Source organism: Sceloporus undulatus, chromosome 3, assembly GCF_019175285.1.
Source record: "Sceloporus undulatus isolate JIND9_A2432 ecotype Alabama chromosome 3, SceUnd_v1.1, whole genome shotgun sequence".
Taxonomy (NCBI): Eukaryota; Metazoa; Chordata; class Lepidosauria; order Squamata; family Phrynosomatidae; genus Sceloporus; species Sceloporus undulatus.
Genome location: NC_056524.1, coordinates 156,776,872 through 156,921,050, shown reverse-complemented (window position 1 = coordinate 156,921,050; position 144,179 = coordinate 156,776,872). Strand labels below are relative to the sequence as shown.

The 144,179-nt window shown below is 40.5% G+C and overlaps 3 protein-coding genes across 8 annotated transcripts in view; 1 reads left to right on the top strand and 2 right to left on the bottom strand.

The window, feature by feature from the left end:
• Positions 1 to 50,913, top strand: part of LOC121927130 (rap1 GTPase-GDP dissociation stimulator 1-like) — a 55,554-nt gene extending 4,641 nt beyond the window's left edge. Inside the window, exons 2-14 of one of the 4 annotated variants that reach the window (XM_042460709.1) lie at positions 3,703 to 3,810; positions 11,369 to 11,491; positions 14,585 to 14,710; positions 17,834 to 17,962; positions 19,847 to 19,972; positions 24,009 to 24,152; positions 30,235 to 30,366; positions 30,897 to 31,031; positions 35,978 to 36,103; positions 41,232 to 41,371; positions 44,869 to 44,995; positions 47,382 to 47,510; positions 50,350 to 50,913. In XM_042460709.1, the coding sequence (XP_042316643.1) occupies positions 3,703 to 3,810; positions 11,369 to 11,491; positions 14,585 to 14,710; positions 17,834 to 17,962; positions 19,847 to 19,972; positions 24,009 to 24,152; positions 30,235 to 30,366; positions 30,897 to 31,031; positions 35,978 to 36,103; positions 41,232 to 41,371; positions 44,869 to 44,995; positions 47,382 to 47,510; positions 50,350 to 50,492 (1,688 nt within the window). In that variant the 3' untranslated portion in view covers positions 50,493 to 50,913. Of the gene's footprint in view, positions 1 to 3,702; positions 3,812 to 8,918; positions 10,716 to 11,368; positions 11,492 to 14,584; positions 14,711 to 17,833; positions 17,963 to 19,846; positions 19,973 to 24,008; positions 24,153 to 30,234; positions 30,367 to 30,896; positions 31,032 to 35,977; positions 36,104 to 41,231; positions 41,372 to 44,868; positions 44,996 to 47,381; positions 47,511 to 50,349 lie in introns of those variants that run through there. The other 3 variants (XM_042460710.1, XM_042460712.1, XM_042460711.1) reach the window with 3 other exon arrangements.
• A 4,855-nt stretch (positions 50,914 to 55,768) lies between these two features.
• TSPAN14 (tetraspanin 14) lies at positions 55,769 to 100,956 on the bottom strand. The gene is made up of 9 exons (XM_042458970.1): positions 100,517 to 100,956; positions 87,400 to 87,497; positions 69,912 to 69,962; positions 65,784 to 65,930; positions 64,370 to 64,540; positions 61,953 to 62,078; positions 61,635 to 61,679; positions 60,712 to 60,831; positions 55,769 to 58,397 (listed from the first exon to the last, which is right to left on the bottom strand). The coding sequence occupies exons 2-9, from the start codon at positions 87,478 to 87,480 to the stop codon at positions 58,326 to 58,328; spliced, it is 813 nt and encodes a 270-aa protein (XP_042314904.1). The 5' UTR covers positions 87,481 to 87,497; positions 100,517 to 100,956; the 3' UTR covers positions 55,769 to 58,325.
• Positions 100,957 to 110,185: 9,229 nt separating this feature from the next.
• Positions 110,186 to 137,416, bottom strand: PRXL2A (peroxiredoxin like 2A). Of its 3 annotated transcripts, none has more exons than XM_042458030.1 (6): positions 137,263 to 137,416; positions 120,567 to 120,746; positions 118,687 to 118,781; positions 115,226 to 115,366; positions 112,620 to 112,784; positions 110,186 to 110,597 (listed from the first exon to the last, which is right to left on the bottom strand). In XM_042458030.1, the coding sequence occupies exons 2-6, from the start codon at positions 120,742 to 120,744 to the stop codon at positions 110,487 to 110,489; spliced, it is 690 nt and encodes a 229-aa protein (XP_042313964.1). In that variant the 5' UTR covers positions 120,745 to 120,746; positions 137,263 to 137,416; the 3' UTR covers positions 110,186 to 110,486. The 3 variants fall into 3 exon arrangements, with proteins under 3 accessions (XP_042313964.1, XP_042313966.1, XP_042313965.1); XM_042458032.1 differs by having other exon boundaries at positions 137,322 to 137,342; XM_042458031.1 differs by lacking the exon at positions 137,263 to 137,416 and adding an exon at positions 127,302 to 127,452.
• Between the last annotated feature and the right edge of the window lie 6,763 nt (positions 137,417 to 144,179).

The following is a 144,179-nucleotide window of genomic DNA, read 5'->3' as shown; positions in this document are numbered from 1 at the left end:
TATAGTTGTATGTATTGTTATATTGTTGTGCTGTGCAATGACCTTTGGTCAAAAGCAATAAAGTTTTGATTGATTTGATTGATATACATATATCTGTTCTTGGGTGGTTAGAACTGCATTTGAAATTACAACTTCTGCACATGATGTAACACTTTTGGCTATGCTCCCCTTGGCAGAAATACAATACAGATTTCAGATTACAACCATGGCCCTTGAAGTTTCCAGTGGAGAGCTTGGGATATAAAATTTTTACCTCCGAATTCAAAGTCTTAGCACTTGTCAACTCATCTCTTTCAGCAAGATTCCCCCAACCCTTTTTGCAGCATTTTCAGAACCTTAAGGATCTGATATGAGACCAAGAAAGGAGAGGAAGTCCACTTCAGTTATACTGGACTAAACCTGGATCCCAATGATCAAAACAAACTCCACTTTACCCCTGGAACTATGGTGGTCCAGGGAGTGTTAAATGCACATGAACAAAGTTTTGTTTCATTCTGTTTTAAATTTGGGTTGGCAAACTATCTCCTTCACCCAACATATTAGAAATGTAGAATCAGTTGCAAAGCATATAATAATAGGAAGAGGAATATTAAGACATTTCAACTGATGTCATGCACATGGCTATCTAGACCCAGAAAGAACATAAGGTGATCAAATCCAAAATCTAAAATTGCACCCATGCATTACTGATGTTGTTTTGTATGACTTGTTCTTTATAACTTGGGCTGGATTTGCTATCCACAGGAAAGGGCAAGGAAGTACACAAGGCATTGAACCTAGCCACTGGAACCGTCTTCAACTATGCCTTTCTGTTGAACTGTGTTTCCATTAAAATCAGTGTGCTAATTAAGTCATGACCTAAAATGTTTATTGATTCCATAAGAACTCAGTGTAGTCAGCTTCCAATAAACTCAGCCCACTGACTTTTTATTCACATCTTTACAACCATAATGGCTAGAAACACAATTTTAAAACAAAACAAAAAACCCACCCTAATGCTGAAATACTGTTGGTGGCATATGTAGGCACAAGTCCACTTACTGCTGCATATATACATATATAGAAAGGGAGGGGGAGAGAGATTAGCAGTCTCTTCCACCCTCTGCATTGGCCAAAGTCTCCCCAACACCCCCCCTACCATGTACCATTGAACTAATGTAGCCTCAACCTCAACAACCAACCTAAGGCTGGTGGAGGGGGAAGCTTGAAAAAACATTTGGCTATGTCCCTGTAGCTAGACTGAGAATTATTACACCATCCACTGAGACGTTTGGAAAACCCCAGAAAATTTCAGTGGACGAAGAGAGCATTCTGTGTCTGGTTGTAGGGACATAACCAGATTTTTGTCTGATTTTTCCTCCTCTTGCTTTACATGAGCTCTGGAACAGCCATAGGGGAAGCAGCAGTTCAGTGGTGAGCCTGGGAAGTGTTGAGTGGATAGCTGTAGTGCAGTTCCACATGTGGAACATTATGCCATTCCAGATCTTGGTTTAAAAATTTGAGGGAACTGCATTCTGCACCCAATAAGCCAAGGGAATGCATGGATCACAACCAGTTGTTATTGAACTGTAATAGGTTTCAACCCTAGCCATTATAACAATTGTTAAAGGATGATGGGAACTGGTGTCCAGAAGCATCCAGAGGGCTGAAAGTTACCAAGCCTTCCATGCAGAGTTATGACACACTCAACCTTCAAGTAGCAGTTTATCAGTTAAGATGCTAACATTGTTTCGTTACTTGTTTGTCCTATTTTAAGTAATAGCAGCAAACCCAGTTAGTTCTCTGGGCTCCCCTGAAAAATAGTTTCGTCAGAAAAATGAAGTTTTAATTAACTGTGAGCTTTTGTAAAGTTCATTCCTTAGACATGTAGGTGGTGGTTACCTCCAGTTACTGATTTCTGTTCTGAAAGAAATGAAAGGGATGAGGTTTTCATGCAATCTAGTCCTAATTTCAGTTAACAGTCCTATATTTTCAAGCTGAACAATTGGTTAGATTTGCTTTCTTCAACAAGGGTTGCTGCAAAGGCATTATTTGTTATAGAAATATATATTTTACTCTCATTATACAAGCTGAAAGGGGACTGTCAGTTTTATTTTCTGCTCATCTGCCTACACCTGGTTTTCCAATTCCACTGTACCTGGAACTCTTTCCAAGTGTCATAGGCTATCTGTTCTCATTCTATGTTGACAATTCATTCAGAGGTTTGGTAAAATATACAGTCAGACCAACATCCTCAGTGTGCTGATCCTAGGATGATCTTAATGAGTTTTGGGGGACTTCTCAAAATGATACTCTTCAGTTCCAAGACTAACTTCAGAGCTGCTCTTCAGTTCTGGTATAAGTCGGGTTGGGCAAAATGAGGGCAATCTTGCCCAGTTAACAATTCTGCTCCTCAAATGATTTTTCCCCCTTCAGTACCCAAATTTCTAACATTGCAGTGACTTCAAACTTGAGTTGTGTGTTTAGAAATACACTTTAATCATCCAAACTAGGAGGGGCAGACAAAGCTACCAAGGGAATGTGAACATAGCAAATACAAGGATTTTGGGTGTGAACAATGTCTCAATCTCTGTAATGCTATCAGTTTGGAGACTGAAATAAATTTTCATTTGTTGAGGCAGAATTCTTATTTTTGGGACAATGCACTGTTTTGCCATCTTTTCCTGAAGCTAAGCCATTTGGCATACATAGGTTGAGACCCTTACCCAATACCTGCTGCCGGGAGAAACAGCCTCACCCTATCTAGTGGTATGGCCAGCCCTGGAGTGCAAATAGATATAGGCTTGTCTCCTCAGCAGGGAAATTGAAGTGGAATCTAGACATGGATGCTGGCCATGAAAGCCTTCAACTTCACATTGGAATCTAGACACTTTTCTGAAGGCAAACACTATTTTGCTGTTGGAAACTCCACCCTGCCATCAATATATGAAAGATTTAAATTCAACATCTTGAATGGAAGTTTGCGATTTTACATCTATATTTTTGAAAGTCTTCGCCTGTTGCCATATCTTCCTTCAGTTAACCTTCCCTACCTTATTCTCTCCTTTATCTCTGTTTTTGTACCATAACATACATTTTCCATCTGTTCTCCATCTTGGAAGGACTTTGAAAGTCACTGTGCATATGGTGTTAGTCCACTGATCAAGTCACTAGGGAAAAAACAAAACACCTGGCTATATTTTCCTTTTAAGTAAAAGTATATAAATGTAATGACTAATCTAGGCTCCTGTTCATTCTGTCTCTTACCATTTGTAACATAACATCATTTGAGTCAAGAGAACAATTGCCTTGCCTTTTCCTTAAAAAAAATAGAGGGAGAAAGAACTCAGGTAAGTGTTTGAATGGAGTTCTGATTTCAGGATAATAACTTATGCAAATTGAGCGTGTTTGCACAAGTTATTGCTTACAGGGAATCTGGATTAATTTGGTAAAAAAAGGCAAGCTCCTCTCCCTCCCTCACATACTGAATAAATACGAATGCCAATATATTCCATGCACTTTTGCTTTATCAGTAGCTAACAAACTGAGTGCCTCTGGGGTGGGGAATTAGCTTGTGAAGACGATTTGCAAGTGATTGGGCCACTGAGAATGAAATACTTTGTCATTTTCCAAATATACAGCCACATTCCATATTTCTTTTACATAGGTCTGACTTTGCAAGAAAATATTGTCTTCATTCTTTTATATTTGTTTTCTGAACAGAGTCCCTAAATCGACACCTGGAACATCTCAGATGTGGTGGAGGAGATGCCAAAGAAGATCAGATAATTGAAAGCCTAGATGGAGTTCTCCAAGCTCTGAATGAAGATAGTTAAGTATTATTGTAATATAAGAGATCGATCCAGCCTCTGCTGTAGTCCTTTTCACATTTTCTGGAGTTCTCTAATATTTAATCAACAGTTCTTTAAAATAAGGTTTCTTATTTTTACTATTACACATTCTGTGAAGGCATTAGCAAAGAGAAAATCTTATTTGCCCTCCAGCATACCACAATTAAGATTTATTGGCCTTAGATTGGTAGGCTAAGATTAACAACTGGGTTGACAACTCGATTTAGTGTAGGCCGGTTAAATACGAAAGGTTAAAGAAATATAAAACTGAGTACCCTGGTTTATTTTTAAAAGAAAGGAGTCACAGATACAAACAGGAAGTGTACTAGACTGGATTAGATGAGATCCTAAGTAGATATTTCAATTTAAAAAGTGATTGCCATTAACACATGGCTAACTGTTCTCTAATGAATGAGCAAAAGTGGATGTACTGGTTGGAGTGTTGGACCAGGACTCTGAAAGGACTAGGACTCAGCCTTGGAAACTCTCTGGATTCCTTGGGCAAGTCACACACTCTCAGCCTAGGAAAGAAGACAATGGCAAACCTCCTCTGAATAAATCATGCCAAGAAAACCCCTTGATATGGTCTTCATAAGTTGAAATTGATATAAAGACACATTAACAACAAGAAGGTTCTATACATTCTTGGTAAAATATGGTACAAGTTATTCTGTGTCCTGATGTCATGACCAGCTATTGAAAGTAATTAGTTGCAAAGAGCTAATAAAAACCCACCTGACCACCTGCCCCCCAAAACCTTTGCCCACATCACATTATGGTTGTAACTTAGTGTGAGACAGCTTCACTACTTTTATAATGTCACGATAAAAAGTTATTTATTTTTGTAACTATGGAAATGTGGTCTCACTAAATTTTGGAGGAAGACTATCCCATACTTCAAGATCAGGTTTAAACTGTTCCCTGTTCAATAAAACACATGAATATGAGCTTTTTAAAAAGTAACTGATTTAGTTACTTATTTAAAAAAAGTGGTAAAGACTTTTTTTAAAAAATGTAACTATAAGAGTAGCTGACAACTTTTGATCTCCAGAGGATTAGTTTAGCATTCATTTAGGTGTGCTTGGACTGTGTGGAAATAGTTTCTTGGTTTTGAAATTCCATTCACAGTCTGCAAAACCTATAATCTTTCTTGAAAAAAAAGTGTGTGTTTTTTTCTGATACAAGAGGGATAGCCAAAGTAAGAAGATTTTCAGATGCAAAGTTTCTGTTCATAGGAATTTGCTTCTTCCGAATGATCCAGGGATGCTGGAAGGGAGCCGACAATCCCCCCGCATTCAAGAAGTGTGTCAGGCTTTCACACACAGACACTTCCTAAATGATTTAGCAGAGTTACCAGCACTTACATGCTGGTCTGAAAATCCTCTATGTCCCTGTACATCTCTAATCAAATACCAGCAAAAGAAATATTTAGTGACAAAGAAGGCAGAAGTATTGCAGTTGAAATAAACTGGGAAGGAAAACAAATAATGCTATTAGGAATTTATGGCCCCCTACAAAATAAGTCTAACTTCTATAAAAAGCTTACTAATAAAATGTTAGATTTAAACTATGAACATCTTATAATAATGGGGGACTGGAATAGAGTAATGAACCCAGCAACTGACAAAGCCTCCTCAAAGAAAAAGATCAAAGAAAATCAGGGTAAACTCCCCCAAACATTTTTCAACATGTTAGAAAGATTATCATTATTGGACCCTGGTGTTTCAAGAACAGAAACATCAAACAATACACAAACTATTCTGAACCTCATAAATCGGCTTCAAGAATCGATATGTTCCTTATCTCAAGAGAACTATACAAAGAAATTGTGAGAACAGATATACGACCTAAGAAAATATCAGTGGGATGCCACTGCCCAGATCCATCCCAGGTCAAAGCCTCACTCAGCCAGCCAATTTTTTAAGTCAGAAGCTCCCCAACTTCGAAAAAGTGCTGGTTGTGGGGCTTTGACCCAGGATACATCCCGGTGGTGGCATCCCACCTAAATCGGTGGCAATTTAGCTATGATAACATCTGAGGGCATCCCAGATCCAGAATTGAAGCCAAACAGGTAAGCCAGCTTATTTGCCCAAGCAATATGCTCCAATATTTCTTTTTGCTATGTCCTCTTGCTCCCTGTCTGCCTGCCAGCCATTTTCCCAAGGAATGGGGGCCACTAAACAGCAGGCTTTGCTAGAAGATGAGAAACATTCAGAGATATACTTTAAGAAAAAAAATAGTTCATCCCATAGAGAGCAAGGGTAAACAGAAAATGGAAACATTCTCTCCTGTATACTCCTATAGTACTGGTGGTGGAACTCTGAAAGCACATAAATCCTTGTTTTGTAGCCCCAACCCCCTCCCCCGAGACCACCAAATCTTTCGGCTGAAAAAATGGACAAAAGCCACACAAAGAACATTCAAACCATAACCAAAACATGGTAATGTAGCTTCCCTTGCCATTACAAACAACAAAAATTTGCCATTAAAAAGGCAGTTCTTACATGTCATTTCCAACTGCACTAGGAACAACCATGCAGCTTGTGGGGAGGTTCATGGAGAAAAATACACCCCACACTCTCCACAGTTGGCTAGCTTGCTTTAAAGCATTCACACCTGTTGTCCCTATTAACTGGATACATTGTCTGAGATTCACTCCAATAAAATCTAGAAGCAGCAGCATCTTGGAGCGTAAGTTGGTGTTTTCCTAGGATAGACTACACTCTTACCTTTTGCCATTCTACTCAGAGAAGGGGATGGCTCCTTTTTTAAATAAGAGTTAAGGTACAGTACTTAGATTAACCCATGGATAAGTTGAGCCAGGTTTTTTTTTGGGGGGGGGGGTTTGATCTTTTTTAATTAAAATTTCAAGACTTATACACGAATATATATAGAAACTATTTGCTGCCTTTTTATGATACTCAATATCTGTTGCCTGATAAAGCTGCCTCACTCTCCCTCATAAAAGGTCTGGTTATTTGTCAGCTTCAGGTCAACCCCAAACATGAAAGCTACAAAAACTAAGCATTTTACACATGAATTAGTATAGGACTACCTCATCCTTATTTTCCAGTTATTCCCTGGAAAACACAGTAATGCCACAAATCTTAGCAAGTAGTTAGTAGGAAGGCTGTGCTAAGGCAGATCAATTATTTTTATGTTAACTGAAGCTCAGCTTATGTTTCATTGCAGTGGCAGCAGGTTATTTTGCCTGCTAGCATTTGCTGAACAGCTGTTACCTGCTCTTCAGAGGAGGGAGGTGTTTTGTGTAGTTGCTGTAACGACAACTTGGGTTTGAAAGTGATGTTGAGTGACTTGCACAGCATTCGACAACTTTTGTGTAAGAGAGTGTCACAGCAGGCCTAACTTTAACTGCAGATTTTAAAACAGCAGGCATACAATCCCCTTTGTAGTGGGGTTGAAACAGGGAAACAGTTACTCTTTCCAATGTCTAAAAAGGCATAAATGTTACCCTGCACTCATGTAGTGGCCTCAAATTGCCTCACGTCAAACACAAGGATACAGTACCATTAATTTGTGCCCTTATTTGTAACTGGAGGCTATGAAGTGAGGTGAAGCCTCCTCAGTCATCACTCAAAACGCCTTTTAGACACTGAGAGATCTTTCTATCAAAAATAATGAAGGGAGGGTAGGGTGTAAGTCAGCAGGGACATAGTTCTTCACTGATTTGCTTCTCATAGAAAGCAACAACTAGTTTTAGCATTTTCTCCCCATTGTGAAAAAATCTTCAAAAACCATACCATTTTTAAAGTCCACTTGCAATCTGGGACTTATTCTGCACAGAATTTGTATGTGGTTGATTTGCAATTTGTCACTGCTCTTTTCAAAATTCACACTCAGCAGGAAACTACTTTTTCAGCAATTTCTGCATAGAAATATTCTTCATATCAAGTGCTGTTTCCTGCACATAAAAGTCTTCTTTTCTATACAAAACAGCCACAAACGAATTTTGCATAGGATAAGTACTGAACTGCAATGATTCTTGTCAGTCCAGACTACTTCTTGTCAAGGGTTCTTGACATACATACAAAACATTCTGAATATTTTCAGATATCCTTTCCATCTTTATAAGTCATAGCTATGCCTCCAGCACAGTGGTTTCCACCAATGAGCACAGATACAATGGCGGGTTACAGACCGCCACTAACGACGCACTCTGTGCGTGCTAGGGTTAGGAAGGGGCATGTTAGGGTTAGGAAGAGTCGCCCCTTCCTAACCCACCCGGCCCCAACACGCGCGGAGCACGTTGTAAATGGCGGCACCCATCCACATGGGCGCCGCCATTTTGACATCTTGGACGCTGTGCGTCGATGTGTCAAGCAGTGACCGTGAGGGCGGCTTCCCCGCAGTGCCACTTCACGTTTAAAAAGGACGCAATTTCGGTTTTCACTGCGCGGAGAAGCCTCGCGGTCTGGCCGCTGGGGCTTCACTCCACAGCGAATGGCAGCGGCGGGAAAACGGCCCCTTGAGGGCCGTCTGTAACCTGCCCATGTGATGACATTATGAGGCTTTCATGGCCAGCATCCATATTTTTTGTGGATTTTTTGGGCTATGTGGCCATTTTCGAGAAGAGTTTCTTCCTGACATTTCACCAGCCACAGATGCTGGTGAAACATCAGGAAGAAACTCTTCTCAAACATGGCCACATAGCCCAAAAAATCCACAAAAAATATGGATGCTGGCCATGAAAGCTTTCGACTTCACATCTTGGGAACCTTAGGGTGCATGGGGTCTGCCAAAGTGCATCTACACTATAGAAATAATACAGTTTGACATCCCTTTAACTGTCATGGCTCCATTCTACAGTATTGTGAGGCACCAACAATCTTTGGCAATGAAAACTAAAGACCTTGTAAAACTGCAAACCCCGGGATTCCAAAGGATGGAGCTACAGCACTTAAAGGTGTGTCAAACTGCAGTACTGCTATGGTGTTAGGTAGCTTCCTGAATTCTGTTATCTACCAGTCTCAAGTTTGCTTAAGTTTCCTGATTAAACTGTTGAAATGCAGTGGACCCTTCCCTTACACAGGGGATCTGTTCCGGACCCCCCCCACACACACACACACACATACATACATAAGGGGGAAAATGTGTATGCTCAAGTCCCATTAGAAGAAATGGAGCTTATGCCCACACCCACACCCCATTACATCTTTTGGGGCATGTGAGGGGTTTTTTCAGTGTGGTTGGAAGCCACATAAGGCGCACCTGTGTGTTATGCAGGTGCACTGTACTGAATACTCCGCAGACAGTGTTCCCTCTCCTCCAGCATGTGGCCTTGCAGTTGGCAAACAATGTTTTACAGACAGAAGATGACAAATGATAGAAAATGTCTTATGAGTTTATAACATGGGGTTTATCCCATGCAGAAACAGAATTTAAAATGGGGAAATCCCGCAAAAGTAGGATCATTTTGCACATGACATTGAGGGTACTGAACATTAATCCAGCACTAACCCACAGAGAAAGTGAACAAAAGTGGCTGCTTTTCACTTTTAGGCAGATTTTGTCCACTTTCTGTGCAGGTTTTTCCCCATTAATGCTCAATGCCCCTAATATGTCTGAGAACAACCCCCTTTTTGTAGGATTTTTCTGCTATTTAAATCCCATTTCTGCATGAGATTTAGGCACTTAACCTCCCGTGTGATAAACTCCATAGTTGGAGAAATGTCTTTCGTGAGTGCTTCCTTTCTGAGTTATTACCACCTTTGGCTAACTCAAGTATTGAGTAATGTGTCCCTGAGATCCAGGTGGATACCCTTTGTTTGAAAAAGGCCCTTTCTTTTAGAGAAATTCTGATGCCTTGCTTAAGCCTGAAGTGTTTAATAAATTCCCAGTTCAGAGCAATCCATTCTGGGATGGGGTCTACTGAAGCAAGAATTCAAGCTGCTTGCCTCCTTGTGGAGGCTCCTTGCTAAAAAATCACTGCCTAAACTAGCTGATATCACTCTTCCAGACACCTAAAATCTAGGATTTTGTCCAGAGAATCTCATTAGCTTATTTCTCTTTTTCAAACTCTTGGCCCTGGCTTCAGAGGAACTTGGTTAGCTTGCCCTCCTTTCCATCCACTGTTCAAGCCAGAAGGGCTCCCTACCTCCTCACAAACCCAGTGGGACTAAGGAGAGGTAATCCCTTATCTCTTAAAGTTATCTTTTGGGAAGTACTTTCCCTGCACATTGGAGCTTTCCAAAATTGCCCCCCTTTTTCTGATGAGGGGGTATTAGGAAAAGTATTAAACTGTCTTTAATTTTGAAACTTTTCTCTCCTCCCTCTCTTCCACCTTAGCAACCCTTACAGCTTCAAACTGCTTTTAATTCCAAACGATTACAGCCTTGCATATTTGCTGTTCCGCATGTATTTTTGCCATTTGTGACGCTCTGCCATATTTGCTATTCTCAAATGTAGCTATTGCGTATATCTTCATTCTTGTGTATTCAATACAATTCTCCTTTTAGAGAGTTCTGTGTGAATGTAGATTTTTGAGCCCAATATATTTGATGTATTATTTGCCAAAGATACACGATCCCTGATAGGCATGTGTACTCACAACATGTATGAAATAATTCATTTCTTCCAAGGGCATACCTGGTAACACTCAGAGATCTTTTTCTTCATTATTTAATATTACTTCATATATGTTTCTTGAGAAAAAGACATGGGTACAAACAAGAAGTGTAGAAGTAACTTGATGTATCTGTGATAATCTTATCCCATTTGATTTTTGTTTAAGTTCCTCATTTTGTAGTCTTATAACATGAGACCAGTTCTTCTGAAACAGTAAGAAAATGAATTCCAATGGGCCTTTGGTATCTGTTGGGGTTTTGTTCTAGGATCCCCAACGCAGAACCAAATGGCAAAATTAAGGTTTGCTTTTTTGGTGTTGTTGTTGTTGTTTGTTTGTTTTTGGCTGTGTGTGTGTGTGTGCGCGCGTGTGTGTGTTCAAGCTGTGGATGGTTGAATCCATGGATACAGAATTTGTGGATATGGAGAGCCAATTGTAGACTGAAGGCAATCAGTGAACCTTATAGCTAAGTGAAGGGTTTGAACATGAGATCTCTCTGGACACTTTAGTCCGCCACTTTAAACACCACACCACACTGTCCTCAAAAACCATTAATGAATCCTACAAAATGGGTGACAAGGAAGGACAGAAAACCAAGTCCAATAGTACTAGAAAGCAGTTTTTCTATTCTGATTTATTGTATTGGCTATGTTTAAAAAAAATCAAAGAATTACTTTATAATCAGAGTGTGGGAGCTACTGCCTGTGTTGAAATGACTACAATGGCAATGCTAAGTGACTAGGATTAGAGAAGAATCCATTAACAGAGATGTACTGTCATGAGTCAGCGTGGTTTGGTTGGTTATTTTGTTGTTGCCATAACTCAATAACAACACTAGTAGGGTCAACAACTGGTAACCCTTCATCTCAGTTGTGATCTGGCAGCACTTCTTTCATTTCACTGAAAATCTCCTTTCTCCTGCTTTCTAACCCAAATGTGTTCTTTATCATTGCAGAGCACAGAACCTGCAGTCTCTTAACTGAAAGAGATGTTTTGCCAACATTTGCCAGGCTCCTCCAAAGTGACCCACTTTGTGCAGTAAAGGCAGCCCAGGTGCTTGCAGAGATAACTAAAAATGGTAAGTATCATGGCATTTAAGAAACACGATGGATTGGTCAGGGTTCCTAGACACCTACAACACTCTCTCCAACTGCCCCAGTTTAGTAAGGACAGCTCCAGATTAATCCTCTGCTGTTCCACTTTTTCAGCTGCCTTTAAAATGTCCTAGACTTCTTTCTCCATCCACTTCCCCCTTGATCTTCAGCTTACTTCAGTGGCTGCAAAATGAGTTCAAGGTACAAAAGTAGTTGGCACTCAATTTATCAATAGAGAGAAGATAATAAGGGACAAAGTACATAAAATGGAAAGAATAAATCTCCAGGAACAGATGATATCCCAATGGAACTGCTTCAAATCACACTAACAGAATCAATTCCAGTGTTAAGCAAAATATGGCAACAAATATAGAAAGTAGAACAGTGGCCAACAGAGTGGATATTATTCATATACACCCCAATCTACAAAAAAGGAGACACAAAAGACTACAGCAATTATAGAACCATAGCATTAATTTCCCAAGCAAGCAAAATTACACTCAAAATTCTGCAGCACAGATTCCAACTATATGTGAAGAGATAATTACCAGATGTCCAAGCAGGTTTCTGGAAATGAAGAGGCACTAAGGACCACATAGCAAACATATGTTGGATAATGGAGCAAGCCAAACAATTCCAGGGGGGGGGGAAATAAGCATATGCTTTATAGATTATAGCAAGGCCTTTGACTACATAGATCATGAAAAGCTATGGAATGCCTTAAAGAAATCAGAGTGCCACTACATCTGATAGTCCTGATGAAGAATCTGTACCAATGAAAAGAGGCCACCATCAGAACAAAATTTGGAGAAACAGAGTAGTTCCCAATAGGCACAGAGATCAGGCAAGGCTGCATTCTCTCACCCTAGTTGTTTAACTTATATGTTGAAACCATCATAAGAAAAGCAGAATTAAGATCAGAAAAAGGAGGAGTTAAGTTAGGAAGAAGCAACATTAACAACCTAAGATATGCAGACAACACCATAGTATTAGCAGAAAACATTCAGGAACTGGAACAGTTAATAAGGAAGTCAAAGATGAAAGTGTGAAGGCAGATCTGATGCTGAACATAAGGGGAAAAAATAATGACCACAGAAGAAATACACACATTCAATCTAGACAATGAGGAAATTGAAATACGTAGTTAAAGAATTCCCATATCTAGGATCAAACATTGACCAAAATGGAGACTGCAGTCAAGAAATAAAAAGACTAGGAATGGGAAGGGCAGCTATGAAAGAACTGGAAAATATACTGAAGAGCAAAGACCTACAACTGAGCACTCAGTTCAGAATCATCCAGGCCATTGTATTCCCAGTTACCGTGTATGGATATGAGAGCTGGACAGTGAAGGGAGCAGACAGAAAGAAAATCAACTCATTCCAAATGTGGTGCTGGAGAAGAGTACTTAGGAAACCATGGACAGCCAAGAAGACAAACAAATGGGTTCTTGAACAGATCAGACCAAGGCTCTCTTTGGAAGCAAAGATGATCAAATTGAGATTATTGTAGTTTGGTCACATAATGAGAAGGCACAGATCACTAGAAAAAACAATAATGTTAGGAAAGGTAGAGGATAGAAGAAAGAGAGGAAGACCACAAATCAGATAGACTCGATCAGGGGGGTTATGGGTCAGGGCTTGCAGGATCTGGGCAAGGCAGTGGAAGATAGGGATTCTTGGAGATGTCTCATCCACAGGGTCTCCATGAGTAAGAACCAACTCAAGGGCAGCTAACAACAACAGTCCAGATGCATTGACTCAATCAAGGGAGCCACAGCTCTGAGTCTGCAAGACCTGAAAGGGGCCATTGAGAATAGGCTATCTTGGAGATGTCTCATTCACAGGGTTGCCATAGTTCAAGATCAGCTTGAAGGCAGTTAAGAACAACAATAGTGCTATGATGTAGAAATCTATTCAATAGCACTGAAACTCTGAAGTTTAGAGATGTTTCCAGACCTGCTTGTACTTCCTCAAAGGTGACAGATTGTCACTAAAGTAAATCAAACTATTCCTCTCTTTTGATATGTCCTCTTGCTATGTAGATGGACCTCACAAGGTGTTTCATATCTTGCAATATAGGAGATTATTGCACTTCATTTTTCACCTGATCTGGGCATGGACTGGGTATGGACTTGAACAGGTGAAAATAGGTGTTATTGCACAGCAAAAAGTCACTGGTGCCACTGGGAGACTACAAGCTATCCCTCAGCCACACTTAGCCCCCAATTTTGCAAGGATGGAAAGCTTTCGTATTTCAAAATCAGTGAGCTAAGCACAGCCAGGGGATGGCTTGTAGTCTCCCAGCAGCATCAGCGGTGTTTTGCTGTGCAATAACACCCATTTTCACCCATTCAAGCCCGTTCCCAGCCTATGCCCAGATCGGGTTTAAAATGAAGTACGATAATGTCCATAGTCAGCTTTAAAAAAAAAAAACCTGGAAAGATCTCTATAGCCAATGCAGGGTCAGGATCCTTTGCCTTCATCCAATTCAAAGCACTCGAGATGGAGTTCAGTCCCGAGAACTCAGTTTGTATGGGAGGCAAACATAGGTCAGTGGAAACCTTTAGCCTTTAAGCATGGTAACAGTTATTGACAATACAATATTGTGAACCTTTCTTCCCTCCCACAACCCCAAAAGTGACTGTCAATGGGTATACAAAGAGGCCTATCCAGATTTGTACTAAACCAGAAAGATTAATTTAAAGATGTCCAAAAAATGCCTGGGTAGTTAATCCATTTTTTCCCCAGATGAATTAAATATTGGGTTTTGTGAGACACTAATCATTTATTTAACATACACTAATGAGCAGAACATGCATTTCACAACTCTAATAGAACACAAAAATTTGACCTGCTTTTTATCCTAAAATATTATAAACTGAAGTGTTAGCAGTTTTGCTTTCATCGTATCCCAAAATTGCCATCTGAATGAGTCTAAATTTAGAACACCTGCCCTAGTTTAAATGCCTCCATGTTCATTATACTCAAGACTAAGAATTCATTTATTTTAATATTACAATGCTGGCCCGCATATAAGAAGGATGTCAACAGAGCCTCTCTCTTATTTCTGTACAGAGGAAATGAAGGTCCCATGTATAGATGCTGGTTTGGTCCCAATCATGATACCACTCTTGGACAGCAGAGACCAAGAAATGTTGCTTCATGTGGGCAGAGCCATTGGCCGCATATGCTATGATAATAGTAAGTAGTCACAAAACAGTGTTGAGAACATGTGTCAGTAGAAAAGATGAACATTTGCTGGAGCAACTTTAAACTTTGTCATGGATCATAAACAAACATTCTCCCTTTTGTAAAGGAGAAATGTATAAGTAAATACTTGGATCTGCTTGAAGCTTTATTTTATCTGTTCCATTTTACTTGTCTTCACTTGATTTATGGTAACTTGTGAACCTGAAGCCTGGTCCCATAATTGTATCATTCACCCGACCATAACTCCCATGTTACTGTGTTTAATGGATCTATAAGTACAGATTTCAGATCTCAGTCAAGCCAACATTCCTACCTCTTGAATGGCCTTCTAGCTATCTGGAGCCTGCAGAATCTGATAAGTTAGTTTTAAAAGCAAGTAGTTGCTGTTACGGTTCCATGTCCAACTAATGGGAGCTAGTTACCGTTATGGTTACTATTACTTAACATTAACTATTGTGTTTCTCAAAAGTAATTTGCAATTAACTTTAAATTTCACTGTTGTGTTTTTCAAAAGTAACTAAATAGTTACTTTGAAGGCTCATATAGACTGACCAAATGTGCTAGTTCTTTGGTAGTTTTTACTGATGCACTGAGTACTTTTATTTCTGTGGTTCAAATGATATTTTTCTTGTCCCAATATATTTCCTGGCAATTTTCATCAATTATCACAACTTTTATTTCACCTGACCAAAATGTGACATTTTGTCCTGGCTGTCTGGATATATTTCAATAGGTGCAAGTGTACACCTATTGTTGCCATTCATTTTGTTTTGCTATGGGACTTTGTTTTCTGGTGATGCCTTCAGTAAGATGGGTGTTGTGGGTATTAACTTTTCATGCACAACTTATCCTTCATGTTCCATTTCCTGATCTTCCCAATCCAACCCCTGCTTCTCATCTTGATTTTTTCCCCTGCTCCTCTATTGGTACACCATGTTGTAATAAATTAATCTCCCATCTCTTATTCCTGCCCCACTTTTGTATAGTATCTCTTCAGTTCATGGGCCACCTCTCCTCCTGACAAAGGCTATGTGTCAGTGAATACACACACACACACACAAACTAAAGAACAATTACCATGCATTAATGTAAATGGTGCTGGCCTAGTATCAATGTATTGCTATTATGCTTAAGAAACCAAATAGTTTTTAGCAATTAGATCAAAAATAGAAACAGGACATATGTGGCTCAGAGGTAATGAAGGAAGAGTGGGAAGGGAAAGGAAGCGTCCACTGGGAAGAGCGGGGACACCTGGAAGAAGGTCTGTATTACCTACACCTCTTACAAAAAAAAAAAAATTGGGGACCTGTGGAACTGTACAGACTGGAGGTCACGTTACATATCACTATATCACAACCACCCAAAAAAGCTACCAAAAACAAGAAACTTAACAAAAGGGCATAGACAGATGCAATATTTCACAACACTTTGTGATGTATTTGGTCAATCCGGATGAACTCACATTAAAAATGCATCTGAATATTCCAAGTTGTTGGCCTGTGGTACAAAACATAATGAGGGGGGTGACACTAGGAGTTACAACACCAACCCTAATGACACCATTGATCCTGGTTACTGTCTGAGACAGTACCTGGTGCCTTTAGTGCTTTTAGGCCTTCTTGTGATCATTAAAAAAAAAAAGGTAAAGTTTTCCCCTTGTCATGAATGTCCAGTCGTAACCAACTGTAGAGAATGTTGCTCATCTCCGTTACTAAGCCAAGGAGGCAGTGTTCTTTGAAGAAGACTCCGGTGGTCATATGGCCAGCATGCCTGCATGGAATGCTGTTACCTTCCCATCAAAGTGATACCTATTTATCTACTAGCATTTGCATGCTCTTGAATTGCTAGGCTGGCAGAAGATGGGACTGATGATGGGAGTCCACCTCATCATGCAGCACCTTTGATCTGCCAACCTTCTGATCTTACAACATCAGAAATGGCATATTAACCACCAAGCCACTGAGTCAGTGCATGGAATTTGTTTCCCAAATTTGTTTCCCAAATTCTAATAGAAATTATATTAGAATATCAAATTCTGTACCAAATTCTAACAGAAATTATACTTGTGCTCAGCAATACTTGTGATCCTCGCAAAATGAAAGAGAGTTGTAGGGACTAACCCATTTCCTAACATATTTACTATGCTAAGAGAATATGTTATCTCTCTTGGATGACATGAGAAGGAAGAATGAGCTATACCAGCAGCTAATCCATGACACTAGTTTCAAATATTCAAGCTCTCAAAGAAGTACTAAATATCCCAAAGCAAAGCAGCAAGAGACCAGCCTCAAAGCCAGAAATTTGGTAGTGGTTTTGATGGGATCTTAAAAGCACACTGGTGTGGCCATCCTAAGAAATGCAGACAGGGGAAAAAACTGAACACAAGCAGTTTAATATACTATCTTTAGAGATGTAAATTATTTGGATTATATTAAATTGAGTTTTAAAGCCACTTGTTATATCTTTTTTCAGTGGTAGCCTCAGAGGGACAAATGATATTTGGGAGAAAACAGAAAGGGCAATGGGGAAGAAAGACATGGTCTCTGAGTATATGAAAAAGGTCTTTTATTTCAAATAAGAACAGAGATCTGGAATGAAGGGAAGTGGCATGAATAGTTTTCAGGTTGGGGTACATGCTCCCCTCAGGCTTGCTTGTGGACCCATTTGCTTCTATCAAAATGAGTACCTTAAATGGAAGCAATCTCTATTTTTATGCTGAGTTTGAAGTGGTGTGTGCCTATCCCTTGAAAGGTACTGATATATTTATATATCTATCTGGTTGGGTGATTTTTAAAAATCAGTTGGATCTTCCTACTCCAGAAGCATAGAGAGCAGCTCACAACATAACCATAAATAGTCAACAATATACATTCAATAATAATGATGACACTAAAAGCTCAAAAATCTCTATTTAGGAGCTGTTCTTTAAAAGCCTATGATGGGGTGGGAATTGTCTAGCCCACAGGTTGCATTCAGACCATCAAGCCTCCCAGTGTGGCTCCATAGTATCTCCAGCCTGCAATGATCCATTAATCTTTGTGCACTGTCTAGTGGTTCACAGTGGCAACAAAAACGTCTTTCTTGGCTCCTAATTGTATTTTTCTTTGTTTTCAGATGACCTCCAAGAGCAGCTGGCAAAAGCAGAAGTGATCAACTCCCTGGTTAGGATAATGTCAGACTATCCAGATAACGAACCTCTTGTCCGTGTCAACCTGTTGGCCTTGTCCAACCTTGCAGACTTAGGTGAATATGACAGCTTCTTTGATTGCAAGTTGCTTGGTGCCACTATTTGTTTAATCTGACAGAGATGTAGCTTTCAGCATCAAACCAGCACCCACTCACCAACACTGAGCAGTACAAGATCACAGTAAACCAAACTTCTGTGGAACAAGAGACAATTTCCAGTAACTGAGGAAAAGGGATGTACATATGTTATCACACTATACTCGGGGGGGAAGGGTTCAACTGCTATGTTTTTTTGCTTTGATTTATTTATGCAAAGATTCATATCCTGCCATTCTAGTGATTTCACAACACAACAGATGACAAGTTAAAAGTAGTAACACTCAATAAAATTATAAAATATAATAGAAACAGATAAAAAGTACATGTTGTCATCGGCTGTCTACATGCACATAAATGTGCGCACAGGTACTTCAACAATATTTGCTTTAACCAAAAGGCATGGTACACTAGTAGGATCCCATTATCTGTTACACTTGGTTGAATTTGCTGTTGATTTTGCAAATTGCAGGGCAAAACATGTGGATGGTGCAAAGCTACCATCTCCTGGACTAGTCAACTTGAATATCATCAGCCTCTTACTGAACTCCCAGTGGTATCAAAGTTGGAAATAGAATGTGGACTGAATGAACATGGTTCTGATTCAAAACTGTGGTATTTCTGTTCTTAATATTTCACATAATTTAGAAAATGGTTCCACCTTTATAGAGTTGGCCCTAGCATTAGTGAGAGTGAAGCAACTGTTTCAGGTGGCAGACAGAGGGGCTGAAACAGATCCATAACTGTTCTTCCTGGGCCTCCCACCTGTTGCTATCATATAGAAAACAGAGTTGCTTATGCCACAAAGCTACACTCAGGAAGCAGTTACCAGGCTCTGCCAAGTTCATTGAACATTTAGCTGCAATGATATTGAATATCCAAGTACATATATGCCATGCTGGGGCAGGGGGTGATGGAATTTTTGTACCTTATTCCATTTCTGTTGCACGTCACCACATCATCCTGGTGCCATGGGGTCAGGCCTCCCTGACCATCAAAACTCACAATTTAGTCATCCACTATCATTCACCATGTTTAACCAGGCCTTATACAGGCTGGTACAACCTCTTTGACCTTCAAAGATGAGATCAGATGAGCCTTTTCTATGGTCTTTCCCTGATGCCCTCAGATATGGTAGCATATGCCTCACCATCAGTATTAAATTAAGATTCAAGTGGCAGTTGTGTATTCGGGGGGAAAAGGAGTGCTACCTCATTTCAAGAAGCACAATGGCTTCTGACATCCCTGTTCCCTTACCATATGTAGCAGTAGAAGAGCAATCAACCCTTCCTTCCAAGGACTAGATAGACAATACTGATTAAGGCATTGAGTCTACCACTACCAAAACAGACCATAAAAAAGAGCACTCCATCTTCCTGTTTGTCTTCTTATGCCTGTGACCAAAGATGACAGTCAGTCAGGAAAACTAGTGGGGCATGGTGGAAAATAAAACTCAGGCCCCTCGGTGAGCATAAACTGGCTTAAAAGTCAACTAAAAAAATTCCCATGGAAGAGTTTGCAAGCTGTTATTCAGGATTGTGCATGCAATAAGAGCTAGTATGGAGTAACAATTTGAGTGCTGTTTTAGGGATCTGGAGACCAAGGTTTGATTCCCAGCTCGCCCATGAAACCCACTGAGTGGGGTGACCTTGAGCAAGTCACATGCTCTCAGTCTCAGGAGAAGGTAATGGCAACCCCCCTCTGAACAAGTCGTACCAATAAAATACCATGATTGGGTTCACCTTAGAGTTGCCATGAGTCAAAAACGAATTGAAGCTGCACAACAAAAGCGACAAATGCACTTGTAATCAGGTAATTTATACAAATTTTGTTTTTGTGATGCAGATGCTGCTAAAGAGGCCCTTAGCAAGACCAAAGTTGCAGAACATTTGGTACATCAGCTGCAGGTGGCAAATCATCATGAGAAGGTTGAAATCATCCTTGAGGTTCTACAGACACTGGCAGAGAATGGTAAGAGTGCTAAGCTGCCTCACTGAGATTGCTGCTGATAGCTTCATATGTCTTCATTCCAGGTAGCTGTCCAAGATAGCAAAACTGGCTTCCTGAGAGGAAATATACATAGGTCCAAAACACACTGCAGAAATAATCCAGTTTGAGACTGCTTTAACTGCCCTGGATCAATGCAAGGGAATTCTGGGAACTGTAGTTTTGAGACACTTAGCCTTCTCTGTCAGAGAGCTCTAGTGCCACACCAAACTATAATTTCCAGGATTCCCTAGCACTGGGCCAGGACAGTTAAAGTGCTCTCAACTGAATTATTTCTGCAGTGTGTTTTGGACCATAGAAAAGCAAGCATTTCAAGACATATTTTGAAGCAACTCTTTTTAAAAGTCTTAACCTGACATTTAAGAGCAACATTCTTCAACTCATTATCCAGAAAGTTATAATAATGTCTTTAAGCACATTTTAAGTTGGAATGCTAGCTTCTTGTTGCATCCTTTTGTAAACCTAGTGGGGAGGGGAGATATAGACAGATAGATAATCAGGAGCTCATGCTGCTCTCTCTCTTTACCTTGCTAAATAACTGCTCACTTGATATATAGAAAGTTACTCTCAAGCTTTACATCCTTCTCTTTCCTGGAGGTCTGAGTCTTTATTCTTGTTTGTGAGAGAGAGGTAGCTCATGGGATCTTTCCCCCACAGTGGCTACTGATATACCTGCACACAATGGAGCCAGTGTTAGGGTTTCTCTAACCAAATCTATGACTTTCTCCTCTTTTGTCCTCAGTTATAGAATCATAAAATCATAGACAAGTTTCCTGAAATAGTACATGTTTGTTCCTTGTTACCTAATTACTTTGTTGGCAAAGAACAAGCTCCCAGAATAATTACTCCTATTCAGAGAACTACATTCCTATTTAACTATTTGACCACACTTTGCCACTAATCTGTAAATGTAAATTATCTTTTTTTTGGATTTAGCCTTGGAACAGGAGCCAAATCTGGCTGGTGTTGTGTTTACCATTTGCAGCCCCTGTGTAATACAAATGGTAAAATGAAATGCTTTGTTAGGGGCTGGTTCACTACTGTCATAAAAACATGGTACACAGAAAGATCAACAACCAGTGAGTATTTCTCTGTGGCATCTGTTATCTGTGTACTTTAACACATTTTTTTAGAGTTGTTGCACAACTGGTGCACTAAGCATGTTTTTGGATTATAAACCTCCCCCCCATATATCCCATGCAACATAGGGAGTAGTGAGGATAGTAAAAAATGTAGTATAAAACACCAGGAAAACACTATGTTGTTTACATCTAATGTACAGTGTGTGAATACTAGCTGAAAATGTGACATGTGAAGTTGCTGTGACCATCAAGTGGGGAGAAAAGGATAAAGAAGCACTCAGCAGGACTGTCATGTTTCTTTGGATATTTGGCCCACAGAATGTCATTAGTTACCCATATTATATTTTAAAAGCTCCCAAAGCCTTTGTTTTGATTAGATCACAGTAGACATTAGTGGTTGATTAATGCAGCATGATCAACTTCAATTAACCAAATTAAGATTAATGAAACCACTTAAGGGAAATGTCACAGTTATTCATGTCTGCAATTTCAACTATTTTCCTCCCAACCATCTAATGCTCCTGTTTGTTCATTCAGAATTAAAGGATAACACTATGTCCTGATTTGCACCAACAGTCTAGCATAAAGATATTCAATATCATAGCTAAGCAATATTTTTTCCTTTTTACAGAAACGGTACTGTTAGAAAACTAATATTTGTCAGCAAAGCTCCCCTTCACTCACCTGCAGAGTAAAGCTTAGAAAAATTTATTACTGTTCTTATTGGAACTCCCAGAATCTCCCAACTAGCTGCCCTTTTCTAAGCACTGAAGCAGAGGCATAGACATAGCAGCAGGGAAGCTATTTCTATATGTTTTGGCCTCACAAAACCTTGCTTTCTGATGGTTCAGTGTACACAAACTTTGTTTCAGGCACAAAATTATTTAAAATGTTGTACAAAATTACTTATGTGTACTGGTATATAAGATGTATATGAAACATAAATCAATTTTGTGTTTAGACTTGGTTCCCATCTCTAAGATATCTCATGATGTACATACAGTGGGCTCTTCCCTTACATAGGGGATCCATACCATGTATTGAAGATAATGGGGCTTACGTACACGGGGGCATGCAGCACGTGTGCCATTACAGCTTCCAGACGCACTAAGGATTTTTCCAGTGCGGATCTCTAGCGTATGCTGGAGTCCATGTAAGACACATTCACATATAACGTGGGCACACTGTATATGCAATAAAGGTATTATAAAATCAAAAATACCTCTGGTCCCAAGCATTTTAGATAAGAGACCTGTATAGCTTTCAACTGCTTTTGCCTCACCTCCAGATTAATAGGAGATAGACCTAACAATTCTGAGATCATATGGGCAGAGTCAACTGTATTTTGGCAACTCCTCTGTCAGTCAGTGGGAGAGATAGTTAGAATCATGTGTGTGAGGTAATTAGCCCCATACATGTGGTCCAAAGTATTCATATACATACTGGACAATAGGGAAGCATCTCCCACAAGACTGCAGGTAGAAATGAAAGGTCATGTTTTCTCAGTTGTGTCTTATGCAGTATAAGACATGTGCAGTTGTGTGCAGTGATGCGTCATCTTCAAGGCTTTAGGAGGGGAGTCGAAGAGGTGGAAGTTTAGAAACTAGACAGAACATGAGGAAGTGATCAGGGGATGGAGTTGCAATTGTACACCTAAGTACTCATCAGATGGAGAGGGAGAAGGAGATGGACCACATTGTTGGACAATGCAAAACAAAGTAGGAAAGTGAGTGTACTACAGCAAAGTATCCTTGCGCATGGTTAATTGGATGACAATCCAAATGACATTATATAGCAGGAGAAGATCACACAGGATGTTCTTGAGCCAATCCCCCTCTCCTGAACTGGTACAGATGGCATTGCCCTGCTGTTACCCAAAGAAAGTTGGGGGAAACTGGAAAGTTCCCACCAACTATCAGTGTAACTTCAAATGTTGGGGAAATTAGCTTTGCAAGAAGCTAGATAGCCTTCAGGATTCTTTGCACCTGTACATATCAGTAATATCTGAGGAGAACTCCAGGTTTGGTTAGGTTAAGAGGGTTTTATTCAAGAAATACAGAATGCAATCATATACACACAATAGCAATTCCCACAGACACAGCATTCAGAGCTAACTGAAACAGAAATATAGACACTACATAGCACAGTTTGAGGAGTTTAAAGGGGATAATATTTACCTGTCTGAAAGAACAGACTATGAAAAGTGATAGTGGCTCAGAACATACACAGAGTGCAACCTGAGACAATTGTATGTGTACTGTATGCAGAGACTAGATTTTTCATGCTAATATTTATACCTGAAAACCAGTCTCTGGGGGTGTGCTATCCTGTGATTTAACCAAGATTTGACGTTTTTTCCCCAGAAATCAACAATGGCATTCTAGACTGGTAGGTGGCTCTTACTAGGGTGACAAAAACAGTGATTAGATCAGAACAATCTCAGGGTGAATGGACAGGGAGGTTGACAGGAAGCATAGTAGGAGGTAAGTAGAGAGAACTGGCTTGCTAGTTCAGTGCAATGAGACCTCCTTTGTCTCTTGGTGCAAGAGGAAACACAGAGGACTTGGAGGAAGGAAGGAACACTTAGTACATTAATTTAGTTTTTATTGTTGTATTATCTAGATCATCCATATGAGCTTCTTTGCTCCTTTTCTCCTTGGGACCTGACCTAGGATTCCTAAAGGCCATTGTGACCTCTCCAGAACATGCATAATATGCAATCTAGGGACCCCATATACAGCACTGGTTATGCAGGATGTGCTAACACTGTCCACACAATCTTATTCTCTATGTTTCCAGAGAGTGCCAACGTGGTAGTATGTAAATTAGAGTGTGGGAAGAAATCCTGATTCATCTATATCATCCCCATGACCCAACACATATTTTCTCAAACTTTCTGTTTATCATGCATTGTACAGATACCCTGAAATTGCAGTTAGTTGAGGCTGGTATTCAGGAGGCTGTGTCAGAGATCTTGAAGAGGCTCCAGGCTAGTTCCAAGCCAGAAGACATGTGCAGCTTAAAGGCTGCATCAGATCTGATTGTGTCACTGCTACTTGGAGGTAAGACTGAGACAACCCACGGTAAGAGAGTCCAGCTGTGTGAAGTAAGAGCAGCTGCAAGAGTGCCATCTGCTCTCTTTCCTTTCAGCACACACATCTGCAGATTGTTGTTTTCAGATTCCTAGTGGCATCTGAACAGATGCCTTTTTTATATGTAACAAGTGATCATTCAGTTGTAAGATGATTAATGTAATGCTCATGTTAGGCTCCAAAGACGCATGCATCATTGAAACACCATATCTCCACTGTCACTCGAAGCAGCTTTATTTTGGCTGTCTGTAACAGGCCACTGTTACTTAGAAACATCTAGGGTAGCCATATTGGCTATATAGCAAATCCAATAACATCCAAACAATGATACCTTTATTGGACCAACCAAAATGCACAATTACATGTTTAGACGTTGTCTACATTGCAGAAAAATAATTAATAATAATAATAATAATTTATTTATATCCCACCCCATCTGCTCTCAGGCAATTGGGGCGGCTTACAGCATAAGAAATTATACAAATCATCTCCTCCAACTCTCCTGCCCTTAAAATAGAATTAAACATTTTACACTTTAAAACATGTTAAAAGATAAATAGCAATTTAAACAATAGATAAAAACAAACAAACAACAATACAACAATAGACAAGCAAACAGCTAACGGGATCGATCCATTACTTTCACTCTTTGGTGGCTGGAATTAAAGCAGTTTGACACAACTTTAACTGCCATGACTCAATGCTATGGAATTCTGGGGTTTGCAGTTTTATGGGACATTTAGCCTTTTCTGTCAAAGAGCTCTGGTGCTCCCCCATCAACTACAAATTCCAGAATTCCATAGCACTGAGTCATAGAAGTTAAAACTATGTCAAGATGCTTTATTTCTGCAGCATGCCAGCAGCCTTAGACACATCTTCAAATTTCCTTGTCATATTTGTTCAAGGCTTCCTCCAAGGAGCTGAGAGCATGACCTATAGGATCATCCTGTTTTATTTCCACAGCACCTCAATGAGTTTCGTTAGGGTGAAGAACAGTGATGAGACCAAGATCAACCATACAGCAAGTTTAATGGCTGAATGGGCATATCATGTAGTAGTACACAATAACAGGGCTCAGGTCTCCACAGCCTAGGCCTAATAGTGAAGCTGGCATCCGCTGGGAGGTGGTGGTAACTAAATAGGTTAGATTAAATACTGATTCACATTCCCATTATAATTGGTATGTATTCCTAACCATAGCTATTTGGAAATAGGATCCATTCAGTCCTATAGTGTTTGCTTCTAAACAGATGTGCAAAAAGCTATGGCTGTGCAGATTTCTTCTGGACTACATGCAACATCACCCTCACTTTTCATTTTGCTTTCACCCTGAAATCCTGCACACGATGGTACTTAGTTTCCCATGTTAACCAACCTGCCAATGTACCACTTCACCTTCCCAGGTTAGGCTTTTAGGTCAGTCATCTTGGGAGGAGAGAGTTACAGAACTTATAGTGCAATTTTCTGCTGTTCTTTTAGAGGTAAGTCATATTGTGATCACTGGAGCCTACTTGAAAATGCATGCATGTGGGATTGCTGATTTTACAGCATTATAGGTATTAAGTTGATAACTGACAAATGCACAGGCTGAGCAGATGGGAAGCAAACATACATGAAAACAGTTTTCAGCTCCAAAGCTCTGCCAGTTCAGCTCCTTAATATTTTAGGAATTCCTTCTGTCAGTAGTAAGCACTTAGCAACCTTTTTGCATAAGCTACAATCAGAGAATGTGGCATTTTTGCAGGATACAACACATACATGTGGAATGGAATTATTAATAGCCAGCAAAGCCAGCAAATCATCTATGACCACATTCTTTACGATCAAATTTCAAGCAGTATAAAAACTTAAAGAGAAAGGGTCTTACCCTGTCATGAAGGAATCTGTTTACGACAATATACAGTTGACCTTCCATATCCACTGATTTTTTTTTTTAATCCATGGATTCAACCAGCCACAGCTTGAAAATATTTTTTAAAAATATAAATACCAAAAAACAAACCTTGATTTTGCCATTTTATGTAAGGGACATCATTTTAGTATGCCATTGTATTTAATGGACTTAATCAACCATCAATTTTGGTATCCACGGGATATCCTGGAACCAAGCCCCTGCAGAGCGCACTGTATAAATGAAAAGGTAAGGCTATGGGCTAGGAAGCTATGGGAAAGAGTCTAGTCCAAACCCTTGTCCAAATAGGCTTCACGTTACTCAAATTAGCTGGTAAAGGGAAAATACTACTTTGTGAATAATGGTAGTCATCAGAAACCAAAGTTCTGAGCCAGAACAGTTTTGAAGGAATCCAAGCTACATTCTATAAAATGAACTAGAAGCCAATTTTTATCTAGAGGAAAATTTTTGAGTGAACCCCAACATAGAAAGAAGATGATGTTGAAAGAGATTTGAAGAAGCCTTAGCATTTAGCAGATTACTGAAAACAAATGCTGTTCTCTGTGAAACTTTGCAGTACATGAAAACAAAAATAAACATAGCTTGAAGAGGATATTTCTCTAGAGCAGATCAAAACGTAGTATCAATGCACTGGATTAAAACTCATCCTACTAAATTTACCGTTATTTGGAATCATAATCAGTCTAAAAAAGATTAATGAATGGAATGTTTTCTAGGTAGTGGAAGAAAATCCATTTTCTCTAGTACAGAAGTGGGCAACTTTGGTGAGTCTAGGGCCCAAACCCACCTTTTCCCAGAACCCAGTACAGTTTGTATTCCTGCTGCTACTCTGTTGCCGAAATTAGGTAGCCACCAAATTTGGAGGGAAATTGGCAGTACTGTTGGAAAACAAGAACAAGATGATTCTTTGAAATTCATTTTGTTGGTGGGTCATTGAATCTTAGAAGGATGCTTTAGGAACCATGTGTAGCCCATGGGTGGCACATTGCCACATCTGTTCTACAATTACTTTCCAAATTGGGTCTGGGATGTGGTACCTGATGACATTACTATTTGACTCTGCACCAGAGTCTAGAGGCCCCTGTGCATTCTGTGAGTGCCACAATACATGGTAAGACCATGCTACCTCACAGTAGTTTTTTGTGGGTTTTTCAGGCTGTGTGTTCTGCAAGAGTTTCTTCCTTCCAGAACATGGCCACATAGCCTGAAAAGCCCACAAAAACCTATGGATGCCAGCTGTGAAAGCCTTTGACTACCTCACAGTGTTTACCAAAGGCAGGGAGAAGCAAAAATAGTGTGATTTGTACTAAGCAGCATGAGGATTTTGGAAATCCCAGTCCATTGCCCCATTCGAAATCATTACTTATGTAATACTGGTCTGGTATCACTTTGTGATGAAGACAGTCTGTGGTATATATATTTGCCATCTGCTCACCTATATACTTATTAAGTAGTATACTTCTCCAGTATCTCACATTATCAAACACTGGTGCTGAAATCATCTACTGCTGATAGAAGTAGTGCAAGCTAAGATTGTTTCTATGAATCTCAGCTTTCTTCATTTCAAGATACTGCTCACACATTGACATCGTGGCCCATGTCACAGAAATAGAAATCTTGAGGGTGGGGGCGTTCCTCTTAAAATAGCATACAAGGGCACTTAAAATCCAGCCTGGCTTTTGCAAGCCTACTGAGTATTGTTTTTTAGCTTAGAATTAGTGGGTTAAAGGTTGCTAATCTAATGAGGGTATTTCATCAAAGGAATTTCATTTGTATTACTTATTATTTTGTCTTAACTAGACAAAGAGAGAAGCTTTGGCATCTGTTCCAAATGTAGACACTGGGGAATTGCAATTAATTATTTTATGGTCACACAATTGGGGTAATTACTATAAACAGAATGCTATCCATGTAAAACAGACATCCAATTAGTTATCCACTTGTTTACTTAATATTTGTCAGCTTGGGGATGGCAGACAGTTATGGGTGAAGCAGAGCAAGTAAATGCTGGAAAGGTGGTTGTTTTGCTATTGTTGATATTCACTGAAAAAGTTAAAACAATTCAGTGAAAGCAAGATGTCAACTGATCTATCTTTTAGTTAACCGGGTCTACTTACCTCTAGTCTTCTAGTGACTTGTTATCAAACTAGAGTCCAAACAAGAGCCAGCATGGTGTAATGATTTGAGTGTTGGGCTGTGACTCTGGGGACCAGGGTTTGAATCCCTGCTTGGCCCATATAAACTCACTGGGTGACCTTGGGCAAGGCACACTCTCTCACTCTCAGAGCATGGCAAGGGCAAACCCCCTCGGAAGAATCTTGCCAAGGAAACCCCATGGTGGGTTCACCTTAGGGTCACCATAAGTCACAAATGACTTGAAGGCACACAACAACAAAAGAGTTAAAATATATTTGTATGTATTCATCTCAGTGAATCCAAAACTCTGGTCCTACAGATGTTATAGACTTTAGCTCTCAGAATCTTAGACTATTGGCTAAGATGGCTGTGGCTTGTGGGAGATCAAGTCCAAAACACCTGGATGACCAAAATCTAGGCATCACTGATTCTAGATTTAGAATATGAATAGTTCCCATTGTTGCATTAGAATCTCGCCCCCCCAAACCAGACTGCATGTCCCCACTGCAGAAGGGTTTGCCTGCTTCATTTACTACATACAAACCACACATCTTTTTTATGTCACTGCAACAGGCTTAGCAAACACAGCTTGTGCTCACGGCAAGCAACTGAATTGCTGTCTTTGCCATGAGCACCGTGTAATCTGGACAAAAGAAAAAAGAAGAACATCCATTCATATTGTTATTGTAGACAAATATTGCACCCAGTACTATCCTCTTCACATCTTCTGTGCTGTCATAGAACTGCGGCATAAAGTCACAGCCAGCTGTGTTGTTAGGCAAAATGAGGTGGCTGCCTTGGGTAGAAGATCCTGGAGGATGAAGGTGCAGCACTGAGGCACTGCAGAACTGAGCTAGGAGTGCTGTAACCTGCCCTATAATTCATAAATTATCTTACTGCATTCAGGTATGGGGGAGCGCCTTCTGAAATTGGAATGGTGTAGTAGCCATCATTTTATCTGTTGCCTCCATTAGCAAAACAGCTTGGAACAACTGTTCATGCAGTTAAAAGGTATCATGAATCAGCTCTATGGAGCTCCATAGCCTTTACCAGCCTACCACACTGATAGGAATATGAGTGAAACAGGAACTTAATGCTTACTATTTCACATAGTAAGAGCCAGCGTGGCATAGGTCTGAGTGCTGAACTACAACTCTGGAGATAGGGATTCAATTCGCACTCAGCCATGAAAGCTACTGGTGACCTTGGGCAAGTCACATGCTCTCAGCCTCAGAGGAACACAATGGCAAACCTCCTCTGAACAAATCTTGCCAAGAAAATCCCATGACAGGGTCACCATAAGTCAGAAACGACTTAAAGGCATATAACATACATTTCGCATAGTGGTTGGAGTGTTTGACTATAACTCTGGAAAATAGGGGTCCAAATGCTACTGAGCCATGAAAACCTGCTGGGTGACCTTGGGCAAGTCACACTCTCTCAGCCTCCAGAGGATGGCAATGGCAAATCCCCTCTAAAAAAATCTTGCCAAGAAAATCCCAGGATGGCGTTGCTTTAGGGTTGCCATAAATCGGAAATGACTCAAAAGCACACAACAATAACAACAAATTTTCCCCAAGTCATTAGGATCAGCTTTATCGAGTGGTGTTTTTGTATTATTAAATTTCATATATACAGTCTGAGTGGGGAGAAGCAAACAAGCTCAGAGACATGGAGAACTCACCTTAAAACAGAATAGTCCTCTCCAGCCAGAAGCAGATATGCACAACCTATCAAGGCTACTTTTTGCCAGCCAGCTGAAAGACTATGCCATTTTTCTCAGGCTGGATTTAAGACTACAGAACTGTTTCTGTTTTCTGTGCTGGGTTGCTTTAGCTTCCCTTCTGATGATAGGGCATGACCTGCATTCCAGGTTTTAGATGTATCATTGTCTATCAGACTCTGCATGAAAGCTGTTGTGTATGTGTTCACAACAGCATATAAGGCAGTGCAATAGTGTAGCAATACTAGCAGCAGTCTCTATCTCCATTCCTTGTACTACAGATGAATCCATGCAGCAGCTGTTTGCAGAGGGAAAGGGTGTTATCTACCAGAACATTGCCACATGGCTTACATCCAAGCACACGCAATTGCAGCTGACAGGGGCTTTGGCCATTGCTAATTTTGCCAGGAATGGTAAGGTTGCCTGTTCCCCATATCTATTATTATTTAGCTCATTTTTATTCCACTTTTCAGCTGGGAAAAAACTTTACATAAGATCGATAGAAATATAACTTCTTTGTTTTATGTTGTGCTGTGTCCTTGTTTGTCTGCTGACAAGTTGGTCTGACTATTTAAACTGAATGCAAGATAAATAAAGTATCCTTACAAGATTTGCAACTAGGATTTTCACTATGGATTATCTGTCTCAAGTGGTTTACTTTTTGGTAGATTCGGGATGAGCACCACTTGGTCCTCCAAATGTATTTGGATTGCAGCTCCCACTAGCTCTAGGCAGAGTAGCCAATGATGAGGAATACTGGGAGATGTAGTCCAGCCACATCTGGAGGACTACCTGATTCTCATCTGTGCCTTAGATGCTATATTTTATTTTATTTTATTTTTCTGGATACATACAAAGGCTATTCTTGAAGTTCTGTATTTACATTATTGTTGTGTAACATTCCCATTTCTAATCTTTTGATTGCTTTTTTCATTTGTTGAAGACAGTAATTGTGTCGGAATGGTGCAACTAGGGGTCGTACATCAGCTACTAGACCTTTTGGATCACCATGTGGAAAGTGGAGATGTGTCTGTTCAACATGCTGCTCTTAGTGCTCTTCGGAATCTGGCTATACCAGGTACAACAAAATCTACAAGCAAAATCATCTGACCCGGGGGGGGGGGGTAAACTAAAGCCACATAAGTGTATCTGATGGCAATATAATAGGAAGGAAATAAAGGAATTTGGGATGGAAGTGATGTGAGCTGGACTTTTGTATCCTATCCTTGATAGGACACTGACCATATTTATGCAGAAAATGGAATGGTACTTTTTTAAAAAAGGAAAAGTTACTTTACGAATTCTTCTAATTACTCAGGGTCCTTATTTATTACTGTTACTGCAATCCAGAAAGATAACTCACTGATATACTCCTTACCAACAAGTTGTCTTTACTTTTATTTTGTGCTATTGGAAAATACAAAGCAATGCTCTCTGGTTCCCCCAAGTGACCAATAGAGACACTTCAAACAATTGGAAATTATAAGGGGGAAAAATGTGTGCGCATGCAAACACACACACACACACACACAAGCAGTTGTTCCCATCAGCAGCACAAAGCAGCCAACCATTGGAGCCTTATTCTGCCCCCTCCTATTGCTCAGATTATATCAGTATTTAATTTATGTATCTATTGACTGATTTTAAATGTCATCTTTTTCTTGATGAGTGCTATCTGGTGATTATTAAAGACCATATTCCCTCTTAACATATCAGACATTGGAGGTCTTGGCATTATGTTCAAGAAAACAGTAAATCAAACATAGGCTTTTTGTCTTAGTGTGTTATATACCACTGTTTCTTTGCAAGTTTCAAAACTTTACTGCTAGTGCAAATGTATTACCATTAGTTGATCATGACAAATTAATTCACTGATGTTTAAAAGCAATGAGAAAATACAAAATTAATTTGTTAATTAATTTGCTAATTAATTCCTTAAATCACTGAATTTAACACCCCATTTAAAATGACTAAAAATGGCCAATAATTGATGTAAAGAATGAAAAATGCTGATTGTTAATCAAACTAATGTTATTTTCATGCAATAATTAAATTTGCCATCGTGGCTGAACCTTCCTCATCCTGGAAGCTCCTTCCTTGAGCTTTCTGGATGCTGCCACACGGGTTCGAGGAAGAGAAGAAAATCAGCCCAGCATACCTTCATTATGCCAGGGCCCCTTAGCTGCTGAGGGACTCTCTTGTGGGTTTTCTAAGGCCTGTTATAGACTGCCAAAATAAAGCTGCTTCAGGTCTCTTTGGAGGTATGCTATTTAAATGACGCATGGGTCCTAAGAGTCCGGAGGTTGCGCCAAAGTCACACTCCATTCCTAAGCACTGGAGTGCAGCTTTGGTGCAGCTTCTGGATTCTTAGGATGCATGCATCATTTAAACAGCATACCTCCAAAGAGACCCGAAGCAGCTTTATTCTGGCAGTCTGTAACAGGCCTAAATTTCTCTGCTGTGAAGGCATCACTAAGGGAGAAGGAGAGCATCCAGGCAGGCCTTTATCACCCCAGAAGCTAGCTGTTGCTGAACTAACTATTTTCCCTCCTCTTCCTTCCCCTATCCTCTTTTCCTTGTGTGTTGTGCTTTACTTAAATAGTAAGCCTAAAAGCAGTGACTGTCAGATTAAGTATCTGTAAGCCACACTGAAGGCCTCAATGCCCTAAAGGCAACAGATCCTGTCTGATCTTATAAACTAAGCAGGGTCAAACTCGGTTAGGACTTGAATGGGACACCAATACTGAATATCAGGTACTTCAGTGTATATTTCAGAGGGAGGAACTGGCAAAACCACCTTTGAATATTCCTTGCCTAAGAAAGCACTATGACATGACAAGCACTTCAAGGCATGTACAAACAAGCCACATTCAAATGCTTTTATACTAAAGAGCAGAATATCAAAGTACAGTGCACTCGCACCATATGCGGTCGCACTATACATGGCTTCCGGCTTATGCGGAAGCTGTGTGACAACTAATGAAATAGCACACGCACTTGTGGCACATGCACTGCCCAAGCCGCAAGCATGTGCTCCATTGTTGGCAATGGTGCACAAGCAAACACGGATTTCCACTTACTCGGAGGGATCCAGAATGGTTCCCCCGTGGAAGGGAAGGGCCCACTGTAAAAATAAATTAATATTTAAAAAAAAATTATGCAGAAAACGTAACATATTAACAGTAACAAATTAATTTTAACTATTTTTTTCTAAACTCTAGTGCTTAGTTCATTACCACAGGAGAGCTGAAAAGAAATTATGAAAATGAAGTGAAGATGAAATGTATCAAATGTTGTTATGTTAGAAAAGACACACATATAAGAAAATTCACCCTGGAAATCCCCTATTCTCTGCCTAAATATATTTATACCTGAAACAGTCCCTTAGTGCAATGTACATTATCGGCACTGTGCTGAAGTTGTATTCTTTCTTGATTCTCTAGATATCCCTTTTAAAAGTAAAACTCGGAAATACAACTGCAGATGAAAAAGTCAAACTGAACATTAAATGAAATCAATTAGATGCAGTCTTTTAAAAATATATGGACAGGCACAAGGGGCATAATTAATTGATTAAATCTACAAAGCCTGCCCAGGGAACTCTCTCTGAAAATGCTACTACTGTTGAGGGCCCACAGTTTGAACTGTCTATGACCAAAGCCCAAGGAAATTAAAAAGCAAGTTAATTAACCATTAGTCTCACAGCATGATCAAGATGCTAGCAAGGGATGCCTGCCTGCTGCACTTGCCCTAGCCAAGAGAAAGAGTACACAGCCTGCCCGGAAATTGCTTGCTAGATAGTGAACATCTCTACCCAGGGAGGCTGACTCTTAATTATTATCTGGGATTGCTTCACCAAAAGAATTGCTGGGGGGACAGAGAGGAAGCGGGGGGGGGAATCTTTCTCAAACCTAGAGGGATAAATATAAGATAGATTGGAGGATGTTGACGTTTAAACAAATATTATGGTCACCATTCATAGAACAGAATCATCCAGTTACATTATGATTCATAGAACAGAATCAACTACTTGCAAAGGGCCTCCTAGGCCAGCCTACTGCTCAATGCAGGAAATCCACTAGAAGCATCTCCACAGGTCACTGTCTAGTCTCTTTTTGAAGGCATCCAGAGATAGAGATCACACCACCTCCCTAGATAATTGGTTTCATTGTTGAGTAGCTCTTACTGTGAAGAAGTTCCTTCCAGTGTTCAATTGAAATTCACCTTTCTGTCACTTAAAAACATTAGACTTGGTCCTATCCTTTGAAGCCCTTGAGGTATTTAAAGATTGCATGTCACCTCTCAGTCTTCTCTTCACCAGGCTGAGCATACCCAGCTTCCTCAGTTATTTCTAAAACTATTGCTTACTTTACCTCTCTTGCATAAGCCACCGAACCATCTAAGTGCTCTCTAACATTAAACAGATTTGAAAAGAGAAGTTAAATCTCTTTGACTGGCTTGGCTGCCACCAATGGCACCTAGTAACTTTCCTGCGTTTGTAGGACTACAGTGTTGCTGTTGCTGCTGATGCTGTTAACTTGATTTCTATCCTTAGGGTTCTGTTTCCATCCCTAAATTTACACAATATTGTTGAACCTATGGGGTTTTCCCTTTCTTTCTTCTCTACACGCTTAAGCATAGGCTGAATGACTCTCGTGCTGTAATAATTTTATTAGTGTTTAAGGACCTACAAGATTTTGTCATCTCTTCAAGGGTTTTATACCAGAATAAAGTGTATTTTCATGCTTGACTAGAAAGGGTATCTCAGCAAAGTGAGATACTGTGCTGAGAAAAAAGATCAGCCACCATAAGAATTATTATTATTATTATTATTATTATTATTATTAGGTAATTCAAGACTTTTTGTGAAAATTTTGTGAAAACTTGGGGCTTTTTGCACAAAAGATTGTTTTTAGCCATATGGTGTATTTTGTGCAAAACAGTGTATTTTGTACAGAAATCATTATTGTCTGGGCAAGACATTTCTGTGTTGCACAGGGGGTTTTTTGGCAAAATATCCTGAATTATGAAAAATGGCCAAATCTGCTAAGCAAAGCATAGTCTTGCCCAGTAGTGAGAAAAAGGAATGCTATTCATTGTTATATACAAAAATGAAATATGTGAATATTAATCAAAAGCACAGTTGCCCCTCCAAGTCTGTGGACTTGAGATCAGAGGACTTGAAAATCCACTGAGGGGCCACCGCCATTAACATCAATGGGGTACGCAACTGTGACAAGCACCCCACATGCACATGCCCCATTCAAGCCTATGGGACATGAATATACGCAAGTTCTGGAACTCATGGGGGGAGGGTCTTGAACAGATCCCTTGTGAGTTCCAAGGGCCAACAGTATATTGGATTATACAGATTGAGTCTCACTTATCCAAAATACTTGGGACCAGAAGTATTTTGGGATTTTTTATTTTTATTTATTAATTTTGGATTTTGGAATATTTGCATATGCATAATGAGAGACATCTTGGAGATAGGACCCAAGTCTAAACATGAAATCCATGTATGTTTCATATACATGTTATACACATGGCCTGAAGTTAATTTTATACATATTACAATTTTGTGCATGAAGCAAAGTTTGGGAACACTGACCCATCAGAAAGCAAAGGTGTCATTATCCATAGTGATCCATGTGGACAATTTTGGGTTTTGGAGTATTTCAGATTTTGGAACTCTGAATAAAGGAGACTCAACCTGTATTAGGCCTGTTAAATAGTCAGTGTGGAAGAAAGAAAACATGCTATGTTGTTTTACCATGATGTTTTCGCTCAGATCATTCTAAATAAGACTAATTATAAAATGATGATTTACTCAGATTCAAGCTCTTGATACTATTGAGCAGTAGAGATATGATCATGTTGCTCTGACAGCTGTTGCAATTGCAGATTTTGCAGAAGAATAGTCTTGCCTGTTCTGGGCCTTAACATCTTATTGTTGCCTTGACACTCAGATACTGAGACTGAGATCATACAGTATGTCCATACCTTCTTGATTCATTTTTTTAGTGGCTAACAAGGTTCAGATGCTTGAGGAAGGTGTTGCCAATCGGATTCAGACGCTTTTGAGGTCAGACATGCCCCCTGTTCAGTTTAAACTTCTTGGAACACTACGAATGCTGATGGATGGTCAAGGTAAGAAAATGCCAGTGTCTGTCAGGTTTTGTTTGTGAGACTACATTAAAAAGAAACAATGTTGTCATATGCAATGGGAGAACTGCTTTTACCAGAATGGAAAGCCCAGTTTCAGTGTGTCACACTCCTGCATCAGAGCCAGAATACCCATAAGGGCCTTTTGACAGCAGTGGATGATGGATATACAGAGATTTCTTATAAAACAGTTGCTATATTTGTCAAGATAAGAACAAGGCATTGAAGGAGCTGTTATAAATTGACTTAATGGAAAATAGACCTGGTTAGGGAGACATTTTATGGCTGAAATCCTGAAAGACTTGTTCCACAGGGAACTGGCTGTAGAGTGACTAGATTGAAAGCCAGCTGTGTTCCCAGTTCTTGGTAACCATTCATAAGTCACATTATATCTAGGTGAGACATCAGTAAATAAACAACTTAGCTTATGTACAGAGGCCTCTTTTGCCTCACATAGGACTAGCCAGCAGCCTGCTTTTTCCTCGACTCTTTCTGTGAGGAGCCATTTTCAAGATGCTTCACCAGACCACGGTTGGTATCCTTTCAGTGATATATGGTGGTTGTACATTTGCCTTATGCCTGCATGTATATTTTTTTCACTGTTGTGGACTTCGGTCTTCCTTTCTTTCCTCAACACAAGCCAAAGCCACCCCCGGACATATTGTCGAGTTGCTGTACCACCACACCTAGAAGAAAGCTGGGGGTGATGAGAGAAGCCTCTAGCTATGTCCCCATAATCAGAAGCAAAAGCAGCTTCTGAGACTTCTGGAAGAAGATTTCAGCAGATGATGTAATCAATTTTTGGCTATAGAAATGTAGCCAGAGGCTTCTCTGATCTTTGCCAGTTCTCTACCAGGTAAGGAATGCCCATGGGGGTGGGGTGCCATATCATCTCTACTGTTAGTCCAGGGGTTAGTGAATGGTCAGCTGAATCATAGTTCCACATACTGAACCACTATTCTACACTGTGTCATATAGGTTTCCAAGCAGAGCATAACAGCTGCCTCATAAAACAGAAATAGGATATCATGAAAAGGCAGCAAACTATTTAATTTGTAATTAGTACATTTTTGCTTCATGTAGGAGAAAAGAGAGATGCTGGTAGAATATTCTGCCCTCCCCTCCTTCACAAAGGTGCCAGATCCCATCTGATGTTGGAAGCTAAGCAGGGTCAGCCCTGGTTAGTACTTGGATGGAAGACCACCAACAAATACCAGGTGCTGTAGACTATGTTTCAGAGAAAGGAATTGGCAAACCACTTCTGAGTATTCCTTTCCTAAGAAAGCCCTATGAAATTCATGGGGTCTCCTTAAGTTGACAGATGACTTGAATGAACACACATACACACACCAAAATAAGTTGCCAGGGTTGTGTAATATACAAACTGATTTGGGCTGGTAGGTATCATATTCATTGCTTTGCTTGAGGCAGTTAAGTGTCTTGAGCACCTAAGCGCTCCTGAAGCACTATAGTTGCTCCCTAGGTACAAAAGAGAACTAAAGCATGGGATTCCAAGTACAATGGCTTCTAAGGTCCCAGAATCTCAGCTCTGAGACCTTATTTTGCCAGCTGAGTTGTCTCACATCAGATACAAACCTAACTAAGAAGACTTCCATCATCTTTGAATGAACTCTACAAAAAGAAAGTGGGTTCTTCCCACAGAGCCAGATACTAAAAGCTAAAAAAATACACAATGAACATTTGCTTAGATCACAGATTTTGATCTTGACTTGATGTGGGATTGCATGATGGGGTCACAGCTCTGGTTGACAGGACATGCTGTTTTCAAGATTGCATAACTATTAGAAAATTAGCTTCAAAGCTTAAAAGGCAAGTTGTTGTATAACATAATTTCAGACTCGGGTGGGTGAATGGGTGAGTGAAAAAAAGCATGATCATAGCCTTGGTTCTTCAGTGTGCATATGTGCATGCAGCACAGTCATGCTGTGCCTTAAAAAGGAGATCATATCTCTACTGATATTGGTACAGTCCCAATTTTCTGGTAACAGTCCCTGGGGAATCAACATGACATTCTTCACATTCAGTCAACTTTCCAATATCTCAAAAAATCACATATCCACCTGCAGAGCTTGTGTTTCTCAAATCTAGCATGCAAATCCATAGCTGCACCCTCATGGTTATTCAAGCAGTGTTTGGAAAAGTTACATTTTGGACTACAACTAGCTATTACCCATGCTGCCCAGTAATTCTGGGAAGAGTAGTCCAAAATTTTAATTTCCTCAGGCCTACCATTGCAAATACTACAGCCAAGATGATTCTTTTTCAGACTGCTATTCTATTAACACTTGTTAAGGAGTAAGTGTCATGTTAAGGCAGTGATGGAGAACCTTTTACAGACCGAGTGCCCAAACTGCAACCCGGACCCCACTTATTTATTGCAAAGTGCGACGTCCCTCTGGCTTTCTAGTAAGAAACTCTGGCAAACTCTGTGCTAGGGCAATAGCATGTGTGCCAACAGAGAGGGCTCTGAGTGCCACCTCTGGCACGCGTGCCATAGGTTCGGCATCACTGTGTTAAGGATACTGTCTTGTCCACATCTCCATAGCAATAATTCTCTCCACTGAAAACAACATAAGCATGCATATATTATGACTTCACATAGGTATAAAATCTTACAGAATAGGGGAAATCTACAGCAATCACAGGTATTTATTCTTGCATGCAGAGATCAACTAGTCAAATACTTCCCTGTTATAAAATGTTTTCCCCACCTGCCCCCCCCCCCAAAAAAAATGCTACTTTCAGAATTCAAGGCAATTTTTGGTTAAGATTAACCTTCTAAATAGAAGTGTTGCTATCTCTTCTATTTACCAGTGAGCCAATGTAGATGTTGATTAATTCTGTACAATACACCCCTGTGAGCATGTATCTTCTAACAGTTCTCTGCTAAATTAGTTGACTGTGTTATCTAGTGTAAATTCATTACTGCAACCATTGTCTGGTGTGTTGATGCCTGCTGAATTTAGAAAGAGGGAAAGAAAGATTAGGCCCTCTCCATCTTCCGAACAAATGTTTTTGGGAATTTGGCTGATGTTTTAAGGGGAAGAAGAAGAAATAATCTGAACCTCCACTACTGTGTTGCTTTTCAGCAATACAAACATTTTAAAAAATGCTTACCAACAGGGGTTCTGTCCACAAACTCTACAAGCAAACTATTAACTGCCGGCACATGGCCATAAAATCTCTTCGGAGAAATGTACCGTATTTTTATGAATCAAGTTTCCACATGCCCATTGACAAGGCAACCAATTTGGTTGCTTTTACACCTTTCTGAAATTGTCACCAGTTCTCACACACATGTTTTTCACCTGAGGACCGCATCGCTTCAGTGATAGCATGCCTGTTTGAATGGGCTATCAGACAGAAAAAAACCCAAACAGAATTTGTACACTTGCTCATAAAGAATATTTTTCGGTATAAACAGGCATTCACACACATACACATTAATCCTTCACTGATCGCAACACTGAAGAATTTACTTGTTTATAGACATGCATCATCACAGGACTTTCACATTTTCTCATTTAATCTAAAACACTCAACTTTCTCTTGTAAGGCACTTCACATATTCATTTCAAGTCACAAACCATGAGCTATATCTGTGAATGTTTGCATCGATTTTTCAAGTCTTTTCCCTATCCTTTGTCACTGCCTTATTGCTTTGGTACAGTATATACTATATACAGTATATATGTATATGCCTAAAAATTTTAGTAATAAAATTGATCCAAAAAACTAGGGTCAACTTATCCATGGGGGCCCATCCCATTCTCTGAGTATAGTGGTAAAGACAAAAGCTTTGTCTGTCCTGGGCGAACCTAAAAGAATCATTGGCAGGATATAGACCGCCAATTTGGGGTGGTCTGGCCCCGCCCCTTTCCCTGCCGGAGCGGGGCCTCAGTGGCCAGAACTGCAGCCGCTGAGGCCCCGATCCGCCGCTTTTCGGGCTGCGGGGAAGCGGAAAAGGCCGCTTCCCCGCAGCCAGAAAAGGGGTGTCCCTGGGGCTTCAAGCCCCAAGGACACCCGCGGCGGCGGGGAGCCCTTTCTCGGTTAGTCCGCTCCGCGCCGCGTTTAGACCGCTGGGCGCAGCCGTCTGAAGGCTGCGCCCAGCGGACTAAACCCGGAAGGAGCTCCGAAATGGAGCTCCTTCCTGCTCCGTGTCCAGGGCGCACTAAGCGCCCTGGCGCGGAGCTACTACGTCATGGACGCACCACCCCGTCTAGAGGCGGCGCGGCCATGACGTACTCACCCTAATGCGTGGCGAACACGCACTAAACTGCCGGTCTGTAACCGGCCATTGACTACTTCTGCTCTCTCTGTTGCAGTGTTGCTTCTGGCCTTTTAAAATGCCTGGACAGGAAAATAGCAGCAGTGGTGTCTCTTTGGTGCTTCCTCTCAAAGGAGCATTGAGAGAGTATAGAGGATCAGAATTTCATTTACATGCTCCTGGGATGGACTAAGCTCTCACTTTTTGCTACTCTTCTCAGATAAGAGGATGGTTCCTATTCTGATAATAGTCAGTACTGTTCATTATCTCTTCCCTTTACAACCTTTTTGATTTGTGCACATTTTCTTAGTCCCACCCATGCCTGGTCACTTCTACCATGCATCACACAACCACCATTTACTGTAGTTCCCTTCTTATTTGCCCAGCCTTTAGGGTTAACACAAACAGTTATGCCTTCTGGAATTTCGTTAAGTTCTTTGGCATTGTTACCCATTGCATCATCCTTTACATCCTTTATTGCATGCCTTACCCGTGGCTCATCTATGGGCCATATCAAAATCCATAATTTTGGCCCCAAAATCTACCCTCAACTATGGGTGAGTTCAACTTATACATGAGTATATATGCTCAGTAGATAAAATAAATAAATCCTTTCTTGAATGTAAGACTTTCCTCCATTAAGTTGTGTATATTTGAGATAACACAGAAGTTCAAAAACTGAAGCTCTTTTTGTAATGCGTAAACTGTCTGTGTATGCAAATAATGATTTAATTAGATGTATGCAATTAAAGTAAAAGGAGAAAGAGAACAAACAGCTGTTGCAGCCCAGGACATCTACAAAACATTCTAGTCTTTGTCTTTCAGCTGATGCAGCAGAGGAACTGGGCCAAGATCCCATGCTGCTAAACAAACTGGTGCAATGGTGTGATTCGAAAGACCATGCTGGAATCTGCGGGGAAGCAAGCCGACTGTTGGCTTCACTTATCCGTCACAGCCGTTCTCAGGTATGAATGGGAATGGGGTTTGATCAGTCTGCAAGTATCATTTTTCATCTGTGGGATTCCAATTTACAAATGTGGTAGCAGCAGAGCTTCCACACCACCATCCTTGAAATATTTCAGTGGCCATTTCCAGGAGTGTATCCTCACAACATATTCTCATGCTGACAATTACCTCTTCATTATTTGGTGAGAACAACTATTTATGTAACCCACCCACTGGCAATTATTTTAATGCAGAACAACACCTCTCAGATGAACTGCAGTCATCTCATGTTTCTGGGCCAAAACCTGAGATCTAGGGTTGGTCCCTGGTGATGCCATTAAGCATAATGCATTAATGTACCAAGCAGAGGTACTCAGTACTAGTAATTCAAAAACATACACACACACCTTTTTCTCTTTGGAAATTAAGGCTCTATTCCGAGATCATGGGGAAATGTGGGGATTATTTCTTTTCACTTACTTAGGGTGACAGGATAAAGACAATTTAAGCCAACCTATTTGCTTCTAGCCAGAAGGTGAGTGCAGAGTGGATGGTAAGCCCTAGCACCACAATGACTGAGAGAAAAGGAAGAAGCTCAGTAAATCCATAGTCCTCCTGGAGAGTCTTTGCAAGCTGCAAAAACAAATCAATTAATCCTTGAAAATTGTAGGAAGCTGCTGCTTTACTTGCTAAGGTACTCTACCCCTGTATTTAGTTTCCAATTAGTACTAATATCTACCAATCAGGCTTCTGACAGTATAGCAGCTGCCCAGTGTGATTTTTTTTAGCATAAATTGACAATTCTAGGTAAAGAACATAGTTTTCTATGTGAGGAGTGAACTGGATTTTCATTCTAGGAATGTACTGGGGGAGATGAAAGGAGTTCTAATCCCTAGCAACTGACTACACTGTTTGCAGGATTAAAGCAGAGAATGGAATGGTGGTGGTAATGGTGATGGAGGTGTTGATGCAGAAGTAGATAATCTTCAATCTACTGATGACCTTGGACCAATCACTGTTGTTCAGCCTAACATGTGACAATCTATGGCGATCCTGACCTAGGGTTTTCTTGGAACAATTTATTTAGAGGAGATTTACCTTTAAAGCTGAGTGTGAGTTGCCCAGTTGGATTCTGCCTTACCCAATTAACTTCCATGGCTGAGTGAAGATTCGCATCCTGGTCTCCCAAAATCTTAGTCCAATGTAACTGTTAGCCAGTAATTATATTTGGGACAAGTCCAGCTCCCAGAACAGTCTGGGTAAAAATCACCCAGCTACTGTAAAAACAATGTGTACACAGTAGAGTATGGGCTCATTCCCACTAGGGTATGAATCAATTTCCTGATTAATTTATATCTGTGTCATTCACACTGGGAACCATTTCAGACACAACTGCATTCAATTGGAGTCACATTAAAGCTAGACAAATTTTTTAAAAAACCCACTTTTTTCAGACACTCATTTTTTGATGGTTCTATTGTTAAAAAAATCAATTCAGAGCAGCGTTCTAAGAGTGGGAATGAAGGATCTGATTCGCATCTCGGCCAAAGTTGAGGGTGGTGAGCTGGGTTCCCTTGGCCTCACAAGCCCTCACCTGGCAGAGCAGGGTCCTTCTTTCAGAGACCCGGCTTTGGGGCTACTGTAGTCATGGAGGACAGTGGCCCAGAAGGAGCAAGCCAGGTGCAGGACCTCTCTAGCTCAGCAGCCACCTTGGAGGAGTCAGGGCCACTCAGAAAGCTCAGCCTCGCCCACTCCTCCGGGGGTCTCTCCGGGCAGGCATTCTCTTCCTGGCCCTTCTCCCACCTCCCTTCCTCCATCCCCACTGCCTTCCTCTTTCCTCCTCCTCCTCCTCCTCCTCTTCTTCCTTTCGCGATGTGATCTCTTGGGCTGAAGCAGGGCCAGGGCATGCAAGAGAGCTGGCAGGGCAAGGAGAGGGAGATGGAGCACCACAGCTGCCACTGCCATGGCAACATTACTGCTAACCATCAGTCATATGCTTGCAGTCCCTGTTGCTATTGCTTACCCAAGAGCCAGGTAGCAGAAGCAGAAGCACTTTCTCCTTCATCACTTCTCCCCCTTCATGATTCCATGATTTCTTATTCCCTCAGACCTGAATCTCAGCCCAGTGTTTCCATGCTTTCATTCACTCCCTCCTCTTCCTATGCCCTCTTTCACTCCTCCAACCATCTGAGCTCAGGTTCCCTCATTATTCCATCTAAGAGATGATTGTCTCCTCTTCTTTTGAATGTCACTCTGGCTTTGCCATAGACCACTGGCGTGGTTTTTGCTCTGCTGTTGTACTATACAACTGTCCTCCTCCAGTTTGTGTCTAATGCTGATTCTGCCCACAAAGACCTAAGAGAACAAAAGGTAGGGAGCCATTCCTGCCAGTTCCTGCCACAGTTCAGCCTAAAGCAGTAACATTGTGAAGTCCTGTTACCCTTAGGAGAGAAAGGTTTACTACATTAACACTAGGGTTACTAGGGTGAAAACTGGAAACAATATGGTGTTGTGGTTTAAGTGTTGGACTTGGACTCTGGATACTAGGGTTCAGATCCCTGCTCAGCCATAGAAACCCACTGAATGACCTTAGGCAAAACACACACTCTCAGCATCAGAACAGATCTTGCCAAGAAAACCCCATGATAGGTTCACCTTAGAGTTGCTATAAATGTGAAATGACTTGAGTGTAGAGAAGAAGATGGAGGAGGAGGCATTTCAACAACTGTATCTTTAATGGTTGTATATTAAGCAACACTTGCTGAAATTCCCTTTTCTATACAACCATTAAAGGTACAGGAGCCATCCCCAGTTTTCAGTCTGACTACTCTAAACAAAGTAACATTGTTCTAACTATTATTAGCATATAATTGGGGATCAAAGTAATGTTTTGCAGGTATTAATAGAAGTTACTTTTAAATATACTGCAGTACTTTCAAGGACCTTATCACACAGCTGCACTTACATTGGTAAAACATTGCTGTTGCAGAAGCACGAAGGTGGGATCATCCGTCGCACTTCTAAAGCATAACTGAGGCTTCCCACTTTCCTTCCATCAACGGAGCATTCGCGGAGAAGCCATTTTTTGAATAACAGAAGATCCTGTTATTCAAAAAATGGCTTCTCGTGGCTTCTCCATGAACGCTTCACCGATGGAAGGAAAGTGGGAAGCCTCAATTACATTTTAAAAGCGCGACGGATGATCCCATCTTCATGCTTCTGCAACAGTTCAGCAACATTTTACCCACGTGTGATAGAGTCCCAAGTTTAGAGCTTATGATGGAAAAGTAAGATATAAAGGCAATGAATGAATGAATGAATGAATGAATGAAATACTTTAATTTCCATAAGCATAGTCATTCATTAGATGGTGGGGAAGAAAACACAGCTTCTTTCCTGGTTTATAGACAACATTCCTGTCAATTTATGAGCTGCCAGGGAGGTCCAAATTGCCTCTTTTGTTCCACAGGGTTTTAAACACTTGATCTCTCTTTTTCTCTTGTTGCTTTCTAAACAGGAAGTTGTCAGAGCCATTCAAGAAGCTGGAGGCATGAAGCACCTGGTTTCCATGGCAACTAGCGAGCATGCCATAATGCAGAATGAAGCGCTGATTGCTTTAGCCATCGCTTCTGCAATCAATTTAGGTATTCATGGCCTTCCTGGACTCTGCCCCTTCAATGCACTCCCAACATTTGGAAAGCCCAGGTCACTTACATGTAAGATTGCCAGACTGAAAACCAAAGACGACTCCTATAACTTTAGCAGTTGCTTGGAAGAGGAAATCCCAGCAGGTGTTGTTTGTCATGCAACCAGGTAACAAGAAACACCTGCTGAAAATCTCCTCCACAATCATTAAATGATTCCAGTTTTCGTTCTGGCAGCTCTACTTACATTGAGTGCTGTGCACAAAACCAGTGTGTCTGTGAGACACTTTACCTGCTGTCTACTTCTGTTTGTCATGTCTTGGGTGATTTGAAGATTCTCATTAGTTGTCGGCCCAATGTTAGCAATGAAGGCAGAAATGTACTGTTTCGCAGTGCTAACAAGCTGTTTTTTTAAAAGTGTTAATGTCAAGAGAAGTAGCAGCAAGCAGTGGCATCACTAGCTAGGGTCTCACCCGGTATAGAGGGTGTCACCCAAGAAGGGTGCACATTTGCCCCTCTTCTGCTCCATTGCCATGCTTTTTCCCCAGGGAGAAAGCCAATGATGGAGCAGCCAGGAAGAGCGCTTGTTTGCCTCTCCTCCACCAAAGGGGAAGAGCGCCCAACCAGGTCTCACCCCTCCTCTAGGGTGTCTACACCCCCATACCACCCAATGACACCATCATTTACAAGGAGAGGCATTGTGCCTACTTACAGGAGATACTGTTTTGCAGATAAAGTGTACCGACTGGGAGAGGAAGTAGATACAGGAGGGTGGGGTTGGGGAACCTTTATCTCCAGTGGGTCCAGATCTCTCCATCCCATCCCTTTTCAAAAGAGGAAAAGAAGAACTTAGTCTTTCTGACTGAAGGCAGTAGGGATCCCCTTCCCAGGTCTTAGTTGCCTCTCAGAAGGTGGCGGAATCATAACTGTGTACTTTATTGCACAGGGGATCCTGGGAACAGAAGGAGAATGGATCAGAAGGGGCCAGGAATGAGTGTGGAACGAGTGGGGGTCACATTTTACTGCACGCAGAAGTCCCTGAACTTTACTGCACAGGCTTATGGCACAGTCGGAGAACGGGACAAAAGGGGCCTAGAAGGGAACAGAACAAGTGGGGGACGCATTTTACTGTGCACATGAAGTTCCCCACTCGTTCTGTTCCTTTCCCTTTCATTCCCAATCCATCCCCAGAGGGGGGGATTTTTGAGAAATGTTCTGAACAGTTCTCAAAAATCTTCCCCTCTGGAATGGATGGGGAATGGAATAGAATGAGTGAGGGACTTCTGCATGCAGTTCCCCCACTCATTCCTGGCCCCTTCCATTCCATTCTCCTTCTGTTTCCAGGAGCCCCTGTGCGATAAAGGTATCTCACTCGTTCCATTCCCCATCTGTTCCCCATCCGTTCCAGAGGGGGCGATTTTTGAGAACTGTTCAGAACAGTTCTCAAATATCTCTTCCTCTGGAGACGGATTGGGAATGGAAGGGAAGGGAACAGAACGAGTGAGGGACTTCCTGTGTGCAGTAAAATGCATCCCCCACTCGTTCCATTCCCTTCCAGGCCCCTTTTGTCCCGTTCTCCGACTGTGCTAGGAGTCTGTCCAATAAAGTTCAATTTATCATACAGAGATCCTTCTGAGGGAGAAATGTCATCAAAATGTTGCACCAGGGATGTGATCATAGCTGGTGCTTCTAAAGTGTAATGGAGGCTTCCCACTATGGAATCATCATGGAATTGTTCATGGGGAAGCCATTTTCTGCATAATGGGATATCCCATTATGCAGAAAATGGCTTCTCTTGGCTTCCCTGAGAACGATTCCATGATGATTCCATAGTGGGAAGCCTCCATTACACTTTAGAAGCACCAGTCTTGATCACGTCCTGGTTCTTCTGCAACATTTTGATGACGTTTCTCCCACGGAAGGACCTCCGTGTGATAAGATCCATAGCCCCATGCAATCTGAGAGTACATTACCTCTCTGCTTCTGCTTTTCCCACACAGAGGAGGAGAAAGAGGGCAACACCTGGCTCTTGGCCAAAGTGTGGGGTGCAAAATTGTGATAATCTCCCTATCCCATGATCCTTCCTTGGCCTGATATTTTGGAATAGAGAAGGGCAGAAATATATCACAGGGGGAATGAGGTAGGTTCCTTGGAGCTCAAATGGTCTAATGTCCCTAGAAGCATTAGCCTCCTGTCTGTAGAAGCATTAGCCTCCTTTAAAAAAATATATATGTGAAGACTGTCAGAATGGCATGGCTGCACACAGAATGCTGCACACCAGTTCTTCTTTTTTAAGGGGCAGGAAATAATCACTACAAGCAGGTTTGATCTTCATCTCTGAAATGTCTTTGGGGAGGGCTGATTAAACATTTCTTCTCCTTTACAGAAATCATCAAAGAGGAATTTAAAGAGGCCAAGCTAGTTCAGAACATACATAAACTTCTCCAAGATGAAAGCACAGGTCCAGAGGTGAAATATAATTCAATAGGCCTGTTGTGCAGTCTCCTAAATTCAGGTAATTTCACTCCACCTGGTATATGAATCAGAATTTGCCACTATAGCATTTGAAAGCCCTTGATACTAGGAAATATAGCACAGCCATAAAACAGCAGCAATGAAAGCATGAAGGATCAGTCAATGCCGTCTTCATGTATTTAAAATCCTCAGTCCTACATACAAAGAATATGATAATATAATGAAGTCTTTGCCCAACCCAATGCCTGCTTTATGTGCTTAGCTGCAAATCCAATATCCAACCCACCACAACTATTACTGTCATTGTTGTGTGCCTTCAAGTTGTTTCCGACTTACGGCGACGCTAAGGCTAACCTATCATGGGGTTTTCTTGGCAAGTTTCTTCAGAGAGGAGTTGCCATTGCCATCCTCTGAGGCTGACAGAGTATGACTTGCTCAAGGTCATCCATAGAGCACATTTAGCACATTTAGCCAAGCCAGAATTGAAACCCTGGTCTCCAGAGCCATCGTCCAGTCCTCAAACCACTACACCATGCTGGCTCCCATACTGGTTCGGTATGATGTAGCTATAGCTCAAGATATTTGGAGGGGATGGCTGATACAAAGCATAACAGGTTTAGCTTGTAACAGTGTTAAATCTGCTCTATATCCCTGTAAACAGGAAATAAAGCATGGGTTTTAAAAATCACCTTACAGCACAGCAGTTTGTTGCAACACTTTAAGACATGGGCTTGCTTATGGTAGTGACAGAAAAGTTCCACCAGCTAGGCAGAAGGGGTATGATTTATAGGACAGGAAGAAAGTATAATGTTGGAAGCAGTCCTGTCTCTCCCCTGATTCCCCCAAGGAGCTTAGGCAGGAAATTTTGAAAGACATAGTTTGTAGGAATATAGGACCATGAAAGGGGAATTATCAGTACCAGCCCAAGATGAGGCAGAGTTATTGTCAGGAAGGTCTTACCTGTTGGCTCTCAGTAATAAAACAAATTTCTTTGACCCCCCTCCCTCTCTCACACATACAAAATGTCTGTTTGCTGCATCATTGAATCTCACTAGTTGATTTGTTGGCAGGACAAAACCAAAAAAATAAAGTCCTAACCTTGTGTTTTCTCCAAGACATGAGGCAGTCCTTTGTGCTTGCAGAAATGGAGACTGGGTATTGCTGCTTTTCCCAGTATGCATTACTAGATAGAAGCATACCTGATAAATGCCATCTCATAATAATTTCATGCATACCACAGCCTTCATCTTGAAATAAAATCATCAGCCATCATGAGAGCAACATCTTGCCACCTATGGTACTGATGAGCCTAATGAACAGTTCTTCAAAAGTTTTCACACTGTTACAGCATTTTTGGTAATCCAGATAAACTCCTATCCAGCTGTTTTATTGTCCTAGACCGCTACATGAACATGATCACTATGAGTAGTATAAGCCAAATATAACAGGTCTTATGTCTCTAATGAATTTACATTCCAAATTCAGATTGTTACCACATAGGCTAGAACAAGACACATGTAGCAGAGGACAGATAAATGTGAATGCTATAACCTTCATTTACTGAAACTGAAGGGGGTAAGGGACAAGTTTTCACAAAAGAGATGGAAACATACACATATTCTGGGACTGAGTTCAGGTATTAGCAGTGCCTATCAGTCTCTTGGCTTTGGTAATTCAGGCAGAAGAGATAGCCAGAAATAAAGCAGAACACCCAGAAGATAGAAATGTAGAGCTTAAAATTGCTTTAGAGTTCATCTAGTTCAACTCTCTGCTCAACGCAGGATGCAACTACAGCATACTTGGCAGACAGCTGTCCCAATCCTGTTTCAATATACTGTCAATAAAGTGTTGGCTATCTGAAACAGACTGTCAAACAATGGAATAGCTTTTTTGTGGGTGTTTCAGGCTATGTGGCTGTATTTTAGAAGAGTTTTTCCTGACGTTTCACCAGCATCTGTGGCTGGCATCTTCAGAGAAATTCTCTGAAGATGCCAACCACAGATGCTGGTGAAGCATCAGAAAAAACTCTTCTAAAATACAGCCACATAGCCTGAAACACCCATAAAAAACTATGGATGCCAGCCATGAAAGCCTTCAACTTCACAAATTGAATAGCTCTTATGTTTAGGTTCCTTGGGCACTGTTCACTGAGGATGCTATGTAGGGAAAGTAGAAAAGCAACTTATGGGACTTTTCTAATGCCTTAATCCAATATACAAAATATAAAAGTGAAAGATATGAAAAGGAATGGTAGAAAATAAATGAGTTTATGTTACAGTTCTTATATGCCAGCTAAATGGAATGGTATTGTAGGAGCCTTGGTGCAACAATTGATCATTGGGCTGAGGTCCAAGCTGATAGTAGAAAGGGCTGTTTTGGCCCTCATAAACCAATTGTTATAAAGTACAACAGCAATGTAACTTTTGAGCCATAACCCCTACTACTTACATGAAAATGAATGTTTTGATTCCCCTCTTGCTAACAAAATCAGCTGATTTTCATTTCAGAACACTTCTTGCCTCACTGCAACTACACAAGAAACAGCACAAAGCTAGCCAGGCAGTTGTCTAGATTGCATTCAGTGTATATGAACTCTTATGAGTGTATTTTAATGATTTTTCATATTGTATTTTAACTGTGGGTTTATATGTTTTAATTGTGTTTTGTATTTTAACATACTGTACCCCTCCTCTAGCCTTGAGAAGAGGCAGGAAAGAAAGAAAATTTAGTAGTAGTAGTAAAATACTACTGTTGCTTCATAGCCAGGGAATCCAAGTAGCTTGGTCAGGTTTTTGCCCTACTAGATGCATCATTTTCCTTGTTAACTCCGCCTATACTCTCATGGGTTATCCTATTAAATTATGTTCGGTATCTTTTAGGTGACCTAAAACAAGAAGCTGAAGAGGACCAGATGAAAGAAACCCTTGGGAAACTCTGTGGCCACATCAATGAGAATGTGGCCAAACAGGCTCTAATGGCTCTTCAGATTCTCAATGAGGAGAGGAGCCTCTTAGAACAATAAATGGTGGCATAGCCCTCCTTAACCATCACAGCTTTCTACACATAATGCAATTAAAATGCTACATCAGCTAACAAGCTGTGCTTGGAGGCTGATCTTATGAGTGCAAGCATTGAAGTAAATTATTATTGGAGCTGGTCTTAAACTTTCTGAGTAGCTTGGAGATATATGTAAGTTTTTAAAAACAACAACGTTATTTCATAGGACTTGTGTTTGTTGCACCCCCTCTTCCACAATTGGCAGTTCCAGTTGAGTTGATAGAATTCTGGTGTGTGTCTTGATGCTTTCTTTCAAGAGTTCATTCCATCCTATTTCTATATCATGTCGTTTTTAGCTACATTTAAATATGAACTTTATAATTGTCCCCTCCAAATGTGTCTGTTTGTATATGCTTTTCCTAAAATAAGCATTTCCCTATGTTAATTGAACAAAGATCTGTATGGCAAAATGTAGAAAAGTGGAAAATCCAAAAGTTAAATTACAGTCCAGGATATCTGAATTGGAGGTACCCAAGTTAGCAGCTGAGTTGTTTAGCAACACAGATACAATGAAAACCTCAAGCATCCCTACTTCCATCACCTGGTGCATATTTAGAAGCAAAACCATTCTAGGGAGTGCTACTGAAAGTGGTGGCCTGCAGACCAGTGCCAATGAACAAGCCAGCAACTTCCAGGCCCCAGTGAGTTTTAAGGAAACCATGCAAATAAGATAAATGAGAAATAAAAATGGTATTGGTCCCTGGCATGTGGTAAAAAAAATTGCCAGTTGGTTCAGGTGGCTGGAGAAACCTTGCAGTATAGCACCCTAGACTGGCATTGTTGCATACTTTAGACCAAAGAGGGAAATATTGGGGCTTCCAGATGTGGTTGGACTCCAACTCACATCATACCATATTGGCTACACTGGTAAAGATGATGGGAATTGCAGTACAATTATTCCCAGTCCTGATTTAACTTCACTTGTTAGACACTTGCCGAAAGACTGGACACAAGTGAATTAAGTGGGAAATTGTACTCTGAGACAGACTACATAAAATTGTAAATGCAGATGAATCCTCAAAACCAAATGGGATAAATATGAATATTAAGATATGAAAGGCCTCTGACCCACCACAGCAGGAAAGAACTTGCCTCTGCCATGTTACTGACCATAGATCGCATCTCCATGCTAAGAAAAGGAGTGCCTCTTAGCACAAGGCAGGGAAAATACTCTAATTAGATATACAGTGGGTCCTCATTATCCACTTGGATCTGGTTCCAGGATCCCCCATGGATAACAAAATCCACAGATGCTCAAGTCCCATTAAATATAATGACATAGCAAAATGGTGTCCTTTATTTTAAAAAAAATGGAAAATCAAGGTTTGATATTTGAAATTTATACTTTTTTTGAATATTTTCAAACCATGGATGCTTGAATCCATGTACTGTATTAAAAATCTGTGTATAAGAAGGGCCGACTGTACATGGATCTCCTGAGGAAGTAGGACTGGGTAGGATGTTTGTGAATGATGTGTACGTGCAGTGGCCATACCCACTAATAGCATGTGGCTCATCAATGTTTCAGACTCAAAGCTGGAGATGGCTTCCTAGTGCTGTAGTCAACCATCTTCCTTTCACTATCCATCCCCCACTGATTATTGTACCTTCTTCCTTTTAACCGCAACATGTTAGCACAACCTCTTCCCCATCCACATGGGAACTTAGCACACTAAAGCTTGTAGAAATCCAGTTTTACCTTGCCTTTTGTCTTGCACCTGAGTGTGCTCAGAATGGATACACCTGCCCAGAATGTAGATAGAGACTGTACTCTATTGTGACAAGAGGTCTAGTCTTGGCCCTAAACTGAAAGTGTCATTTCCCTATTTGGAGAAGGGGAAGTAGGTGATACAGCCAAGGTTTGTAACACTGTGTAGACCAGAGTTGGAGAAATAATAATCTTTAAGCATCTAAAAGTTTGTACTAGCCTAAGCTTCCTCATAACTTGCTAGTTTGTTGCATGTATGCCAATTTAAGTGGCTTTGTATACATGCCAATTTTGAGAGTTTTACATCAGGAAGCAAACATGCATGCTTCCCTCTATTGAGATCCAGCATTAAAAAGCCATGCTGCATTACTTTGTCAGCAATGTAATGTAGTAGGTTGGGCTACACTTAGCGGTGTATTTTTTCTACAGTTCTTACTCAGATTTATTTACTAACTTCCCCATAGCTTTTTAGGGTTCTTAAGTTTTGATTCTTGAGAGAAAACCTATGATAGGTGGGACCTGGTCAGAACATGGTACATCAGGGAAGAGCTTAATGAAAGGTTGAAAGTGTGGGAGTAATACTACTGATGACTATATTACTGAATATAATGTTATAAAGATTACAAGGCAATCATGTGGAGCACTCAGTAAATGCTATATAATTGCTAAGTATTAATCAATCTACTGATTAAATATATGCCGTATATAGAGGATGCAAGAACCTGTTTTGCAAATATGAAATGCAAGACAACTTCAGGAAGTGTGGTACAAAATGTAGCGGGATATTTACAGAAGATTGGTGGGCAGTTCGGAAAGCTCTTTGTGGAACAGAATTTAAATAGCAATATATGTTGCAAACAGCTTTTTAAAAAGAATGATTCATAACAACTCCATAATGAACATTTATTTGAGTAATGTCTTCTGTGCTACCACATTTGCAGAAAATTGTTTTTGATTTTGAGGGGAAATATAAAATCAATTTCTAACTGTGTTTGTGAGTTAAGTGGGTTTCTTTTTTAAAAAAAAGTTAATCACACTGCTTATTTTTCTGGTGTTGGCATGCATGCATTAAGGAAAAACCATCAAATAATACAGAGAAGACTAATACATTGTATTACAGTACTATGTTTAGGGAGCCCTGGTGAAGCAGTGGTTAAATGCCTGTACTGTAACCACCCACTCAAAACCATAAGGTTGCGTGTTCAATACCAGCAAAAGGATTCAAGCTTGACTCAAGTTTGCATCCTTAGAGGTCACTAAAATGAGGGCAACTAGCTTATGGTTATAAACCACTTAGACACTGTTAGTTCAGTGTGAAGTGGTATATAAATGAAGCTGTTTTTTATTTTAATTTTAAATACAGACTTCTGGCAGCCTAAAGTAGGCAGTGGTGTAGTGGTCTGAGCACTGGACTATGACCCTGGAGATCAGGGTTCAGTTCCCCATTCAGCCATGGCAATCCACTGGGTGACTTTGGGTGAGTCCAGAAAACCCTAAGTCTTGCCTCAGGGTTGCCATAAGTTGGAAGTGACTTGAAGGCACACAACAATAAAATAGGCATCCTCAGAGCTAGCTGCCCTCTGTCAGTCTGCATGGGTCACTGAATCATCTATGCCTGCTACTAGCCATGTTGGTTGAAACTGGTGGGACTGGAAGTCCAGGAATATCTGGGAAGAAACAGGTTCCTTACCATTGCTGTTTAAAGAAAAGAGGTGAAGTGTACTTCTGTATTTGATGGGGGTTGAGGATTTCTCCTCTACCATCAGATGTTCACGAAACATTTTAATAGTTTATGGTACCAGCTGTGAGGAGTCAACAGAAAAGAAGCAGAACACTTAAATGCAGAATCCACTACATTTATTTCCTTTGGTATTGAACTCCCATTCATCACAACAGAATTTTTCAGGTTCAGCTTCCTGAAGTTTGTATGCTGATATGCCTTCAAATGAGCACACGCTAAGCCAAGCCTCACTGGAGAGAGGCCTTCTTAGCAGCAGTAGCTTACTGCTAAATGCACAGCACCACCTGATGTTTATAAAGTGAGGAATATGGCAGCTGGCCTTAAACTTTAGAGGTGGTTGCTGCAGATGCTGCTTCACAGTACTGAGACACAGAAATTATCCTCAAGATGACTTCTAAGTATTAACATTTGAAAGCCTTCTTCCTCTGCACCCCCAAAATTCAGGTTGCTTGTGAAAACTGAAGCAAGAGAGGACTTTTGTGTGTGTGTGATTTTATTACCTGGGGCAAACTGAAGGAGTCCACTGCAAGAAAATAAATCAGTAACCAGAAATCCCATGGTTTTCTAAGGCCCCATACAGACTGCCAAAATAAAGCTGCTTCAGGTCACTTTGGAGGTATGCTGTTTTAATGATGGACTGGATCGTGGCTTTGGCATGGCTTCCGGACTCTTAGGACGCATGCATCATTTAAACAGCATACCTCCAAAGTGACCCGAAGCAGCTTTATTCTGGCCTGTCAGTATGGGGCCTAAAAGGAGAATCAGCAAGAAGTATTTTTCTGACTGTATTTAAGAGAGAAGAGAGTAAACATACATCAGAGAACCTTATCAACAGTCTGTGGAACGAGTTGAAATTATTTGAGTTGAGAGAAATCATTACACATACCTGGAGAGAGATCTTGCCAGTAGATCAGGGTGGTGAACCTGAGTCTCAAAGACCACATGCAAATTACAGTGGTGCCTCGGGTTACGAAATTAATTCGTTCCGCCATTCCTTTCGTAACCCGAAAATTTCGTAACCCGAAAAGGCTTTCCGTTAGCACTGGAAAGCCTATAGCTGCACTTTGCAGCATTTGAATTTCGCGCCGAAATGAATTTCGTAACCCGAAAAATATTTCGTAACCCGAAACAGTTTTTGCCAATCCAACTTTTTCGTATCCCGGAAATTTCGTAACCCGATCATTTCGTATCCCGAGGTACCACTGTACTGAGAATGTAAGTGGCAGAAATGAGGTGGCAGAGAGAACAAGTAAGATCTATTTGTGTGTGTATGTACCTTCCAGCATGTGCCTCCAATAGCTTATTCCTAAATAGACATGCCCTTCGACAGGAAAAGGTTTTTCACACCTTCAGCATATCTTACAAATAAAACCCAGTACTAGACACACTTGTCCATGTCTATTGTATTCAGGAAGGAGGTTAATCTTCTGGCAGACAAGGTGTCTGTTCTGTGTCCTTCCTTGGCCAAAAATAACCAGAAAACATAATGGCTGACACAAAAAAGTTGCTCATATCTCACAATAAGCATCTCCAGTATTGTAGGAATAGTTTTTTCTTTCCATCAGCAAATCACTAGAGGCTCAGTTTCAGATCTTGACACAATCGCTTCATCAGACCATAAATACAAGCTCATAAAACTGCAAGGTTTCTTTTGTTTTCAAACCAGTTTTCTATACAACAATATAGCACAGCATTTCTCACAGAGAACTGCTCCACTTTGAACAAGAGAATCATATACACTATATATATATGTATTCCGATTGCTTATTTCACACACAAAAAGATACAAAAGTACACAAATACAAACTTTTTAATGTGCATTTAGACAATGTAGGAAAGCTTAAAGTCCCTGAAAAATAAAGCAATATGAAAAGTAGTGACAATCTAGCAAGAGTTAAGCACATTTAAAAACCCATTCACTTTAAGAGATTCCAAGTGCTTCCACTTCAGTGCAATCCTCTGTGTCTCTACTCAGAAATAAATCCCCCTGTATTCAGTAAGATTTAATGCCAGATTAGTGTGCATAGGACTGCAACCTTGGCTACATCATTCTTATCTTGTTAGGAAGAAGCCCAATGCAGAGCTATTCTAATGGTCCCTGAAACACATTGGTGACTCCATTGTCCAAAGCTATGTTCTAAAGAGGCAGCTAAACAGGAACAACCTAAAGGATGGTCCAAAAATCTGAAGGCACAAGCCATCCATTTAAATGAGGGTCACTCTAAAACAATGAGTATGAAAGAAAGATTATATTCCCCCACAAGGCCAAAGTCAACCCTGCTTTCAAAGGGGAAATGCAACACTTTCTCCACTTTCAGTAAAACACAACTGGTTTCTGAAAGACTCTAGAGAAGAGCTTGTAATCATCTGGACCTTCAGATATTGGTAAACTGCAATTCCTAGCAGCCCAAGCCACAACAGTCAATGGTGAGGAATGCTAGGACTTGTAGTCCATCAATATCTCAGAGTTGCCCAATTCCCAAACTCGCTGTAGAAGATAACTGCCCAATTTATACTCCACCGAGCAGAATGCAGTCTGCCAGCTAGGTACAGTAGTCTGCAAGGTATGTCTCCCGCAGTTCTTTTTTAGCAGTCTCTGGTACACAGCAAAAGCACAAAATATCAAATTGTTGGTGGTTGGCAGTCTGCACAGCTAATGGGCCACAAACTCTGCAGGATTGCTCTAGAGCTGTATTCTGATACAGGCCACGCAACAGGACAAGCCCAGGTCCAGGCACATATACATGCTAGTGCACACATATGATGTCAAAATTATTTAACTTTCTTTTTCTTAAAAGAGCCTTGCATCATCCAAATGCCACTGAACCTTCAATGCATCCCATAACTTGCATATAAATAGGAGACTTTATTATATACATAACAGACAAATTTCCATCGTGAGGTTTAAAGTAACAAGCACCTGGCTCATTGCTCCCTTTTGGGGGAACTTTCCCATCCCCTTCTCTCCAAATCTGCCCAGTGCCACTAAAATTTAGTGGCATAGTTATAGCCAAAACCAGCCATTTCCCCTCAAAATAAGGAAAAACTCCTGGAACTGTTGTAAAGCTTGGAAACAAGAGCTCTTTTGTGCTTTAGATTAAAGGAAAATTGCTATCTTTTGCCACCAAAGGGGATGAGGTTGCTTATTTTTTGCCGGTGCTGCCACACCCTGGCAACATATGACCACCTAGTAGGATACAGATCTCAGTAGGCTTAGAGGAGAAAGATATCCCCCTGATCTGCAAAAGCTGTACACCCCACGTTCAAAGGTTTCTAATTTCTGTAAAGATACTGCCACAAAAAGAACAAAACAAGAGTAAATGGACTAGTTTGCTTCCACATACCTAGTAAAACAAGCAACTTTTCAGTCCCGCAGATAAATGGTTTTAGAAATGAGTATTATAGGCAACAGTGTTAAGAAAAATCGTAAGAATAACAAGAGTAACATTTTTTGTTGTTCAAACATCTATAAATAATGCTATATCACAAAGGTCTAATAGGCAGTACAGGAGCATCCAGCTTTGACCTTTCCAAACAGGTCTGTGATCGAATGCTACTGAATATCACTACTACTTCATAAATCCACACAGGTGAGGATTTTCAGTATAATGGAAGTCATTTAGAAAAATCTCCAGGATTCTCTTCTGATCCCTAACACCTGAAATGGATACATTAGATCTGGTCAAAATAAGAGGAACTCAGTCTTTCTACAACGGTAAGGTCCCACATTAAGACTTCGGGCAACTTTAGAAGGCCCTCCCATCTGTATAAATATGGCTCCCATTTAAAAAGCTCACACAGTGAATGCTTCAGTTTGCCAAGAGGCACAATATTCCCTGAACAAGTTTTTTTAAGTATCAAAGATCTTTCATGTATACCACACCGGTCCCCAGGATGTAAACATTTGGCATCATGGGACTTTCCTCTGGGCATTGATCAACATTGGAAATGCAACCATTCTAATTTGTCACTACTGTAAAAGGAGAACTAAGACATAGATAGTAATCATTTTAGGGCAGGGGTTTCTAGCAGTGTCCACTGTTGCACACTTGAGTCTTCACCTCTGGGTACAAAAGGCTGTAGATACACAAAATTCTCTTCAAGAGATCAAAATTGTAAAACAATTCATGAGGTGGGTGAGAAGAGCAGGATTTCCTGGTTCTTGCTTCTAACTAAGCAGGATAGCATCCAGCTAGACATTGTTTTAAAAAAGAAATAGTATGGCTTTAGGTTCTAGATGCATCAAGCCATTTCTAGCTCTCAGGTTTCATTTCCTTTCCTCTCTTTTTGCTGTGATGATGAAGAGTCACGAGAATCAGTTTGTCTTTTCAGACAATCTGTTTTTATCTTCAGAAACGGAAGCCTGCCTTCACAGCTTCAATATCAGAAATCAGCGTCCTGGCCAGGAAAATCCCAAATATCTAACAAAGAAAAAAATGTTTGTGTGAAAAAACAAGGGCCATTTAGAAAAGATAAATTGCTCCACAGTTTGGTGCTCTTCCTATAACAACAATGAAGAGATAAATTCTGCCTTGTGCATTTGAAGTTTTGCTGAGATATTACAGAATTCATATGCAAAAACTATTTAGCACTGGTTTTAAAAAATAAAGACCTAAGTATGAATTTTCAGTGATGCAGGTCCAAAGCAGTTTGTTGTGCTTAATCCACAGAGAAACATGAACAATCATTTCAGATTGGAACACTTTTACAACTGCATTAAGATGCCAATGCTTAACTTCGAAAGGAAGTGTTTTCCCATTCCAACGTACTACAAATTTATTATTCTATTTTCTCTATTCTCCTCAGAAGGCATTAGCAATTACATAAATCTTCACTAGGATATGTATGTGTGAGAGAAAAGAGGGACCCCCTAAAGAAGATCCTTCAGAGGGAATTTTTACACGCATTATTTTGAGTCCCTCTTTCTCCACACAATGCATATAAAAACATGTCTCTGAACAATCTTCTTGACTCAGTAGGGAACAAAACAATATAGTCAGGGTGGCTAATCAGCTATTGCTTTACTGATATATAACCAATAAATCCCCCTTTCCCTCCATCCCTCTCTCTGTGTCTGTCTGTATGGAGTTTATCACATTAGGGGAGATCCCATTGGAAAATGGGAATTAAAGGTGATTTGAAGTACTTTCGAATTTAAACAAAGCTTGCAAATTCGGGTTTGTCCAGATATGAAAAAAGAAGCTCTATAATAGTACAGAGCAAAAGCAGGACATGTTTTATGGGTCTTCCTTAACAGGAAAGGGGCCTCATTCCCCAATATCACTGTTGTGGGGGTGGGAAGTTATCGATGATTATGTGCATGACTGGTATTTATAAAGTAATTTGTCCCCGTCATGTCTCCTTAGTAAACTGGAGGAGAGAACTCAACTGGATACATATACTGGCTACAGATTTTAACCTAAATTTGTTAGGAGTTTTCGTGATCCATATTCCCTGCTTATAAATACATTCTGCTCCTGGTTCATGGGAGGAAAGCAGCAGACTTGCACTTTGACTCCTTAATCAGCTTTGCAAGCCCTTCTCACATGCAAACAAGTCCAAAACACACTGCAGAAATCATCCACTTTGATACTGCTTTAAATGTCCTGGCTTAGTGCTCAGGAATCCTGGGAATTGGAGTATATTGTAGCACCAGAGCTCTCTGACAGAGCAGGCTAAATGTCTCACAAAACTATAGTTCCCAGAATTCCCTAGCATTGAGCCAGGGAAGTTAAAGTAGTCTCAAATGGATTATTTCTGCAGTGTGTTTTGGACCTCACTTGTAAATTCTAGTTTACAGCATTAATTCACCATACAGTATCTTTATTTTCGGTTTGGAAGTCTTAAATGTCCTTTCCAAACAGAGAGGCTTTACCAAATTATTTTGAGCTAAATTTTGGCACAAGAAACAAAATGAAACAATTTGAAGTGCTGAGTTAGAAACATACAACCATCTGGGAGCCACAAAGTGATCCCTACTCCCACCACCATCTTTGAAATTCCAGAAGACAAGGTGGAATCTCACAGAACTCATCAGGAACCTTTTGCAAGGGCTTCAGACCAGAAGTCAGGATAAGTACAACTCAATCATGAGCTTTTTTGTGACAAGTACTGATCTATATGTGTTGCTTTGTGTCAGAATCCACCAGAATGGGAGCAAATTCCAAGGGCTGGGACAGGATGAAATATAGTACATGCATGCTGAAAATTACACTGCATGTTACAACCAGGAGAATCCCCCAAATCTCACTTAAAATTCTGCTCTACGCACAATTCTAATGAAACAACCATCAACTTTAATACTCTAAATAATGACAGTCAACTGTCACGGTTGAATACTGTGGAATTCTGGGATTGTTCATTTAAGGCACTACAGTTCTCTGGGTAAGAATTCTAAATGCCACCCCCAAACTGAAAATCCCAGAATTCCACTGGATGGAACCATGATAGCTGAAGTAGAATCTTAGCATGCTAAATGTGTGAAAGAGCCCTAGTGTATAAGGCAGTGATGGTGAACCTTTTACAGACCGAGTGCCCAAATTGCAACCCAGACCCCACTTATTTATTGCAAAGTGCCATGTCCCTCTGGCTTTCTAGTAAGAAACTCTGGCAAACTCTGTGCTAGGGAGACAGCATAGGTGCCCACAGAGAGGGCTCTGAGTGCCACCTCTGGCACGCATGCCATAGGTTCGCCATCACTGGTATAAGGACTTGCCATATCAATGGGCCACTCACCTGCAATAATGAAATTGCTACAAAAATTCCTGCCACAATGTAAATATTCCGTGGCAACCATGCTTCCAGTGCTGGGATGCAGCCTTTGGTATAGATTCGTTCATCCCATAAAGACACCGACTAGAAAAATAAAAGCAACTATTACACACGTGTATATTGTTTTTGCTGCTTGTTTGATGTCAGAGCAATTAATTCAAATAGCATAAATGGGAATTCATTGCTAAAGAAGAGCCAGCATGATATTGTGGTTTGAATATTAGACTATAACTCTAGAGACCAGGATTCAAATCCACACTTGGCCATGAAATCCAACTGGGTGATCTTGTACAGGTCACTTTCTTTCAGCCTCAAAGGAAGGCAAGGGCAAAATTCCTCAGAACAAATCTTGCAAAGAAAACCCCATAGATTTGCTGTATGGTCACCATAAGACAAGAAAGGAATTGAAGGCACATAACAACCATCTGCTAGAGGCATGACTGTGCTAAGAACAGTTTAACGTCTGCACCAAAACCAAAGATTCACCCGCCTATACAAGTGAAATAATTTCTTCCTGAAATGTATTCTGCAAGTTTTATTACCTGGTTCTGTTCACTATAACATGAAGAAACTTTGGCCTCAACCACTAGAAGTCTCACTGCAGTCATCTCTTTAGTGACTGAGTTTTAGAAGACATTGTGTTTAAAACAGTGATCCTCAACTTTTCAATCTTCAGATGCTTGGGACTTCAACTTTCAGAATTCCTGTGCACTGACCATATTGACTAGAATTCTGGGAGCCAAAGTCCAAACCAACTGGAAGATCAACGGTTGAGAACCGTTGATCTCAAGTGGGATCTGTGGGAAAGCAAAACTAGGATGTGGGCTTGGAGTGGGAGGAAAAAAAAGGAAAAAAAATAGAAACACAGCAATACCTAAAATACTCACCATATTTCTGACATCATAGCCACATTGTGTATTCACAACACTTTGCTAAAAAAAAAAAAAAAAAGAACAGGAGAAATTTTTAATATAGCTTGTTAAGCATGATGGGATTTCTAAACTCTTGTTTTTAAACACAGGAAGAGAGGATGAAAAGTCTTGTAGAGAGTATTACACGTTCATGGTTTGAGAAGGTGTTTTACAAATATTTTTTCCCTTCTCTTTCAATCGCTCACGGACACATTCATATAAACTGTTCAGGAAACATTTCCCTTCCCAATCTCCAATATTAATATAGAGCAAAGAAGACAGGAAATAACTCACTGCAGGATCTTGGACACAACAGGAAAAAGGGACCCCACACCTCTCACGACTTTTGCTTGAGCTACTGCAGTTGAAGTAAATGTTAAGGTCCCAGTCATTGGGATCCTGGGCACCACAACACTGATTCTGTAAAAGAGATAAAATCATTCCTTGTTACGAAAGTAATGCCCAGAAGTATTCAATGCACGCAACTCCTTCCCAAAATGAGGTCTAACTACATCAGTGTTGTTAAAAACAAGAGCTACAAAAACTGCTCCTGTTTAATGCTAGGTTTGATGGGCTAGATCAGAGTCAGGCAACATTTAGCCCTCCAGTATTTTTTGGACTGCAACTCTCAACATTCCTCACCACTGGCTAAGCTCACTAGGGCTGCTGGAATGTACAGTCCAACAAGATCTGGAGGGCTACCCTTGGTAAGAAAAACATCTGGTATTTTCAGCATAATTAAGACACAAATTCCTGCTCTGTTACTGCTTTATTTGGTTAGGCTAATGCAGCTGCATAAGGGAGGAAAGGCTATACTACAACAAAAACAAGAAGAGGTAGTATTTTTAAAAGCTGTAGAACCAGACCAAAGACAACAGCTGCAGCAATATAGTCCCCTGCACATTTCTATATGAGCATCTTCACCAAGAGAAATTCAGTGGATGAAATCCTATAGGATAATGTTCTGTCCTGTGTTCTCCCTTTGACTCCAGAGCTGTCAAGAAGTGAGAGGGGATTCTGCTCCTACTGCTTACCAGAGGGAAATGGAGTGAGATGGGGGACAGTTCAGAAGATGAAGAAGCCATTGGCTTCAACTGAAAAGAGGGAAGAAACAAGGGTATGTTCATAGATGGCATGCACCCTCCTTTTCCTTCCTCTCTTGAGACCAGGCCAGCCACATCTTTATTGTCTAAATTGCCACCTCCACTTTCCCCTTTTCACTGATAAGCAGCATCAATTGCATCCACTTCTGGAGCCTGACAGTTGTTGGGGGGAAGTTTAGCTAAGTGCTAGAGAATCGCCCCCTGCAACCCATACAAAATGAGACAAGGATACTCATAAGCCACACTTATGTGCATGCAAGTCACTAACAAAATGCTGCCCCGTAACCTCTTTTTAAAGAGCCGCTCAGGACTCTTTTTTCTTTTAACTTATCCTGGAAGATCTACCTACCAAGAAACTAAGCATAGTGACAGAAGATCAAGTAACATATCTGTTGCTGAGGTCTAGATTGCTGGGGAGGTTAACCAATATCTGAATGCTCTCTACATGTAAGCAGTAGCTTGTACAGTGCGCCCTTCTTTTACACGAGGGATCCATTCCAGACACACACACACACACACACACACACACACACCGAGTTAAAAAAATGTGCATGCTTGAGCCCCATTGAAAATAATGGGGCTTGTGCATGACATGGTGCACGGCGGTGTGGTGCTGCAGCAGCACGTGTGCCATGGGTGCACCCCTCATTACTCTTAATGGGATGCACTGCCCCTTGCGCCTCGTGTGCTCCCTTGGGCTCCCTGGTGGCTGTCAGCGTATGTTGAAAGCCGCGTATAACACGGGCACACTGTACACCAAAAAATGTAGCATGTAAGGACAACAGTTCTCAACTGCAACCTCTTGCTAGACATGCTAGTTTTTAATGTGCAGAACAACAAAGAAACAAATAGGAAACTGATCATGTAGCTTGGCTATAGCTGTAACTGTTATTTTGAAGCAGGGTGGGGAAAGTGAGGCCTACATATTTTATTTAAGTGCAACTCCCATGATCCTAACCACTGTCTACAAGCTCAGTACACCTTATGGAAGCTATGGCCAAACAACATTTGGAGGGTCACACGTTCCTGACCCCTGATTTCATTTATACAAGAATTACACCCTATTTACATAGCCAATCCATTGCCGGACACAAAAAGTTTGAAACTTTCTTCTGCCTTCCATGAGCAGTTTTAGAGAATCCAACAAATGGCACAGGATTGAAGAGCAATAGTTTTCTAGCGATTTCTTTGCCCCTATTTTTCTCTCCTCTGTCTCTACTGGTTTTCCTTTCCATCTCACTGGCTGTCAGGGCAGGGGTGACAAACTGCTTTTGCCAAAAATCTGAACAAATTATTTACAAAGACTTTTTGAAATTAGGCAGAAAACCATATGAAACGGCACCAAGGGCCAAGGGTTGCCAATCTCTGCCTCAGGCTGAAACAAAAGGTTTACAAAACACAAATAGGCAAGGTGCAACAATCCAATCTGATGTAAGGCTGTATCCTATGAGCTTTGGTCACGTATCCAGTATTAACTTCCTTCTCACTCATCCGTTTCCATGCTCCTCTTATTCAAAAATAATACAAAAAAGGAACACAAGGCACAACTTGTTTCACATTTTTAACAACCACTGTGCACATCAAGAACCATTTATCAAAACAGCTTACCATTTTCTGTAGGGAATCTATGATGTTCTGCAGGTCAATGTCATCTCGGTAAGATCTAATATTGTTCTTGAAGAATGTCTCCACTCGGTCCCTCACCCAGTCTTGGAACAAGAATGCTAGAACAGCCACCGCCAACTCCATGAGAAAAATTAATACAATTGTGCCACAGAACTGCAAAACAGGGACAAGGAAGTGTGGGCAGAGAGAGATGTACAATCAATTAAGGTGAGAGGAAGAGCTTGGCCAGATGTTTTCCAAACATATTCCAGGGGGCTCTGGGGGTTTCTTGAGAGCTTCCCAAGAGTTCTTCACTGGCTGCAATCAATTTTCTTTCAAAGACAGCTTTTTTAACCTCTGCTGATTTTCTCTTCCTTTATACAGGATTTTTAGAGCATATGGTACATTTCGAGGCAAACTCAGTGTGCATGTATCTGATTAGTTTCTCATAGACATCTTAACATCTGCCTCTACAACACAGCCAGGTTCCTTGACAGATGGCACAATAGGAAATGGGCGTCCTGATGCTCACAGGTTGGCAAACCAATGAAGTATGCAAATAAGGATTTTCATTATGTAAATCAGGGATGGGAATCATATAATCCTCCAGCTGCTGCTGGAGTGCAGCTCCCAACATTTCTAGCCAGCATAGCCAATGGTAAGTAATGCTGGGAGTTGCTGGTCAACAACATCTGGAAAGCCACACTATTCCCACCCCTGATGCAGAGCTTACCAAATATAAGCCTGAAGTGGCCTGACCCAAGGCATTTTGCTACCTGGAATAATAGCCAGCTGTCCCAAGAACCCCCAGCCTTAAATAGGCACCTCCCTCAGCCTAATGCTAGGGACAACCCTGAGTTAAGAAAAACAAGACAGAAAAAAAGCTTTACAGAGCAGACACACATAGCCACCGAACCCTACAAAAGAAAAACTGTATATTCTTCCATTGTAAGAATCTATGAAATGCACTGAGACACATGCCATAATTCAGTACACCTAACAGAGAAATAAGAGAACTAGATAGAGAAAATTAAATCTTTTCAAAGATGCAAGCTCAAAAATAGAGGTAACTCTTCAATAGTAACTCACAGAGCAGGTTTATCTGAGCTATGAAAGAAAATGATGTTCGTTTGTTTTGTGCAGTTCTCCAGAGCTTTTGTCTCAGTAACTCATGATTAATTAGCACCAAATTCTAGAATCCAATTTCTGGGAAGTACAACTCATACTCCTTTGTATTCAAGCTTGGAATTTAATACATTACCAAACAATAGGCCCAATATCTAACCTAATGTGTGCATAGACTTGTACTTCTGGTTTGTCTTTTTGTTCTTACTGTATCACAACCCCACCTTCATCCCACCCACGAAAGCAGCAGATGTCACACATAAAATAAACATGACACAGTCCAACTACTTACAAATTTCAGAAGACAGATGTTCTCCCGCAGAGCTCCTACACAGCCAGCAAATCCCAGAACAAACATTATCCCTCCAACAAACAAGATAAGGACCACAGGGTCAAAGCCATGGAGACGGGTCATTTTGGATAAGTCTGATAAGACCCCCTAAAAGAAAAAGGACAAAGAATGAGAACCTGCTCCATTTATAAAACATCATATCCCCCAGTATGGTTCCATATACTTCAAACACTACTCAAAATCTATAATGTCAAACTTTCATAGAAATACTGATCTTAAGGCAAGTAGATAAGAGTATCTGGGAGCATCAGCTCATCTTTCTTTAAAAATAAATGTGACACATAAAGCAAACGTCTAATTCTTATGGCTTCAGAAATGTGCTTGGAAAATGCATGAGAATGAATGTTGCAATCAGAAGCCAGATTTGCAGCAACACATTCAAGTATATATATGTAGACACCTAAAATGTAACTGTAATCAATATGTTTGGAAATATGTGGACCATGCAAGTAACTTGTATGGTGAATCAGCACAGGCATCGGCTTACTGTCAGACCTGAATTTGTCATGGTAAAAAGGTCCAGAAAAGATTCAATTTGCAGCCCATCTGGGGGCTTTTTAGTCAAAACAGGCCTCCTCCACTAGATGGCATTCATGTGCTGGAGAGAAGTAGCCTGACTTTTATTTCTGTTTGACTTTACTCCGGTTTTCATAATCTAGTACCTTCCTCATGTGATTTATCAAAACTTCCTCCAACTTCAGCCATCATAGCCATGCTGGGCAGGATGATGGGAACTGTAGTCCAAAACAAAATGCTTAAAGATCACAAAATTGCAGCCTTATGTAATTTTTTTAAAAAACATGACTTATGTAATGATGAGCTAGATAGATAAACCAAAGATGATCCTTCGCATTTTAGAGGATTCACATATTTTTAAAGATCTTGACAACAACTATTTCCCAACTCTTTACCCACAATATTTAATGTTTTAAAAGAGCCGGCAAGTTTTTCAATCAGCAGTGTAAAGGGTAGTTTACTGAGGAAAATATTTTGAAACATGAGATAAATGAGAATGCCTATTCCTTATACAGTACCTATTTATTCCTCGTGTATATTTTGATCTTTACCAGCACTGTACCTTATCCATATTTTACAAATGATTTGATGTTCAGTGCTTACAGTGCATTTAGTTTATCATTCCACATTTATGTTTTTGTAACACAATGATTACTCTCATACTGCATTTAATTTGGTATTTATTGCCTTTGTATCAATCCCTGTCCATGTTTTGCACACATTCAGATACTCAGTGTTTATCTCAGTGGTACTCAAATGTTTTACCCCTGGGACCTCCCCCCTCCCAACTTCTACATGTTGACATCACTCCCCAACCCACTTGATATAATGTATGAATAGAAATATTTTGCTAATTTAGTGTGCATATTTTCATTCACACATTCACGCATATTCATATTTTAACATGTTATAAGGAAATAACATTATTAAAATTAGCACAGTTTTATTTAAGTAAATTCAATATTTAACTCAACATTGTGTAAATTTTACACATAAAAACAGTTTAAGAAGAGAAGCAGAAAGAGGGATCAGCTCCTCAAATCTCGCAACCCCACTTGAGCAACCCACCTCACCATCTGAGAATCATTGGTTTATCTAGTATATTATTATATAGTCATGTTTTTCTAATTATTTGCAGTTCAGTGTTCTTTAAGCATTGCAGAGTGAGGGAGGGAGGTCTGTCTACTGCCTTTTTGTGTTATGTGGGAATTGTAATTCAACATGGCTGGAAGATATTGGCTTGGGTATGGCGAGTACAACAGGATTCGCAGTTTCCTATATCTGAGACAAAGGAACTAGCCAGCTTCATCTCAGGGCAGATTTCGATGCTACTACATATCACTAAACTCAAAATGCACCAAGAGCTTATTTGGTCATTTACATTTCCAAAAGTGTTCCTATATGTTTTGAGTAGCTCCATTCAGACACATGCCTTCAGAATAATATTTTTTAAATGTGGAGGAAAGATATACTCTGTATACACACATACCTTCAAGTTGGCTGCTATAGTGCTTTGAAATAAGATGAAGAATTAAAAAAATAAGAGCCGGTGGTTAAGTATCTTAAAAATTGTTCCAGACAACCAAAGATAAGCTACTTCACAGGAATGCTATTTATCAGAAACATACACTTGGCATCAGCCTTGGGTTTCCTTTTAAAACTCATACTGCCAGCTATCAAAACAGCAGAGAGATAGAAAATCTTATCAATTCAAAAAAGAAGCTGGAAGTGGAGACATGGATACAGATAGGATGTTAAATGCTCAGATTTGTGCAAAAGGAATAACATTTTAAAGCATGTACATGCATTGTTGGGTCCAAAGCCAAGTGTGTAGAAGGAAAAAAAGCGGTTGCCCGACTCGGCGGGCTGACCGCTTTGCCGCTAGACGCAGCGAACGGCTACAAGCCCCAGAGTGCTCTGGGGCTTGCCCCAGCTCCCTATTGGTGCGCGGGGCGAAGGGGAGGCCCTTCTGCCCCGCGACGCTCTGGGAGCTGGGCTCGGTGACCGGGAGTTCCGGTCCTCCAGGGCAGATGATTGGTTCTGCGGGCCTGGAGGAGGAGTCTCCTGGTCAGGTGGTACTGACGGCGGGGCTTAGGCCTATATAGGCCGTGCTGCCAGCCCCGGCCCTCAGTTGGCGCTTGGCTCCGGATGGTTAGGAGCCAAGCAGGAAGGGAGGAGGAGCTGAGCCTTCTCCCACCCACCCACCGCTTGGGTTTGGGTTTTTTGTCACAACTTTGGGGCGGCAGCATAGGCCAGGATCTGCACGGTGTGGTACCAGGGCTACGGAGCTCTGGTTTGGGAGTCAGTTGGGACCCAGGGGCGAATAGGGCAGGCGTATGGCCATTGCGGGGGCCATAATGCGAGAGCGCCTCCCGGTGACAAGGGGCTTAGCGAATATGTGAACGCATGGCAGAGATGCGGTCATACGGTGTGCCTTAGCCCCTAGGTCATCCCAATGCCTGGTGGGTGCCAGGTTGTGGTTAATCAGACAAACGTGGGGTTGTTTGATTTCGCAGATCCTGACCTCATGCTTTGTGCCAACCCTACCAATGGTTTGCTTAATAAAGTTGTGGCCTTTCCTCCAGCACGGTCTCCTGTGGTTATTCGGCAGCAGCAGCTGAGGCAATACTGCTAGTCTGCAAACCATTTGCAGCCACATCTGCTCAATGCTGCATTACTAATCAATAGCTTCTGCCACAATTCTCATGTCTGCATAAGTGCAAGAGCATCTTCAAATTTAATTTAGCTTCCACCAGACAATCCTGAGCATGGTATAATGAATCCTTCAAGTGACTAGAGAATCCAGACCACTAGCTACTGATATCATCATCATCATTATGAAACAGAATGGGAGAGTAGCGACTTTCTCCATGCCTCTCTTGGAACAGCCAAGACATGCAAAATAAACATATACTGAGGATATTATCCAGAGCGAAATCAAGCATGGCTTTCCTATTGCTACTAAATGCTTGAATATGGCTTGGCAGTACATCCCTATATATCTCCTCAGAGCTAAGTCCAGCCAAATTCAATAGGACTCACTCCTAGGTAATTGTAATTGTATAAATAATTCAGTTTGAGACCACTTTAACTGCCCAGGCTTGATGCTAGAGGATTGTGGGAATTGTAGTTTGTTTTGGCATCAGAGATCTCTGACAAAGAAGGCTAAATGTCTCACTAAACTACATTTGCCAGAATTCCCTAACATTGAGCCAGGGCAGTTAGAGCTGTCCCAAACGGGATTATTCCTGCAGTGTGTTTTGGACCTGAGTCGACTGAATTCAGTACGTTTCATTTCTGAGTAGACAGCATAGGATTGTAGAGCAAAACTCTTGGCATCACCTGAGTGGGAAACTGGTTTTGAACTAATTTATAAAAATAGGCATAGACCCAGAAAAGTGCATAGTTTAGAATTTATTTACAGGCATTCTGCTGATCCAGAGAACAAGTGAGTGTATGTGTGTTGAAAGAAGGAGGGAGGGAGACCATTCACACTTTCTCAAGAAGAAACTCAATTCTATGCAATATTTCAAATAGTCACTGCTGTCTTACCTTTTCACTCCAGGCCCAAAGACCAGCTCCTAGGAAGGCAACTCCAGCTAACTGAGAAAAGAAGAAGAGATCTATTATTTGCTAGCAAGCATTGCCTCAGTATCTCCTCCCACCCAGAAACAATTACACTATGAGAGAATAAGCACACCATGTTTTACTAATGTAATGGGGCAAGATGTATCAGCACGAAACACTGGATCCAAGATATCTGGTACGAAAACACATACATGATAGCAATATCTCCAGATGATGTTTTTATAACTGCTACTGCCTTTAGGGAGGAAAGGATTAAAAGCAGTTATAAAGCAATACCCACTCTTCTAAAACCAAATTCTAGCCACAGACACACTGACAGCTAGAAGTGACTACCTAGGGTGCATCTACACTGTAGTTATAATGCAATTTGACACCCCTTTAAGTGATGTAGCCCCATCTTAAGGAATCCTGAGATTTGTAGTTTTACAAGTTCCTTAAGCTTTCTCTGCCCTCCTTCCACTCCATACCAGCTGTTCTCATGGGACTGATCTTGACACTTCCAGCTCAGTGTCTACTCCCTTCAAATCTGCTTGTTAACCACCTAAGGATTGTGGGGAGCAAATTTAGCTATTAACTGTAACAACATATCCCATCATCCAGTATACATACTGTGATAAATGTTGTAGGTAAACAAAGCTAGTCTCTGTTACCTAAGAAGACAAGCAAGCTGAAAACTATGACATGCAAGCTGAGACACTCAGATCCTGACACAAGGAGTTCAAGCAAACCATCAATGTGGTATATGCAACAGCAGTGAAAAGGAGAAAATTCCATGTACTCGAACAGGGCTTGAAAATAAAACTGACAGGTTTATAAGGACTGCACATAGTGCAGCAGCTGAATTTGGAAGACTGTCTCAAAAAATATTTTCTGTTCCAAAGAAAGACACCCGAAAAGGACTAGGGAATACCTTATCTATATTTATTATGACTATCATTCTATCTTCTTTTAAAGTGGAGGAGAGAGAAAGCAGGAAAGATATCCAGAAAAGAGTTCCAGCATGATGAAGAATCTTCTCTCGCCCTAGACAGAAATTATTGCTTTAAAACAGCACCCCTGGAAACCTCTGAATACCTGAGGATGGCATATGCAAAAGTAATACATCAATAGGCTGAAGACAAAGTCACCAACACAGACAAAATGGCACACACACACTCCAACTCAGTTCCACCTCAATATTTAAAGTAACATGCAACTTTTTTTTTAAGCTTATAGTTGTGATGGGAGTGGGAGCTTAAAACTTAGGTGCATGTGTTTTTTTTATCACAGGCCAGCAGCCTGTAACATTTTGAAGTTTATTTTTAAGGTATCTGAAAGGTACATGTTCTAGTTACTTTTGAATAACAAGTCAAGAGATGCCTTTAAAAATCCTGCAACTAATTACAGAGTGTCTGTGTCAAATTATAATTGTAACTAACTGTCTTCTCAGGAGCCATATTGTGGTAACATCTTTATTAAGCCAAACAAAATATTCAATGCACAAACTTTCAAACCTTATAGGCATCCACATCAGGCAAAAAGAGCTAAAGAGCATGCAGAGGAAAGAGAATGATGGTGTTAAGAGTCATAGAGGCTACCCCTGTGTCTGTACACCTTTAAAGAGCAACCTTCTTGAGAAAATCAATATTCTCTGCCTAAGAAGTGGGAGGGTAGTCTCCAAAGAACAGAAGCAGCCTGGATCTCAAATAAAAAAGTATCTTTCTGTTTTGCTTTGTTGTTATTAACTACCCTCAAGTCAACTTTGACTCATGGCAACCCTATATATGAGACATCTCCAAAAGACTCTCTGTTCTCTAACTTTCTGCTCAGGTTCTGCAGGTTCAGGCCTCTGGTCTTTTTGATCGAGTCTAACCATCTGGAGTGTGGTCTTTCTCTCTTTCTGATGCATTCTACTTTTCTTACCATCATTGTATTTTCTAACGATTAATTTTTCCTCATGATGAGGCCAAAGTACAACAGCCTCAGTTTAGTCAATTGGCTTCCAGAGAGAGTTCTGGCTTGATCTGTCCCAGAATCCATTTGTTTGGCTTCTTTCCCATCCATGGTGATCTCAGCACTCTCCTCCAGCATCATATCTTAAATGAGTCGATTTTCTTCCTATCCACTTTTTTTCACTGTTCAAATCTGTACATGGCGATGGGGAATACAATACCTTGGACAATCCTCACTTTAGTGTTCAGATTTATGTCTTTACATTTTGTAATCTTATCCAGTTCTTTCACAGCTGCCCTTCCCATTCCTAGTCTTCTGATTTCTTGGCTGCAATCTCCACTCTGATCAGTATTTGTACCAAGGTATGAGAGTTCTTTGACTATTTTAATTTTCTCATTGTCTCTAGGATGAATTCTTGTAGATCTTCCATGGTCAATTTTTTTTTATGTTCAGCATTAAGACTACCTTGCCACACCCCTCCTATAGATTTTAATTTTATTTTTTAGACTTAAGATTCTTTGTTTCCCAGACCTAAAAGGGAGGAATGACCTCTGCCTACATGGATATCCCTCCATACCAACTTAACAGAGAACAACAACAACAAAAACCTATCCTGATAAAATGTGGACTTGTGACTCTAACATCATAATATTCTTCTTCTTTTTTTGTATGATCTCTGCAACCTATTCCTGATGAAGAAGCCAGTGGAGCTTTGAGAGCTTCCATCATGTATTTCGTGCATTTTGGTTGGTTCAAGAAAGGTGTCACTATTTTGTGGATTGCAGATGTTATTGTACTTCTACAATTTACAGTGCTATATAAATAAAGGTTAATAATAATAATTCTAAGCATTAGTTCTGCCCCCACTAATATGCATGTATGGGTCTACATTAGTAATAACAGCTCATTGAAACCAGGTAAAATATTGCATTAGCTGAGGCTATGCCAGCATGCCCTCACTAACCCTTTTTTCTTGTAATCAACAGGACTAAAGGGCAAGGGAAATCTTTGCAAGGTGGTAGCCATCTCCCAAACTACCATTTGAGTCCACTGTCCTCTTGACTTCAAAGAGCCAAAATAGTACCTATACTATGATAGTGCTATAGTGCTGGGGTACATTCATAATTCTCAGCCAGAATTAATTTCATGCCTCACCAAACTGCAAACCCCCATGGGATGTTGCCATAGCAATTAAAAAGAATCATAGTGTCGTTTGGCTCCATAGAGTATGTGTGGGAAGAGAAAGAATAAAGGTTCTTCCTCGTACATTTCTCTCATCTGATTCTTGGGTAGGAAAAAACATGGATCTGTAGTTATAAGGTCTGAGCCAAAGGACATGATGATATACCCTAGTTCCATATACAACAGGCAACCAGACTGGAAACTGACTTCTTGAATACATTCAGTCTACATAGTTATAGCAGTATGATACTACTCTAACTTGCTATGGAATCCTGGGATCCGTAGTATGGTGAGGTGTTTAGACCTCTTTGTTCAACAGCTTTATTTCAAGGTAGTGGACTAGAGCTGTCTAGAAGAGAATTTTAGGTATGGCATCAAACTACACATCCTAAGATTCTATACGATGGAGCCATAGCAATTAGAAGCATCAAATAGCTATGCATAGCATAGATACCCTGTTTGGGCCCTGTCACACTACACAATGATAGTGCTATGATTCCACTTTAATTGCTGTGCCAGCATACAAAAGGCTAGTTTAGAGGTAAAGGCAGGCTGATCGTGACATTCACCACCCTGTGTTCCAGTCTCTCATCCCTAGCATCAGCTGCCCCACACAGTCTAATGACAGGATGGGCTTATTACTCAGTTCCTAATGGACAAACAGTGATGACAACATTGCTTTCCAAAATACTGAAAACAAGCTCTGGGGCAGAGTTGGGATTCCATCGCTGCCCACCCCTGTTCAAAAGAAAATGATAAAATCAAGGCAGTAGTGAAAGGAGAATAAAGTATGACCTTCATACTGAATTTCTGAACAATTTTGCATCCCGCATCAGGACTGATCACCATTTTATTCCACTTCTAACAAAAACAGATATGGATTTCCCCACTGAGGAAATCAGTCTTCATTTGTTTTCATTTCCACCACATGAGGTTGTGTTTTACCCCCTGCCTCTGCAAAGGGAGCTTATGTAGAGTTAACAATTAACACAGCTGGGCTCCATTTCAGCCCATTTGTTGTTCCACAGCACAAAGCCAGAGGAGGGAAACATTTAAAGATTTTCACAAGAGAAATGCTTGAGTGGACTCAGAATAAAAAAACCTGTAACATTTAGGCATGCTACTTTGAGATGGCAAACAAGTTACAACAGGCCATTATGACTGAAGCACCATTACTGTGCCCTTGGTAAAGCCACAGTACAATGCCCTGAATTCATTCTTCTTATGTCAATTAGATGCTAGTTTGTTCCCACAGGATATTTTAACCTGGACATGACCCTTCAATGCCCTTTCATCACTTTGCTGGTAGACCATTCTTGCCTACTGTATTAACATTTCCTAGATTTGGGAGCCATTGGTTTGAGTGCTGGACTAGGACTGTGGAGACTAAGGTTTGACTTCCACTAGGCTATGGAAACCCACTGGGTGATCCTGGGCAATTCATATAGTCTCAGCCTCAGAACCCCCTATGATAGGTTCGCTTTAGGCTTGCTATAAGTCAGAAACGACTTGAAAACACACAACAATACAGCTTTAAGAAAGTGTGCTTCATTACAGAAAGAAAGGCAATGCTTGTGCTTTGTTTAGAGTCTGAAGTGCGGCCTTATATGCTAGTACAGTGCGCCCTTGCTTTACGCAGGGGGTCTGTTCAGGACTCCCCCACATAAAGCAAATTCCGCATATGCTCGAGCCCCATTTAAACAAATGGGGCTTGTGCACGTGGTGGTGCACACACGCCATGGGCACCCACCCCATTACACCCAATGGGACGCGCCACCCCTTCCTCCCCGCACAGCTTTCAGCAAATGCTGAAAGCTGCGTAAAGCATGCCAGCATATAACACAGGTGCATTATACTTTTTGAAAAATTCAAAGTTTTCACAGTAGTCTGAAAAACAAGCATGCACACAGGCCTCCTTCCAACTACCTAATAAAGAAGCAAACCTGCTGCTACTTCCCAATACAACCGAAAAGGCTCTTTTACCAGGTTTAGACTATTTGCTCACCTAGCCCTTTATTCTCCTCTAATTGAACATAGCTTGTTTCCCACCATTTGTTACCAGATCAGGCTACCTGGAAAAGTCAGGGACTGAATCTGAACTTTCTTCATGTAAAGCATGACAAGGGACTATGTTCTCTCCGGTGCTCTTTTGGTCTACAGGTTGGAAAAAAATACTTTGGGAGGATACTGAAAGCTACAGTTCAAAAAAGTAACTTTCCTCAAGCTCTGTTCTGGAACCGCACTGGGACAATCCGAAAGCATGTGCTACTATTTGACAGATAGATAGATGGATGGACCGATTTTATAGACAGACAGATAGATGCTATGCAGATAGGTAGACAGACAGCCAGACCAAATATATTAAAACCATTTAATTTAAGATCCTTCAGGTTTTTTAATAGTTTTACAAGATTCCCCATTTGATTTACATGATTCTCTATTTGCATAATAAGGTTTTTTTCCTTCACAAACCTGATCAGGTCTACAAGTGAAGCTTTTCAATCTGGTGACTTTCACACCAAAATGGGTACTTTTCAGAGCCTTTGGTGTGATTTTGGTGATTGGTTTTAATGGTAATTTTGGTGAGATATGGGGGGGATTTGGTGAGTTTTGGCCAAACATTTGGGGAATTATCTTCGAGGCTTGTTGGCAACACTGTTTGTGATAGCAAGGCAGACTGCCCCAATACTCCCAAGCCAACTGTAACATATGCTTAGGTCCTAAGAGTTACAAAGGCTGCAATCCTATTGTGCTAGTATAGTGCTCTTTTTGTTGGGGTGTTGGGGTCAGAAGGCTGAGAAGGCCAAAACAGGTGGAGGAAAAAGCTGGCAAGTCAGCTTTCTTTCTGGATGGCGAGGGCTTTTTCTTCCTCACCACCCCACCACTGTTGCTTCAGTAGTGTTGTGACAAACCAATTTTTTTCTTCTCTCCCATCGAGAACTAAATGTGAATTTTTTTAAAAAAAATATTCTTTTCAAAAGTCCTACTCTCTTTAAAAAGCTTTCAAAACCTTCAAATAACAGATATTTCTTCTGTTTATCGAATTTTGACAAATATTCTTTACATCACTACTTCAGTGCATCCATTTTACTCCTGTTTGTCACCATTGTCTATGTTGGTGTAATTATACTACCCAACAGAATCTCAGCCAAAAAGTAGACTCACTGATTCATGGCCAGTTTACACAACAGATCCAAAAATCTTATCGGACTCCAAGGAACACATATTTGGCTCTGGCACCAAAAAGCACAAAGGCACCCATGTCATTTAGTGACGTCAATACAGCAGACTGAATCAGAAATTTTAGTCAAAAAAATTAACCCAAAAACCCTGAGTTGATTTATCTTGCCCTAACCAAGAGGTAAAAGAGAGTTCCTGAATGGCTATGCTTTGAAATGTGTGATTTATTATTGCTAACTCTCACTCGTAAAAGCACAAAAGATAACTCCAGCTGCCACAGACGATCTCCACCTGTATACCAGAGCATAATCTATACTGTTTTTAAAAAAACAAACAGAAATAAACATGAATTTTGTTATTGTTGTTATGTGTTTTCAAGTTTACTTCAATTTATGGTAATCCTATCACAGACTTTTATTGGCAACATTTATTCAGAAGAGGTTGGTCATTGCCTTCCTCTAAGACTGAGAGAGTATGACTTGACCAAAGTCACCCACTGGGTCACTACAATAACATCCAAAATCCACAAGACAGTGATAGCTTTATTGGGCCAACCAAAAATGCACAAAATGATGCAAGCTTTCAAAGCTCCACTGACTTCTTCATCAGGCAAAGATGTTAAAAATCAAATGGGAGAAGGGAAAAATATGACAGTGTTTGAGTCACAGAGCTGCATTTTGTCGTTTTTGTTGTTGTCAGCGAGGATGGTCTGACATGATATCAATGCAGACTGAAGCCACTTCTCTCTTTGGCCATGTGGGCTCAGGGAGATAACAGTTGTAAAAGTGTGTTTCTGTGGCTGAACAGGAATTTGAACACCAGTCAGCCAGTTCTAGTCCAACATTCAAGCCATGCTGGCTCCCAAACATGATTTGGACTGCTGTTTTGGCTTCTGTTTTCACTGCAAATACTAAGATGCTAGGCTTCAAAACTGAATTGAGTAGCCAAGGCAAATAGTGGAAGACTGAGCAAATTGATGTCTCAGCTGTTCAATGCCTTAGGAGTCTCTCCTCCACATTCTTAGAAATGAAACCCTCACCGCCATTATCCCTTTCAAAAATCAACTGTTCAATGTTCTTCACAGAGTGGAAGCCAGAACAACTTATCAAGAACATTTTCAAGCTTTTCTCCTTTAAAAAATATTTATTAATATATTAATAAATTCAAAATGTAGGACTTGTCCTAGGAAAATGAAAAAAATGTTTCCATGAATGTACAACATATAAAACCAGGGAACTGGCTAATCCGGAAAAAAAAGCTTTATCTGGAATGACTGGAATCCTAGTGATAATGAGAGCAAATGGCAGATTTATTCCCTACCTACCCATCCTCAACTTTAAAAGGGTGGGGAGACTTTTCATCATTGGAGTTAATAGCATTCATTCACTTTTATTTGGGCAAGTGTTTCCACCTTTGGATGTTGTTGCAATGGGACCAAGAATTACACAAATTGCATACATTTCCTCTCCCACCCCTACACCAAACCAGGTGCTGGCTGACCCTCACTGATATTCATGCTCAGAGGGATATTCATGCTGTGCAAGGGAAGCAGCACAGAACAGCTCCCAATCCCCACCCTAGTGAAACCTTTGCAACAAACAACTTTGCTGTCCACCAACAGCCCACAAGCATTTAGTGTGCATTCACAGTATCACTAATCCCTTTTGCCCATCTTGAGTCCTTTACCCAACCAAAAATGCACAAGAACCTTTGCATCCCACCCAAGTGCATTTTCCAGATACAGTCATCACTTCCTTGAAGCTTCAGCCACACAGGGTTGCAGCCACAATGCAGAAATAATCCAGTCTGATGCCACTTTAACTGTCATGGTTCAATGCTATGGAATTCTGGGAATTGTAGTTTTGTGAGACATTGGGCCTTCGCTGCCAGAGAGCTCTGTTACAACAACAAACAACACATCCCAGAATTAGTTGTGCAGTGTGAATGCAGGCCAAGTGTCCCTATGCTTCTGTATATGAGAGCAAACCTCGGGCAGCTTGCTTAGGGTGCCTTATATTCACTTCCAGAGCTTTCTCAACCCCACATCTAGGGGATAATTTCCACTACTATCTTCTATCCCAAACTTTACTCTTCCTGTCTCTGCCTGAAACAACAGAATGAGCAGGAAACACTGTCAGTGTGATAGCTTTGATAAAGATAAAAAGGAAACACAGCATCTGCTTGTCTTAACCCAGGAGAACCATTTTCAATAAATGTATAGGAACACAGGAAGCAAGCATGTACTGTGTGGGACCAGCTGCCATCTGCTGCAGTAAGGCAGCTGAACGACTTTCAATAAAGATATAGGAACACAGAAAGCAGGCATGTACTGTATGGGGCCAGCTGCAGGACACATAATGGAACTGGTATTCTGTTTTGGACAGGACAACTATGATCTGGGTGTAGTGGACCCTTCTGTAGTTCCGTTGTTATGGACTGATCACTATCCGGTAGGGTTTAGATTCATTGGGACTCGGAGTCATTGAGACTGCAGGGGTAGGGGGCCAACTGAGATGATCTGCGCCAGGAGACTTATGGCTCTTTGCCCTTCCTGGCTCCTGAAAGCAGCTAGAGGGAGACTGGTGAAGTGGAAAAGGGGAGTGGTAAATGTCTCACTGCAGTAAGGCAGATTTCCAACCTGCCTAAAGGAGTCTGTGTGGTGAGGCCATTACTGTAAAAGGTCTCCCTGGATCCCACCATTCTGAATAACTATCAGACAGTCTCTAACATTCCATTCTTGGGCAAGGTTCTGTTGCGAGTGGAGGCCTCCCAGCCTCAGGAGTTTGTGGATGAAACGGATTGCCTAGATCAATTTCAATCTGGATTCAGACCTCACTATGGGACAGAGACAGCTTTGGTCACCTTGGTGGATGACCTATGCAGGGAACTAGACAAGTTCAGTGTGTCCCTGTTGGTCCTGCTGAATCTCTTGTTGCCTTTTGATACTATCAACCATGAAATCATTCTGGGCCACCTCTCTGAGATGGGACTTAGGGGCATTGTTATGCAGTAGTTCTAGTCTTTCCATGAGGTCGACATATAATCGAGTATATATGGTAATCAGAGCTGGAATGTCAAGTACCAGATCAATTCACCAGATACGTGAGAAATTCAACCCAGCCCTATGGGTGAAGCAAGCATGGCTAGATAAAACATAGGACTCAGTCATTAGATTTTGATCTATCTGTGTAAAGAAATGTGCACAGAACTCATTTGTATAGGCCCATCCTGTGTGGATGGTGGAAGTAGCACATATACAACTGGATCAGACTGAAGTATCATTTGCTCAGTGAAATGGGAAGGAAGGGAGAGAGGAGAATAGGGCCCTTTCAACTATTCAACTATTCAAGTGTGGAATCCATAGCCTGCCATCCCTTCCTCCCTTATCACGTCAATGCAACATGCAGACTACATGACTCTAAAGTTTCCAGGCATTTCTCCTACTCACACTTTTCCTTTGCCTCATTTTTGTAGCATCTTTGCCTGATGAATAGACCAGATGGTGTTGAAAGCTTGCACAAATCTGTGTGCCTTTTTGGTTGATATAATGAAGATATTAATATTAGCACAATGCGTGTTTGAGAAGTTGTCTTATGGCCAACACATCTACATCTACATTTCTATAGCACCTCAGATATTGTTTACAACTTCAGTTATCTCTGATTACCACCCCTGATAGTTGGGGCTGATGGGAGTTGGTCTACAACATCTTATAGAACCAGTGGTGCCCTATAACCCCATGCTAACCCAACACATTAAACAAATGAGACAGCACTACATTTTCATCAAGATGATTTTCACACCAGCACTTACCATGTGGTAAACACTAGTAAAATGCCAGTAAAACATCAGGGAAGCATGCATGTATGAATGCCTGGTGCACTTCTCAAGCAGTAGGGAATCGTGCCCTTGCCTCTAGTGTTCTCGAATCGTTCACAGAGCAGCAATTTTCTATGAATGCAAAGTTTCCGTTCATAGTAAATTGCTGTTCCACGAACGATTAAGGACGCTAGAGGCAAAGGGTCTGTTCCCTGCCATTTGAGAAGCTTGTCAGGCTTCCATACATGTGCGCTTCCCTGACATTTCACCGGTGTTTTTCAGCACTTACCCCACAGTAAGCACTGGTGTGAAAATCTTCCAAAAAAGTTTCCATTCATAGGAAATTGCTTCTCCTTGAACAATTCAAGGATGCTAGAGATGTAGGGATGATTCCCTGACATTTCAGAAGCGAGTCAGGCTTTCAGACATGCGCACTTCCCTGACATTTTACCAGCGCTTTATCAGTGCTTACCCTATGGTAAGCACTAGAATGAAAATCTTCTATATCCACTTTTTCATTAAAATTCATAATTACAAGAAGAAAGTTCTTGCCAAATTGTTTATTTTGCTCAGCTAAACCCAAGCAGATTATGTAGGATTGATTACGCTTGAGAAAATTCATACAGCCCAGTTTTTGGAAATCAGAATTGTTATTTGATGAATTGCTGACAATTTCCACTTTTAATTGGAAGAGAGATTTCTAGACTACACAGCTGTAAAACAGAGATGGGAACCCTTTGGATCTTCAAATGTTGTTGGATTCCATTTCTACAATCTCTGCCCACTGACTATGTTGGCTAGGAATAATAGAAGTTACAGTCTGATGAGTAGAAATTCAACTCTAAAAAGATAGCACACACACTGCTTTACACTGTGTCTTCAGACATGTATACATTGTTAGTTTAACCTTTGGCTAAAGTGTGCTAGGAATGTGTATTGACCTCAGGAGTAGTTGCAAGAGAAGAGTGTTATTAAGGTATAAAATGTAGCTACACTCTGAATCTGGGGTTGCTTGCTTTTGCATCCTGAGCTGCCTGGCAGCCTATTCTCTGTGCAGTAGAATAAAGCTATTTTTTTTTTAAATTCCAGATACCTAACTTGTCTTTTTGTTTGTTTGCTTGGCTGGGCAAGTAGAAGTGGTGAGGGTCCCAGAGAACAAGTCCAACAATGTCTAGGGACTGAAATCAAAGATATAGCCATGTTAGTCTGTAGAATCAGTACACAGAGGGATCTTGTAGCACCTTTGAGACAAACTGAAATAAAATAGTTGGCAGCTTGAGCTTTCATAGACTTCACTCTACTTCCCCAGATGCATTTGGACCAAATGCATCTGAAGAAGCAGACTGAAGACTATGAAAGCTCATGCTGCCAATTTTTTTCTTACTAAGTCTCAAGGGTGCTACAAGATCTCTCTACATAGTGACTGAAATGTCACTCAGTCGTGCTGTAGAACTTTGATAATTAAAAGTATGCTGGCATGTATCTAAAAGGGCCATTCCAAGGCAACATTTCTATGGCTAAAAACTAGCATAGGCCTATTCCTGCATTTCCGGGCATAGGTATACAACCCAGGAAGAAAAAATGTCCAAAAATTTTGAAGACATGGGAAGAAATGGGAGACGAACAGAAATTTTCAGTGTGTCTGTGTGTGTGCACATGCATATGCAAAACCAGCTTCCTTTGTATAACTTGGTTTGGCATAGAGATATCATTTCTGATATATTAAAAGTAAAGATTTTTGAAAAAGTAATTACAAACTGCATTTAATTTTTAAAGTTTGTTTTCTTTTTTAATTTCATTTTTTGTTCCAAAGAGCATGAACTGTAAGGAATTTCTTTGCTTTTACTAGTTACATGAGGAGACAAACAAACAAACAATAAATGCTGGAGAAACCATCAGCATTTAAAGAAAATATTATTGTCTTCTCTAGTCTTCCATATGCCAAGCAGTCATAAAGAACTCATTCCCATAAAACGAACTAAGAAAAGAAAACCAAGACCAGGAATTGCAATGATGTGAGATACTATGCATTACAGTGTTTTACATAAATGTTTGCCTGCTATATAGCTTGTGGAAAAAATTAGGATAAATAAATATAGAAATATCTTGTCTTAAATATTTTATTCTTCATTCTGAAAGGTAATTTTCCACAACCCATATTTTTTTCAATTTTCTGGAGGTGAGGATGGAAAAAATATATTTCCTCTCAACTGTCCTGTCCTCTCCCCTCAGCTCTGCATCGCTAATACAACCATCAATGTGCGATGTGAACATGGCACAAAGGTTCCTGCAAACATATTGGTTTTACAGGTAACACAGGGATCATAACTGACAAGCAACTTAGGCAAACATCTGTTTGATGTGTGAAAGGACCCTTAAGCCAATATCCTATACCTATACATTTAACTTAGCTTGCCATGCATGACTTTAACCCAAGCTGCTCAAACAACTGCATAGTGGGAGGCAAGCCCAGAGTTCACCCATTGTGCAACAGTCAAATAGCTCCACACCCACAAAGTCAAAAGCGAAAGAGAGGGCAGTGTTCATGCTTGCAGAACAATTTGCTGCACTAGGGAACCACATTTACACAACTTCTGAGAATATGCAACTGCTTGCACAATTTTTTTTTTCCAAACTAGCAAAGTATCCCCACAGAATGTTCCTAACTGCAAGTTTGTATGCCAGAAAACCTTAGTTCAAATCTGCTCTCAGTGAGAAACTCACAGTATGGCCCGAGGAAAACCCAACACAGTATGAGACCCATATCTGCTGGGTATGTTCCTGGAATTATTAGTGGAAATGTGAAACCACAGGTAATAACAAACCTTACTGAAATCAATTACTTTCGCCCCAACTTCCAGCAATAGCATACCATGGAATCGCACTAGAAAATGCCTAGAGAAGACTGTTTGGACGCATAAAACCACGGGTACCAGTCTCATGGCTATGGAGTCATGCTATATTCTCTCAGTTTCATCTCTGTCCATCATGTCTAATATGGTAATATTGAAAGCATTATTGAAATGGTGTTTGTGAAATATTATGAAAATTGTAAAATATAAAACTGCTATATAAATATTACCTTAACAAATATTCATATTCATGCAGTAACTTGTTCCACAAATGACTGAGTCTTTTTTTTACATGCTCTGCCAACTTTCCTAATATATACTACACACACACACACACACACACACACAAACACACACATATACAAATACTGGGTCTGTTCCCTACCCACCACACACACATACACACACACAACCTTTGCTCAAAAGCTTTATGTTGGGGGCCTTTTCATTCTACACAGTTGTACAGGTTGAGTCTCTCTAATCCAAAATGCTTGGGACCAGAAGTGTTTCAGATTTTTTATTTATTATTTTGATTTTGGAATATTTGTATATACATAATGAGATATCTTGGAGATGGTCCCAAGTCTAAACATGACATTTATTTATGTTTCTTATACACCTTATACACATAGACTGAAAGTCTTTTTATTCACAATACTTTCTAATAATTTTATGCATGAAATAAAGTTGGTATACATTCAATCTTCAGAAAGCAAAGGTGTCACCCATGTAAACAATTTTGGATTTTGGAATATTTTAGATTTCAGAATTCCGGATAAGGGAGACTCAATCTGTAGTGCTATGATTCCACTTTAACTGTTTTAGTACATCCTATGCAATCTTGGAATTTTGTAGTTTGATTAGACAGTAAAGATCTCTTGCTGCGAATTCCAAATGCTCCTCCCTAAACTGCAAATCCCAAGTCCTCACAGGATGGAGCCATGGCAGTTAAACTGAAATCATTGCGCTATAATTGCTTAGTGGGGCCCTTGGTGTCATTTGGTCTCACAATAAAGCACACCACAAATGTCAGTAACCAGGTGACCTTTCCTGAGTCACCTATTGTATGGTAAAATGGAAACAGAAATAATATGGGCAGTAGATCACAGAAAAAAAAAATCAAAGGAATAAGTACAATGATGTAAACATTTAAATTGCTGATACAGGAATCAAGTTAATGCCGGCACAGCAAGGTTTGTTGCCCTTACAAGAAAGGAAGTGAGAGTAAACTGTGCTCATGAGACTATAAATAGTCAAGCTTTGTTCAAAGATAAGGGGTTTGGGGGAAAGGGTTGGTGAGGAAAGCAAAGTAAACTTTTTATGCCAGGTCTGTGCAACATATGACTGACTAAGCCACAAGAAGTTGGTAAAGTTCCTGGCTTTGCTATTGACTAAGACTGAAAAACTAAAGAAGTTATACAGCATGCAGTGAAGCCTCCGAAGTTGATGGGTCACACATTGAACAGAAGTTGATGGGTCACACATTGAAGTTTTGTGCCAAGAAAAAATGTGCGTAAGAGAAGAAAAAAACAAGTATGAAAGAGTCCTGTAGCATTTTAAAGATTAACACATTCATCAAAGCATGAATTGTGTGAAGTGGAATCTTTTAAAATGTCACAGTACTGTATCACATTTTTTCTGCAACCGATTAACATCATTATCCTTCTGAAATTGTTAGAATAAAGTGTATTTCACCAATGTCAATTTTACATTTGAACATGACAAAATCTTTGTGAAATGGAAAAGCTACACATACATCCTGGCCCAAAGAGATACATGGCACAGGGCCGAGTCATCTCAGTTACAGAGGGAGCTATGTTAGTAATATTTCCTAGTGCCTAGAGATATGGGAGTTGAATGTGCAGACTCCATTCTTTCAGATCCACAAGCCAGAACCTGCACAGAGAGAGTGTTAATAGCAGTCATCTTTCATCTAGGGCTAAAGGCTGCCAATCTATACCTATCGGTTTTCACAATCTTCATGGGAATAGGGAGAGAGAACACAACACAGACAAACAGTGGTTCTAGGCAAGAAAGTACATTGTTCTTAATAACAAAGATTTACTGAAAGATGTTTTTGAAGGAAAAAACTGAGAAGCTCCACAAATACAAGTCACCATTCACACATTGGTGGAAAGTAATGATTATAATGACATCACATTTTTTCTCTGTCCAACATATGTGACTCACAATAACAATATGTATAATTTCTACTGATCTCTCTCGGGACCCTAATTAGAACATCTCTAAATATGAGTTATCATTCTTTCCCACAATATGTTACTGTTGCTATTCCTCAACTGTCCTCTCCTTCTCCACAGAGCAACCAAAGTGGCAGGTGGTCGTCTCCATCTCCTCATTTATACCATCAACCCTAACCCAACTCATAACCCCATGAGCCAAATGGTGACTAGGTGAGTAGCACCAAGGAGGAATAGCAACGGTAACAATTACCAGTCCACTCTTTACAAGAGCTGTGCTACCACAGAACAAAGGCCACTCTACCCCAGCACACTATTGTTGTTTTCACACTGTGGTCAATCAGACGCCCAAGATAAATACACAAAGGGGGTTTGAGCACTTCTTTCCCACTTGTTATTTTGGTAGACAAATGTATACTGGAGGTAATGTATAGTCATTATGATTTATAGCCATCAGTGACTTCCTCTTCTTCTCATGATTCCTTGGAGGAGAGGTAAGCAATGGAGTAATGAAGGGTTACACAACTTCCATAGGTTGGAGGATCCAAAAAACCTTGGAGGGGGATGCTCTGCTCCCTACACCTTCATATTTTTTCTTAAATTCTTCACAACATACATCTGTGAGTGCATGCATGCACACACACACACACACACACACACACAGGTTGTGTGTGTGCGAGGTGTCCCTGATTTGTTCTAAGCCAAGGATTGGCCTTCATTCAGTCAGAAGGTAAATCAGACCTCAACTTCTACTTCACTTTCTTAATTAAATACCTCTCCTGGACTCAAAATAGCCTGGAGGATGTGTCAAAAATATAGTGAAATTGCTGTAGGAGTATTTTTGAGTGAAAATAAATAGCAATAAACAAACAAACCAAAAAAGGGGGGGGGTTAAAAGAGCCACAGAAATGGTGCTGAGGCTCCTTGCGGCCCACACCATGCACTTTCCCACCCATGGAATGTTATATGTTGAATTTCATGTAACCACTTCAGGTTCCCTTTGGGAATAGCTTATAACTCTGGAGATTCTAGTTCAAGCCAGCAGCCATTTTACACATATTTATAATCTTGTGCTTGTAGAACAAAAGAAAAGAGAAAGATTACGCCATGTGATTTGATTCAATGTTATAACTAGAAGTATGGAAGGGATAGGCTCCTCTATTTATTAAAGATTTAGGGGAGATAATTTGAGTCTAAATTTGGAGAATCTGTGTGTATATGTGCCTTTAAGTAACCTGCCGACTTTAGGCAATCCCATGAATTTCTTAGGCAAGGAATACCAAATAGGTGGTTTTCCCAGTTCCTTCCTCTTGAAATATAGCCTACAGCACCTAGGTATTCATTGGCAGTCTCCCAACCAGGGCTGACCCTGTTTAGCTTCCAAGATCAAAAAGGACCTGGTGCCTTTAGGGTATTTAGGTCCTGAACAATAATTATGAGTCTTTTAAAAATAGCTAAGACATTATATGGAGAACAGTCACTTTTACTTTAGAGAATAAATCAAAACAAACAATTAGAATGTCCATATCCTTACGTTTTGGATTCAAGTTGTGTACCTACATCTATCTCATCCACTGTCCTCTGTTAATTTTGTGATGGTTTATGGATGAAAAAGATTTGATGCAATTACAGTCAGCCCTTCTTATACACTGATTTGTTATACACGGATTCAAGCATACACGGTTTGAAAATGTTCAAAAAATGTATAAATTTCAAATATCAAACCTTGATTTTCCATTTTTTATAAGGGACATCATTTTGCTATGTCATTATATTTAATGGGACTTGAGCATACACTGATTTTGTTATACACGGGAGATCTTGGAACCGAACCCCAGCGTATAACAAGGTTCCACTGTAGTTAACTTGCCTACCTTACTGGGTAGTAGGGCTGGCACTTTATGTTCTAGTCCACTCCCATATTTTTTTTTAAAAGAGCCCAGTAGAAAAGGATGTCACTGAATAATTTGAAAGCCTGGAGGTAAACACTTGGAGGAAATCTTTGCAGGTAGGTTTGTAGTCTGGAGCCAGAAATGAATGGGTTCTAAAACCTCTAAAACTCCAAATCCTACAAGAAGAGAATCCCATTGACATATTATTTGACAATTAATGCTTCCCAGCTCCAGTCACATTCCAATACTCGGTGCATTTACTTCGAAACAAGTCTTTAATTTAATAGAAATCTTCTTTTAAGATAAGGCATGAGTACCATCTGAAGAATGGATGATAGCTCATTTTGCTAAGGTGAACTTTCTCTTAAACAAGATCAAGAGTCTCTATACTTACCCAGAAGACTATGTTGTAGCTGAAGAGCAGATATTTGTACCAACAGCTGATTTCAGCAGAAGAATACCGGTAGTAGTGCATCTTTTACAGAATGATAACTGTAAAGAATCCAGAAGAAAAAAAGAAAGAAAGGCCAATTAGCAAGACCAATATTGTGGCATTTCACTTTTTCATATACTTCAGTGTAATATGATCATAGACCAAGCATAATTTTCATTACTTGAGTTTACCGTACATACTCGACTATAAATTGAGAAATTTATGCCCCAAAATTGACCCTAAAATCCTGGGTCGACTTATATACGGGTCAATAACTAGTACTGCTTAGAAAGATCCTAAAACAAGCAAACCTAATGCCCCACTCTTGGTGCTACAAGGCACTATGTTTTTTCTGTGTGCATATGAGAAAGAGGTTCCCAGTCCGATTTGCAAGACTTCTCTTCCCATAGAAAGAAACACCTCATTGAACACCACTTGCTTCCCTCCCCAGCACAATTTGCAAGCCTCCTCTTCCCATGTGAAAAACACCTCATTTAACTCCATTTACTCCCCTTCTCAATCTGGTGTTAAAACCTCTCCTCCAGCACCTGGGAATCGGTGTTAGGTGGTTGGGAGAGGTCCGGAGAAGAAGAAGGTAGATGGAAGTGGTATTTTCCCCTTTCCATCCTTCCTTATAGCCCCCTAGGTTTTACCCTCTACTTATCCACAAGTGATATCAAAATCCATGGTTTTGATCCTGAAACCTTCCCTCAACCTATACATGAGGTTAACTTGTACATGAGTATTTATGGTAGTTGGTTTCAGCAAGTATAGCCAGTGACTAACATCTATGCCATTTTTCTCAGAACAACTGTCCACTGAATTCAATGGGACTAATTTCCAAGTAAGCTTTCATGGATTTGTCATCTAAGATGCATTCACAGCTTGTCCAAATAGATACATGAAAATGGTATAATCCATTTTTTCCCATACTACTATTTTATGTCCTTCCAGAAATCCCCTTACTTTTTAAAAACAAAATGCTCCACTTTGTATTGCTATAAGATTTTTTTTGTCAAAAAACAGAAAAAAACTAAGGTGGCCAAAGTGAAACAAAGCAACAAATAAGATAATGTAACGCCCCATACTGCCAGCTGCTGTTCTTATATTTTCAAGAATCTTAGTGCCAGCACCTGTGGCAGAAAGGATCATCATCATAGACAAAAAGTACTGCACTTTTTGCCTCTTTTGAGGTTGTAACACTTTCTCTGAAATAATGCCTAACCAGTATTTGTTATTGCTGGTTTCCCCACTTTTAGTATCTAACTCACTCCTCCCTCAATCATAGAATCACAGAGTTAGAAGAGACTGCAAGGGCCATCTAGTCCAACCCCCTGCCATGCAGGAAATCCAAATCAAAGCATCCCTGACAGATGGCCATCCAGCCTCTGTTTGAAGACCTCCAAGGAAGAAGATTCCACTACACTCCAAGGAAGGAGTGTGTTCCACTGTAAAACAGCCCTTACTGTCAGGAAGTTCCTCCTAATGTTGAGGTGGGATCTCTTTTCCTGGAGCTTGCATGATTACCAAATATTTTGGATTTATTGAGCAAGTAGGATAATGTAAAATGAGAGCAGAAGCTTCCATACTTCTCATGGCTATGCAGGCCATGAGGGATGGAGAGGTGTGGAGGCCACTTGTACAGAAAATCAACTCATTCCTTTCACAATAAACCTCTGCTTACTTGCTCTCTAAAGGTGCTATTCACACCTTTTAATCAAGGTTCTATTCTTTGTGGTGCTTTCTGGCAGACAGAACTCTGCAGAATGTTTGTGGATTGTAAGCTATTTCCTTCTCCTTTCAGGGATTCCCAGCCAAGATGAGATTTATGTGCTTAAGTGACCTTGCTCTATTTGCAGTTATAATAAAAAGTCTTTTTTGTTCCTAGATATTTTACCCCACTTTCTCTCCAAAAAGGAGATTCAATATCATTAAAAACACATCAAAACAAACCCTCAACCCCATCCTTTCCACTCAGCTTCTTAAATAAGGATGCTGGGACTCACACTGACAAACTGGAGGACCGCTTTCTCAGATAAACAGGTTGTTTTGGGGCAAGGGAATTCTATTCTGTAGGCATAATGAAATACATTCATGTTTTCAAAGCAGAGATCCCAAATAGTATGACTCGTCATACTATTTTGCTCTTCCCGAACATGTTTTTTCTACAAAGCTATTTATGGGCAGTAAAGGGCCTTTCTTATCTAACATCAGACAGCCACAAACTCACTGTCTGGCTCTGGCCACATCATTTTCTCTCAGCTTTAACTCCCAATCTGTATAAGGGAATGAAAGGAAAGTATGGACTGTCTGCATTTGGGAACCTTTTACTGCACATTTGATATCTGGCCTTGGAAAGGTCATTTTTTCACAACCTGAACATAGTTTGCTCAGCTGCAGGATCTTGGGAAAAATATAATTTTATTCTCCAGTTTCTTGAGGGTAAAGCCTTTATTTATTTATTTTAAAAGAACCCCAAAATTACACATAACCAAAACATCTATTGCTGAATGTGTGAAGCATGAAATTCTTGTTCTCTTTCTACTCTCCTTACCAACTCCATTTTCTACACCACCCTCTGGCCACCACCACCCAAAGCCACAAGGCAAAAAAAGAAACTAACATTAAAGGCAAACAACCTCAGTAACCAAATCCACTATCCCTCAGACAGTTACAGAACTGATGGGTCCCTAGCATGCGATTTAAAAACAAAATCCACTTGGGGAAGTCCAAGGTACAATCATTCTTGCCCAAAGATCGAGAGGTGGTGTTTTTTTTTCTTAGACAGCTGCAGGATGTAGTTGTGGAATGCAGCTATACAATAACATAACCGAAAGCAACCTCTTAGTAGAAACACAGTCCAAAGGATTAGCCAAGATGCCACTCCCTGGATTCAATTCACAAGTTAACAGCAACTGTGCCAATACAGTACCTTAAAATGTTAACATGGCAGAGATCAGTTAAATTTCCATATTCACATGAGTTCCTGGCTTCTAACTTTCCAATATAGAAGCTGCAGGATGCTGGGTTGGTTCTCCTCTGACATTCTGACAGAACTCGGAATGAAATTTTTATTAGTAAATATTATTACTTGCTAATGAATATATTTTAAAAGTAACTCACTAGTGTTACACTTTGCATTAAGAATAGCACATTGCTTACAAGCCTGCTAGAGTGTTCAGATTGTCTGGAGAGACCCTTCTCTCTGTCCTACCACCCTCTCAGGCTAGTTTTGCAGGTCCAAGGCAGGGGGCCTTCTCATTGAGAAATTCTCAGTGGCTGCTTCCAGGCTCTGGAACTCCCTCCTGAGAGGCCAGGATGTCTCATCCCTGCTGTCCTTTCAGCAGCAAGCTAAAACATTTTTGTGCCATCAGTCTTTTTAAAACTGTCATAGGCTAGGGTTTCAAATGCTGTGCAAGGTTTGTATATTGTATACAAGATTTTTAACACACTGTAATATTTTCAATGCATAACTGTTTTAACTTGTAAAAATGTTTGATTTTTTTTAAAGTTATACTCATACTTTTTCAATGTGTTTGTATTACATTTGTTGCTAGCTGCCCTGAGTCCCTATATCGGGAGAAAGGCAAGATATAAGTAAATAAAATAATAACTAATAATACTTTTGCTTTCCATTTTTTTTTAAAAAAAAACCTTCAACATTGTCCCCTCAAACCCAACATTTTAGGAGTAAGAAATACAAATTATTCATTACAGCTTCCAAAAAAATCCCCCCCTACTACAACAATCATTTCTGTGTTTGAAGCAGACTTTGGCTTGACTGATAATGTCATACATATGAATATATCTATGAGAGATGTGCAAAGGAAAAAACATTTGCTTTAAATGAGTTGGGAACTCTAGACACTTTGCAGCTCTGCAAAATAATTTTGCCTACAGGGGGTCTTTGGTGTCCACTGGAGTTTGGTTCCAGTACATGTCCCTTATACAGAATGCAAAATCAAGGTTTAATTTTTGGAATATATTATATTATATTATATTTAAAATCATTTTCAAGCCAGCGATGGTTTGATCTGTGGATAAAGAATCTCTGGGTATTGAGAGCCAACTGTATTATAGTATTGGACACCCACTGTATTCCTTAATAGGTAATTGAGTACTTTACGTTTTAGTGCTAGTCCAAGTGGTGTTTCATCTGTTCTACTGGGGGCAATATTTTTTCAGATATCTTGCCACACCACACAAAAACTGATTCCTGCCTTCAGCTATTTTTTCCTGTCTTCTTTCAGCTTCCTAAGACTGCAATCCTAGCTGCACGTCATACTCAGATCTGTGCAGGAGCAAACTTTATAAGAGAGATGGGCAACTGTGGCAGGTCTCAAGACCATGTGTACTTCTAAAATGCAAAAGAACAAAACCAGAAATGTTCAAAAGTCCACTTCGTGAGGTGAGTAATAGGTATTTCTTAACATCAAGCGGTGGGGGTGCTTGTAATAGATTTTAAAAGTGCATTGGGAGCTTCTAGGAGAGGCAGTTCACCCCATTGGGAGTGGAGGGGTCAAAGAAATGGCAGTTTAGGAAATGTGGTCTCAAGGTCCTCACTCTGCTCCATAGCAACCTGTATAAGATGGGAGGTCATCACCCTTCCTTCCATTTGCAAGTCTTCTCATTTTGCCATCCTATCTCACATTTGGTTCAGCTTCCTGTTGCCTTCATCCTCTCACTGCTATTGCTACAGTGGCTGCTGAGCTGACTCCACCAGCTGCTTGGTAAGATAAACTTAATGCAGTCACTTTTGCTTAGTGCCTAAAACATCAATGGCACTACATAACATAAATACTTCCTCCTTGTGTATGAGAGCAAGCAAGGAAGCCAGATGACATGCCTCACTGCTCTTCCATTTTCAGCAGCCATAGAGCACGCATGATTGTGTCACACACTTCCTCCAAATGCCCTGAAAGGAGAGGGGGCAAGTGGCAATTTCCCATCATATCCTCCATTTTAAAATGACAAGTGGATGAGGCAGGGAACCACAGAGCAGTTGGAATGCTGTGCCAGCAATGACCGAACTTGCCTTTTCTTCCTTTTCCCCAAAATATTTGGGGAGGAAATCTACCACCTTTGATAGGTGACTCCAGTCTCCTGCCTGACTCACTCCGTTTCAGCTCTCCACAAGGTCTACAGAGAGATTTACACAGACCTCACTCTCACATGACCTTTAAATGGCCAATACGCAGCTAAGACTTTCCACTGGAACAAGCTCCCTGTATTTGCTTATGCCATATAATTTTGTTTTCTTTGTTCAGAAAACTTGCCACCCATTTTTCTGACGCATCCATATCACTTGCAGCAGCTTACAACAATTAAACAAAACACATAACCGCAACAACCATTATCAACAACTCTTGTCATCACCCTTATTTATACCGTGCCTTTCCCCTAAAATTGCAATATCTCTGAAGTATCCTCTATCACACAACACACTTCCCTGGAGTGTTCACCAGTTCTGCACGTTACCCTTCCTCCAGGGAGATCAAAGGTTGCTCTACTTTATTCTTACAAGTATCCTATCAGGTATGTTAGATTGGACAATAGTGGCCTGCCCAAGTCTGCCACATTCCCAAAAGTCCCTTCAAGGCTGAAGGGGGGGGGGGGTGTTGTTGTTGTTTTAAAGTCAAGTCTTTCTGATCCAAACCCCTCACTATCATCCATCCTACCACATTGCTCCTTCTATCACCGACAGCAGCCAATCCGCCTAGCTGGGAAACTTTCTCCCACTGTGCCTTTTCCAGAGATGCTTTGCATTCATTTGGGACTTCCCCGTGACCTGTCTTAACCCTTTTATTGTACAGAGTAGAACGGTCAAAGACTGCAAAGAGTTACACAGAGAGCATCTGCTGTGGTAGGACAATCAGTCATTGGTGTTACCAAGGAGAAGGCAACAATTCAAGGTCTACTCACGTCACACACATAAACCAACACCTTTGTGTGTGTGTGTGTGTGTGTGTGTGTGTGTGTCCTTTTCAGAAAGGGAGAGAGAAGTCAGGGCCAGCTCACCACTAAGCAATCTCAGGCAGCTGTACAGGACATAACATTGTGAAACATGTTGCCGCGGTGAGCAAAAGCTGCAACAGACTTTCTCATTCCAGTTCCATCTCAACAGGTATGGTCAAGAAGACCATGTGGGAGAAAGGAAGGATTGGAGAGCTAGTTCAATGGGGAAGCCAAAAAAGAGGGGAGAAAGCCAGGTAAAAGAAAGGCAAAGGTAGGTAAAAGAAAGGCAAAGAGAAGAGCCCAGTCCCTGTACACATGGTTACATGAAGAGCTGTCATTCAGGATCACTTCATCCATATTTTCCACCTCTAAAATATTTTCCTCTGCTGCAATTTGGTGCAAAATATGCATATAATGAGAGCTGGAGTGGGTAGGTAACAGCCACAAAACAGGGCAGTTCAAAGACACTATAATCATAGAAATCAGTAAAAACTGCCAGGCATTTAGGAGTTGGAGCTTGAAAAAAAGGTGATTCAGAAAGGGGAGTTTACCACAGCTCTGTTTTTTCTGAGGAAACTGTTTTTAGACTGGGTTCCTTCAGAAAGATTAATCATCCTAACCAGGGCACATAGTACAACTGAAACTTGGCAACTGGAATGATTAGTAATAAAATCTGAAAACAACCTTGTCTTTCACTATGCCACAGAAGTGCATTTCAGGTATACAAAAATGAGGAATTTTTAGTGCCATCTGGACCGTTTCCCTTGACCAGATCATTTCCCTTGAAAGCAACACTGAGAAAGTATATGAAATTAAGTTTTCATTTAATATAGTCACAACACACATAAACATTCAAGGAACTTTATGAATTTGAATTTGTCTGAGCCTTTCGACCACATTAAATGACTTTTTGTTATCCCCCCTGCTTCTTTCAATCAAATTCTTTATTTCAACTATTTTGAACTACTGGACCATTTTTTAGATAATATACAGCAGGCAAAATTAGCTTGGCTCCTTGCAATATGCAGCACATGAATGAGAACTATCTTGGGGGGAAAAAAAGACCTGCTTGTTAAGAACTGGGTATCAAATGCTCACTTTGTCTTGTATCTGAATGGCCCACATATTTTGATCCCACGTCATCAAGAAACAGACTGGGGACGAGGAAAGCCAGTATTGTACTCATTGGCCTTGTTCAAACAAGCCTCTAACTCAGATACATGGCCTTTGGGGAGCTCTTTCACACTACACAATTATAACACTATGATTCCATTATGGTTTAGTGAAATCCTAGAGCAGTCTGGTAGAAAATTTTAACTACTCTTCCTTAGGTTCCCTGTTCTAGGAATCCATACAATCTTGCCATGGCAGCTAAAGTTAAATGATAGCACTATAACTGCATAATGTGAAAGGGCCCCAGATTTGGCTGGACTGCAACCCCTCATCCTTCTATGCTAGATCAGAAATACAATCCTACCCTCTTATTTCTTTACCCACTAATAGAAATTTGAGAGATCATTTGCTCAGAGCTGTAGCCCAAACCGCAGATACCACATTGGTAATAACTGGTACCTTGAACTCTATACAAAAGCAAACTTTACATGATATTTTTTCTATTATTATTATTACTATTATTATTATTATTATTATTATTATTATTATTGGTAACAAAAACAAAGTTTAACCATATTACATATCTATATGCATACCGTTATAATAACATCTGCCATTAAATCTTACATAATCTCTTGTTATTTTTTTCTTTGATATACACCTCTATACATCTTTAAGTATTTCTCTTACTATTGTTTCATCTTTCTTTTCCATACATGATACTTTCTATATGATTCATCACATGGGAAGCAGTGAGGCAAAGACAATCACAAAGAAGTCACCATCCGAACTGTTCCCTCTCCATCACAGGGACATCAGTCATCAGCTGCCTGACAAATCTACAATGATCTGTGTTAGTATGTGTGTTTTACTGCATTTTGATGTTACTTTTAAGCAGGGGTAGGCAACCTGCGGCCCGCGGGCCGGATGCGGCCCGGCAAGGCCTTGGGACCGGCCCCCGGCCTGGTCCTGCCACCGATTGCCGCTGGGGCCTTAGGGGGGCAATTGTCTATAGAAGTCTCAGAAACATGCATTTATATTAACATTTTTTAAAGAATCAGCCATTTTTTTTCACGTGTCCCCCATTTTTTTAAAAAAGGTGTCTTCCATTTGAAAATTTTGTCCTACATTTGTCCTGGTTTATTTATATATTTAATTTTTTTAAAAAAATTATTTATTTATTTATTTTTTTGCTTCGGCCCCCCAGTTGTCTGAGGGACAGCAACCCGGCCCCCGGCTCAAAAAGGTTGCCTACCCCTGCTTTTAAGCCATCCTGGAAGGCTCTGTAACCTGAAAGACAGAATATAGATAACAGTTGTTGTTGTTGTTGCTGCTGCTGTGTGATTTCAAGTCCTTTCCGACTTATGACAATCCTAAGGCAAATTCTCCATGAGGTTTTCTTGGCAAGTTTTGTTCAGAGGAGGTATGCCATTGCCTTCCCCTGAGGCTGAGAGAGAGTGACTTGCCCAAGGTCACCCGGTACAGACCAACTAATGAATAAGAACACAGAGCTAAGAAAAATCTGAAGTGATACACTGACATCCAGGCAAACGTTGACATTTTTATTACTGTAGAACAGTATGGGTAACAGGGCTACCGTCCATAACTCTCTTTGGTGATACAGTCAGCCCTCCATATCCAAAGATATTTTTATCCACGGATTTAAGCATCCACAGTTTGAAAATATTTAAAACATAGGCAAGCCCCCCAAAGCAAATTCTGATTTTGCCATTTTATATAAGGGACACCAACTTACTATGTCATTCAATTTAATGGGACTTGACCATCAATGGATTTTGGTACCCATGGGGGATCCTGGAACCAAACTCCAGCATATACCAAGGGCCCGAAGTATTTGTTTGCACTAGTCACGCAACAGAAAAGCAGCACTCAACATGTGATCAGTTTACAACTCTGGAACTCTGTTGGTATGCAATTGCTAGATGGTTGCTCTGAGTTTCCTAACCAGCTACTGGAAAGCGGGTGCAAGAACTCAAATGACTTTCAGCAACAGAAGGAAGATTCACACAAGGAGCAGGCTCAGACCTTATGGGCAAGATGAGGACAATTTGGCAGTATAATTCCATTTTCAGTGGCAACTCTTTCACGACTGCCACACTGACCCTTGGTAAACACCAAATATAGCCACTCTAACCACTATGCACAATTGCCTATCATGTGGTCTGGTGAAGGAATGCTAGAACAATTTCTTCCTTCTCTACCAGTCTGTTACAGTTTCATGAAAGGTCTTCTGTTCAACTGTGGACATCATATAACAAGTATAGTGGGCCCCCACATTCACGGAGGTTAGGGGCTCATGACCCCCATGAAAATGGAAAAAATAAAAAACCCTATTTGTTTTACCTGAGAGAACACCTATCTAGCAATCTCTAGGTCCTCCGGTGCAACTCTGTGGTCATTCTATGCAGCAGACGCTGACCATAGAATCAAATTGGAGAACCTACAAATGCCTATAGAAATGTTTTTTCTAGGAATTTCTAGCTCTTCCATCAGAATTCTATGGTCAATTTTCAGCAAAGTTGCACCAGAGGATCTAGAAATTCCTAGAGAAAACATATCAATCAATTATGTGGATAAGCAAATCCACAAAGCCCAAAGCTGCAAATGTGGGGGGCTGACTGTAGACTGGAGTACAAAGGATGGAGAGTTATCTCTAACTTCTACCAGAGCACTCACTCACTTGCACAAGGCTACCAGGAAAGCTATTAAATAAACAGCGGCTTTGACATAAAACAATGATGCACACTGACAGGGCCAAAACTGAACATGGAATAGTTTGTAGAGTAGCAAGCTTCACTGCCATATTTAGACTGATTAATATGCTACAGTTACATTCTGTCAAGACAGAGGGGAGAAGAGTCTCATTTACTTTAAGCCAGATGTGGGATATAAGCTCTCCAAACTCAGATCTACTGAATCCACAAGGTCTCCTTCACACACAGACATGCCATTTCCCAGCTAAATATATTGGCTCTGAAATAAACCATCCGTCAAGAAGCAGACTACAGAGCAGAACAAAGTTTTTTTCTAATGAACTGTGGAGAAACCAGTACTTGGTGACTTGGCAAGCAAGAGGCAGGAATGGTGCTTTTAACACATCAGCGTATCAGAAGCAGAAAGCTGGAGGGATAGAATCATAGAGTTGGAAGAGACAACAAGGGCCATCCAGTCCAACCCCCTGACATGCAGGAACTCTCAGTCAAAGCATCCCCAACAGATGGCCATCCAACCTCTGCTTAAAGACCTCCAAGGAGGGAGACTCCACTACACTCCAAGGGAGTGTGTTCCACTGTCAAACAGCCTTTACTGTCAGGAAGTTCTTCCTAATGTTGAGGTGGAATCTCTTTCCCTGTAGCTTGCATCCACTGCTCCGAGTCCAAGTATCTGGAGCAGCAGAAAACAAGTCAGCTTCCTCCTCAATATGACATCCCTTCAAGTATTTAAACAGGGCTATCATATCACCTCTCAACCTTCTCTTCTCCAGGCTAAACATCCCCAGCTCCCTAAATCTTTCCTCACAGGACATTGTTTCCAGGCCCTTCACCATTCTAGTCGCCCTCCTTTCAACACGCTCCAGTTTTTCAACATCCTTTTTAAATTGTGGTGCCCAGAACTGGACACAATATTCCAGGTGGGACCTGACCAAAGCAGAATAGAGTGGCACTATTTCTTCCCTTGATCTAGACACCATACTTCTATTGATGCAGCCGAAAATCGCATTGGCCTTGTTGACTGTCACATCACACTGTTGACTCATGTTCAACTTGTGGTCTACTTGGACTCCTAGATCCCTTTCACATGTAGTCTCATTCAGCCAGGTGTCCCCCATCCTATATCTGTGCATTTTATTTTTCCACCCTAAGTACCTTGCTGAATTTCATTTTTGTTAGCTTTAGCCCAGCTTTCTAATCTGTTAAGGACATTTTGAATTTTGATCCTGTCCTCTGAGGCATTAGCTACTTCTCCTAATTTGGTGTCATCTGCAAATTTGAAAAGTATGCCCTCTTTTCCTTCATCTAAGTCATTGATAAAGCTGTTGAATAGCACTGGGCCCAGGACAGAGCCCTCTGGGACCCCACTGGTCACTTCTCTCCAGGATGAAAAAGAGCCATTGTTGAGCACCCTTTGGGTTTGGCCGGTCAACCAATTACAAATCCATGTAACAGTAACTTGTCTAGCCCACATTTTACAAGCTTGTTTGCAAGAATTTTAGTATCCCCAGGGAGTCCTGGAACCAAACCCCAGCAGATAACAAGGGCCCGCTATATACTGTTTAATTGTAAACCATCTTCAGTCCAACTAGTGGATGCACAGAAAGCACACATATCAGTAAATAAGCTTAAAAGTCACAATGATTTTTTACTCAAAATGAATTGGCACTGGAAGGTTCAGATTGGATATTCAGGCTGCAATCTTCATCCGGACATAAATCCCACTAAATTCAATGGGACTTCCATTTGAGTTGATACAGAGCAATGCCCTGTTAGTTCTGAAAATACTTTTGCAAATCTTTCCTCCTCCTTACCTTGTTATTTGATGCAGAGAGTATCAGACTTGTGAGCTTCATTCTAATGTATCGGGCTGGACCTGCACTGAAGAAATAATCCAATTTGACACCACTTTAACTGCCCTGGCTCCAAATTATGGATTCCTGGGATTTATAGTTTGTTGTGGCACCAGTGCTCTCTGACACAGAAGACAAAATATCTCATGAAACAACAGGATTCCCTAGCATTCAGCCATGGCAGTTCAAGCAACATTCAACTGCACTATTTCTGCACTGCATATCCAGCCCCAGGAACCAGATTTCAGACCTCATCCAAAGCTTTCACCTGAAACCAAGCATATGACTAAGCAACCCAAAAAGCCAAAGGAATGAGCCATGGGTGGGACAGATAAGGAATAACTTTCCATTCAAAACAGCAACAGGAACCCCATTGTGGGAAGACAGGAAGCAAACTCTCTGAAAAAGTAGTGGAAGAACAGGATCCTGTTTTCATGGAAGGGTCAGAAGGGTGGAAATAAAATAAAAAGAACTTCTCCAGAAGGTTTACCCTTCCTGTTAGTTAAGCTGGCCCTTTTAAGTTGCTGTCAAAGGAAAAACTCACACAAAATTTGTTTCTTTTTTTAATAAAAATGTTTCCAAACCAATAAACATCTGCTAAGTGCGAATATTTTTAAACACACATGTATACTTCCCAGAAAAAATAGACAATGTTGCAACTTTGTCCTCCACAATAATAATAATAATAACAAGAGTTAACTCAAACAATTAGAAGGGAGTTGTGTGTTTTTTTCAGTCTGCATTTGAGGGGGAAAAGTGAGGAAAGTCACCCTTTCAGAAGCATCACCAATATATATATATATAGTCATTTAACCACAAATTCTCAGTATACCATGTCTCTTGCAAAATGTCCACCATAGTTATAAAATTGATAAAGGAGTGGTCTTGGTGTTTGTTACTCCATCCAGCAACATTCCAGCAAACGTGTATTAAGCTTACTATATATATATATATATATATATATATATATATATTACTAAATACTACAATAAAATACTCAATGCTATGTGCTGGGAAATACAAAGGATCATAACTTTGTGCCAAAGATCAACACCCACTGAATGCCTCCCTGCTTCCTGAAAGGCCCAACCAAGTGCCCAGATGAACATGTTTGCTTTCAGATTGCAAAGAATTGAATCCCAGTAGACCAAAACATAAAATAAAATAAACACACACACACAATAGAAAGCTGGGACTGGCCACGAGTGCACAACAAAGCAGAGAGAGAGGAAAGAGAGAGGGAACTGGCCTTGTAGGGAGGGATCAACAGGAAAGAAAAGCTCAACTCCAGCCCCAAAACAATGAAGGAAAGAAATATATCTACATATAATATAATCAAGGTTAGAAACTGGAAGGAGGGGAGACTGAGGGCAAAACTCCCATAGGATCTGTTTACAGAGAGAGATCAGGGGAAGCAGGACTTACCAAAGAGCTAAGTTGCACCAAGTTGGGGGCAAAGGACCCAGAAGTTGCTTTTTTGGAAATAGAGCTGTTGTTTGTTTGTTTGTTTGTTCTCAGCTGCTTTCCTGCTTGGAGAATTCCATGAGATCCGGCTGCTGCAATACAGTTGCAGAGAAAGAGATGCAAGAGCTTAGGCTTGGAAAATAGAAAATAATAAAGAGGTAGAGAGAGAGAGAGAAAGAGGAGGTAAAGGAGTTGCTGCTGGAGATCCTGGGTGGTGGTTGCTGCTCTTGTTCTCGCCCAGAACAGGAAATCTCATGTGCAAAACTGGCCACGCCTGTCTCACAACCCTCCCCCAAAGGCGTCTAGTTGGAGAGAGAGAAACGAATGGGAAGACCGGGGCCCCTGAAATGCCTCCCTCCTCTTCTTTTCCCTTCTTCCTCTGAGCCTAATATCCATTGCTTGCTAACAGGGCTGCCAGGTCCCTGGGAATCTACTGTGGAATTAATCCACTGCTGTGACAATATCTGCTCATAGGCTTTGTTGCCTCTGGGCAAAGCAGCCACACAAGTTGCAAGAGGCCTGGCTGGGAGGTCCAAAGTCCCCTGCCTTCCACACCATGGTCTCATTCCAGCTGCAGAAAGGAAGCAGTTTGATACCAGCTTGAACTCATAGAATCATAGAGTTGGAAGAGACCACAAGGGCCATCCAGTCCCAACCCCCTGCCATGCAGGAACTCTCAGTCAAAGCATCCCTGACAGATGGCCATCCAACCTCTGTTTAAAGACCTGCAAGGAAGGAGACTCCACCACACTCCAAGGGAGTGTGTTGCACTGTCAAACAGCCTTTACTGTCAGGAAGTTCCTCCTAATGTTGAGGTGGAATCTCTTTCCCTGTAGCTTGCATCCATTGTTCCGAGTGCCAACACATCTGACAGTCTTGATGAGGAATCTGTACTCAGGACAAGAGACTACTGCCAGAAAACAACATCGAGAAGCAGAATGATTCCCAATTGGTAAAGGGGTCAGACAAGGCTGTATCCTTTCACCCTATCTGTTCAATTTGTATGCAGAACATATAAGAAAAAGCTGTCTTGGACACAAAAGAAAGAGGAGTGAAGATAGGAGGAAGGTCCAAGTAGACCACAAGTTGAACATGAGCCAACAATGCGATGTGACAGCTAAAAAGGCCAATGCAATTAGTGTCACTCTATTCTGCTCTGGTCAGGCCCCACCTGGAATACTGTGTCCAATTCTGGGCACTACAATTTAAAAAGATGTTGAGAAACTGGAACGTGTCCAAAGGAGGATGACTAAAATGGTGAAGGGTCTGGAAACCATGTCCTATGAGGAACGACTTAGGGAGCTGGGGATGTTTAGCCTGGAGAAGGGAAGGTTAAGAGGTGATATGATAGCATTGTTTGAAGGGATGTTGTTTTCTGCTGCTCCAGAGACTAGAATGTGGAACAGTGGATGAAAGCTACGTGAAAAGAGATTCCACCTCAATGTTAGGAGGAACTTCCTGACAGTAAGGGCTGTTTGACAGTGGAACACACTTCCTCGGAGTCTGAAGTCTCCTTCCTTAGAGGTCTTTAAACAGAGGTTGGATGGCCATCTGTCAGGGAGGCTTTGATTGAGATTTCCTGCATGGCAGGGAGTTGGACTGGATGGCCCTTGTGATCTCTTCCAACTCTATGATTCAATAATCTAAGTTATGCAGATGACACCATAGTTCTTGTAGAATACTTCAAAGACCTTGAAGAACTACTAAGGAACATCAAAGAAGAAAGTGCAAAGGCAGGTTTAACGTTAAACATAAAGACAACAAAAACAAAGACCACCGAGGACCTTCACACAAGCTCAAACTAGACAATGAAGAAATAGAAACAGTAAAAGAATCTTCATACCCAGCATCAAACATTGATAGAAATGGGGACTTAAGCCAGAAAATCATTAAAAGATTAAGAATGGAGAGGGTGGCTATGAAAGAACTAGAAAAGTTTCCAAAATACAAAGATATACAACTCAGCACAAAACTAAGAATCATACAAGCCATTGTATTCAATATTACCATGTATGGATGTGAGAGCTGAACAGTTAAGAAAGATGATAGGAAGAAAATCAATTCATATGAGATGTGGTGCCAGAGAAGTGTGCTGAGGATCCCATGGACAGCCAAAAGGACAAACAAATGGGTCCTAGAGCAGATCAAGCCAGAAACCTCCCTGGAAGCCAAGATGACCAAACTGAGGCTGTCATACTTCAGGCACTTCATGAGAAAGAAGGACTCACTGGAAAAGACATTAATGCTTGGAAAGGTGGAGGGAAGTAGGAAGAGATGAAGGCCGCATGCCAGGTGGATGGACTCTATTAAGAGGGTCACGGGTTTTATGGAGTTTTATGAGCAATGAAGGACAGGGGTCTTGGAGATGTCTCATCCATAGAGTCGCCATGAGTCGAGATCGGTTCGAGGGCAGTTAACAACAAATAACTGCCATGGCTCAATGCTATGGAATTATGGGAACTGTAATGTGTAGGATACTGTGTTTAGTTTTTCTCTGTCAGAGAGTTCTGTTGCCACAGCAAACCTGTAGTTTATTGGTTGTTGTTAGGTCTTCAAGTCATTTTTGACTTGTCGCAAATCTAAGGTGAATCTATCCTGGGATTTTGTCAGCCAGATTTATTCAGAGGAGGTTTGCCATTGCTTTTGCCTGAGACTGAGAGAGTGTGACTTGCCCAAGGTCACTCAGTGGATTTCATGGCCAAGCAAACAAATTATAAATCACAGACTCTTGAAAGATAAAGCTATTGTCGGCACAATGCATTTGTTCTTGCTGCTGTTATTGTTGTGTGCGCTTTCAAGTTGTTTCTGGCTTATGGCAAACCTAAGGTGAAACTATCATGGGGTTGTCTTGGCAAGTTTCTTCACAGGGGAGTTGCCATTGCCATCCTCTGAGGCTGAGGGAGTATGACTTGCCCAAGGTCACCCAGTGGATTTACATGGCCCTGCCATGGTTTGAACCCTAGTCTCCAATGTCCAATGCTCAAACCATTATGCCAAGCTGGCTCTCTCAGAGCAGAGCAGTGAATACTGAACCACAATTTCAAGAGAAATACTCTAGGATGAGGAAACCATTCAATGATGAAACCCTGGATGACGAGAGAGATAGCAGTTCAGAAGATACATTCAACACATTTTCTTAAGTAGAGTTTTCAGCAATTCACAGGAAATCCCATGAATGGTTTGTTGCTGGAGTATGACTGTTTCTTCCCGGGATAAGTCCTCTCTAATCACGACATCATCTGAAAATCTTCATTGTGATCTCGCAATTTTGATAAATTCCTAGGTGAGAGAAGAGACAACCAGTGTTGGCTGGTTTAAACCAAATGACTTGGTATTGTTTTTTTAAAAAAACACTCCTGGGCTTCATCCACATTGCAGAAATAATCCACTTTGACACCACTTTGGCTCAATGCTCTGGAATCCTTGGAACTGTAGGTTTTACAAAGGTATTTAGTCTTCTCTGTCAGACGGCACTGGTGCCACAACAAACTACAATTCTCAGGATCCCAGCCGATTGAGTCATGACCATTACAGTGGGTTCAAACTGGATTATTTCTACAGTGCAGATGTAGCCATAGTTTTTTTAATTGGTTATTCATGTGTGTGTGTGTCTGGGTCTGGCTGGCTATTATTTCTATTTTCCAACCCTCATACTGGAACTACAAAGATTAACTGTATTTAAACATTTTAACTTTGTTGTTCATTGTTAGACCAGTGTCAGTTGCTTCTTTTTAACGCCTTAATTTTATAGTGCAAGAAAAGCCATTCAGAAATCCCCCAGTTTACACAAGTTGAACCCAAGTAACTTGCTTTAAAAGAGCAAGGAACAATTTAACATCTGAATATCTGAAAGCCTTTTCGGTGTTTTTATTCAAAATGTTTAATGCCAGTGCTAATGTTTAACTTCTATTTTGTGTGTTTTCTGAAAAGTGCTTTTGCATTTTCATGTTACTATTTGTTCATATTTAATTATAAGTAGTAAGTAGGGCTAATGCTTAACATTAACATTCATGGTTTCATCTATTTCAGAGAGTACTTCACATGTTTTACTACGCTTGGTCTACATATATTCAGATTTAATAGGAATAATAAGTGGGGAGGGAAATTAATTGAAAGCTGTAAATCATATCAAAGCCTAATACGTTTTAATGTTAGAAAATATCAAAACATGGTTGGTCAAGCTTTCCAGTCATAAAATACTGTAATGTTTCACAGTGGCGGGATACAGACTGCCCCAAAAGGGCGGTCTCCCGCCTCCCTGGTTTGCTCCGCAAGGGAGCCGCAGCAGACAAACCGCGTGGCTCCATCACGGAGCAAAAAGAACCCACAAAAAGCAGGTTCTTCTTATGGTGTCTTTGTGACGCTGCAAGCCACAAAGGCGCCTGGATGTGTGGACGCTATGTGTCTGTCACATCAAAATGGCGGCGCCCGTATGTACAGGGTGCTGCCATTTTGACGCCCACGTCATGTGCGAGGGGCAAGTTGCGTCTGGAAGCACCACCCCTCGCACGTAACGACGGCGCCCCATAGGGCCCATCTGTGCAGCGCCAGTATTAATATAGTAAGCAGGACTCAGTTGTTTTTCCATTAAAACATTTTAAAAACAGTTTGAAGATTACATGTGCTAGGAGGATCTCTAGCAGTTTGCTTTTATCTAAGACTGCAGGGATGAGCAAGATTCATCTTCTCGCCACTCTGCGGAGTTAGCTGAGTATAAATTATTTCTGTACTTTGAACTCAATTTGTAGCAACTGAGGTAAGCTGAGGACAAAGGGGGAAAGCAGAGGGAGAGAAAATGGAATATTTTAAATGTAGCTGAAAAAGTGGGAAAGTAGAGGATTGATCAGGAGTATCCCTGATAAACTGGGACAGTTGGAAGGTATGATGGTGTGACTAAGAGAGGTGTTAACATGTGATTGAAGTAGGTTCAGGGTGTACACCTCATTTCTTAGCAGTAGTAACATGCTGAGAGTGGGTCCATCCTTCCCTTCAAAACAGCTGGGCTTAATCTTTCACCTCCAAACCCAGGAAATACTCCAAGTGCTGCATTTCTGCCACCACTGAGCTCTTGATAAGTCTTAATAAATAACAAAATTGTGAGACATAGGCTCAGTGGGTGGTTCTTCTTCCAGCATGTGCAGATGGAAATTGCACCCAGTGAAATTCAGATGGCTGTGCAGCTGAAATCTATCCATAACATCCATAGAACCCGTGCCTTCTTCTGTATGTTAAATTTTCACATATTTAATTTCTCTTTGACAGGCACCCAGTGAATATCCTGGGCCTTCTAGACCTTAACAGGAACTGTACAGCTCCCTCTCCTTATGTGGTACAACAGGATGGGAAGCAGGTGGTCCTCCAGAGAGCTTTGGGATACAATCTGCAGTATCCTTCCCCATTGACTGTGCTGGCTAGGACTACTGATTCTTGTTGTGCATCAGCATCTGGAAGGCTACACAGTTAACACCTCTGAGGTAGAAGGTTGGAAAGTGGTAAAAGCCTGCTGAGGACCTGAGTGCTAAATTTGGCTTTATTTGATCTGCAGTGGTAAAGAGGACTGCAATAAAACAAATGTAGATGCCCAGCAGAGGTCACTCTTGCAATGTAACTGTCTTTGTTGTAACACCGAGCAGAATCAAACAGCTCTGTTCAATGTTATCAGCTTAACTTTTCCAATAATTACCCTTGTGATATTGTCATCTTTTGTTTTTAGTAGACAGCTGTAAGTTGCAACACTTAAATCGTCCTGTTCTAAACTTTCAGCTACCAGATAGTGAAGAAATGATCTAAAATGCCCAAGGCAAACTCAGTGGTAGAATTCTGCGAGTATAACTTAGGCTGAACGTACATATCATTTTAAATGGGACAGTACTGTTTATTTCATATTTCCAAACTGCTCCGTTGTTTTAAAACAAACGTAAATTTTTACCCGTTTTCAAGAAAACACCCTAGCATGTTGCAGAAATGGTTAGATCTGTTTGAAATTGTGGTTGTAAAAACAATAACACCGTGTGTCATGGAGTACAAGACATTTTATAACGTATTGAAAGACCAAAATTTGTTGCATAAGATTACTTAATTGGAGAAATATCCATGGTATGATCCTGGTGAAATACAGTCTCCCTCTATGTCTACCTAAATTTTTGTATGAGTTCTGCCACTGAAGAATAATTGTTAGCTCAATATGTTCATATAATAAAACTTTTGCTATCATCTTATTTTGTTATGGAGTATTACATAACCCTTCTGTTTTTGTCATCCTAATGTCCCATTTTTGTCTCAGGGAAATAGCATCAGCCTAACATAACTGTTTATTCAGTGGGGGGAGTACATATAGCTCTTGAATTCCCACCATCATTCACCATTGGCAATGGTGGCTAGGGATGATGAGTTTTGCAGTCAAACAACATCTGGATGTTCCATGCTGTAAAGTCAGAAACCCTGTAACTCCACACTAGGTGGATTCTGAAATCTGGAGAGGTGGAGATACTAAAATTAGCACACAAACTGAGAGTTTGTTTTCAAAGGATACAAAAATGTCATTTTATTTTTTTAAAAATGATGAGGAGGCAGGAGGATGGTGTTCCATTTAGAATGTACTTTCTCAAATAAAGGATTCATGTTATGGTAAGGTCAGTTGGGTCATAACTGTTAAATCAGTTTGAAAATACATTCTCTTAATTTGTGGATGTTGGTAATTTTGAGGGCCCATCATTGGCCCGAGAGACCGTAGTATCTTTCCCCATGAATTTATTTTACTTCTTTACCTCCAAACTTTCCAATTGCCAAGAATATTCCCTCAGGAAAAATTCCATTCCCAGCATTTTTTGCTTTCTGCCATTCTGTGTTTGACATACACATAGTCTAAGCATATCACTCAAGCCAATGTAGAGCATTGGTTCTCAATCTGGAAGTCTCCAGATCTTATTCAACACCATCCCACATAATCCATGACCAAGGGTCATGCTGCCTGATGCTCCTGAAAGCTGAAGTCCAACAAGACCTGATCACACAAACAACATTTTGCAATCTCCTACCTAGAACTTTATTCCTGACCCACACCACTTTTTCTAGGAAAAACCCAGGCCTGGCATTGATGGACGCATACCTTCTCTAAAAAAACCAAGCAGCCTCTAAGAGTGCTTCTACACTAACAAAAAAATCCAGCTTTTCTTTTGGGTCACCCAACCACAGCCTTTGCTACACACACTGAGGCAAGTTCAGGAGAACTATCCACACAGTTCTCTTTCCAACACACCCGTCTGATAAATTCAACTCCCCACATGCATGTCAGTGTATGTATTTCTGAACTCTTACCCGCTCCCACTGACATCACTATGGAGCAGTCCACACACATGCTCAAATATCTGGATTTTCAACTCAAAACCAGGATAAATCCCCATTTTCCTTCTCCTCAGGTGATGAAAAGAATTCAGCTCCAATCTTCCTATACATCATTTGGACAGCTCACTGTGAAAATTATGTGAGAACATTTTATTTGACCTGTATAGATGCATTATTAGGAATGAAGACTGTGTCATCATCAATGCTGGCTAGAACTGATAGTAGTCCAGCAACAGCAGGAGTACCATGTCCCATAGCATGAGGCAGAGTGATAGGGTCATCAAAGTCTATTTGGGTCACCAAATATTGTTAGAACTAGACTGCCCCCCAAAAACCAGAAATGGTCAGACTATAGGGCCATACAAGTGGTTATGGTATTCAAACATTCGCAGCAGTGGTGTGGGATTTGTAAGAAAAAACAGCTCCTGTGCATTTGAGGACTTGAAGCAGCTACAAATGTCATACAAACTAACACATTATAAGTCAACTCTCCATATCCATGGATTTTTTTATCCACAGATTTGATCATCCACACCTTGAAAATATGAACAAAAATCTAAATTCCAAAAAGGAAACCTTGATTTTGCCATTTTATATAATGGACACCATTTTACTTTGCAATTGTGTTTAATGGGACTTGAGCATCTATGGGTTTTAGTATCCACAGAAGGTCCTGGAACCAAACCCCAGCAGATACCAAGGGCCCACCGCATATACAAACTGGCAGCTGATTATCTAATACTCATTTCTTTTTCCACAGTTTGTCTGATAAACAAGAAAGATGACTCAAAATGGAGGTGGAGGTGAGCAAACCAGATTGGTCCTCTAGCTATGAGGAAACAATGATCCCTCATAATGACAGACAGTGACATCATAGCCATGATGTGTGTAAGTCAAGACCACCACAATCTACCTGAGCAGCTAAAGAGCTGTATGTAGACCTGATGGTCTTTGCTTTTAAAGGACATGGAGGACGTGGGTGTTTCAGTGACCTTTGGCTGTTGCTAAGAGGTGAGTAGTTCATATCTCCTCTTGGAGAATACCCCATCACTATCTACGAGATGAAAAACACTAGCAAATAATGGGAATGGTCTGAATGGCATATTATATAATTGCACTGGAAGTGTGCTTACCATTCAGAGTAAATCCCACTAAATACAATGGAGATTATTTTTCAGATATATGTGTATGTATCTCAGCTAGAGGTACTGCTCTGTTCCCCATATTGCAAATGATGGGAGATGCAGTCCAAATACCTCTGGATGGCCATAAACATCCAATCCTTGCTTTAGTTCTCCAGCTGTCTTGACCCACAATTCCTTACCATTGACCATGTTAATGGGACTAATAGAAGCTATAGGCCAGTGATGGCGAACCTATGGCACGCGTGCCAGAGGTGACACTCAGAGCCCTCTCTGTGGGCACACATGCTGTAGCCCTAGCACAGAGTTTGCCAGTTTCTTACTAGAAAGCCAGAGGGATGTGGCACTTTGCAATAAATAAGTGGGGTCTGGGTTGCAGTTTGGGCACTCGGTCTGTAAAAGGTTCACCATCACTGCTATAGGCCAAGTCATCTGGAAGACCAAAGATTCTTTACCCTTACTGAAAAAGCAACTTGTGTGAAAATGTTCTTTCACTGATACGGGCTAAACAACAAGCAATACTAAGTGTTTTGAAGACTTGTACAAGTTTAATTATTCATTTGTAATAGGTGTGGATGGTGGTTTAATTCAGTACAGCAGAACATGGGGAATAACCATTCTTTCCAATTGTCCTAATCCTGGAGAGAAAAATGGCCTCCCCAAACTGTAGTTAACAACACAGGGAAAAGAGCTCTGTCCAGTGCCAGTGGAGATTTGCTTGTTTTAACAGTCCTCAGTGAAGCCTGGGAGTTTAATTTTTTTGTCAGGATTGCTACAGGTGAAGGATATATTTTTGAAATGGTCTGTGGTCCAAATGTAGTAACACATTTAACATAACTTGTAGAAAGTCACAAACCTAGAAGTGAGATGGGCAATCCATGTTTGGATTTTCAAGGCTGGGGGAGTGGAGAAGCTATAAAGACTTCTTATATCCCCTGGTTCCTGGATGAAGAGCAGCCCCAAGTAACTTTTGACTGGAGAAAATGGCCCAGTAGGAAACCACTTTTGCCCTCCAATACCGTGTCTAGTTTGATATTTGTGGGAGAATAAAAAAAATCCAACTCTGTGAGAACTATTAGGATATAGGGACTTGGCCAGCTAGTGTGGTAAAGAGTTTACAAAAACAACAACCACACACAATGTCTTATTTTGTAATAACTTTGAATTTAGTGTTTATTAGTTTTCCTCCATCTGTTCTCCATGCAGATACCCCGATACCCCTAGCAGTATTGTTCTAACTGGAAACTATCTTGGCTGGATCTTAAGATTTCAGACCAAGCCTTTCATTAATCCAGTAAAACAAAGGCTGAAGGAATCACCAGGTATCTGAAGCCAACAGTAGTAGACAGCCATTACAGCTGGGCATTATGCAGCTGGTCTCTGGGAAGTTTTTACAACCTAATGTGAGTTTACACCCAGGCATACTAAGAGGATAGCATGTATGTTTATTTCTTCTGTTCTGAAGGTTGCGGCTTGATCTTCTTGACAGCTTCAAGGACAGCATCAAGGCTCACTTTGTCTCCAAATTCTTTCTCACGGTGCTCTAGCAGAACTCCCTAAAATAAGAGGAGAAATATGGATCAGGGATACACCTTCTCAAAAGTTTCCAAACCATTTATAATGTACAAGACTGTTAACTCTCTAATTTTAACACACAAAGAATTTGATTACAAAGGCCATATAATGAAAATCTTTTATTTTTTTCAAATAGGGAACATTTTGAGCCCTAACCAGGAAATTTTAAAATAAAACAGGACTCTTGCAAAGTACTCAGTCCAATAAAGAGCATGATGTACAGCTTCTAAAGAGATACTTTCCCTCTTGATTACATATGGGTAATGTTATCAAGTATTAAGTCTTATAAGCAAAATATAAGCATCTTGTAATTCTTCGATATTCCCATTTTAGCCCAGATCACTTTCCAGTTCCAGACATTCCACTTCTCTCTTTTAAATTGTGTCATAACTTTGTGAGGTTCCTTAACTATTGCTGCTTGTACATTTTTACTAAATGTCTCAGACTGCCCATTTCAGGAAAGAACCGTTGTTCACTAGTACTCTCTTCACCATACTCATGATCTTAACCTGTCAATACCTCTTGCATTGTTTGGTCATATTTTCTGGTGTTCTGAAGTTTATTTCTTTCATTTTTATTGTACCTTCCCATTCAAAACAATGCTCATGGAGGCTAACACCACTAAACTAATTAAACAATAGAATTATTGAAATATCAAAAGCAAGCAGAATTTAATAATCACAGAGAGTTTAAAGAGCCAGACTGAAAGGATGTATCTCAACATCCTACCTAAAAATAAAGGGAGTTTGAACTCAAGAAAGAGAGAGTATGAACTCCGCAATCTGGGAGCAACAAAGGAGGAAACCCTGTGCTGATGTATTTTTAAGAAAGCTTCTTCTGAAATTCTTAGCATCCAGACAGGTTCTTAAAGAGAAACTCAGGGGCTAAACACACTGGCATCAGGGTGAAGCAGGGGCGTGGTGAATGCCCACCACCCACCCCAAGTCTGCCCCAATGGCAGTGTCATGCCACTTGCCTGACAGGCAGCATCATGCCACTTCTTTGGCACAGCATTTAGATGTGATGTGCCAAAGAAACATGGAAAAGCTGCTGCCGCAGCAGCACAGGTACCTTTCTGCCACTCTAAAAAGGAGTGGCATTTTGCTGGCTCTTTTTGGCATTGCAGAGTGCTGGATCGGGGCCGTGGCGTGCAGTTGCTGTGGGCCTGATCCAGCATTGAAAGGGACAGCATCAAGCCGCTGCTTCGGGGCCGTCTGTTTTGCCCCTCAGTTCTCCCAAAAAGCCAGACACAAACTCTTTAAGAGTTTGAAAGGTTAAGCCAAAACTCCTTTCAGTACTGGAGTAATATGATCCCAATACCATACACTAGTTAGCATCCTAGCTGCCAGGTTTTGCAACAATTAAAGCTTCTAGGCCAGTGGTTCTCAACATTCCTAATGCTGCGACCCCTTAATACAATTCTTCATGTTGTGGTGACTCCAACCATAAAATTGTGGTGTCTCGGTTCCTAAGACCATCGGAAATATGTGTTTTCTGGTGGTGTTAGGCAACTCCTGTGAAAGGGCCGTTTGACCCCCCAAAGGGGTTGCGACCCACAGGTTGAGAACTGCTGTTCTAGGCGCACTTCGACAATAGCTACAGGTAGACCACGCTGCAATACTCAAGATGCAATGTAACTAAGGTGTCGATGATTACTACCAAATCAGATTGACTCAAGGTCATAGCTGTTTTATTAAACAATGGTGTATGAAATAATTCCTTGCCATTGCTCCTGCCTGAGAGTCCAGAGGCAGCACGGGGTCTTGGAGTACTCCTAGACTGCATCCAGCTCTTCCAGGGCAGGGCGCCACCATACCCAACTTCTGTGCTACATTTTCTGCTGAACAGCAGTATCTCTGACCAAGAAACTGGGCTAGTTCTGCTACATTATATATACAAAAAATATAATCCTACAAAATGTAAAAAACAAAACAAAACAAAACAAAAACAAAAACCCAAACCCCAAAACAAGAACATTCAATTTTGCACTCCCTACCATGTACCTGTTTTCCAGGACCAACTACAAAAACTCCTCCAAGAACAAAGCCTTCTCCATCCAAGTTGCCAGTATATCCACTCTTCCATGCACGGAAGAAATTCCTCCACACACTGCAGCGAATAAAGCCCATGAACAACATCTTTCTTTTCTGAGGTCCATAGAATTGTTTCTGCAGAATGAGATGAGAAACACTCAGCCAAAAGTACTCTATGAGATTTTCTTAAAGAACTAAAATGACATTTACTGACAAGAATTATGTGGAATAAAGACAGATATTGTTATCATCTGCAAATTTCACTTTAAATAGAATGTTAATTTCAGCAGAGATTACCCTGGGCTAGAATAGTTTGGCAGCTTGAAACAAAGTTAGGTTCACTATGAATATGTCATATGTCAATTGCCATTCCACAGGACTGCAGACACAGTATATGTACTGGACCCAAAGAAGCCGAAACCCTGGAAATCTTGGATTTTGTGCAAAAATCCCAAAACAAGTTTCTAGCCCTTATGACTGCAAAGATAAGCATTAAAATCCATATACTGTGGCTCCTTAAAGACTAAAAAATTATTAAGGCATAGGCTTTCATGGGAAGCAGCTAGCTCAATTGCTTATCTCAGAAGCTTATGCTATAACTATTTGTTTTTAAGGGGTCCCAGAATTCTGAAGAAGAGATCCTACATCAATCTAACAATCATTGCCACAATGCTCATGGGAGATGGCAGAGTTTCTCTGCCTGGTTGACCCCCCCATCCCACCCTTTTCAGCTGTGCAAGAACAACTGGGGGTCACCGGATTGATTTCTGTCTCTTTGGTTACCAACTGGCTGCTCCTTTCTCCCTCAATACTCATAAGCAGCCAGAACCAGTTCGGACACACTGCCACTGCTGATCAATGGCCAGAGAAAGACAACTGTTTGAGTAAGGGTCTGGAGAAAGGAGGTCCAAAGTAGTACATATAGCCATAAAACCGCTCAGATATACATCGCCAGCTAGATGCTTCCCTGAGTCTGCTGCAGCAAAAACAACAAACACACTCTTTGAACATTTCTGAAAAGTATGCAGGAGATGCCTGCAAAAATTTCAGTAACCAAAGGAATAGTTGCATAAAACCCCCAGTGTTTTGCAGCATGTTGCTTCAAATGTTGTAACTCCAGCAGGCTCCTTAATCCATCCACTTTCCTTGTAGGTATAATGAAGAAATCTGCACAGACACTAATCAAAGTAGAAGGGGATGAATGGGATGGAATCATATATTGAGTTTGCATGTGTGATAAATTGTAGGAGCCAGATCAAAGCTTGGAAGATAAAACTTTTTGTGGAATACAACCTCAAAAATTTCCCAGCCAGCAGTGCCATTAGGTAGAAGATTCTCAGACTTGCAGTGCAAAACATTTCTAAGCTCTGGGCATGTATAGGTATTATAATGTAAGGTATGGAAAACAAGATCATAATTACCACAAAAGGTGGGGAGGGGAGGACATTTTCATCTTATCCAAATCAAAACCCTACAAATCTACCTCTTTGTAAAACAGCTTCTCTCACCTTGAAACATGCAAACAAACCTCACAAGGCACATCTGCTATTAATAAACCAAAGAGATGAACCACAGGTCCCCACCCAATTACTTCTGGCTGCAATGTTTCTATTTTTAGCTGCTCCTTTTGGAAGACAGGGTGCCTTACAAGAACACAATCCAATTCCAACAAAAGATTAAAATGATGAAGAGAACCAAATAGTTGTCCTAGTTCTTCTCTTCAGCTATGCCTGTTTATAGGAAAATCATGCAAGTACATGCCAGTACTTCAAAGCTAAACTGTATAGCACCATTAACGATTCATAAATAGTAATGCGAAAGCCAATTAACCTCTTAAGTAGTAGCTAAAAGCAGTTAAGCTCTTCTACATGCCAGCATCTTTTCTGTCCTCCAGCTATAGCAGAAGGGACTTGAGGAAATGTATGAAGAGTAAACATTTATAAACTGCATCTCTTACTACAATGGCTCTGCTGATGATGGTGACTATTCCATGCATGCACACAATGGGATTTCACAGGTGGCAATCACAGATTAACATAAATAGATTTGATTTCTGAGGCTGCTGAAAAACTGATAATCTAGAGCAATGGCACAAAAAATGTGCCCATAAGCTGGATAGCAAGCGTGACACTCTTTGTAGCAGGATGAAATGCTACTGCTTATAGCCTGGGTATTTTCCTGCTTATTTGATCTAATTCTATCCTGTATTATTACCTATTGCTTTATATGTATTTTGTAGAATGTACACCATTGGCAGGTTTCATTTTTATCCATTTTATTATTTGTATGTACAGTACTGTGCAAATCTACAGCACTATATAAATAATAATAATAATAATAATAATAATAATAATAATAATAATAATTAATGCAAATGTTACCCAGAATGCTGACTTGTCACATTTGTCTCTCTTCCACATTTACAAGGGCCAGTTTAAGTAAGAATAGATTTTAAGTCTTGAATATTTATATCTGTTTAGATAAGAGAAGCTCAGTTTCTAATGTAACTTCCCACTCATTCACACATACTCTCTCACATACACTCAGACTGAACACAAATCAACAGTTAAATTTACCTTTTCATCCAGAAATATTTCCCCTTTGAAATATGGCTGAAAATCCGCCACTTCAGTCCCAATGTTCTCTTTCACAACAGCATATAGACGGACGCCCAGCTGGTCAAGCTGAGGCTTCAGAGAGGACAGCTCAGCAGCCTCCTAAAAATGATACAAGAGCTCTGAGTTATGTGGCTATAGTCTATGCCCATTCTTGTTTCAGAGTGGTCAGCACTGCTCCATTAAAAGATGAGCTGCAATTTAATTTAATTTAATTTAAAAGTTTGGAATTCAGGTTGAAATGGCATCACAGCCGGATAGGTGGAATGGTGTTTTAGAACTGGAGCTCTAGTTTGGTACAGGTAAATATCTAAGGAACAGGTTCTTCTCAGTGATGATGTCTCAACTGTAGAACTCTTTCAGAGCCACAGACTATCTCTTTTTCTGTGTTTAGACAGCTGGTAAAGATTTTTTTTCTGCTAGCCTGCAATCTGTGACCTCATTTTTAATCTTTAGTTTTGCCATTTGCTCTAAGATTTAATAAAGTTTTTTTTAGTTTTACTATTCAAATCAATCATTTAAATAATTTATCACATTACATTCCTTCTTATTGTAATAAGACCAACCAATTCAACAGAGGATCAGGCTTCACATGTGTATTTTGATCCTTATATCTTCTTAGGCTGTAGAATTGCACTTCATAAACTAAAGAAAGCTAGCCTCCAAATTAATGCAGGATTTAGCAGCTGAAGAGTCTCCCCACTGTATCAAGACACCCTACAGTATCTCCACAATTAATATTCAAGAGTCCAGCACAGAACAATAGGGAGAAGGCAGTTATAGGAGAAACATTAACACGTTCCCAACACAGCCTGGCCTGTTGACATTCCCTATTACATTTCTTTTAAACTGACTAAAAAGGAGGAGCAGAAACAAATGCGATGAATAAAAATATCAAGAATCCAGAATGAAATTATTTAACAGAGCACAATTGGCAACATGCTTAGGGTCCACAGATGTACTTGCAGGATTGGACCAAATATGCATATAAGACCAGCTGTAAAGGATTAGACTAAAGACTTATCCTGGTTGCTTTCAATCCAGTCAAGTAAAACTAGAGTACAATATCATCCTCCCATTCTTGTTCCCCAGAACTATTAAGAGACAAGCTACTCCAAAAGATGGAAGCAAGAGACAGCCATCCTAATTAGTAGTCAGTATTTATCCATTACTTTATATCAATTCTCTTTGAATCTATTTGATTTTCATTCTGGTGACCCACAAAAGAGTGGGTCTCTTACAAAATGAGAGATACCAGTACTTTAAAAGCTATGGGACAAAGAGGCAGAGAGTAGCTTTTTCAAATTGGCACCAGACCACATCTTGTAAATGTAATTCAGGGCCATGGCTGGAGAGAAGACACTGCTATAAGACAGTCCTCAAGCACACTGCTTTATAATCCACAGTATGGCAGAAGTAGCTACAAAAGGCACATACTGTATTTCTTTTGCCTCCATATGAACTTGCAAGTGAAAAAAGAACTCTATTAAGGCCAACATAAAGATTTAAAAAAAAAACTTTCCCCAGTTGATTTTACATTGGACATAGTTTTTTTTAAATGACTTCTCTACAGCAAAGCTTCCGTGACGACTGAAGCCAGTGTATATGCAATGCTAGACAGTGTGAAATTGCTTAAGTGTTATAACCAGATCAGCCCACTGAGGCTGGCTCTCAGCGCAGGGCAGACGAATCGTTCCCAGTTCAGCCTGGGGCTTTCTGTTTGTAAAGCAGGTGTTGTACTCATTGAGCTACAGCTCTTCCCTAAGGGGCTGGCTTTATGATCAAACCACAAACAGGTATGGAAAGCACATATAAAGATTCACAAGTAAAAAAAAGAAACAAGTCTTCACATGCTTATTGATGGTTGTATTTTATTCTTTGAAAATAGCATAAAACCTTTTAAAAGAATAAAATACAACCATCAATAAGCATGTGAAGACTTGTTGCCTGTGGCATTATGTTTAAACAGGGCCCCAGTGATTATAGAGGTTAACATTGACACACCAGAACTGTATCTAGCCAGAACCACATATCCCTAACATACACATAATGATGAGAGCCTTATTCAAATACAAACCTGGAATGGAGTGTGATAATCAGGGAACAGCCTTATATTGAGTCAGACCATTGGCCTTTCTACACCAGTACCTCTGACTGGCAGCAATGTCATTCCCAAGCTTTAGACAAGAGTCTTTCCTATCAATATTGGTGATCCCTGGGGGTTGTAAATCCATGTACTATCCAGACCTGAAACTACTGAGCTTTCAAAATCAGCACGATTGCTGTTTCAGGGTGGTGGGTAGATGGCAGAATGTTGCTTGAAGTAAGAAATATTAGCACAATCATGTTCAGATCTCTTATCATTTGGGGTCTCATACAAATCCGTGGCTGCATCTGCACTTCAGAATTAATGCGGTTTGACACTGCTTTAACTGCCATGGCTCAATGCTATGGGATTCTGGGATCTTTAGTTTTATGAAACATTTAGCCTTTTCTGTCACAAAGCTGTGGTGCCACAAGAAACAACAAATTCCAGGATTCCATAAGATGGAGCCATGAGAGTTAAAGCAGTGTCAAAGTATGTTAATTCTGCAGTATGACAGCAGCCTATGTCTCATTGTCCTTCCAGCTCTGTAATTTCAAGTATTCTTGATCCATCCCTTCTATGATACATACAGAAGTTTCAGTTGTTAAGAGACAACATTTAGAGGGCCAAATGTGTTCCTTAAGGCAGAAGGAGGGAAATGCAGCTCATGGGCTGTATGGAGCTGCAGGGCCATTTCTGTGGCTCCTTGGGGTTCACATTTAAAAAAAAAAAAATGCTCAAAGGCCCTCTAGGGTGCAATTTCGCCACATCCCTCCCCTGAGATATTTCATGCCTGGAGAGGCCTTTTCTCTCATAGGACATAACTTTGAAGATGACTTCTGGTTCACTTCCCATTATAAAATTTGTTTTCCTTGGCCTAAAATGACCCAAGGGTATCCCAAAATATGGTAGAGGGGATTTGGATGCACTCTGGGGAAAAACCATATTTCTGAATTTTTATTTGTGAGGTTGGGTTACAGACTTCTCAGGTCTCCTAGGGGTCCGACGTAGCTTCTTAATCCCTTACAGATCCCACCCCAGCACTACAAGCTAGAATCTTTTTTAAAGAAGGGGGTCATGACAACAACAACAATGACAATAACAACAACAACTACAACCACTTCTAGGACAGTTCTTATCCCTACCCTAGAGGCTTTTTCAGTGGGATACTTCTTTTCTCCCCAAGGGGACCTCACTTGATCACCTTTGATCTAGTGTAGCAAGTGAAAACTAAAAATGTATCTCTGCATCTAATCTAGAAGCTTCTTGAAATAACAGCTGGTTAAACTTGACCATTTGTTCTCCAGAGATACCCACAAAGAAACACTCATAGTACCTCTCTGCATAAAAATCATCCAGGTCGACGCACTGCCATGATGACAGCGCCATTCTTCTTCCACAGCTCCTCTGCTTTGAAGGTTCTTTGCTCTCCTTGGAAATAAACAACAATATAGGTTGCAGTACATCTCACTGACTGAGGCAGGATTTTGTTAGAAAACATATTTATTGTCATGTACTAGGTTGTTTTCATTTTATTTATTGGAAACTATCCAATTGACAAGATCCATGAGCCACCAAAGGCGAACTGAATCCTTTCATCCACCTAAACCATCATGTCACAAGCTCACGAATTATACCAGAACAGCAGAGAATGGCCAAATCTTTTACTGGAAAGGAAACTGCACTTTATTTCAGAAATATGGAGTAAAGGCTAACAAAACACATACAGAGAGACAGAAAATAAGGAGTGCTCCAAAGCTACAAATCTGTCTCACAGAAACAGATAATACATAATCTATAAATCTTTAGCCATACCAAAAAGATTAAATGTTTAAAAAAATGTTTTGCAACATCAAAAGGTTTTAAGAAACAATAATTTACAAACCTTGTAACACCTCTTGCTATTATTTATTTTCTCTCTCTGTTAGATGGAAAAATCCACAATTTATCTCTAAATGGTGACCTTTTTTTGTAGTCATCACATATTTTGAGAACTGTCTTTTAACAAGTAAGTCAATAAAAATGTACTGTATATTATCAAATAATTCCTGTTTGCCATGCTACTGCTTTAAGTAGACATTTCTGGCTAAGTGCTATATGGCTATATTTTGCTCAGAGGAAAAGAAAGAGAATGTCTCTTGAGTTATCCAGTTCTTCCTTAATGCCTTTCAGTGGAGTTCTTTCAACTCAAGCATTTTGGGCTGCAGCTAATAGGGACTATACATCTTTATGTGCAGTCCATGGGAGCCAGTATCGTGCAATGGTTTGAAAATCGAACTCTGATCCTGGCTGACCTTGGCTAAGTCACAGATTCAGCCCCCAAAAACCCCCAGGATAAGGAGTTTTCTTTAGAAAATGACTTGAAGGCACAGAACAACAACAAACACCTCCATGTCATCTGTGATGCCAAGAACCCTTAGAAGCCTGGGGAAACTGCACTTCAATGATCATCTTTACCACTCCCCAACACTTCCCTTTGGTGCTGTTAGAGGAGAAATATGGGGACCAGCCCAATATCATTTGGTCTGATGAGAAAGACCCTCCTGCCCTGTGAACTATAGTTGACCCAGGCTGCTTTGGATCCTTGGGATGCAGTACAGTAAGTGCCAGCAGTGATGGTTCCTGTATTGCTATGTACTTTATATGTATTAGCCTATTAGCCCCACCTCCTTTCCCTTCTCTTTTTATGTCATGTCTTTTTAGATTGTAAGCCTGAGGGCAGGGAACCGTCTAATTAAAAAGATTGTATGTACAGCACTGTGTACATTTACAGCGCTTTATAAATAAAGGTTAATAATAATAATAATAATAATAATAATGGTTCATGCTGCTCTTTTTTTAGTCTATTAATTTTGATTTCATTTTCTATGTATTAAGCTTGTTTTTTTTGTTTACCAAAAACAAAGTATTAAGCATTGACAATTTCATTTCAATGTTTAATTCATACTGTGTGTGTTGTGTGTTATAGTTTTAATCTGAATTCATTCATGCTTTATAAAATTATTTTCTTCTCCTCCCTCCTCTTCTCAAATGTGACATACTTTGGCAAGTGGTGTTTGTTGTGAACTCCTTTGAGCACAGCTTGCTGTGGAAAAACTTCATACAAAAATAAAAACCCCTAACTTATTATGTAGTTTCACCCCAGGACAGCTTCCAGAACATACTGTACCTCTTTCCTAAAAAAAAACAGTTCACGGAAGCACCCCAAAGTCTTACCTGCTCCAATAGTCTTCAGATCTATTTCCTCCAGAAAATCCAGTGAGGCCTTTTCTGCTTTAGATAGAAATAAATCTGTATTGGCAAGGATTATCCCTGTCACAGCAGCCCCAATGGCTCCAAGCCCAATGGTCCACATTGCCACAGAGAAGGACTCCACTTCCAGCTGTGAGCACATGTCTAGAAACAAAGGAAAACAGACTTCATTAATGAAGCAAATGAACAGAAATGACAAAGTTTCCAAATTAGAGGATTAGAAGAAGCTAGTCTTATCCAGAGTACTGAAGTGATGATCTTGTCAAAAAGGTACTGAGGTTCAAGGAACTCCCTACTCAGACCCACTGCTTGCATTCTCCAAGAAAATATCATCAAACTACTGCTTGGCTGCATGGATCAAAAAGCATTTCAGGACTAGGACTGGGTATTGGTCTGATCTATCTGCTTACCACTCCATGTATTCAAGACCAATGTTGCACCTGCATTTTTATCTTGCAGCTTAGGGCCAGCAAGTAAGGTGGTTTTTCCTTGATGTAAAGGTAAAGGTAACAATTTCTCCTTTCACAAGGTTGTCAAGTTATGTCCGACTGTAGGGGGCGGTGCTCATCTCCATTACTAAGCCGAAGACTCAGTGTTGTCAAAGATGACTCTGACCATGTGGCCAGCATGACTGCACAGAACACTTCCCACTGAAGTGGCACCTATTTAGCTACTTGCATTTTTACATGCTTTCAAACTGCTTTCCTTGATGCTTTCCGCTAAAGAGCTAATTTCTAGACCTTATAGATCTTCAAGGCATGCAAGCAATAGTTGCTGAAGTCTTTGGAAATTTCAGGGTGGCTGTGTAATCATCATCATCATCATCTACCATTTGATTTCTTACCTTCTCCAAGGCTTGAGGTGGGGTACAACCTCAATTAAAACATATAAAACTATTTATAACCACTAACTGATGGTGGGTCTTTAGTGCCTAACTGGGTCCTCCAACTCATTCATGACAAGGTGAATATTGTGGCCTATCAATGAAAATGGACTCTTTCAGCACATAATTTCATTTTTAACATGAAATGCACGTAGTCCCAAATGTAGAGAGGTATTCTTTGTATATTCATATCCAATTCCCTTACTGAAGTCCAGAGTGGTCTTCAATGGGCACAGGAAGTGGGGAGAAGCATAGGACCTGATTCGGAGCTATTATGTGGCATGATAGAATGGATTTTTCTAGTCACACTGTCAGTGGCTAAATAAATGTAGAGGTTTATCTACTCATTTCATAGGGCTCTTTAGGATATGTGCATGCTCATCATATGATAAGTTCAGTATCACCTCCCAATTCCTCTATTATACTGCTGAAATCAGGGCCTATATGAGGGGGGGTTCAGCCAATACATTAGTCCAGGAACCAGAGAGCTAAGAATGGGCCCATTAATTTTGACAACTTCCTCCTTTAAAAAAATGCCCTCCCAGCCCTCTTCCACTGCATTATTTTGCAAAGGTTAGCAAATATGTAGCTCTTTGGTTATTTCCTCAGCTTTTTATTAGGTCCTGTCAATTTTTACTATGAAACAAATGGATTGTTTCACTTTGTGAAACGGTGTATATTCATTTAGACTTCTGAATTCTGATTGTTGATCATAGCCTGCACTGACACTGTAGCCAGGAAGGCCTCTATTTCATATATAATATAGATTTACTTGTGTCCTTTAGAAGCAAATTTGAGAAGTTCTTGTTAAATCACCCATTTAGACTGTATCTTCACGAACTAGGATGGCAAAAATGACAGGAAAAAAAGAGGCAAAGAAGAAAATCGTGTTCCATTATGCTTTCCTAATCGTACACCAAAAGGAGGAAAAATATCTTTAAAATGTTATGTTATACCATCATATTTATTGAACATATTTAATTGAGAATTTAAGTCCAATTGAATTTAAGAACCATTTGGACTTTAAAGCCTCAATTTTGGAAGACCCAGGGCCCAAAAGTGGGCTTGCTCTGCCTTCCAAATTTTCTCTTGGAGGCTCTGCCTGAAATGAAGAAAGAGATAATGTACTGTATGTCTAAAAGGCAGTAACCTCTGTTTATTTCTGGTCATCACAACACAGTTTAGGTGTAAAAATTACTTAATTGAAGTTTATATCTTTTGCAGCTGGCACTGGTTCGTGGATCTCAAGAATGGGGGCGGGGAACATTAGATCCCACATACCTGATATTGACTTTAAAGGGAACACAATGAACTGAATGCCACCTCTCTGGGTCAAGCAAAATATAAGATGCCTACTATCAGTGATCTGATATGAAGAAAAGCAATGTCCATCCACTTGTCAGTGAGGCTCTTGGGAATCAATGAGAATCTTTCCCTGAGCCAAAGTTTCAGTAGCAGTTATATCAATGGCACCACTGTGAAGGAAACTTTTGTACTCATTTGTTACCCCATTGCTACATTCAGCAATGATTATGCTAGGCTCCCTATAACCTACAACATAGTTTCAAAGGGAATTGAGTCATAAGCTTTTTCACACCTGACCTTGGAAGCTCCACTATCTTGTTTGCGTAATATTCCAAAGAAAGGCATCACAGCATTTTGCAAGTTGCATGTCATGGAGCAAGAATTCTCAGACCTTATCACTGTGAACTCCAGATTTTAAAACATACACATGTGCACACAGACAACCTGGAGACACCATAGTTATGATAAACATGAAAAGGAGTCAAGCACAAGAGCAGGGGTAGGCAACCTGCGGCCCGCGGGCTGGATGTGGCCCGGCAAGGCCTTGGGACCGGGCCCAGCCCGGTCCTGCCGCCAATTGCCGCCGGGGCCTTTGGGGGGCAATTGTCTATAGAAGCCTCAGAAACATGCATTTATATTAACATTTTTTAAAAAAATCAGCAAATTTTTTCACGTGTCCTCCATTTTTTTTTAAAAAAAAGTGCCTTCCATTTGAAAATTTTGTCCTACATTTGTCCTGGTTTATTTATATATTTAATTTTTTTTTTTGAAAAAAAATATTTAATTATTTATTTTTTGGCTTCGGCCCTCCAGTTGTCTGAGGGACAGCAACCCGGCCCCTGGCTCAAATAGGTTGCCTACCCCTGCACTAGAGAGCATTCATTTTACTATCGAAAGGAGAGGGCTGAAACACACGAAGGTTGTTAGGACAGATTTTTAAAACAAAGGACATACAATGTAAAGTCGAAGGCTTTCATGGCTGGTATCCATAGTTTTTTGTGGGTTTTTGGGCTATGTGGCCATGTTCCAGAGAAGTTTGTTCCTGACATTTTGCCAGCATCTGTGGTGACTCTGAATGGTTTCCCATTTGCATTTTATGAGCCCTTATTTTGCTATTCCTCAGGACTGGTACCCAAATTTTGTTCACTTTAAGGGTTTCTTCTTTCCGGTTGAACACCTGGACAATTTCAACCAGAAAGAAGAAACCCTTAAAGTGAACAAAATTTGGCTACCAGTCCTCAGTAACAGCAAAATAAGGATTCAGCAAATGCAAATAGGAAACCATTCAGAGCCGGGGCTTTCCCAGCAGATAATGATCATCAATTAACAGACATTAATCCTCTTTGGCATTAGCCTCCCATCAGCACAGAATAATACACAGGCAAATCACTCCTGCATTCCTAGGCTCACACAGTATCTATACACCCAACTTTTTCCAGGCAAAGCATTCTCTGAAGATGCCAGCCACAGATGCTGGCGAAACATCAGGAAGAAACTTCTCTGGAACATGGCCACATAGCCCGAAAAACCCACAAAAAACAAAGGACATACAAGTTGGTAATATAAGCAAACACACAATCCAATTATAAGGAGGTCCAATTATCTGGAAGAAATGAAATGGCAGAAATGGCAGCTTGCATTTCAGTTTATTTATTTGGCATAGATCTGAGTTCCTCCAGGATGAGACTGAAAAGAAAGCAAAATAACTTAAAATGAGCAAGGTTCGCAGTACTATCTAACCACAATATACCAGAGGATATTAAAATTGGCAGTCCCTGCATCTGGTTTTGGAGTGGGGGGGGGGATTAAACCAGGGTTTTCTGCATTAATTTTAATTTTTAATGGAAAAAAAATTTTGGGTTGTTATATTAATACAAGTTGAGTCTCCTTTATCCAAAATGCTTAGGACTAGAAGTGGTGTAGATTTGGGATCACCCCCCCCCCCCCGATTTTGGAATATTTGCATATACATAATGAAATGTCTTGGAGATGCATCCCAAGTCTAAACATGGTATTAATTTATGTTTCATATATACCTTATATACACATATTTTTAATAATGACATGCATGAACCAGTTTGTATACAGAAACCGTAAGAAAGCAAAGATGTCACTATTTCAGCCACCCATGTGGACAATTTTGGATTTTTTGTATTTCAAATTTTGGAATTCCAGATATGGGATATACTCAAACTGTATTGTGAAACATCATTTTATGTATTAGAAAGTTTGATCAACCATTTTTAAATGCTTTCTAACAGGCTTTTACTGAAACATGATTATTGTTAAACAAGATTAACTTGGAGCATTCAATGGGAACAATGTAGAAGTCATTTTCAGATGCTTCACAGTTAAGAATTACAAGACAGGAACCGATGAAGAGCATGAAGCTAACAACCAGGCCCCATGATCCATTTGATCTGTCAACCCCTGTTGTTCCAATTAGTATATCTGTCTTGTAACCTGTCGAACAGAACTGAAGAGGAACAGAATTGAAGAAGAGAAGGAACAAAATATAGAGAGAATGGCCCCAAATGTGAGTAGTGGGTTTATAGTTTTAATTTTACCATTGAAAAGACAAAGTGGTACCAATTCCAAATGGCCTCACGTCTTGCATTCAAGACTACAATGGATCATCTTAGTTTGTCATTTCTGTAACATCTTGCAATTGAAGATTCACATGACTCAGTGCCAAAGCACACACTTTGGTTCCCTCCTTCATCAGTTCTAGTAAAACAGTTCAGATGGTAGCATTAGGAAAGAGCTCTGCATGAAGCGATGAAGACAAACTACTAGTCAAGGTCTGGCTAAATGACACAGCTGAGCTGGTACAAGACAACACTTTCTTATGTGAAATATCTGCAGAGGTTAGTGCAGCTTTGTTACCATTGCTTCACTTGTACTTATTATGGTATTAAGACTATAGGGAAGTAAATCTCCATAAATTTCATTCTCACAGACAAGAATAATTTTACCATTCTTCTCCTTGCTGTGAGAAACACTGCAGATTGGGGCTTATCTGCTGGACATAGTAGCAACAACAATTGCACATGGATTTGTATGTTTGCACATAAAAGAGCATCTTCTGCACAGATATGTCATTTTCTGCGAGAAAATCATGTTTTCTATGCAGATAATCTTGTTTTTTGCATAGAGAATACCACGTTTTTCCCCACTTTAAGTCCTCATCTCCCCTGTATTCTTCCTCCATTTTATACCTATAATTCTTTTCAGTTATTCATTCTATCCCTATACATTTCTACATCTCCAAATGGCCAAACAAGAAAAGAACAGAACAATGGGAGATTGTAAATCAGGCCTCCCAATCTTTTTTAAAAAGGGGGGGGCGGGTATTTTAACTCTAGAGGCCCCTTTGCTTAGGGCCCTTTCACACTCGACAATTTAACTGTCATAACAGCATCCCACAGAAACCTGGGATTGGTAGTTTGGTGGAGCCATCAAAGCTCTGGCTAAGAGTTGTGAATGCCCATCCCTAAACTGCCACTCCCAGGATGTGATGTTGCCATGACAGTTACAGAGAAATCATAGCACTATCATCGTATGGTGTGAAAGTGTCCTCAGACTTGGGAAATGAGGGGAGACTAAGGAGTTTATCACATGGGAGGAATTTCTCTTAATTTCAAATGAAAAGAAAGTGGGGCCAGAACGCATTCACGTGAATTCGTTAGTTCAGCGAATTTACGTGAATTCGAATTGCATTTGAACTGACTTCCCATTGCCCGAAAATAGCTTGCTATTGCCCTAAATTGCATGTGATCACTGCTCACACAATAACGTGAAACCCCATGATTGCGTTTGGATTGCCATTGGATTATACTTCCAATTTCCCTTGTCTGATAACGTCCCAAACCTTTTCCCCATGCCATTTCCCAGCTTCATCCCTTCTCCTCCAAATATTAGTCATGTTGGAATAACATGCAAATGCTGTATCATTTCAACAAAATATGTCCATCTACTTGGTTAACACATTGTTCTTTTTTTAAAAAAAACAACAATACAAATAAGCAATGAGTAAATTAAGACCTCCTGCAATTATCAACTATGCAAACTATATCTTGTGACCTATGATACAAAGCATACCAGATTGTGCAATTTGTGCTTTTGTGTGTACTGTGCATTTATCACACTGTCATCACTTAAGACATGTACAGTATCTTTCTCAATCACCAAATGCAGATGTTTATTAAACAGTCAACACACAAATAAGCAAAACAGAGGAGATAACCCCAAAGAACAATCTACTTTTCATTTTAAAATATATTAAACATGCTTTAGCACCAAAGCTTGGGAAAAGAGTTTCTGGATTTAGTTTTGTTTTTACTACAACTCCTAGAATCCCCATTGGCCATACTGGTTGGGAGATTCTGCAAGTTGTGGATGGGAGGAAACATCCACCCCAAGCTCTAAAAAGCACCAAATTGTGTTACTGAGGTGGCAGGCCCTTAGGGGCTCAGTTATGACTCCAAATACATTAAGGTGAATACACTTACCAGCATCCACACAGCTAGAAAGTCTGCAGACACAGGGAGATCCTGGAATCCATCAGAAGAGACCAAGAGTCCTCTCCTCTAACCGAGGAAAGCAGCTACTGTGTGAAAAGGCTCATGCTGTCAGGAGGATTTTAATTCTCCTCCTCAAAGCCAAGAACATGGGCAGGATCGGGCACCTTGCCAGCCAGAAAAGTCCTTGGGGCTAAGCGCAAGCAAATCACTCCAAAGATTTTTACTCAACACATATAATGTTGAAACAAGGATGGGGCATTAGGAGATTGGGCAAGAGTTCCCAGTTTTCTCTTCAAGGTTAGATGAAGTGATTATGGTTAGGGTACGTTAGTTTTGGTTCCAAAAGCTAAACATAGTCTGTAGGCACTTTGGAAGATGCCACACTTATCACAGACTTGCAGATAAGCTCAGAGATGTGACTAAACCATAGAAAGCATTTGTTAAGCCTGATAGAGCACAGGCAGACATCTATATCTGTAGCCATGGACAACATATTAAGACCATAGGCACGTGGGCACTCCCAGAAGGTTCTCTCACTTTCACAACAGCTAACATAGAAAACAGAGGTGAGATAGAAATCATGCTGCTGTCATGTGTCCCTTCAAAGCCATATTGGTAACCCCTGAGTCCGCCCTCTCACTAATAAATAAATAAATAAATAAATAAATATTTTAAAACCCTGAAAACAAAAACAAAAAAGAAAATACAGTCGGCCCTTCTTATACACGGATTTTTTATACATGGATTTAAGCATACATGGTTTGAAAATGTTCCAAAAAAGTATAAATTTACCTTGATTTTCCATTTTTTATTAGGGACACCATTTTGCTATGTCATTATACTTAATGGGACTTGAGGATACACGGATTTTGTTATACGCGGGGGATCTTGGAACCAAACCCCAGCATATAACAAGGATCCACTGTAGAGACAAAACTCTCCTGGAGTGGCTTATTTTCCTTTGCAGGCCCACGTTTTATTTACAGTGGGCCCTTAGCAGCTGCTAGGCTTTGGTTCCAGGATCTCTCCCCCAGCAATGGATATCAAAATATCCTTCCTGGAGGGGTGAACCCAGAAGGTGGATCTGGGGAACTACTGCTCGACCCCCTGGCCACTGGTCTATAGGTTTCTTCAAGGTTCTGTGTCATCCCCCATGCTATTTAATATTTACATGAAACTGCTGGGAGAGGTTGTCTGGAGTTTTGGCGTGCGGTGCCGTCAATATGCAGATGACACTCAGCTCTACTACTCCTTTCCATCTCAATCCAAGGAAGCTGTCCTGGTTCTAAACCAGTGCCTGTAATGGACTGGATGAAGGTAAACAAGTTGAAACTTAATCCAGACAAGACAAAGGGGCACATGGTGAGTGGGAAGGCATATCAAGGAACAGAGATCCAGCCTCTGTTAGATGGGGTTAGACTCCCCCTGAAAACGCAGGTTCGCAGTTCGGCGGTACTCCTGGAGGCCCAGGTCTCTGCAGTGACCAGGTGTCCTTTTACACAGCTAAAGCATCTTCTCCAGCTGCACACATTCCCTGAAACACAGGATCTGTCCTCGGTGGTACATGCTTTGGTTACATCCCATTTGTACTACTGTAACAGGCTGTATGTGGAGCTGCTTTTGAAGAGTGTTTGGAAACTTCAGCTGGTCCAAAGAGCTGCAGCCAGGCTAACTGGGGCAGGTTACAGAGACCACACAATGCCCCTGTTGAAACAGCTCCATTGGCTGTCGGTTTGTTTTGAGGCACAATTCAAAATGCTGGTTATGACCTTTAAGCCCAATATGGGTCAGGCCCACACTATTTGGCAAACCATATCTTACTGTATGAACCGGTCCTGGCTCTTAGATCCTATAGAGAGGCCCTTCTCTCCGTTCCACTACCATCACAAGCACAGTTGGTAGAGACGTGAAAGAGGGCCTTCTCAGTGGCTGCCCCTAGACTCTGGAACGCCCTGCCCAGAGACACTAGAATAGCCCCCTCTTTGTTGGCCTTCCGCTGGCAGGCTAAGACTTACCTGTTCAGACAGCCTTTTAAAACAGAATGTTTGTAAAGGACTGACTTGGGATGCTGTTTCATTTAAAAATGTTTTATATACAGTTGCCCCTCCAAGTTTGCGGACTTGAAAATTCATGCAAGGGTGACTGTCATTAATGACAATGGGGCGTCCCCACATGCACACACCCCACTCAAGCCTATAGGGCTTGAATATGCATGAGTTCTGGAACTTGCGGGGGGGGGGGGAGGATCCACTTCAGTGGGAAGGTAACAGCATTTGGTGCAGTCATGCTGGCCAAATGGCCATTGGAGTAGTCCTCAGACAACGCCAGCTCTTTGGCTTAGTAATGGAGATGAGCACTGCCCCTTACAGTCAGTTACAACTAGACATTCATGTCAAGGGACTACCTTTACCTTTTATGTTTATTATTCACCAGAGGTCCTTGAACCTTGCTACTTGCAAAGCTGACAAATCAAAGAATAAACTAACATTCATTCTTCAGCTTACATTTTCTTTCTTCTTTTCGAATGGGGGTGGCAGTTATACAATCCTCTAGTTTTTGTTGGACTGCACTCCTCAGAATCTCTCACCATTGGCCAAAGCTAATGGATCCTGCAGTCCAACAACATCTGGAGGGCCACATGATTCCCAACCATGTTCTAGAAACAGAAAAGTCAGGATCACTTAACATCTTTATGCATTTAGGTCTACATTTAAAAAAAGGTTAGGAGTATGCTTTTATAAAAGATAAACATATGAATGCAGTATAAATAGGTATCACACACACTGCTGCTACCTGTTGAATATAAAAACAATAGCAAATCCATTTGCCTCTATATAATGTGTAAAATTGTATAGTATAGACTTCTTCAACCCAACACACTCCAGAAGTATTGAACTACAATTTAAATTATCACATGCCAGTATGGTCTATGGCCATACTGACTAGAGACAATGGGAGTTGTCATCCAGTACAGCTGGAGGATGCCAGGAAAGGGAAGGTTGGTGTAGCTGATAACAACATTGGGTGCATGTCAGGCAGAGCTAGGCTTCAATCCCTACTGAGCTCTTATGTCCACAGCCAAGGCCTGGACATCAGTCACATTCTCTCCCCTTCTCCCTCACAGGGTTGTTGTTGGCAGTGAAATAATATAGCCACCCACGTGCCATCCTGGGTGACTTGAAGGCTGAGTACAAGACAAACGTGGCAAGTCAAGATAGTCAGAGCTGCTCACCCAGAGCTTCAAATAATTCATCCCCCACAGCACCAACCAGGTAACTTTTGTATCAGCAATCTAATTGGATGCGAGAGTATTAATAACACCCTGCAGATGTGCATTAGTCATAAAAGAGAATGCAAAATCACTCGGCTTACTTTGATCATCCACTTAAGCCTTGAGGAGAACAATTAAGCAGGTCTATTAGCTATTAATTTAACCTTGTTTGCATAATTCACTCACAACCATCATAAATCTAACTGGGTAAAAGATTCTCTTGAGTGTTTTTCCCACACCCTCCCCACCCCTAATAAAGCCCCAATTCTGCAGCTGGAGTAGACCTACAAACACCAGAGATCCAAGGCCAAGTTTAAAACGCACCTAATGTGTATACAGTAAGCATCTACAAGCAAACCACTCCATCTCCAAAACCCACAGATGCACTGGCATTTAAATATCATGTTTATTTCTACAGAACAGCACTTTTTGGCCTACACACAAGCAATCTACACACACCTGGGTCAGGATAGACTGCTTGTTTGCATACCAAGGGCCCCAGGTTCAGTCCTTGACATTTCCAGTTAAAGGATCTCAATGTAGCAAGGCTTCAACTGAGAAAAACTCTGCCTTAGGCCAGTCAGCAGATTGGTCTAGGTCTTCCCAACCAGGCAGTCTCAAGCTGTGCTGGACTCTCATGGTCTTCAGCCATGTCCAAGCTAGCATTTGAACCCAGGTCCAATTCTCTACCACGCTCCAGTTCAAAAAGATCAGTGTAGTGTCAAACTATACGGCTGCAACATCCTGCTCCTGCAACTTAAAACAATAGCCGATTATACAACAATTAAGGATTTAAATCAATAGTGCCATTGGGCTCTTTTAGCCAAGGAGTGGGGAAAACACAGTTCCTATCCATTTTTGCATTCTCCCAAGATCTGCCCCTCAGCACTGTGAAAAAAGCAAAATGTTACCTATTAAGTGCTGTTTTTTCCCCTTGAAGACCACAGATCTTGGCTACCAGAAGCCTCCCAGAAGAACTAATCTGGCTGTAAACACGGTACACAAGGAGATGACTGAAGTAGGGGTTGGGGGAATTATACAACCCTCCAGATGCTGCTGAGCCACAACCACCAGAAACTCTGGCCTCCATAACCAATGGTGAGGAATGCAGAGAGTTGTAGTCCTAAAATATTGGGAATGGGGAAGTCCCACAGGATGTAACCCCCTATTTTAAAGTAAAAAGGGCACTGTTGATCTAGAACACCACTTTGTGCTGCAAATTCAGCAACAGAAATGAAAAGTTGTACCCCGGTGAGTTGTCCTACCAACCTATGCCCTATTGGTAACCAAAAGATAAAAAAGATCATGGGACAGATACTGCAAAACACTTGTTACCTACTTTACTTTGGAAATAATCCACTCGGCATTTGGCACACTTAATATTTGAGTACTTTAAAAAAAATCAGAACTGTCTGACTTAATTTCATTGTGTTTGATTATGAAGAAATATACTGCCTTTAACACAAATACTGAGCTCCCATTTCCAGAAGCAATTGGCTTTGCTGCAATGTAGGAGAAAGAATCTCATGCTACTCTTCTTGGTTAAAGAATGGTAGCAAGTATTAGACTGAGTATAAAGGGATTGGACTGTTTTTAACACACCATGCTTACACAATGGTTTTATACTGCCTCCCAACTGGATTCAGGTCATAAAAGATTTCCTTAATTCCCATTTCTGTTCTCTTTGTGTCCCCAACAAAATCATGTTTTGTTTGGAAAACACATGTGAAAGTTTAGGAAGGAGGGAAAAGGGGGGGGGAATTTAACACAGTTATCGAATTACCATACTCCTATTGTAACCTGTTGTAAAGTAGTCATTTCTAAGTATTAAATTGTAGAAATGAATCCCTCAGTTAGTATTAATTTCATCAATTGGCATTGACTTTCACAAGTAGACAAGCCATCCGGGAAGATTTCGGAGAGTTTTAACTGTACTCTGCAAAACCAAAAAAGATCCAGACTACTAATCTCAACAAAGAATAAGAAAGTGGTTGTGACTCCATATGGCTTTTCTATATGAATACCTATATACAGTATATACCGGTTGAGTATCGCTTATCTGAAATGCTTGTAACCAGAAATGTTGGGATTTGGGAATATATGCATATACATAATGAAATGTCTTGGAGATAAGACCCAAGTCTAAACATGAAATTCATTTATGTTTCATATACACATTATAAACATAACCTTAAAGTAATTTTCTGCACAATATTTTAAATAATGTTGTGAACCAGCAGAAAGGAAAGGTGTCATTATCCCATCCACCCCTCTGGACAATTTTGGACTATGTCAGAATTATGAATTAAAGGATATTTAATCTGTATATATACCTCTATAAGGAGAGAGGGAGCGAGTTGATGTAAAAACAAGCAAAAAGCACCTCTGACAAGTTTGTTCTTGATCCCAGAAGAATGCAATTAATCACTAAAGGTATCTATTTGTTATCATGATTAACAAACAGAACTTAATAAATGAATCAGCAAAACATTTTCAATTTTGTCTTCTTCAGGTGCCTAGCCCAAAAGTGAACTAAATTACCATCTTGGATATGACTCAGTTTTATTTGGGAAAACAGAAGAAGCCAGAAGCCAGCAGGTTTTGCTGATATATTTATTGAGCTCTGTTTGTTGATCACTCCAATATATAATTGTGCATGTTTTCCATTGTTGACATACACAATTAAAAGAGTTTATGTATTTCTTTCCTAAATTTATATTCCCTCTTTCTTCCAATGAACTCATGACAGCATCCATCATTTCTCTCATCACCCATTTTTATCCCCACAATAATCTTCTATATAGATCAGGGTAAAAAATAGTGTGATTTTTGGCCTAAGCTTCCCCAGTGAGTTCAAGGGCTGAGAGGAGATTCAAATTAAAGTCTTTCCAGTTGTACTGGTACTCTAACCAGTATGCCATGCATGCCAATGGGATACCTCTCTTTGCTTCAAAATAAAGGGCAACCATTTGACCATTATGGTGGTTGTAAGGTACATTTAAAAATGTAATCATGATGGCTTTTCTGTCAGGTGGGCAAGTTTTCAACTTGCTACAATTGGTGGTCTTTTTAACAGGACCTGAGAGAGAGGGAATTAGTGGATATTGATGTTTATTTCCAAGTTGTGGGGGAAAAATACACCCATTTTTATGCCCTGGGGTCAATCTGCTGTTAAAGACATAAGAACATTAAATGATACCCAGTTTCATTTGAACTACGCTCCTATCCACCAGCCCACTGACATGTAATATTTGGATTGTATTCTGTTTGTCTCCTAATATTAAACTTTTAAATCTATGTTTATTCCACCTATAAATTGTTTTTCTATTTAAACAAAATACTCAGCGGTGGTAAACAATACAACTTTGATAAGCAAGAAAAACCAAACAACAATGTATACATTTTAGGAGAGCTGGTTCAGCCTTTCTCCATCCTCTCTAGAATATAAAGTTTAGATCTGGGACAAGGAATGTGTGGTCCTCCAGATGTTGCTAGACTTTATTTCCCAGAATCCCAAAACATGGGATTGTGCTAACTACAGGTAATGAAAGTTCAACAAAATTTGTAATGACATTTCAGCTAAGACATATGTTGTAAAAGGAATAATCAAGACCATGCTTTTTTTTTGGGGGGGGGGAATTAAGTGCTAGAGAGAGAAAGTCATTTCAAATTATTACTTGGGAATATTAGGGAGACCAGACATCCACTTTTTCTAGGACATGTACCACATTTCAACCTTCTGTCCAGCAGGAATCCCAAAACATCCTCCATTTTGAGCATGACTAAGAAGCATGAATTTACATTTCTATGAGTGGTCTTAGCTTTTATTTCATCATGAGCCACATTTTTTCTTGAATGCCCTACATTTTGCGGTGCCTTGTCCTCCTTTGCAGTGATGGTATCTGGACCCCATGGGGAATATGCTTTTGGGTCAGCATGGTTAGGGTCACACTTGTAGTCTCATTTTGATCTATTTCATTAGTATTCTGATTCCAACCTGTACTTAAAGACTGAAAGATGAATGCATTAGGAAATACTCCAGCCCTACAAAGTGAATCAACAACATCCTTTGTTGACTGTGCTTAATCCTGTTCCTGTTTACTTAGAAGTAAATCCCACTGCTTTCAGTCTGTAATCCTACTGAGCCAAAACATTTTGGGGAGAAAAGACAGCAAAAGGAAGCTTTTGACCCACAGTAAACTTTTTTGTCCCACACCTTTGCATTCAAAAGACTCCCGTATAAACCAAGCCTAAAACGGATAGAAAGTGGTAGTCTATTTGCTTTGCAGTTATAAGCATATCTCTACTGCTGCAAAAAAATTGTATGATGGTACATGGCGGAGGGTGAGGTGGATTTACACTCAGATACTGTCTCTGGGACCAAACAGACAGACCAAAATAAAGCTGTTTCAAGTCACTTTGGAGGTATGCTGTTTAAATGATACATGCATCTTAAGAGGCCAGAAGCAGCGCCAAAGCAGTGCTCCAGTCCTAAGGACTGGAGCGCAGCTTCTGGTCTCTTAAGATGTCTGTATAATTTAAACAGCATACCTCCAAAGTGACCTGAAGCAGCTTTATTTTGGCCTGTCTGTTTGGCCCCTTAGTTTATAAAAGAAGGGGAAGGAGAGACTTGCATCAATATGCCTGCAATTCAAAGACGCACACTTTCACTTGTAAAGGGCTTTTAAAATGTTAACATTTACTGCTAGGCAATGCCTTTGAAAGGATGTGACTTAGAACATACGGTACGTTATTTCGTGTATATGAAATGCACTTTAGGGGAACCTGGAGTCACTCTAATAATTTTTGAAACAGGATTTTCACCAAATTTGGAAGGTATTTTCGAAGCTGCTTTGCACAACCTATAGGAAAGCATTCAGGGGTAGCCATATAGCAAATCCAGTAACACAAAAAATCGACCAAACAGTGATACCTTTATTGGGCCAGCCAAAATACACACTATACATATGTGCTGTATCTGAAATTCAAGGCTGTGTGTGTGCTGGGAGAGGCGTCAATTATTTCTTCATTCAGATAAAACAGTGTGTTTGCCAGTCAATCTAGCACAATGATGTAGTAGTTTGAGTGTTGGACTACGACTCTGGAAGCCAGGGTTCGATTCCCAGCTCATCCAGTAAACCCACTGGGTGACCTTGGTCGAGTCACATGCTCTCAGCCTCAGGGGAAGGCAATGGCAAACCTCCTCTGAACCAAGGAAACCCCAAGATAGGGTCGCCATAAGTCAGAAATGACTTGAAGGCACCCAACACACACAACAGGAGCAAGCAAGCTTTCACGTTCCTCAGGATTCTTCATAAAGCTAACAAAACAAAAACCTAGGCAAGGAAAGAAAGAAAGTCTGAAAATTAAGCAAGATATTATGGTCGGTTAGGTCTGGATTAGATTCAGTTTCAAGATGGAGACTGCAGACTGCAGGCATTTGTTACTGCTGGGTCATGCAGGTATCAAATAATAGCTGCCCCAGAAAGAGATCTGGAGAACACCAACGCTAGCACTCTTTTAGGGCATTTTAGCTGGTGCATCAAAAAGGGTGCTGAGCTTATTATGGGTAGGTTTTGAATCTCTCCCCCACAGACCTTCTAAGGCAATATCCTTGCACACATCTAAAGGTGACCCTTTCTCGAATAAAGGCCTTCTGACACCTTTGCAAACTCAGTCTGACCCTTGGACTTTCAGTTAGTCTCAGAGGTGCTGCAAGATTCCTCTGCATGCTGATTTTCCAAGGCTAACCCGGCTATGTCTTTGAATTTTACGCTTCTACATTTACTAGACTGCACCAAGGAAGAATGAAAAGCTCCCCCTCTAACCATTCTTTTCCTCTTTCTTTCTTTCTTTCTTTCTCTTTCTTTCTTTCTTCTTTGGCAGGGGGGGAGCGAAAGTCTTGCACATGGAGTGGCTGCTGCAGAGGAGAACATCCCCCCCCTTGTGTCCAAAGAGACCAGGGTTTGAATCCCTGCTTGGCCATGAAAAGCACCAGATGACATTGGGCAAGTGACACTCTCTCATCCTCAGGGGAAGGCATGGCCAAACCCCTTCTGGGGACAAACCTTACCAAGAGAAACCTCATGACAGGTTTGCCTTAGGGTTGCCATGAGTCAGAACCAACTTGGAGGCACACAACAAATGATACACATACAATGATGATCATAATGACTCCTATGGAGATATGCAATCCTCTATCTCCATCTCTATCTTAGGCAAGTCACACTCTCTCAGCCTCAGGGGAAGGCAAAGCAAACACCTCCTCTGAACAAATCTTGCCAAGAAATCTCTAAGCCTTAGAGTTGCTGTAAGTCAGAAATGACTCAGAGGCACACAACACACAACAAATGACACACACACAGAGTGATGACTATGACCACAATGACTCCTATTATGGGGCTTGTAACCAGTGTGGTGAAGGGGTCTGAGCAGTGAGCTATGGCTCTGGAGACTATGGTTGGGATCCTTGCTCAGCCATGGAAACCCACTGGGTGACCTTGGGCAAGTCACACTCTCTCAGCTTCAGAGGGTGGCTATGACAAACTACACCTCCTGTGAACAAACCTTGCCAAGGAAACCCCAGGATAGGGTCAACATAAGTCAGAAAGGACTTGAAAGCACACAGCCACCACCAAAGGATCAAGGCTTGGCTGCTGTGCAGAGCCTGGTACTCACACTCAGAGGAGAGGCCAGAGATGCTGGGGCTGCCTGATCATCCTCCTCCTCCTTCTCACCTGGAAGCCGCCGCCTCTGCTGCAGCTCCAAGACTGTGGCTGCCTGCCTGCGCCAGCCTTTAAAGTCCCCCTGCGCCCAGGGGCGGCTAATCGAGCCCTGCTATCCCGATTGGCAGCAGCAGCCCAGCAAACAAAGGAGCCCTTGGCTCTCCCTTTGAGAGGGAGCGTTGCCAGGGCAACCAGGCCTAGCCCTCTTTTTTCTCCCAGGACCTGTCCTGCAGGTCCTATTATTATTATTTATTTATTTATTTATTTAGTGCTGTAGATTTGCATATTTCAGCCTTCTGCTGCCCAGGAGGAATCCTACAAGGTCCTCCATTTTGAGCATCACTCACTAAGCAGCATGGGTTTTACATTTATATTAGTGTTTATAGTTTTTCTTTGGTCATCTCTCTCATTTTTCTTGAGGGTCCTCCATTTTGAGCATCACTAAGCAGCTTGGATCTTTACATTTACAGTATATTGGTGTTTTGAGCTTTGGTCATGTCCTCCATTTTTCTGGAGGTCCTCCATTTTGAGCATCACTAAGCAGCATGGGTTTCACACTTATATTAGTGTTTCGAGCTTTTCTTTGATCATGTCCTTCATTTTTCCTGAAGGTCCTCCATTTTGAGCATCACTAAGCAGCATGGGTTTCACACTTATTATTGTTTCAAGCTTTTCTTTGGTCATGTCTTTCATTTTTCCTGGAGGTCCTCCATTTTGAGCATCACTAAGCAGTATGGGTTTCACACTTATATTAGTGTTTCGAGCTTTTCTTTAGTCATTTCTTTAATTTTTCCAGAGGTCCTCCATTTTGAGCATCACTATGCAGCATGGGTTTCACACTTATATTAGTGTTTCGAGCTTTTATTTGATTATGTCCTTCATTTTTCTGGAAGGTCCTCCATTTTGAGAGTCACTAAACAGCATGCATCTTACTCTTACAAGATCTCTCTCATGAGTTTCTTTGTTAGAAGCTATGCTAACTGAAGTATGCCTGTATCTTGCTTCCCATAATATAAACACAACATTTATGCAAGTTCAAAACATCACAAACCATCTTAGCTAGGTCAGCTCCAATGATAGATACCCAACCAAATGCTTACTGGAACCTCACAAACAAATGAGGAAGGCCTCAGTCCTCCCTCTAATTTACCTCTCACAAGTATTCAGGGGTACAGAACCTCAGAACATAAGCAATTCAGAATAACTCAACTGGCTTTTCTTTCCCCACTTTCCATTTATGGTCATCAGCCAAGAAAATAATCCATTTAAATACCAGACTTCATAGGCGTTTTTGCCTGTAGACACTTCCCATGCGTAAACATTGGCCTGTTACAGACTGCCAAAATAAAGCTGCTTCGGGTCTCTTTGGAGGTATGCTATTTAAATGATGCATGCATCCTAAGAGTCCGGAAGCTGCACCAAAAGCTGCACTCCGGTGCTTAGGAATGGAGTATGGCTTTGGTGGGACCTCTGGACTCTTAGGACTCATGCATCATTTAAATAGCATACCTCCAAAGAGACCCGAAGCAGCTTTATTTTGGCAGTCTGTAACAGGCCATTATTTTGAATAAGGTAACATTTCTCTAATTACAACCCGCAACTGGACTGTCTCTGCAACATAAATATTGTGTTGTAGTGACCACTCCTAACCCCATAAGGGACCAGTTAGAAACAGAAGGGAAGCACATTTGCTTTTCTGTGCAGCTGCAGCCATGGTGTACCATGCACTAACTTGGCCTGTAGTATGAGTAATACCATTATCATCAATCTTAGTCCCTGCAGGTATCAACATTTCTTCTTCTTGCGCTTGAGAAAATATTACCTGCCCAACCTTCCTGCTGTAGCCTTTTTCTTTTTAGTGCGTGGGCCTCAACTTTCTTTTAACTTGCTGTCAAGTAAGGGGTGGGAGAAAGCTTATCTCAACTGGTAACAGCATGCAGTCTTGGATATCCTGATCCAACTAAGATCGTCAATTGTGATTATACAATTCCAGATACCATCTATGTAGGAAAAACTACACATTTTTGTTTAAGTCAGCCCAGTGCCAAAAGAGCCCCCCCCCAAAAAAAAAGTGGCTTCCAGATTAAAATATGTATTATATATATATTGAAGATAACGGGGTAAATGCAAATACAATTTATCAATTAAATAATTAAATGTAATAGCAAGACAGAGGCATAACACAACTGATTCAGCTTAAATGTACAACAGAATTTTTATTTTTTTAAATATTCTTTATTGAATATTTAAATTAAAACAGAATACAGTACATTTACTTCAATGACTTGAAGACACACAATAAGAATAACTAACACTTTAAATGCACTCAGAAGCCAGTGCGCATATATATATATATATATATATATATATACACACACACACACACACACACACACACACACACATACACATCAATGCATGGAATCTCATAATGTGGCCAAAGTATGACAGTCTCAATTTGATCATCTTGACTTCTTCTAGGGGCATTTCAGGCTTCATCTATTCAAGGACCAATTTGTTTGTCTTTTTGACTGTCAATAATATCCTCAGCACTCTTCTCAAGCATCTCAAATGAATTGATTTTCTTCCTATCTGTTTTCTTCAATGTCCAGCTCTCACAGCCATACATGGTGATGGGGAATACCATGGTCTGGACAGTTCTAACTTTAGTAGTCAATTGTGTGTCTTTGCTCTTTAAGATCTTGTCTAGTTTTTTCATTACTGTCCCAAGTCACCTTCTTATCTCTTGACTGCAGTCTGCATTCTAATCAATGTTTGATCCAAATTGTTAATTTCACAGTCCCCTGCCCTCAGGTTTACAATCTACAAATGAGGAAAAGGGAAAGGGAGTGTGCCAGAAGGGTAGAAAGACAGGAGATAATACCAATTGTTCTCTCTCTCTGAAGCCAGGTCAGTGGCAGCTGGAATGGAGGGAGGGCAGTTGCCATCAGTCTTACTAAGTATAGTACTGTATTCTTAAGGTACAATTTAGGATGCTGGTTATTACCTTTTAAGTCACAAGTGCCTTAGGACCAAACTTTATGAGGCACTGCTTCCTCCTATGTAAATCTGCCCAATCCTTAAAATGAATAGTCCATGAGCTAAGGGTCTAAAATTGGTGTGATTACCACCATCTGAAAGAATGCAATGAGGCTGACTCTACTAATAATGATGCTCATCACTGAGTAGCTTTCACTGAAAAGAAATACATTGGTTTTATTTTTCAAGTGGCCATGTAAATGCTCAGTTTGGAGCTATTAACTTTTACCATTTTCCCCACATCAGGATTTAGATTGACCACTGATCAGAGTCAATTAGAAGGCTGAATGAAGAACATTTTGGTGTGTAATCTGTGTCTAGCAGATGCAACCTTGGCTTATATTAACAATTTTAATTAGAATCAAAATTTTATTTAATTTTTTTCATATATTACTTAAATTCTGAATTGCCTAGATTTTTTTTCAGTGATATCCATCCCCACCCCACCAAGATTTCAAAACATTATGGATGTTTTCCAGCCCAACCCAGCAAGCCTTGACTCTAATTGGGTAAATATGTGGAAACATATTGTCAATTAATTGACTTTTGAGAAAGAATGAAGGTGTTAAGATATTGGACTATGACTTTGGAGACCTGGGTTCAAATCCCTGCTCAGCCATGAAACTCCTCGGGTGACCTTAGGCAAGTCACACTCTCAGCCTCGCTGAGAGAGTGTGACTTGCCCAAGGTTACCCAATTTTTACACAATTAAAGTATCCTTACTTTTGTGAAACCTAATGGCCACCAAGGCTGTTAATTTGGTATATTGGTATACAGTAATACGTTATGCAAAAAAATAATATCTAATCCTGGAAAATGGTAACAGACACCATGCAAAGGTCTCTCTCATCTGGATTACAGTCATTTTTATAAGTCTATAGGCAATTCATCATTACAGCCCAAACTATTCAGGGCCCTCAGGTTTCTTAAAAAGAATATCATGTACATATCAGTAAGACTGAACTCCAAATCCCCAGACAACTCCCACTAGCAGATCTATCTATCTATCTATCTAGATATATTAAACAGCAGTGGAGGGAAACAAGATAAAATCTCACGAGGCAAAGGTTGTGGGCTCGAGCAGCAATCCCCAGACCCACTTTCTGAGACCTTCCCAGCAGGTAAGATAAAGTCAATACAAACCACTAATCCCAATGTAAATGCCACCCCCGTATCCCACACCAGAGGATCCTGTGGTTGATGGCACTAATAACAACTATAGAGGTATCCATCAGACCCAAAAGTGATGTGTACTCTCAGCCACTTCCAGACATAGATCATTCACCAAGGTGAAGAAAAACTATTTGAGGCTGCATCAGCACTGTAAAAATAATGTAGTTTGAAGTCGCTTTTACTGTCATGGCTCCATGCTATGGAATCCTAGGATTTGTACTTTGTTGGGGCACCAAAGCTTTTTGCTAGAGAAGACAAAATATCTCACACAACTATGAATCCCAGAATTCCATAGGACTGAGCCATGGTATTTAAGGTGGTGTCAAACTGGATTATTTCTGCAGTGAAGATGCAACCTCAGTCTCCAAATTGGGCCAAATCCCAGATTCCATAAAGTCCAAATAATTAGTATTTTCCAAGAAAGTCTGGAGTTGAGTTGACATAAATTGCTGAAGTATTTAGTTGAAAAATGACAAATTAGCCAAGAGTGATGGCTATCCACAATGGTGACACCCAATGACAATATACATCCATACATTTGTTGTTGTGTGTCTTCAAATCATTTACAACTTATGGCAAGGTCATTTGAGGCTGAGAGCATGTGACTTGTGCAAGGTCACCCAGTGTGTTTCATAACTGAGCTGGGACTTGAACCCTAGCTTCCAGGGTGGTAGTCCGACACTCAAACCACTGTGCCATGCATACATGCATACATACATACATACATACACACAAACTAGTTAACCATAATACATACGAACTAGTTAACAGTAATACTAAGATCTAATGTCATAGCCCTCCACCCCAAGGTCTAATAATTGTTTCTTTCAGAACCAGTAGTACTACATTATCTTCAAGGCCAGGGTATCATTCATAACTGTAACTATCCCTCAAGCTGATTTCCTCTGACTACATTTATGAGCCAGAGAGGGAAAGGTCAAGACACCACAATATCTAAGCAACTTGTCCATATTCTCAAACAGAATGAACTGGAAGCTATCCATCAAAATAGGACAAGCAGATGTTATGGGGGCATCCTTTTCCGGGTTAGCTCTATAAATTTTCTTTTTAATATATTTACCCTAAGACCTATTGCGTTGAAATGCTGGCTAAGCCAGTTTTGCAGAGTTACAAAGCATTTCAAGCAGTTGTAGGTATGTGTGCCTCAGCCTGCAACCTTAAATTTTAGGAATGGTGGCTGATTAGGGAAGAACTTTTATACAAGATTCAAGCATTGTCAATTTCATTGGAAAATGTGGGTGAGATTGTTAAATGACAGGCTATGCAGTTTAAAATCACTGTATTATCTATCTATAGGCAATTCACCACATTATTGCTGAATGACAAGGAGGCAGAGTTTTGAGAATTAGACGACTAGTAACAACTAATTTATATGTGAAAAGACTAAAGCAAGATGGTGAATATGAAGCAGACAGAATATGGAGAAACTAATCAGGAAATGCCTTGGATTAATCCTGAAGGTTCTCATCTTAACTTGGAAAAGTTACATGTTTGGGCTACTACCAGAATCTTCTAGCATTCACGATTTTCAAGTTTGTAGCCATGATAACTAAAGCAATGGATCAAAAAGGAGGGCAGTTTCCTTCCTGAAAGCTTCCCAGAGAACAGTGGCTGGCTTTTGATAGACACATTAGATGGACTTTTACCCAGATTCAGGAATGCAATCCTTATGGGGTTTTTTCAGTTGAAGTAGATATTAGGCAGCACTACACACACTTATATACACACACATATATCAGCAGAGCTTTGACTAAAGAATCCATGAGTTTCAGGTGACCTTTACTTATTAATGAAATATCTTCTACAGAAATACTGAAAAAATATATGTTATTGTCATCTTCTGAAAGAAAAATAAAGCCTTTGGAGGATATTCAGCTTCTAGCTTGAGTCGCATCCTATCAAATATCTCCCTGGCAGTTAGTTCATGGGAAGGTTTAAGTACAGCAGTAGTACTGGACCGGGGCAACAACAGAAAACATGACTATCTAGTTCTCTGAGCTGTTTCACCCAATGTGCACAGTGAGAAATCTGGGTTTATCCACAAATGGGATCCATAAGCAATTCACTAGTATTAAACAGATGAGCACCATACCTGGTTTTACCCACAACAAAGCTGAAAGGGCATTTCCGATGAAATCAACAGAAGAAAGCCATTTGAATTCTCCAATTTTCTGGCCATGACCTCCACAGGAAATAGCAGCAGTTTTCCACATCTCAGAATATGAAGAATGAAATGAATTAGCACAGAAGGATTAACTGAATTGGACCACTAGAATTTTAATACAATGGATACACCAGCCAATCACACTCCAAGAACATTCAGACATCACAATTACTCAGGATTCTGACTTCACAACGAATGAGACAGCCTGCTGATGCTTGCTCATTCTGCTGCAGGAGCAGCTAAATAACACACAGACCTTGGGTCTGTAACCCATTATTTATTTACAAGTATTTATACACCATTTCTATCTAAACACTACAGTGTTTACATCAGTAAAATGTAAAATACGCAATATAACACAGAATTCAATACACATTTTAAGCCCCCCAAATGGTCTAGGGAGGGCTTGCTCAAATAAATATATTTTAAAACTTTAAAACAGATGAAACATGATGACTTTCTTATGGAAGAGC

Coding starts and splice junctions, on each gene's coding strand:
- TSPAN14 (XM_042458970.1), bottom strand. CDS start 87,480: ATGCACTACTACCGGTATTCTTCTGCTGAAATCAGCTGTTGGTACAAA. Junction 64,541..65,783: donor ACATCTGTCTTCTGAAATTT/GTAAGTAGTTGG, acceptor CCTGTTTTGCAG/TTCTGTGGCACAATTGTATT. Junction 61,680..61,952: donor GTTGTGTCCAAGATCCTGCA/GTGAGTTATTTC, acceptor TTTTTTTTTTAG/CAAAGTGTTGTGAATACACA.